We start from the raw sequence: 144,179 nt of genomic DNA, 5'->3' as shown, positions 1-144,179 counted from the left end.
ACACGGATATAAAAGCAGATGCGAGCACACAACTGCAAACATATACACATACTATGCCCGTGCTGCACCATATATGCTAATGCATGTCAACGCACAAAGCAAAACAGCACACACTCATACTCTCTTGCACACTCTCTCTCTCTCTCTCTCTCTCTCTCTCTCTCTCTCTGCCTCACACAGTTCTCAGATTCCCATGCATGAACTTTCCAACACATCTTATGGGTTGAAATCGTAATGTACTGTAGCACTTGAATGATGTGTGTCTCTGCATGTCGGGGGATTACATTATAGATTCATAGCACAGCAATCCACCCTTGAGTGAAAACAGCCAGCCCTTTAGGTATTAAAGCTTTCTGGTATGAAAGAGGAAATACAGAAAAAGGAGGAAATCTGCAAAAAAAGGAGTTTATTAAGTATACCACAAGATAAAAAAAATCTATTAAAATAATAAGGTATATTGTGAAAATCTTCAAATGCTTACTTTGTGTTACCAAGAGCAATATTTCCAGAATTAGAGCTAATAGGGCTATTGTATGCTTGGGCTATTTTAGCTTGTAAAATGAACCACAGGCTAGTTCACCGTGTCTCATTTGTGAATTATTTGCTTTCACATTATTCTCATGTTACATTGTCCTCTTAGAATTTCCATGATGTCATATACGCATACAGTATAGTATAATGGGTTCTTGTTTAACCCAACAAGAACAACTAATAGTGTTCTAGCAAGAACAATATTCCTACGCTCACTCTTTTCTGTCCCTTCTAGCTAGTTTTAACTCCTTATCAAGCAGCGTCCATCCATTTGAGAGACACTGGCAGTAGTTTTAAGGTAAGAAACACTATTACATTCTGCTTGATATATCTCAAATATTCATCCCTTGTGTCATCATTCTATACACTAACTGTTTACCTAGTCATTGTGCCCTGTACTACACCAGTCAACATGCAGTCATGTGTGCATCACTCAACGTTAAGTTCAATTAAACTAAAAAATAGAAACCTTTCCCTTGTTCTAGTTAAAAGGCTGGCAGAGGAATTTTGTACTGTCCGAAGAGGAGAGATAGATTTATTGTTCAGACATGTAAAAAGGTTATTAAAGTAGTCCAGGCGAGACAACCTAAGAGCTTGTAAAATATTCTGTGTCTTTAAAACATAGAAAGGGCTGGAAGTTTTTAGATGGTAAAAACAGGATTGGTCTAGTTTAGTTATGTTTCACTCAAAACTGTGGTGTGGGTGTCAAACTGTGTCAAACCAGACACCCAGGTTTCGTACAATGGGGCTGATGTTGTTGCCGAGGGAACCAGCCATGGGTAACGTTTGCTTTGCCAGCTGCTGTGGTCAATTTGCAAGGATTTCAGTCGTGTCCGATTTCAGCTGCAGGAAGTTGTTACTCATCCATGTTTTTAGTGGAATGGAGGCAGGTAAATTTGAGTCTTCAATTTCAGTCCTTTGTGCGCTGGACGTCATGTCATCAATACCTCCGTCTGTAAAAAAGTGAAACCAAAATATTGTGGAGAGGCTGCTACTTTCTTGCGTTAGCTGCAACCAGAGTTATGCAACTGGGTGGTTGAACTTGGCGAAGCCCTGCTGCCACGGTCTTGACTGTCCTGGATGTTTATTATATACTTATCAATAGATTAACCTTCTGCTAGCAAGCTAGCTGGCTAGTTACATACCATAACAACTGTTGTTAAAGAGTGCTTGTGTTCTTAGATTGATAGTGATACAATTAGCACTCACTAATCACGTTAGACTTCCAAACCCAAACTTAACAGACAGAAGAATTGCAAAAGTCCCCTTGATCCCTTTGAATAATTGTAACTAAAGTTTGATGGTTTCAAACAGACAGCTATAAATCACACAGCTGCTTCTTTCATACGGTTCTTGAACAGAGTTCTGTAGGTTCACGTGACTACATTATTCCGATCAGTTGTCAGCAGATATGCACCATCAGGACAAGCAATCCAACAGGTCATCCGGGGGTACTTAGCTTTAGGTCATCTTTATAGTTTGCATGGCCACAGTAATTCTGACACAAGGTGTTGTTTTTTAAAAAATAAATAAATAAATGTACAGTAGTCTAAGTCTGCATGGAGACTCTTTCAAGCTGTTGTGCAACCAAATCCTAAATCATATATGTTCCAACTTCCAACTTAATTCGTTAATGTGTGCATGAGCCTGCTTTAGTCATTGTCGTTTTTGTAGTGCATGTGTCTGATTGCTCGTGCAGGAGACCAAGTTTGTAATAGTGTAAATGTATTTGACTACACTTATAAGGCACCTTTCTGCCTTGGTGCAAGAAATCGCTACATATTCATTCATTCTTATGGACTCTTCCAATGCTTTACTAAGCAGCATGCATTCCTGACCATAGGAAACAGTTTGAGGCACAGTCTCTTGCATGGGGACCCTTCAAGAAATTGGACAAAACTCCTTTGGTTAGTGGAAAACTTTCTTCCCCCTGACACACAGTTGCTACAACAATTGCACAAAGAGGTGATTATAATGCTTTTTGATGCTGATGATTTTTGTAACCTTAAGTGGACCTGTGTAGGCATAGATACTAAGGCGCCAACCCTATACTGTGTTGTCATTAGTTCATGTCAAAATAAGAACTAAACATTTAATCAAACATCATTCAGTTGAAATTGCTTGTCTGAAAATCCAAACTGAAATACAGCAAAGAATGGAAATGCTGGAACACTGGAAAGGGAAGATTGAGTCTGTCACAGCATGAATGGAAAAACTTCACATTAATGAACATACTGTATCAATACAAAATTCTGTTTTATTTACTGTACATGAAGGGGGTGGGAGTCATGTTTAGTTACTGTGATGCAGTGCAGCATACACAGAACTGCACCAAGCATAGACCATGTTCCATTGTTGTCAGTTTTATGGTGGGACGTTTTGAACACCATCAAGTAAAAATGTGAATGGTGACACGGTCCAAAAATGTGTTTTGATTTGATGAATTTGCCCGTGCCTAGCTCTCACTGGAAATACTCTAATTAATGTTAAAGCGAGTTATTAACACCAAACTGACCACCACCAAAGTTGTCAGATGACAACTCGATCTATTGCCTTATTCTGTTGTTAAAAGTATGGTTTCATGATCTGTTTGCATCAGTGATCAGAGTAATACTGGATGACATCAGGCGTGTCTTGATGCCACACACACTGCTTGGAACACACACTCACATGCCAATTCATTATTTAGAACACCAATGTATTCTGCTCTAATGGTCCTGCACTAAATCTCCCCTCGTGACTGTTAATGAACATTACAACATAACTGTTGTAATGTTCAGTTTATGTTGAAGTAGCATCAGAAAGGTGTGAATTCAACTGGATGATCACTTTAGAGGATGTAGTTTAGGATGGTGATGTTAAACTGGGTTGAATTAAATGGTTACTGGCTAGAATAGGGTTGTCAAAATAGTATGTGTCCATATGACACAATACAAATCAATAAGTAAAATGAAAACACAGTTGAATCAACACCTCTGTCATGTACTTGGAATTATGCTGAATACCAGCTAAAGCTAAGCTTTAGTACAAGACTGTTATTATTAATGTATATTAATGCTGTTCTTATCATATCATGCATTGTGATCAAACAGTAATGCTGTATTGTTGCCTAATGGTCACCAGTGGTAGCACATTATCGTTTTGATAACTGAATTTCAGCTTCCCACCCTGAGCGTGACATCAGAGGAAAATACAGAGGCTTTGTTTTCACCGAACACTGTGCACCGTAACACCTGAAGTGCCACTGATCTACTATCGCTCCCCCAGTGTTTCTCAGACTGTCCTTCCCTGTTGAATTTCAAGCGTTCACGTTTCTATAAAATAACACCTCAGAGACCTTCAGGTCCATAGGTTTAATAGTTGAGGCGTTTGTTTTGGCTGCCACCTTGTAAATCACGGAAGCCGAGGAGCTGTCAAAAGCTGCTAGAATCAGCTCTTCAGACTTCAGCTGGGGCCCGAGCCCATGTGGGCCCCTCCCCGTCTCTGATATAAACAGTTTGCATGACCTTTAGTATGTTACAATTAAACATTTCATTTCAGCCTGCGGCCTTCAAGGAGGTCTTCACTGGTGAGAAAAACCTCCTGTGTCTAAAAAATGCTGTAATATAATGTAAAGGTTCATAACATAGCTTAGCACTTTTATTTTATTTCCAATTTTGTTAGTACGTTTTTTTTGTAGTCATTGTAGTCTGTATTTAATGTATAGAAATACCTCTTTTCATGTATTTAAATGTCACCATAGTTATTTTTTATATTATTGGCCTCATGCAAAAAGAACTTCCTTTTTTTTTTTTTTTTTAACTGACCAGGCCAGGTGTAGTCCTAATGTTCTGTTTTCTGCAAAACTTGCTCAAGATAATTTGATTCAAGTTCTCTTCAGTGTCCAAATTATTCACGTCAGGTTGTCCAGTAAAAGACCACAATAGATCACAGCATAACTCACTGAATCCGTGTATTGATAGTGTATACAGTGTATGCATCTCAGGCAAAAATACTCCTTTTACAAAGATTGGACTGGTTCTACGCTGTGACTGAGAAACTCCACACTGAGTTATTGCTGGCAGCTAAAACACTCTCAGTCTTCAGAACATTTAAATGGTTCTTACGGTGTGGTATAATTTCTCACTTGGTCACTAACTCAGTTAAAATGAACATGAGAGCAGTGCAGTTACAGTTAAACACACGGTACAGCCAAGAATGGAGAGAATGTCTGTAATTGGGAAAACGCAAAGAAGAAACAAACTGAAATGCCATTCCCAAAGCCAGCATAAAGGTCTTATTCCACTATGAGACTTACAGAGCAGCTTCAAGGTTCCTTTGCAAAGTGGCGAATGAACAACATTCGCCCAAGTGGTATTCCCTCACCTTGTGGTTTGATGATTGTAGCATTAATCTGAGATCTGGCCCAGGTGAAGGCCAAAGTTATTAGCTTATTTTTATACTGTTCAAACCAATCAATTAACCCTCATTCCCTATTTAGAAGCAGATGTTTATACTCAATCGCCAGTTTATTAGGTAAACTATTGAAAATGAATACTGTATGTCTGTGAAGGTTCTCAGTCATCCAGGTCATGGTATATCCAAAAAAGCAGGCAACTGGACTTGTAGAGGTTTTTGAGAAGACGTTTCAATAAATGCATTCTAAAGTAACCTACATTAATTCTTAGCTTCATGAAGATTACTGTATTCAGCATTTGTTCTAAATAAATGAGAGAGTTGTTGATGTAACTATGGTTTGTAGTATTATTGAATTGTATTGTGTTTTAAGGACATACTGTACATGTATGTTTCTATTATTTTGACAACCCCGTTTTAATCAGAAGGCTAGATCAGTATTTCATTCATTCATTCATTTTCTGGGACCTTCTCGCTGTGAGGCATCAGTGCTATATTTAATTCAATCCAGTTTAACAGTGCAACAAACTGTATTCTCCAAAATGATCATCCAGTTGAATTCCCACCTTTCTGATGTCTGATGTTTTAACATAAACTGAACATTAGAACAGCATGCAGTATTTTTGTGGGCCTGCATTTCTTTTGTTATTTATTGTGGTTTCTCCACACACAAACCTGGCAGTGATATGCACAGCACATCATCTACAGGTCAGATGTACACAGAGATGTAAAATCTAAAATGAGGATTCTGCAACTACTGATCTTGTTTGTACATGAGGGGTCCATCTTTACTTAACATGGCAAAAAGAACTGGTCCTGCTATTCGTACATATTTGAACCGTCGATCTAGAAATACAGTGTTAACAACACTGCATGAACATAATGCTTAAATAACTTTAAGAAAAACAACATGTTTAATATGCAGAATACTCTTAATTTTACCTCAAATGTATTTTATTCTGCACTATGTCTTTTACTGAGTGTGTGTGGTGTGTGTGTATGCGTGCTGTACAGTAGCATAATAAATAGCCAGTATGAAATAATGATGAGATTGGGTGTAAAACAGTGACTGCAGGGAAAAATAGGCCTGAATGATGCATCAGCCTCAGCTAAAAATGTGCAAATGAATTCAGTGGACTTGACTTTCATCAAATATGAGGCTGTCAGATCAGAGGAGTGTGTGCGTGTGTGTGTGTGTGTATACCCTATTTCGGTTATCAATTCAGGACCTTTTCTGGTATAAACACAGATGTATATGAGTTAGACCAAAAAGTAGAGAGAGAGAAAGAATATGTTGGTGTGTATAAAGGTCACTAAAGTTTATATATCTGTGTTTTCTATTTTTATCAGAATCGCTTTTCTTTCCTTTCCTTTCCTTTTCAGTTCTTAAATATAAAATAATCCATATTCTGAATGGCAAAGTTCCTCAAAGAATTTTCCCTGACAAATGACCAAACTCTGTCCCATGAGGATCGTCGTGATTCATGGTTGAATGCTTGGGAAAAACAAACACTTTGAGTTTAAAATAATATAGTAGTCAAACATTTCGGGAAAGGCTTATTTGCATCATGGCAGAATTAAATGTTCCGGCAGATGAATAATTTTAGTTGGAAAAGTGGAAACAGCTGACAGGAGTTAGCCCATCTCTGTGCAAAGATAAACAATCAGCAACTCCACGGCCTGCAAATGAACAACTTGTATGGCTGTTATTTAACCTTGATGCTAGGGACCTTTGTTGTGTCTCTCCCTCTCTTTCTTATTGTGTTATCTCTCCACTGACCCCTTCACAGTCCTTTATCTGCATTTCCACCCATAGTACACTAAACTTTTAGTCACAGGAACTTTTTTTGCAAGCTGCTAAAAGGTTCCCTCTGAACGTTGCTTGTCTGCATATCCATTGCAGTCTAAAGACCTGTGAAGAGTAGACATATTCGTCTACTGGTATGTGAAGGAGCTATGGCTGAATATACACGTCTTCATTTCTGCCAGTGACTTGACAACAACCTGCTCCACTCCAGTCCAGTAGGTGTCAGCAATGCAGGGAATCAAGGTAAACCAATAAACAGCACTCAGCAAGTGGTAGTTAATGCTGGAAAGGAGACGAGCAGGACTCGCAAAGCAAAGGAATTCAAAATGCTTTAACGCTAGTCTTAACGCAAGTAAGCAAATAGATTTAGAGATGCTCTGTGCTGGCAGTCCCGCCCCCAAAGTTCTAGTAATAGTTGTTCCAAAGTACTACCCTGTGAGTTTTATGAGGGCGATGGGGGAGGGTAGCAAGTTTCCTAGTCCCTGGGAAAAATTCTTGTGGTGGAAATGCATCTTATGGTATAGTTTAGGGATGACTGTGTCTTGCTTTTATCGCATAAAAGTTCTGCACCAACTGAAGACTCAGTGTTGTAATATTCAACCAGAACTCCAACATGATGGCAGTCTTAACCAATTGCTGTTTGTACCTCAATGTATATATCGTCACAACAGCTAAATAGTGTACTGATAATGATGAGATTACTTTGAGGCTGTAAAAGTGCCTTTGGATAGTTGAACCTATATCTGATTTATTAATAGATTTAATATCAATATATAATTGTATCACTCAAAAGAGAGTATTCCATTACAGTTCTTTTAAAGTGCATTTGTGTTGCAATTTACTCGTTTAAAAAAAAAGGACTAAGGACTAAGTTGGAGCGTGAGGTGTGTGAAGTCAGTTGCAAAGCGACATGCCTTAAATCTTCTCTCTTAGTAACACCCCCTAGTTTTCACTGTAAATCATATCATGTCCAGCCTGTCATTTGGCATTTCCATCTCAACCCAAATAGCTGACAGGGAAGTCTATATGACAGCAAATGAATTACTGTTTGCAGTGAAGCATTTTGAAGTGATCTGAATGGAAAATGACATGACTCCAGGTCGGAGCTGTGCTTCTGTAAAGGTCCTGTAAAGCTCAGTCAATATGGGTGGTGGGGGGGGGGCACCACCACTGCCATTTAAATCTGAATGCACTCATGGTACTGGTAAAATGTACACGTGTTCATGTTAGCCAACGTAAAGTAGGGCTGTATTCCAAACAGCCACAACGTGATTTATTCAGTAAGCAGATATTTCCATTTTACTGATCTCACAACTGATCACACCCACACTTGAAGTGAAGTTTGCATTTAGGTCACCACTTCAAAAGAGGAATGAACATTTAATCTGTGCCTTTGTGATTTGATCTCTGCTCATCAACCTCTTTCTGACACCCTAAAAAACTCAAAGAAATCTTTTTGCATGTTTTCACCCACGCTGGTGAGAAGGAACTGAACACTTAATCACACACACTTGATGCTGTTGACTTTGATGCATAAAACATACTTAAATTGAGTTATTGTTTGACTTAGACTTTTTATTCATTCAAGCTTTTAGCATAAGAATGGGAATGAACTGTGAGTGTTATTTTAGAGGTAAGCTTATATTTGAGGAAAACTGACTTGTTTGTAGCCTCAGTGTTGCTTGGCTAGCACGTGTTTGTAGTGTGTGTCACACACTCACAGCATAGTGAAGTGAAAGATATGCATGGTCATCTGGAGCTATTTGTGTTTCCTGTTTTTATTTTGAAAGTGTCTTCCCTGATTTTTTGTGTCTTACTTTCCTTCCCGTCTTTGTGATTAAGAGACTGGCTTCTACACTGCCTGGCCAAGAAAAAGTCACCACCTGGATTTAACTAAGCAAATAGGTAGGAGCCTCCTATTGGATAATTACTGCATGGGTGATTATCTTTCAGCTGGCAACAAGTTATTTAACCCCAACTGATGCAATGAGTAGCTTCCAATTTGTCTTAAACAACCATGTCTAAAGACACGTCCCGTGATCGTGGAAAAGATGTTAGTCTGTTTGAGAAGGGTCAAATCATTGGCATGCATCAAGCAGAGAAAACATCTAAGGAGATTGTAGAAACTACTAAAACTGGGTTAAGAACTGTCCAACGCATTATTAAAAACTGGAAGGATAGTGGAGAACCATCGTCTTCCAGGAAGAAATGTGGTTGGAAAAAAATCCTGATTGATCGTAATCGGCGATCAGTTAAACATTTGGTGAAATCAAATTGAAGAAAAACAACAGAAGTCAGGGCTATGTTTAATAGTGAAAGTAAGAGCATTTCCACATGTGCAATGTGAAGGGAACTCAAGGGATTGGGACTGAACAGCTGTGTAGCCTTAAGAAAACCACTAATCAGTGAGGCTAACTAAAAAGGCTTCAACTTGCTAGGGAGCATTAAGATTGGACTCTGGAGCAATGGAAGGAGGTCATGTGGTCTGATGAGTCCAGATATACCAGAGTGATGGGGGCATCAGGGTAAGAAGATAGGCAGATGAAGTGATGCACCCATCATGCCTAGTGTCTACTGTACAAGCCTGTGGGGGCAGTGCTATGATGTGGGGTTGCTGCAGTTGCTCAGGTCTAGGTTCAGCAACATTATGTGTCCAAAGAATGAGCTCAGCTGACTACCTGAATATACTGAATGACCAGGTTATTGTCATGGTTTGCTTAGTTTCCTGGGTTTCTGTTTATTGTATTTCTGTCACGAAGGGTTGCAGGTAATGGAGGTTTAGGACCCAAATGCAGGACTTTGAAGGCAGAGGCCGGATTAGACAAAAAAGGCATTTAATGAAAAAAGACAAAACTTACAAAAACTAAGAACGCTGCTGACAAGGCAGGATATCTAAAAAAGCAAATGAACAGTATGACACGACAAGGAACAAAGGGGAAGGCAGGGCTATACATACACCCACGAGGAACAGAGGGGTGACGAGACACAGGTGAAGAAAATCAAGAACACATGGAGAAACCAATGACCTAATCAAAAGGAAAAAACACATGGAGTAACACCAACAGGAAATCCAGAATTTAACAAAATAAAACAGGAAACAGAACAGAAAAACTAAACCGTGACTGTGAAAAACCAAGAAGTTAACAAAATACAGTACAATAAACAGAAACCCAGGAAACTAAACAAACCATGACAGTTATTCCATCAATGGATTTTTTTCTTCCCTGATGGCACGGACATATTCCAAGATGACAATGCCAGGATTCATGGGGCTCAGATTGTGAAAGAGTGGTTCAGGGAGCATGAGACATCATTTTCACACATGGATTGTCCACCACAGAGTCCAGACCTTAACCCCATTGAGAATCTTTGGAGAAGGCTTTGTGCAGTGGTCAGACTCTCCCATCATCAATACAAGATCTTGGTGAAAAATGAATGCAACACTGGATGGAAATAAATCTGGTGACATTGGAGAAGCTTAACGAAACAATGCTAATGCTAACACAGCTAATGAGTGCTGTAATCAAAGCTTTTTTTGGCCAGGAAGTGTAGCTGTGTGCACCTCCCTCAGTAGTCTCACTTTTGCTTTATCTTCCGTTGAATTGATTTCACTTGGACTACATATGCACCTTTACTCTGCTGGATCATATTGTTCTGTAATACCACAGTATTTCATCCAGACTCTTTCCTGTGTGTGTCTACCTATCTATAGTTTTGGTCCTACCTATCTTTGCTGCAGTTGGTCATTTGTTGCAGCTGATCACATAAATTGATCAGCCACAACATTAAAACCACTGACAGAAGAAGTAAATAACATTGACTATCTTGTGACAATGTGATGTTCTGCTGGGAAGCTTTTGGACCTGGCATTCATGTGGATGTTACTTAGACATGTAGCACCCACCTAGACCAGACCAGACACCCCCACCCCATAGCAATGACACTCCTTGACGGCAGCAGCCATCCCCAGCAGGATGCAGCTTGTCACAGACACACACACAAAAACGCTTTAGGAACAACTCAAAAAACATGAAGAACCGCACAAGGTGTTGACCTGGCCTCCAAATTCACTAGATCCCAAACTGATCGAGTATCAAGATCTAGTATCTATGGGATGATCCACAGGGAGAACATGCAAATTCCACACAGAAAGGAACCAGTCGGCCGGTGGATTTGAACCCAGAACCTCCTTACTGTGACCCTATGATCATCTAACTAGCCCATTCTGCCCCACGGGAGTGTCTGGAGGTGGGTGTAATTAGTTTTACTGCTGCATAGGAAAAAAAATTCTTAATTAGTGACTGGGCCTAAGTGTGTCTCAACATCTCTACTATACCTATTTGTTAAACAGCCAAGAATTACAACTGTCACAGATGACGAGGAGCTCAAAAAGAAAAAAAAATGCTAATTGTTGGAGAAAATAAAAGGTTTACAAGTGGCTGATAGGGTTGAGTATGTGACTTACAGAAAAGCTACACAAACGTAGGATTTGGTTTCTGCTTTAACAACATCACTTTTTCTCTAATTTTCTTTTTCATCTGTTCTCACTGGATTAATAGTACTAGTGCAGTGCCCGTCGGAAGTATGTATTCCTATAGTGGGAGCCTACAGGTGCTGTGTATGAGGATTAGTGGAAATATTAGAGCGGAGAAAACCTATTTTACCGATATATTTTACATTTCTTATCCAAACAACGTCAAACTTAGCAGTGCACATCTTCGTGCCCGTAGCGAGACACCTGCCCAGTTTCAAATCAATCGGGCCAACGGTTCGCGAGATATGCGTGCCACAGACAGACACACAGACGCTTCTTGATTTATAGATAGATAGATAGATGTCATCAGAAACATCCCAGTAGGACTAGTGCAAAGTATTTCGCATTTCCAAAGTAGTTTTTTCCCCCCAAAACAACCATTTGGAAATGGTTTGTGGTGATACTTTAAAATTGCAATGGACATTAACAATGAGTTTCTTCTTTTGCTGACATGATTAATCCCCACCAGAAAAGTCTTTCCTCAGCCCAAGTGGGTCTTAAGACCTGCAATTTCTACACCAACATATTTACTTTGGGCCAAGGATTCTAATAAGATTTGAAACCAAATTTTCAGATGCCAGATTGTTGTTCTAAGAACTGCATCGTTTTGGCTAGAGGGTTTCCAGATTTCAGCATTGTTTGTATCATGAGCTAACACTTTAAAGCAGGACTTACTCGTTTTCACTCCGAATGTCCACTCTGTGTTAACATGTCTGCGGACTCAAACCTCTCATTGGTTATTTCCTATGTGTGATCACCACACACCGAGGGACATCGAGAGGGGGAAAGAGAAGGAATAGTGTTGCTGACAGCCTGTCAGTTTGCATTGACAACAATGTGACGATGAGGTCTACTCCGTTTTGACAGGTTGCCCTACACACACACAGACACACACACAAAGAGAGAGTGTGCATACACTCCAGAAAGAGAATAATAAAGCATAAAGTGGATCACATGGTCTCAAAGTAATTGCCAGTTGTCAAGGTGACAGAGAGGTGTGGTGGAGGACTTACTGAGAGTATGGCTCTAAAATGATGAGTATTAGGAGAATCAAAACTGCACAAGTACAAGTGCTCTATATGTAGATGTGAGGTGTAGTATGACTATTTTTTTGGTCTGGTGAATATGTCTTTAAATCATGTTTATGAAATGTATCACTAATGGAATCAAACATCTATAAATTAAACTTTATTAAAGATGTTGGGAATTACTGTTACAGTTATTGGGCTACGAGAACAAAATGACGTCATTTTGTTCTTGTAGCCCTTGTTTGTAAGTTCTCGCAGCTTGTTCTTGACACATTAACCGGGCAGAGCTATTCGCAGTGTGACCGTTAATCTCTCCTAGGTAGAGGTTGGCATACTGTATGTGGATGCAGAAACGTTGTGATCTGACAGACACGTCGTCAAAACGACTGGCTGACATCCGAAAATAATAAGAAAAGTGCCTCTCGTCGTCCGTCTCATTGACTGTATCTCCCGCCTTTCCCACAATGCTTAGCTCTTGTGACGTATACTGTAGTGGGAGGGCCCTATGAGGACTTCCAGAGTTCAACACTTGAGTCTCTCGTGAAGTAAATAACTTGGCCAAAACAAACTTTTTTTCTTGTTCTCACAGGCCTAGGAGCGAGAACAAATTTCTCACTTCTCGTGGAGTATGTAACAGCCTTAAGCCATGGGGGATACAGCCATGCTATGGTCCATCCACCGGGAACCTATGAAGCTAGTTTAAAACAACAACAACTTCTAGTTCTTCAGGAATTCTGGTTCTGATATGATGTACATTAGGCCTCCTGCTTACAACACAGTGGGTCTTTGCTGGTTTTTGACGCCCTCACAGTAACTACTGGCCTGTTCTATTGCTTCTCCAGAACCAAGAACGTTACTGCTTTGTGTGTGCGTCATGACTTTGGCACACGTTAAGTTATTGTTTATTCATCTCAGTTAGACCTGTACAAAACTCAGATTATAACTCCAAACCTGTAAATTCCCTTACGTACAATAATCTCCGGTAATAAAGGTAAATAAAGACACCAGTAAATGAGGAAATACATAATTTAACCGCACATGGCCCCTCATACATCAGCATGACCGCATAAATAATTAACACAGAATCACACACTGTACTCGCATCAACTACTTTCATTTGTAAATTCTTACTTAGATTTATTTCTGTTTTAGTTAGTCAACCTCTACAAGGACAGAATTTTTTAAAGGCTCTCATTACTAATGAACAGACATCACTTATGGTGCTTTTTCCTTTTCAGGTGATCATTTATAATGCGATCTCAATGCGTCCAGGGTGTGTTTACACCTGTCTTTTGCGTGATCGGATCGCCCAGATCACATCTCAATGCAAGGTCTGAACATTCCCATAGACTCCTGCTCAGAAGTCACTGGCACCCGGCTACGACCAAAGCTTACAGAACCTTTTACATTTGGACATTATTAATTCCTTGCTGAGTCTATCTTCTCTCCTTACTCTGGGCAAGAAATGTAATATGTGTAATAGTGGCCAAATTGAATAATTAAGAAAAATAGACATTAAAACTTATTGTTAGTTATAGTTAAAAATGTTGACATAAAAACAACGTAGAACCACCAGAAAAGTAAAATTACAGTCTTTGCAGGAGTTTAAGAAGCAATTTATGGATCTACCAAACTCAAGTCAAGAACGTACTGCCTGATTCTGTGGGGCTGACCAGAGGTTAACGACACAAACATATACAGGAGATGGATTCTTTCGTGATGACCTTTAGAAAACAGCACTAAATCTGAGGCATGAACATTTTACTTCATGAATAAGACATGTGTACAATTTAATAAGACACATAGGACATCAGACCAAAATGATATTATATTGTAGCTAAAAAGAAAGACAAGCGATTACTGATATCATAGCTGTTCATAACAATATATGGTAGACGAGGTTATTCAAGCATTAAACTCATCATTTTAGTTCCCAAGTGAAATTAAAGAGACATCTAAATGGTGTAAAATCTTTGACAAGCCCTACACCAGGATGATGAGGCACGTCTCGGTTAACTTAAAAAAAAAAATAAATAAAAAAAAATCCAATCCGTTAAAGAGATGTCACCACATATGAAAGACCTCCCATTTAAAAGGCCAAACCAGGAGAGGATCAGAATCAGCTGCAGATGTGCAGTAATTGTTATTTTTTTCATGTTGCTTTTTATTCCAGTTTGGCCAAAATCACGTGGGAGGCGTCTAATACTGACCCAGTCTGGCTAGAAAAGTAATCCATTTTAACATTTATAGAGCAATTCATGTGTTGTATATTACAGGGCTATCTATTATGACACCGTATACACCCACACACACACACAGACACACACGCACACACACACACACACACACACAACGCCTGAATGGTCTAATGCAATGACACAGAGAGATTGATTCAGGCTCCTAAACAGGCCACATCATATTAAATACACTTCTCTTCTCTTCTCTTCTCTTCTCTTCTCTTCTCTTCTCTTCTCTTCTCTCCACACCAATTGTGTTTTAACAAAGGAGTCATTTGTTAAATGACAATCTTTGACAGTCTTTCTTTGCCCTGAGAAGATTTTAATGACCACTGGTTTATTTTTATTTGCTTGTTTGTTTATTACCACATGACTGTTATAATGGCACAGAAACAGATCAACAAGGAACATGTTACAAGACAGACAGACAGACACTGAGAGACAGACAGACAGACAGACGGAGAGAAAAGAGAAAAACAGAGAGAGAGAGAGAAAGAGAGAGTCCAAACGGGGAGAAATGGAGCGCAGCACATCAATCATTAGGATGATTATTATGGCAGTTGTCATGGCAACATTCTCCCATCCCCCTCTCCCTCCTCTCCTCTCCGCTCTTCTCCCTCTATTTCTTTCTCTTTCGCTCTCAAATCAATTCAAATGCACTTAAATGCCACAGCGGTCACAGTACAGATGCCGTACGTGTAGGTGAATATGGGAACACAGAAATCTGAAAGTAGAAGAGAAGAAGAAGAAGAGAAGAACATAAAGAGTCTAGAATACTCCCAATGGAAACCACAGAATGAGATACTGAGAAGTCATTTCATGGTGCTCATGTAAGGTGGCATATACTGCAGTTTCATTTCCTTAAAGCCTCACTAATATGGAACTACCATGTAGAGATCAAACGACTGGAAACTTACACTGGTCACCACTTTGTGCATTGCATGGCTTTATCTTCCAGAGACACTAATCTGCTGGGTTGAGTTTTGACACACAGCAGGAAGAGGGAGCTGTTTTCCTTTGGTGTTTCTAGTGACCGGGAGAAGGTTTGTGGGAGTATGAGCCTATCATTTGGAAATAGCAGTAGCTGTAACACCACTGGTTTGAGGAGACAGGAGGAGAGACAGCAACCTCCCAACCAGAGCAAGCGGGGTCTAAATGAAGTTCCACACAGGGGTAACACGTTCAGGGTGGGGCCCCACAGTGCTGAATGTTGCTGATTGGTCGAGTGCTCTAGGGTTTTCCCCAGCATTCTACCACTGCCCTTTTCTTATAATGAAAAAGAAAGTCCTAATTATGAGATGCGTAAGTAATAATTGTGAGACAGGCTTTCTAAAAATATTGTTTCCGTACTGAATGCCATCCATTATTATGTGTTTATTTGTCTGATTTACCCTATTATTTTCTTTCTTTCTTCCTTGAACCACAGTAGAAGAACAATCAACAGGAGCGTGAACAGAAACTATTTAAATTAAGTACTTCAAAAAGGAATTTAAGAAAATCTGGATGTGGCTCGTTTACAGCCTATGTGATCATCTGGCTGCTCGACTGCTGATCCATTGAACCTCGGCGTAGAGGTGTTATTTTCTCAGACATCAGCTCGTTTGAGTGAGATGATGGCCAAAACTTCGGATACACAGGCGTCTGTACTTAACCCATCAAGCACACCACCATGTTCCAGTCCACATGTCCACCCTAAACACTGAACACAGAAAAAATACATCAGCTTTAAGCGATCGCGTGGATGAAAAGACATGTGCATGGAATTATGTAATAGATAAAATCATACATTGCATTGCGTGCATTGTATTAGCATCCAAATGGCTATTATAACACAGTTCAGTCACATAGTATGAAAATGTAATTACATTTTTATAGTATTACAGAGACGTTTAGAATTATAATAGATAATAATAAAATAATAGAAAGAAGTTAAAATCAGTCAGATATGCAGTGATCAGAAAGTACATGTATATTATATTCAGGAGACTTCAGAGCAGATCTCTACGTATAAAAGTTACATCCAAGTATGGTCAAAACAAGGATCCATACTCAGTGACGGAGTTATGGAGTTCCTCAGGGTTCTTTGCTAGGACCAATACTCTTCACATTATACATGCTTCCCTCAAGCAATATTATTAGAAAACACTGCATAAACTTCCATTGCTTTGCAGACGACACCCAGCTATATTCATCCATGAAGCCAGATGAAACTAATCAGCTGGTTAAACTCCAAGCATGCCTTAAAGACATAAAGGCTTGGATGACCTGTAATTTTCTACTCTTAAACTCAGACAAAACAGAAGTCATTGTATTTGGCCCTGAACATCTCAGAGTTTCATTATCTAATCACTTAGTTTCTTTGGATGGCATTACCTTGGCCTCCAGTACTACTGTGAAAAACCTTGGTGTTATATTTGATGAGGATATGTCCTTTCATCTGCAAATAGATAGATAGATAGATAGATAGATAGATAGATAGATAGATAGACAACTTTATTGATCCCTTTGGGAGGTTCCCGCAGGGAAATTGACAGACAAATAAAGCAAGTAACCAGGACTGCCTTCTTTCACCTGCGTAATATCGTCAAATTTAGGAACATCCTGTCTCAGAGTGATGCTGAAAAACTAGTTCATGCATTTGTGTCGTCCAGGCTGGATTATTGTAATTCATTACTGTCTGGCTGTCCAAATAGCTCTTTAAAAAGCCTCCAGTTGATTCAAAATGCCGCAGCAAGAGCATTGACAGGAATTAGCAAGAGAGATCATATTACTTCAGTTTTAGCTTCTCTTCATTGGCTCCCTTTAAAATTTAGAATAGAATTTAAAATCCTCCTCCTTACATACAAGGCCCTTAAAGGCCTAGCTCCATCATATCCTCATTGTACCATATCATTTCTACAGATCACTTCAATCTCAAAGTGCAGGCCAAGTTGTGGTTCCAAGAATTTTAAAAAGTAGAATGGGAGGTACAGCTTTCAGCTATCAGACTCCTCTCTGGCCTGGAGTTGTGTGTTTCTGACCTGTAGAGCTCCATACTACATCTGTGGTCCTGGTCCTCATCAACCTGCCCAGTTTTCATGGCCTGCAGTTATCCACTCATACCTGAATGCATAATCCTCCAGCCTGCCTACGATGCCTCTTATATTCAGTAATTATAGCAGCTAACTCACCTGTGATAGAACAACTGCTATCACTGCAGCAGCTTTATTTATATTCATTATCAAACTGTCATGTAACATCATCAGCTATATGTTGTATTTGTATCACCATCAGATTCTACATGTAGGCTTTAGTCACATGTATGTATGTATGACAGATGTATGTTTATCTCGTTTTTCCTTCTGTTCTGTTCTCTCTCTTTTCTGTCTGTACCCGGCTGGCCTTAGGCAGATGGGTCCCTCCATATGAGCTGGGTTCTACTCAAGGTTTCTTTTTGTTAAAAACGAGTTCTTCCTTCCCATCGTTGCCTCATGCTCTCTCTGGGGATTTCAGGCCGGGTTTTTAGACAAGATTTTGTAAAGCGTCTTGAGACAATATGTATTGTTATTGACGCTATATAAATAAAATCGAATTGAATTGAATTGAATTGAATCCAAAGAAATCATCAGGAGCCTGAATGATGAGCAGACATCTCTGCTACAGATGTGTGATCCCGATGGTTACATTCTGCTAGATTTCCCCAGACAGTTGTCCTGGTACCTGCCGCTTGAAGATAAGCACTTTCTGCTGAAGTGAAGGAAACTGCAACTGCTCAGTCAGCCATGTTTTTTCAGTTTGCAAAAGTCATAATTTAGCCCGAAGTTATAGTGAATTATCAGCACTTGGGAAATCTGGATGGTTTGATCAGAGCTATAGTCTATAGGCATTTTTTTATTGTGTATAAAGGGAGAACTATACCATCCTAACGCCAACTGTACTTTCAGGAACCATCTTGGACACACTATTCTGCTTCACGCATTCCAAAGATGACATGCTGCCCTTGGATGATTAAGAACAAAGGTGCTTAACTGGCGAGCAGCCGTTAAGCTCCAACTTGCCAACAAATGAATGTTTTGTGTTGATATTTACAGTAGGTCTACAACCAAGTGGCAGTCTAGATGAACCAATGACCCTGTTCAGACATTGCATTAACATCTGACCTGAGCAATTCGATCGCAAGTGGCCTGCTTTTACTACGTGTTCACACCTGGCATCAAAATGTGTCCTCACATCTCCAGATCTGATCTCAGTTTCGTGCTCTGTTTGCAATTAAAATAAAATATTGTAAAAGCTACTGTCTCTGATGGATCTCTACTGCTGCTTCACAGTGCTGTTTCTTGTGTTTGTGTCTTAAAAGCGAATCAGGACGCATTCACATTACCAAAGGAACGTGAACAAATGCGACCCAGACTAATTCCTAATGTGGTCAGAGATCGGATCTTTCAAATGCAATCTCAATACAGGTCAAGAATATAGATTTCATTGTTGCAAAGCATTACTTTCTACTGTGTAATGTCTACTGACATCATTGAATCGTCTACGTCAACTCGACTTTCACCATGTATTAGTCGACTTTAAAAAATCCCAAATCGTTCAACCCCTAGCACACCTGTACTTTACGCTGGTCACATGTGATCAGATTCCCCAGGACCGATGTTAATGCAAGGTCTGAACAGGGCCAAAGAATCAAACACACTCTAAAGCCTGCCGGTGTGAAAACACCTCAAGTCTATCTTTGTTCAACCAGCATCAAGCGGTCTGTTGTGTTTTGCTTTTCTGTCGTACAGCCAGTTCCTTTGCATACATCCTTCATTTCCATTTAGTGTGATTCCAGAGTAAACACATAGCTCAGTTACTGATCATATGATCCTCTGTCTTGTCTTGCTCAGCAGGGGTGGAGGTTAGTCAACATGTGGGCTGATGGCCCTGTCTTCTATTTTACAATCTCTGCATGCCAACTACAACACCCTGCTAAATTAGTCTGAATTGAAGGAAATTAAATCACATTTTCTGGTGCCTCATTATCAAACCCAGCTATTATTATCACTATTTTTAAAGAGAAGATGTTCCCATCAAGCTGTTGATTGTGCTTTTGCCAGATGTCTCCAAATTAAAACGGTTTCAAAGAAGCTCTTCATCTAAAAAAAAAACTAAACACATTACATCAGTGCATTAGTCTTATTTCATGCATGTCGTTATCATCCCAACCTTTCTCCATTTGCTTTCTTTATGAACCCTCTTTTCTTTCATGTGTTAATATGCAGAGTATATAGGCTTTAATAGTACTATATGCACTACACCACACATCTGCTGGAAGAATTTTACTCTTTGCTACACTGCTTTCCATTTAGTTTCTATCTACTATCTTGTGTAGGAAATTGATCAAGGCTGATGGGAGCATGTTATAGTCATTTTAGCTTGTGTGTGTGGTATTTACAATCAGGATATTCTCATACAGTTTAATGCAATGAAGAACTTCTCAAGGCCAACTATGTAGGCCAGTTTTATAAAAACCTAAATCAATGAGTGTCTGCATCCCCTGAACAACTCAGTGTGCCCTCATTGACGTCTTCACATAGGAATGGACACCAAAAATAAACAAAGTTAAAGACCTCTTTTTGGCTGTCAGGGACCGAGAAGTTTAAGGAAAAACAGGCACAGGTTTACTACCTAAAGTCATTCCACATGTACAAAATAAATCAACAAATCAACAAACTCAAGAGGTAACTGGGCCCTTTAAGGAGATCAACTATATAGAACAATATTCAAAATACAGACACAACACAAGATCTTAACTCAATTGACTGACCTAGCAAAATTGGACAAAAGAGGAACATACTGTATATACAGAGCGCTCAGACCAATACGAACACTGAGGGGAAACAACATTGACGATAATTTGAAACCACATGATGTCCCAGCTGATGGTCTGCTCCATTTCCTGGGCCTCTATCTTAACCCAGCTCCACCCTTCACATCTTTTGGCGAGAGACCAGGAAGAAAGACGGGAGCTCCAGCCATGGGAACTCAAAGACAGTCAGTGCAAGAGAAGCAGGGGACACAATACACAACTTTCACAGTCTTTACAGATTTTGAAAAGACTGATGAGGGATCCCAGTCTACATGATTTGTTGAACCAACTAAAGCCAACTGAATACTCTCGTGCAAATTCTCAGAAGGGCGACAGTTGTGGTATGCCCTGCAACCCACATTACATAGGCACTTGTGCTCTTACCGAAACTTGATTAATATCTTCTCTATTTCTGTGGTCCAGGTTTCGTTCAAACCCGTTTGATTGAGTGCGGCCGATATCGGGTCTCTCTGTTCCCCTCACACACTAACAGATTTTTGTGCCAGCTACCCACGCTGACTGTCCCCAGCTAGTGCAGACTGGTGCAGACTTTGCCCAACTGGGAATTGTGGGTAAAATCTGGCAAAAAAAAAATCTTGTAACTGAAAATGACAAAACAATGTAAACCAAATGCCCCATTTAGTAGTACAGCATAGTGTCAATGCTGATAAACTAATTCCAAACAGAGCAAACTGTTTAAATGACTTCAATTTTCTTGGACTGCAAAGAACATCATGAATATATGTGAGTGGGTTGTGAAAGCATGAATCCTTTATGCAACTGCTGTGAGATTGGATGCATATTACCATATCTTATCTCCCACCATCACAGTGCTGTACAGATATGATACCATCATATTGTGAGGTGGGTTTGCCTTCTCATATAACTCACAGTTAAATTAAGTCTGTGAACAAGGTAGCTCTGTGATTGTGACATTACATGCAACCACCAAGGCAGCTTTAACTTTTTATTTTGAGCCTGGTGCTTCAATCCACAGACCAATAACAACAGATCTCTGTGGACCGATGAAACAGCACTGCTTTACTCTGCCTCTTTACCATTTCTGAGATTCTCATGAGCAATGCATTTAGCCACAGGCCTCCAGCTCCAGTGGACCTGCCTACTGTCCAACACTGTGGTGGGCACCTTTTTGTTTCAGTGTATTATTAATCTTTTGATCAAACAAACGTCTAAATGGTAATGAGTACATGTTATTAGACCGGGCTCAGCACCAGCTGCAGCCTTGATAATGGAACATGTGAAGCAGGTGGGAGGCTGAGTCAAACAGAAATGCTGCAGCATTCTGTGTGCAGCAGAAATGGTAAAATGCCTTGATGTATGACATTTAGCTAAGTTCAGAATGATGGGGGGGGGGACTCTCTCTTTCTCTCACTGTCTCTATCTATCTGTCTGTCTCTATGTGTTTTCTGGGTCTTTGCTCTGACACAATTACACTTCAGCTCCTATCAGCTCCCTGGATGCTCCACTGCACCGCAGGAATGGATGGGCAGTCTCTTTTCGCTAGGCCTGTTTTTATATTTATTTTTTATTTTAGCAGATTTTCTACTCATTCTTTGGAATAAAAAAAAAAGACATTCAGATTAAAAATGTAAATCTTTAAAGCTGTGTTATGGAAGAATAACCCACAAACATTACACCAGCTTCAACGTATACAGTAAATCCATTTTATTTTTACCTTAGAATACTAAATGGGACTTACAGATAGACATCTAACAGTCCACATGATTGACATCAGCACTGCACAGTATTTTTTTGCTTTGGAAAAAAAAAAGTTAAATTCAGGTCAGACATTAACACGGTGGCACGATTCATTCAATAACTGAGCGTGGCAATCTGTCACGCGAGCTGCTAATGGAGCTTGAAACCTAAAGACTGTGAGAATTGGAAAACTGAGAAAACAACTTCCAGATTGAATCACCTTTAAATCGTTTGTGACTTTAGAATAGAGTTATGCATCTATAGCATCACATACTGTTAACTGCTGCAACGAGGCATTTCAAAATCAACAATAGCGCCTCTGACTGGCCTCTCATGAGGCTCATTAGTACTGAAGTATTTATACATAATAACAAGCAGTTACAACTGGATCTCTGAGGTTTTGCCGATTACGTTTCCAAATTAGGTGGTGATGCACCTGGGTTAAAGGTTTAGTGCAGAATAGCAGTTGTTTTTATAGTATATTGTAAATATATATACATAAATTAGATTTAAAATCAGAATTGTAGCATAAAAATTAGACTCCAACTATAAAAAAGTGTCATGATGGTAGGTAGTACAATCCCTCCTCAGTACAGTGCGTACTGTATGTATAAATGATATGTGACTGGTGCGTGTTTCGTTTTTCACCCTTCCTTCCCTATCTCTCTCTCTATCTCCAGCTCCTCTTCCTCCTTCTTCGTCGTGCCTCACTGTCCATTGTGCCGTGGTCATTCAGCAGCTAATGATGTCTGTGCTAATATGATCCAGGCCAAGGGCACAATGCAGACACACACTCAGTTAGGGTCAATAGTGCAGGGGTCAGACAGACGATGAAGTTAACAAACAGCAGGAGAATTCAAACCCTAATGTGCAAAAACCACACACACACACACACACACACATACATGCACACATCCTTACAATGAGGTCATTAACTCAATAGATTTCTTTAAAAATGGGATCTTAAAGCTCTGTAAGTAATTCCTGTGTTAAAGCAGTTTCTTCTTGGTGTTCTCACCTAAAAGAATGTTTCTGATCATTTTACCAGGGCATTCGGTCCGTGGATGGCGTGGAAAACACGAAACAACGTGTGTTTCTCCTGACTAGTGCGCCCGTAATGACTTTTATATTTAAATCCCTATAATATTCCTGAAAGCGGTGATATCTCTCTGTGTTCCTGTTATATTCAATTCATATTGTGCGTGTAAATCAGAATGAGAAACTTCATACATGAGCTCAGAACTAACATTCTGACACATTCACACGATCCCAGTATCCATTTGCTAGATTTTTGTGGAGATTTCAACCGCATTACAAGTCGGCCCGGTTCCGGAACAACGTGGTTTAGGGTGAATCTGAATTTAGCAACTGTGCGCCATAAAATGAACTGAGTATCACCTACATTACCAAAGAAAGAAAGAAAATTATTTTTACCCTACCACATTGAACCACGGTGTTTTGCAGGCTGTGACTGATTGCCAGTGGTGTGGACGTTTCGTCTACTCATCGTAAAGCCATGTCCCAGGGAGTGCTGCTGGCCCACCCCTTTTAGGTGTTTTCACTCTGGTCACAGATTGCCCAGACTGTTCTAATAGACTCTCATATCAGTGTGCTTTTGTTTTTGTTTGTTTGTTTGTTTTTGCAGTGCATATTAAATCGGTTCTGGGTGGGCTTGTTCTAATGCGCTTTCATCAAACAGTAACCTTCCTGTTATTTCTAGATCACTGCAGCACTGCAGTTAGCTTGTGATCATCACTGCAAAAACATATGGGTCATGAACATCAGACGTCAATGGTCATTTTGCTGTTCTGAATCAGTGCCAAAAAAGGTACAAGTGAGCAATGTATTTTAAATCGTGAGTAACGTGATTTGAATAGTCAAACTGTAACCGTTTTCGCTCATTGCACATTTTCAACCTCTGTCCCACTGCTCTTAAGTTTGGATTTGCTGAAACTAAACTCAAAGGATCCTAATGTTCTGAACTAGCTGATTGCAAAGAGTCTTTTTTACCCCATTAATTCTAAAGTGGCTGCCTTTACATCCAAATAAGCTATACTGTTACCACTATTCTATCGCTGTGGAATATCTATTCATTGTACAGCCAAACTCATCACAGACATTGCAGTGTGGTTTGTAATTTAAGAAGAAATCTTTCTGTTACGTTGTCATCGTGGTGTCGTCAGTAAGAAGCTGGTTCAGAGAGTAGCTTTTCAGGGCATGCACATGATTTATGGCAGAATAGCAGTGAAATGTACTTCCACCTATTTTCAGTCAGCATGGGTGCTAGGATACTAATAGCCTGGAAGCCAAACCAACTTCTGCCAGAACAGAGTATGACAAATGATTCAAGAATGCAGTGGAAATAAAGGTCTCTGTGAGTCATTTCTGGAATTTTTCACTCACTTAAAAAAACAAAACAAATTACAAAACAAACAGCATTTAGCTAAAATCGAAGAAAGGTGATTTTTTTTTTTTTTTTTACTTTTTTAATTTGTTGAAGTTTGCTTCTACTTACTCCATTCGACTGCCCAGGGTCTGTAGTAGAGTAGATCTTTAATGTCCTTCCATCTTTTTCGCTCCTCAGACTATTTCTTTCACGTCACCACAGAGCCCCCTGCTGGTCACCGCAGAAACTGTTACTGCTGCTGCAGTCACACTTAGGGAGAGCTGAACGCGTCAAAACATGCCAAACATGTTTGATACTCAAACTCTGTATTTTCTACACTTTAGTGCCTCTTCTTCACATTTCCCCCGACTTGACAAAACTTCAGTGTAGCCCTAAAAGACATTATATCACTGTTACAACAACTCACCTTTCTGTAAAAGATGACTCCATCCATATCATTGCACCTTACCTTACACCTATTTTCTTTTACTAGTGGTCTTCAAGAGCTTCTTTATTATTATTATTATTATTATTATTATTATTATTATTATTATTATTATTATTATGTGTGAGCTACTGTGACCAAGCAGCTCAGTTTCCTTTGTAGATGAACACTCTGTTTAAGTTTTACTTGCAGAGCGGCACCCCTCATCAACAGTAAAATAATATCTATGTGTAAAATCAGTGGATAAATCTTAAATATATTTAGAAAATCGGTGTAATAAGATGTCTTGCATGCAGCCACAAAGTTATTCTATACATGTTTATTTCCAGACGGACGTTAGTATTTTACCATTCAGTTGCTTGTGATGCCTCTTTCTAACAGCAGGAGGCAGCATAGTAACATATTCATCCTCTTACTCAATGACAACTCTTCATCATGGTGCTAGTCAGGTTTAATATAAAACTTAGTTATTATGACAAAAACTGATATAACTGTGTTACTTATTCTCACTTGCACAGCTTATATTGTATATCACCATCCTGTTTCATAATGTTATTATTACTGTACTAGAGTGAATTCATACTGATATAATGGATGCTGCATTATATAACTGATCTCATTTCCTGTTGTAAAAAAAATGTTAAATGATTATCCATGATCATGTATAAAAAGCTTAACATGAATGAGGCTGTGGGGAGCCTGGGCAGTGTGGCATGAATTGTGTAAGAGGCAGACTGGTAAAACTTTGTCCGTTGTATGAAAATCCATCCTATGAAAATGATTTTCCTATGCTCATTCACATTTAGCTTAGACATTCCTACATCCTGAGCTACATCCTGATGTTCGTTTCCCTTGACAGCAGGAACTGCACCTGCTTTTATAGGAGGAACCAACCTTCCCCACCCTTTACAAACTGATATGACGAAGACAACACATTCTTAATTTACTTTCCCCCATCTCTAGACTACTATGTATTTAAAATGACACCACAAAACACTGTCACATAAACCTCTTACTGTCTCCTTCTCAGCCTTATGTTGTTACAGAGTTGGGTTGGGGTCTCTATCCTGACTGACGGATAGTCATTATATCCCAGGTCCTCTGTCAACTCTTGATCTACTGTCCAGAAACGCAGTCTGACCAGTCCAGACGTGTCTAACCACAACAAACATACTCTCATTTTTTACTGGTAACTGACCCAGACCTACTACTCATACAAGTACTGAAGGACCAAAGCAGCACCTGGTCATGGTTAACTCCAGCTCTGTTTTTTGGGGTATTTCCTGTTTTACTTTGAAAATTACTCAATTCTTTGTCATCACAGATGTCTTCACTTCTCCGTTGTGGTTGCTGCCTCATTGTTTGTATTTTACCTCTGTGTTCCCTTACCATTATGCCAGTTCGTCTTTGTACTTCGTGTCAAGTATGTATCCACAACCTATGTCTTGGGTCGTGCGTTTGAATCCTCCTCAACCAGTTCCTTGTTTCAGTATATATATATGTATACACACATAATTATTATTATTTATTTTTTTTATGGTGATGGGTGAATGTACCCTGGCCGAAAAGACCAGTCAGCTTGCTGCTTTGATGAGAAATCAAAGGACCTACTGAGAGAACAGTTCACCACCACGAGAGCTGACAGGTGAGACAATCTGCTGTTGGGATACTGCTACACAACTAGGGAGTTTTCACATGACGTGGATGTTGACTGACATGCAACTATTGGGATCGTTCAAATGCAACTCTTGGAGAGCCTTCTTGCCATATCTGGTGATTTTATTCACATTACCCTGATTTTAACTCATACTACATCTATTATGATGATGACCTTCTGCATGGCAAAGTGAGGAATTCTGCAACACTACTCCCCTTAGCCCGCCAGGAAAATCTGACCACAAGCCTGGTCTTCCTACAGCCTTAGTACACACTTTGCATTCAAGGGCAACATTCTGCAATGCACTCCTGTAGGAAATGGACCAAAGAGATTTTCAGGGACTGATTTGGGTCCTCTGAATCGGGTGTACTTCAGGAACCACATGATGAGGACACTGAAGGGTGGTTCACACACTCAATGATGAACTCCTTACTTTTCCATTGTTGTTCATGGGAAAGCTGTACTCTGCTTTATTAACAACAAGCCACCAATTACCAGAAATGCCTCTTGAACAAGAACACTGCCTTAACATAGGAACATGGTGGAGATGAGGAGCTTACAGAAGCTCAACTTCTGCTTACGAGAGTCCTACAGGAGAAAGGTGGAACTGAAGTTGCAGGAGAGTAGCATGAAGAAGGTCTGAGATGGCGAAGGCCACCATCAAGAATGGCAGTGCAACAGATAATAATGTGGAGAGAACAAACATGTTCATCCTCTTCTATAACCAGTTTGAAGGCCTTGCTCTGGTTCCTGTCTTTCCAGCCCTAACCCCCATGCCCCACCTCTGCTTGACTCCTGTTGCCATAACTGCTCATGGACCCCTCCCTCCAGCGACCAGCTGGAAAACAATGTTGCCCAACCTATCCCCTATAACACACATGATCACTGCTGATCATGTGTGCTGAGAAGACCGTCACTCCTCCATCTCCTGAAACCCCAGGGTTTAACACATACCAACAAACCCTGCAGGTTTGCTTACATGGGAAAGAAGGGTGTACGCTACCTCCCCCATCAGGCCTACTCTCAGCTGCCACTGAGAGGTGAAAAATTGAAATCCTCAGTAAAAACAAATGAAACACAGGGGGGGAAACCAAAAGTCTTAAGATATGGATGAACACATCAGTGGTTCTCTTTTTTCTCTTACAAGAAAAGAAAAATATAAGTCAAGTCAGCCTTATCCTTTGAGCAAATATGGAGGATTAAAGGATTTGAATACTGTTTAGTCAAATGTGTCTGCTCGAGTAAGTCAAGCACACTTCAGGCAAGTTCAAATATTTGTAGAAGTATTGTGGCCAATTTATAAAGGTGGGGCTGGTGTTAGGATGACACAGGCCCACATTTACTCTATGTAAGCTAATAGTTCCCAGAGTTTTGTCTTTAGTCATGTGCTGGTATCAGATGTCCTGCGCCCTGGTTTTTGGCTGATGGATTCAGGACTGAAACAGACAGACAGAGGTCATGGGGCATTTACAAAATACAGTATGTTATGCACATTCACATGCACAGTGTGTCAATGCAGAGAAAGGTCACAGGCCGTGCATGAACATGCATGCCGTGAAATAACAAAACAGGAGACAGAAAACCACTATTAGTGGTAAAGTAATGAAACCATGACCCTCAGAGGAGTATGGTGCATTTCAGTATTAGCATTTTGTATTTAGAAGAGAAACACTCTCCACAACACCACACCAGCAACTGCCATCCAGAGGTCCTATGAGATCCTATGGGCAGAGATCTATCCTCTGTTCCAGACAGAGGCCTGACTGAAAAGGGTATTTGCGGTTAGGACTCTATGGCTGTGGAATGAGATGTCTGAGAATATCAAGTCAGCTGAGTTAATGATCTCTCTTAAATCTCTCTTTATAACACGGAGGCAGGGCACATCCAGGACAGGTTGGGCCTTTCCTGATTTGAATTGAGTTCTGTGTCTTTTAAAGTTTTCATTATATTATGTACACATGCTGCGGACATAAATTTGCAGCCTCAGCAGAAAATCACACCAGATACATTATTCCAGTTTTCCAGTGCCCAGCTTTGGTGACTCTGTGGCCACTTGCAGCCTCGTGTGTCTGTTGTTGGAGGGACGTGGTGTGGACTCTGAGATGCTCTTTGTTCAGTGCAGTTGTAAAGAGTAGTAACCTAACTTGACATAGTCTTTCAGTTGGCTACACCCAGTATAGCCATTCTCCTCTGGCCTTTCTCATCAACAAGCCGTTTGCCTGGAGGTTTTTAACTTTGCACGATTCTGAGTAAACTCTAGACACTGTCGTAGCGAAACTCCCGGACAAGCAGTTTAAGAACTACTCAAACTAGTCAGTCTGCCAATAATAGCTGTGTCACATCTCAGTTTGACATTTATTTTAAGCACTTGCACCGCTGGTTTCCATAGTACAGACTCATTGTGTAACTGCTGGTGTACAGGTGGTCCTAAAAAATTTTTTTTCCGTCCATTGTAACGAAAAACACCAGTTCAGTTTCAGAGTGGTTTAGTAAGACAGTGTTGTAGTTTATTGTTGCTTTACAGTAACAGTAATCAGTTCTCACAGTTTGTCTCAGCTCAGTTTGTTACAGACAGTACCTTTAAAAGGCTACACACACGCACAAATAAAAGCAGTGCTCCTGCTTTCTAACATGTAAAGGGAGTGATGAGTGTAGTGTTCCACTGATTAATGTGATAGCAACACTGACCATTCTGTATAAAAGCTGCAGATAGTGAGAAGACATTCACTGTCGTATACATAGCAGAAGAAGCAATGTGTTTATAATTACGTTCGGAGTGTATCTGGACTCTATGTGATTTAACTGTAAACAGGACATTCTTAGAAGATCAGAGTGGACAATTATGGATCCAGAAGAATAAAGCTGCTTTAAAGATAGACATGAAGAGCGTAGTTTTTCAGTTTTTGTCTGCACCGAGGTCCTGCTGACCCAACACTAAAAGTAAAAATGACAGGAAAAACAATGTTTTCTTGACTTCTGCAGTGTAGGAGAGATTCAAATCGTCACCTTCAATGATTTCTTGCTTTGTGATCAGCTTCAATGCAACATTTACATCATTTCTGCTGCAATACAAAGTGTTAATACATTCTGGAACATATAATTAGCATCTTCAGGTCTGAACATCTGTGGTTCATGCTTCCTCTTGTTGTGTCAGCAGAGATGGGTCAAATGTAAAGCCTCCTATCATCTAATCAGGACGCACATGCAGCAGATTAACACATGAACACTCTAGACGTCTACCGTGCACACACACACACACACACGGAAGACATCACTCTCACGTACAGTAAGGACCCGATGGAGAGAGAGAGAGAGACTGTGCAAAAAATGAAAAACGCACCTACGAACGCACAGGCACACAGACACACACAAAAGCCCACAGTGAAGGTGTGATCGATAGCGTCTTCGTCCACCTTCAGTCTGCTGCTGATCTACAACCACATCAACTTCCCCTCTCTCCCTCTGTTTCCTCTCCTCTCTTCACACCTCTTCGTTCTTTCCCCCTGTAAACAGAGTGAAATGTGTGACTGATTAAAAGAACAGAAATAGAGAAAAACAGATGTGCCCTGCAGCCGAGCTGAGAACACAGAGAAAAGAGAGAAAGACAGATTTAATTGCTCCTCCGTATTCTAAATCTGTAAGTTTCCAGCTTCACCGCTTACTACACACTGAAAAAATTCAGTTGTAACAAAACTACTCAAATCTTTAACACAAGAGTGTTTTACTAGGTTGAAAAACAGCAATACGCTATGGTTTCAAATTGTGCAAACTTGGTTAAATGCACAAATTACTGACACTTTGTTAGCTTGATGACTTGGTAATCTTGTGCAGGTGAGACAATGAAAGCTAGGGCCCACTGAGGCTGCGTATGTACGGGCTCTCGTCTGCACTGTTTATAATAAGGCTTGAGGTCACTGTTACAGCTCCAGGAAAAACGTAATCCTATATTGGCTTTGAATTAAAATAGAAATCCTAGGAAAGTACTGCTCCATGCTGGAAACATCTGAATCATCTTGAAATAACTCAGTCAAAACTTGTTCATCCTACCAGGTTTGTCCACTAAGTTTGTGTGTGTATAAGGTTGTCTTTTAAAATGATTCTTATTTGGCTGAAATATCTCAGCAATATTGGAGGAATACCTTCTGTTTTAACATTCATTGAGCCCAACCATAGACTGTACTTAAATATGGACAATACATCCCAAGACCCATCCGCTAACATGGAAGGGGTGGAGCTTATGACCGATACTGCAGCCATACACCAGGGGGAGCTCTGCTTGCTTTGGCTTCTCTTTGAGGAGTTGTTCTGTCATCCATCTTTATACAGTCCGTTAGCCCAACCGATGGATTCCTCTGACCTTTGACCTTTTGTTCTTTCGGACCTGGTGCCATCACAAGATTCTGTCCAGTATTTTTGATGTACTTGATACGATTGCAATGAAAAGATCTGCACATCAGTTTGGTTTATAACTAAACGTCTTTGTATTCAGCTCTAATAGCCAGTTGTTGGCATGCTAGTGTCCTACAATAAGATGGTGAGCATGTTTGAGTTTATATCGCTCTATCATCAGTTGTTAGCTGATGATAGCAATGATAGCATAGCAATGGTAGCTCCATAGCACACGGAGCTGTACTGTGTACTCTTGTAGATTAATTTCATTCTGTGATGGACAAAAAAAGGTGTAGGATAAGTTCTTTATTTACAGTAATGTACAGCAGGAGTTGCAAAATTCATACATGTTGTAAGTAGCTCTGGTTTGTTTTCTGTTCATGTTAGCAGGCAGCGTGAAAACTAAGAGAAATACTAAAAAAAGAAATAAAGTGAAGACATTCTGGCAGGAGTGGACTTTTAACCGATGCCAAATGTTACCCTTTCAGTTATTTCACGCTAGTTTTCTTCTCTACTTCTACTCTGACTTCTTCTCTCCTCCTCAGGACCCAGGTGGGTTTGTGCTGATGGGACCAGATCAGTATCCATTTACGGTACAAACAATGGCCCTCTGTTGTTTCTCCTCTTTTTTTCCCCTCAGTCTGCCTCCTCCGCTTTCATCCCTCTGGCATTCCCACCTCTCTTCACCAAAGTGCTCTACCTCCCAGGACATTTATTCCCTCTCTGCGTTTTCACGCTCTCTGCTAGCCTCATCTCTGCGGTCGGTTCTCTTCTCCAGCATTCAGTGGCAAACCAGTGGTATTACAGTGATACCAGCCTGCTCTTCAATACTGAAACGTGCTATATAAAATACCTTCTGCTCTCTGTATATCAGCCTTGAGAGGGTGAACACTATTAAAGGGTTCACAGTTTAGTGCTGCAACTGTAGCTGTAAATAAAACAAACAAACAAAAAACGACTACTGTGTGAACGTTGCTCCTATTTTACCAAGGTAGCATTGAAATACCCAGTTTTCCTCACCATTGACTTCCCATATAAAGTTAGGTTCTCACTTTTGGGAAATGTAATGTCAAATATGACTAAAGCTCGAGAAATTTGGGCTTCTTATGAATTAATTTCTAAATCTGTCTGTTGATGCCTGCCAAGATTGTGTATACCCATATTCCTGAGCAACACAAAGCATACAAACAATACAAGCTACGCCCTTAACATCTCTAGATAAACGTCCAGGGTCAAATTAGATCATTTATTGCATAGCAGATAATGTGATTCTCTTGCGTCTGAAATAATACTGCAAACGCTAGATAGTAATGTGGCTCAGTCTAAAGCTGTATTTTTCCCCCTTTTTTATCCCCCTCATTCCTTCTGAGGTCCTAATGTTCCACCTTTTTGTCCTGCCGCAGTGCTGTGAAACTAAATTTGGAATCCCTGCAAATATGTGTACTGTATATAGGCTCGTCCCAGATTGGTAAGTGAACTGGGTTAGTTCTTCCAGGGCTTGATCCATTATGCTGTGGTTTCAGAGGACCTCAATGCCTCAGAGACAGTCATGCCTACTTCCATTAAAAGTCTGTCCCTTGTGTGGAAATGTGCTGAACTGACTAAAAATACAAAGAACAGTGTTCGGTGATAAGTGGAGCAAGGGCTGGTCAGTTTTTTCTCACTTAAGCATGTGTTTAACTGTTAAACTCACATTTGTTCTCAATGTAGACTAAATAAAATCTGAACTAATCTTAACAATGCATTAAATAATTATATGTCAAGATAAGACTGACGAACCGACAGAGAAAGCAGAGAAAGTTCCCCACAGAGCATTTTGGCATTGTTAAGCTCATTGTTTTGATCTTGTGGTGGGAAATTAGTTGTTGGTTCAGTCTCAGTGAAGGCATCTACGCTGTTTTCAGTGGCAGGCAGTCGTGGCAAGGCTCCGATAAACCCACGCTACGTGCCAAGATCACTAGATGACTAGGTGAAAACAGTGGAGAAGTCAGCAGTTAAAGAACCAGTCCAACAGAAGTCGGTTGAGACCAAAACAGAGATAGAAGGAATTTTGTACTGGTACAATACAGCTCTGTGACTGGATGTGTAAATAGGCAAACGTTTGTTTAAATAGGTTTGTTGCTTTTCAACACTCTGGGGGAAGGCAACTGTCAGCGCACAACACCATGAATATTCATCTGCAATGATCTGACTTTAATGTGGGTTGCAGCCACCCCAGTTAATATACTTTAATCAGGCCAAGCTGAACACTCTGTTACCTTGTATATTTGTATATGTAGGTCCCACAGTTTTTCTGAGATGGTACTGGAAGGGGGGAGTCACTGGAAGGCGGCACGAACCGTGCGGTCACTGAGTGGCTGGGTGGGACGGAAGTTGTCCCCCAACATCCCGTCATTGCCTTCTGGCAGCTCCGCCCCTTTGACATGAGACCGCAGCCTCCGAAACTCCTCAATCTGCAGAGGCAAAGAAATATTTCACGCTAGAGGTCAGGCTGGTTAACAGCTTCATTTCTCAAAGCATATGATGATGGTGCTGTAACAGCGATGCTAATATCTCTGGATTCTGGACAGTGTTTATTCTGAATTTAGTAGGAAAGAGAATTTTCACAGTGCTAGCTCTCACATAAGAAGCTAGCTTATTTGCTTCAAAATACTGATTTGCATTTTGGTTTGTGTTAGATACACAAGATCATTGAAGCACACAAGACTTCAAATATTTGCTCTACACTCAGGTTTCCCTCTGGCTGTTGTTAGACACTCAGCTAACAGAGCTTTTAGTACGGGGTGAGAGGAACCTAGCTGGGGGAAAACGATGTGGAATCCTTCATGACAGAACAAGGCCCTAGGATACAATTTAAGTGAGGCTATCATTTTCTTGAGGATTACAGTTTCTAACAAGTATCATATTTACTTAAGTAAACAGCAGATGGACGTGCAAACAGCCTGTGTTTACTCCACGCTTAATCTAAGGCTTGACGTCCTCAAGGAACAACATATTGTTCTTTTCAGATTAAACGTTAAGATCACAGCTAAAAGAGACCACAGTCTGACTTCCTGTTCATGTCGAATGTGGGCACTGCAGATAGTATCACTTCTACACACGTACTGTATAGTGACTGGTGATATTGGCCAAAACAAACATAACAGTTCCTGTGCTGTGGTGCTATTGGCTTATAGAAGGAGGATTTACAGCACACTGTCAAAGTGCAAAACCCGTAGGCATAGCAACAGTTGTCTGACATTTACGTGCACATAGTGTATTCACTGTGCACCAGCACTCTCGATCTTCAAGCAGTAAATAATAGCCGGATGTCTGAGGTGTGTGCTCTTGCTGAGCAAGATGTGCTATTTTAAAATACTTCTGCTGTTGTCTGTCTCTCAGCAGTTCAACCACGGTTGAAACATGATAGAAAAAAAATCTGTCCACATATAATATATCTTCTTTTTCTACAAATTCTTAAATCAACTTTTCAGATCTCTCTGAATGTTTTTGAAAGCTTTTGTTTAGAGAATGCCTCTAATTCAGAGGCTTCCAGACAATGATATGCAGTATCCAGTTTTTAAAGCTAATTCTTGAAAAGCAGTTTGATCTCAGTGTTACAGGCCTGGATTAGCCTGGATTTACAGTTAGGATTTAAGATTACATAGTGCTAAGAGTTATGTCAATGAATACTCCTGGATTATCAGCCATAATAAAATAAACGTTATTTATCCACTGCTTAGCTGCTTCAAATTTTGCGTTCTGTCTTCTGTTCCTATGACTGACCCACACTTCTGCGTAGGCATGGCCTGAGGCAGAAGACTGCCTGAAGTCAGCTGTTAGCATTTGAAACGGTCAGCAGGCCAGAGGCCGGTGAGCATGAAAGACTGAAAGAAATGTCAGACAGTCGCCATCATCATCCTTTACAACAACCTGCTGGAAGAGAGCCATGAGTCAGGCAAAGGCTAAATCTATCAAAAGCAAAGAGGTAGACTTATTGATTGACAGCGGGTGTAAAGACTTCCTGTACTGTTGTGAATGCCAGACAGCTGCAGGTTAAGGGCCCCATGTGATACGAAGACCTCATAGGGCCTGACATATTTAATACATGTAGCTAAAGCTAAAATGAGATAGAATAAAGATAACATGGATAAGACAGAATGAATATAACAGGTGTTCATTCTTGTAAAGTTTAAGTTTCTCTTGAGTAGAAATGAAATTTGTGCAATGATGTTATTGTGGCCATGATTGGCAATTAGCACATTTAGCTTTCTAGTTGTCCCCCTGACAAATAATTATGCTATTAAATGCTACTCTTCTTACCAATAAAGAAATGCATTGCAGACACATGAACTGTGAGTATTTGCACTGAAACACGGAATATAAGTGATTGTGAGTCAGAGGTGAGTTTAGCCTGAATAAGAAAGCAAAGCCTACTGAATCAGATTTCATTCCCGTTATGTGTGGCAATGAGCCAGAATCAACAAAATCCTGGAAGTGACACATCTGAACGATATTCAGGGTTAGGATTGTATGTTAGTCACTCCTGTGATGTTACTGCTATGCAATGGCAGCGGAAATTAGGCGGGTACTCTATAATAGGTTAATCAGATCTTTTTTATACAGAGACCAAGAAGTTTGAAGTTAAAGTTGTGTTTTACCTGTAACTGTGAGATGGTGAGAGGGTAACGGTAGAGTATCCAGGTCACACTTTCACTGCAAGGCGGTGTGGTCAGAGATCCTTCATATACCCAGTAGTCTCTCAGTAGTGGGTCTGAGGGCAAATTTACATTCAGTGTGAAAACAGCACCTGCGTATACCTTAACTGATAAACGCCTCGATGAATGCCAATAAACAGCTGGATCGTGTATTAAACTAATAATTTATTCAACACGATAACATGACAAACAAAGTCGGTGTGGGATGAGGTTGGAGTGGATGGATGGGTCAACAAAACTTTTCAAATCAATAGTTAATATGCTTGTTTTAACTCGTTCTTAACACTGAGCATTCTATTACCTGAAGTTATTCTACCCTTAACAATAGTGACTGTTTTATCCCAAGTTGGTTTTCTTTCAGTGGGAATGTCCCCGTTTTTCACCAGCATTGTTTGTGGCTTTAGTTTCACAATGAGTCTGAAATCAAAACATTTACTTACCAGGTAACAGAGTGTTGGGATTGAAACAAGGAATTATCTTGCTCTTGCCCTGATGAAATACAGTAGCACAAATGTAATCACTTTAGTCATGTATTAAGTTTAACAGTGTGATTATGAATCTAACATGTAATCTGATGAGTTTTTCTTCTTCACCTTGTACTGCAGGTCCTGTAGAACTTCAGTGATGGCCTTCAGACCCAGGTGCTCCTTGCCGATCTAAAAGCACAGTTAGAAGTTATCAGCTGCAAAGCTTTATTGTTACTTTACAGGACGTAAACAGGAAGTAGAAACTAAAAAAGCCATTCAAAACAGGACGTCTGAGGTTGACAATGAGGTCAGCAATGTTTGGGGCACGAGTTGAGCGAGAGTGATAACCTGTGCTTTTTACTGGGTGTGCTTTCCTCAGCTGGCATGACAGGAGCCTTTCAGAGCCAGCTCATTATTTCCCTGAGTGCTGATAGGTAACGCTTTTCAAAAGGTTTCCCAGCAGGGAGGCTGAGGGTCACAAAGTAGAGGAATGGGGGGGAATTTCACACTGGTTGAGTCAAGCTAATCTGGAATTAAGTCTTTTAAGAAAACAATTTGTACAATCCCAGGAAGGAAAACACTGGTGATACGAGGGAAATGCAGTGTTTTTGACAATGCGGGCAAATACAGAAGTACCTTCATTATTTTACAACACACTGGATCCACTGAGGTGAAACGTCATATGGAAAAACTGCTGTGAATCTTCCCCCTCATTTATTGAAAGCGTCAGGGGGGTGCTGAAGGCTGCGATTTCCCATGGAGGCTGTAATTTGTATATTTGTCCTAAATGGCTTTTGATCTACCACAAGTGTAATGTACAGTTAGTAAATTATTTTTTTTCACGTGCATATTTCACTGTATATAATTAAACTGACGCCGTAACGCTGTCCGTGAAACCATTTGCCACTCTTCCAGCCCTTACTGTAAATGTTTACCTGCACAAAAAGGGCTATGATGAGGATTCCATTCCTCTTCCCCAGAGCGTCCTCCAGCGTGTTGAACAGGGTGCTGTTCCAGTGAATCAGATGGAGCTGCGCACAGAGGGCAACAGAATACAGCCTGTGACTGAGAGGCCATTGTTGTAAACAGGTGTAGGGAGCAGTAAAGGGAGAAGTAAGTAGGAAAAGGAGAAAAAATCAGCTGGTGGTGACTGAGGGCCTCCCAAATGGGCTCTTACAAGATCAAGTTTATGTGTACAGAAGAGAAGAGTACACAGCTCCTACAGTGAAGCCAGCGAAAACAAAACCAGACTGTACATGGTAAGACTGTAACTGTGACTGATACTTATCTTACTGTGGAACAGAAACTGCAGAAAATCCACGTATAAAATCTGAACGATCTCTGAGCTGTCAGTCCCATTGTCATTGTCTGAGACTTTCACACCGAGCATTGATTTGCAAAAGCAGACAATACCTGCACCTGCTCTTGTTACACATATTTAGTTCATGTCCGAAGGATGAACCCGATTGTCTATAATATGTTCAACACATCTTCTGTCTGTACCCGGCTGGCCTTAGGCAGATGGGTCCCTCCATATGAGCTGGGTTCTGCTCGAGGTTTCTTCCTGTTAAAAGGGAGTTTTTCTTTGCCACCGTTGCCTTCAGGTTTGCTCTGGGGGTTTCAGGCCGGGTTTTTGTAAAGCGTCTTGAGACGATTTGTATTGTTACTGATGCTATATAAATAAAATTGAATTGAATTGAATTGAATCTCATGAAAAGACTGAGACTCTGTCGCTCTAATGTCCACATTACCTCGTGACACTCCACACGGCCCCAAAATGTGCGTTTAAAATATACTACAGGCCACACATTGCACCAGTATGGCTCGCTGATGTGTTAATAGCTCGGGTCCGCACTTAATCTTTTAGTGCCGTCTGTTTGCAACAACAAAAATATCAGTTCCTTCCAAATCTGTCACAGTTGATTTCATTACAATGAGTAATCACCCTGCTTACTGATCTGATACCTTACCTGATCTGATAAGTTTGATTTCCTCTATGTATCTGCTTGGCTTGACCTAGATAAAAAGAAACTGATGCTGACTGTTGAGAGACCTCGATCAGACTCCATCAGACAGTCTAATAACCCTGACCTTTTCTCTAACAGGTATTTCTGCATTGGCTCAACATTAAGTCAGCTCCACATTTGTTTCTCAGCGAACTATTTTGCATGACCAGACCCCACTGCAAGGCAAGCATGAAAAAAAAACAAAAAACCTTCAAAACTACAAAACAATGTCCAGTGCGCTTAAACTGCTTTGTTGTCAGTGGGTGTTGTTTTCACATTCGGGGGAAGTCTATCTTACCCTGCTGCCTCTGTGTTCTACGCTAAGATTAACTGATTCCCCATCTCCAGCTCCAGCCTAAATGACACTGACAGACATTACAGTAAAAAGAAAGTGAATAACAAGTTCTATCCCAGTTTGGGGTTAAAGACTTAAGCCTTTAAGAATTCAGAATGTTTAAAACATTTCTCATTTAGATTTCTGACTGAATTGTAACTTTAATCTAATTCCCCTAATAAGAAGATTCTATATATTACTAATACATCTTACAGATTATTGGTTGCATGATGCTTCAGATGTCAAAGAAGGAAAAAAAAATAGTTGTGTTCAAGGAATCAAAAGGGTACAGTGTTATCTGAAGAAGGACAAATGCCAGTGCCAGAAGTGTAAACATTCAGAACACTGTATTTCTTTGGGGATTTGGATGGAGTGAGGTGAACTCCATGGTCATGGCCTTATTTCTGCGTGTGTGTGTGTGTTTGTGTGTGCTTCCTACCTCCATAGGGAAAGCCTTGAAGTTGACAGTGTGCTCTGATCCTCTCTGGTTCTCTTTGCCCCAGTGGAATCGAACCTCGTGAAGTTCAAACTCGTGATCGCTAGGCAGTGGACCCCCAGTAACCACTGATAACAGTAAATTATCAGTGAAAGATTAAAGATTATGGTGGCCAAGCATACACAGGAAAACAGTTTAAAGTGTGACAAATAGGTCATTTGCTTACTTTTGCTTTCACATGTTATATTTAAAACGCACTCATTGCGAATTGTGTGTGCTGACATGTTGTCATGTCTCCTGAGAGTCACCTGATTTTGACTTGAGAATGATGCGGACAGTGTGTCCATCGTTGATGACCTCGCAGTCTCGACAAACCACGTAGTTTGGGGATAGGCCGACGTCCAGGAGTGACGGGTCATACTGAGCCTCCCTGGAGTTTAAATTAATGGGAGACTGATACTCGCCGTTGGCCGCTGGGAAATGGAGTCCCCACTCTACACCTATGTGTGAAGACAGGAAGATAAGGCATACATTATAAGATGTAAAGTATGTCTGGTTCTACGGGTTCCTACAGCAGTACATTGGAATAAGGATTGTTGAGGTCACACATTTTGACTTGCCATGAGAGGAAAAGGTGTTACTAAGTGAAGTTTGACAATGGCTTCACCATATTCAAATGCCACGCTACCAGTTATTCAGATTTTGCATCTCTTCTGTTTAACTTGGGAAACCCAATACAGGAAGTAGTTGAAACTTTATGAACAATATTGCCAAAAACTGGTGCCACCCAATCCACTGCCTAAACATAATTCAGCCATAATTCATTTTGCCAGATACACTTGTGGTCTTCCTATTGTGACATGTCAAAATGTTTTCTGAGAAAAGACCCATTTAATCTAGGTGCCTTGTAAGCCATGCAAGTGGGTCAGCATGCACATTTGGGCATTTCATGGTAATGAATGAACCTGACACAAGGAGCGTAACTAAACCAAGGCTTTACTCAAAAGGGCAGATGAGCATCGTGTTCTGGCCCAAGATTCTGTTCAGACAACCTGTTCAGATCAGACTCCACTGGTCAGAATCAACCCTATAGTGGAGAGGTTTAGCGCCTCAGAAGGCTGGCAAATATCTAAAATAAAAATAAAAAGCAACCTACAGATGAAAATATAGATGTCTAATTACCAGATGGCAAAACCGAGCCTTGCAGAAGAGTAATCTGCCTGGCTCAATTACTTCACAGAAGGCATGGACCTTTACATGTTGGAAACACTCTTGTACTATGTCAGGGTGTAGATGTATGTGTTTGTACTCAATCATCTCCCCCTATTCTGTCATTCAACAGCAGGTATAAATCAACTAGTCTGTGAAGGTCACAGATTCGTTAGCTCTACATGATGATTCTGGGTCAGAGTGGACTCAAAGGACAACTAAAGACTCACAAAACTAAACAAAGCGGCACCAGGGACAAAGACAGGGACGTCAGACAAACCTACAAGTGAAAGGAGAAGGTCTGGACAAGACACACTTGAACTAATAATTTAGAGGGAAAGCAAGAGAGGAAGCAAAACCCCACAAGGTAACCTAGAATAAAACAGGAAGTACAGTAACTACAAAGAGAGACACAGGACTCAAAAATAAGCGGGGGGGGGGGGGGAGACAGACAGGCGTTCCCCCCTAAATAAATACATACAAACAGTGACTTGGGTTTTGTGCAGAGTTAGGAAAGTCTAAAAAGCTAATACCAGTACAAAAATTGGACTTGATGGATGTGGTCTCTTAGCTCTTGTATGTTTTTTTATTTACACAAGGGATAATACTTGGTAAGTTGACACTAGTTAACTGAATTAGCTTTAAGTTCTTATTCAGCTTCCTAACGTTAAATGAATGCACCTCTGAGGGGATGATAAAAATGAATTGTGTGAATGTATGTGTAAGGAGTTGCAGTAGGACATGTGGAGAACTGATACAGTCCCAAGTCATTGTTCATTCTAAAGACTAGACTGGTTGAAACGGGCTTGCACTCCCCCTCCATTCATCCCCTTTCGAGTTCCTCTCAGTGCCTAGTGTGTGAACAGGATTTCTTGCTGTGGCTGTGACAATGAGAGCACAACCGCAAGCTGAGGAGAGAGTTTAAAGTGCTTAATTAAACAGACCACAGTTGCAGAAAGAGGGTTTGCTTGTCCTAACTGGGACAGGCGACTTGAAGAATCACTGTGTAAGCATCTGCAAGAGAGACTTGAGATTTTGTAAAGAGACCAAAAAACATATACACAATGTAGAGAAAGTGATACTATATCAGAGCTCTAGTTTCACTTCACTTTTTACCTGACCATAACTGTATAGTGAGAAAAGTGTGTAAGAGACTGATTTTAAAAAAAAAAAGAGGAAATAAATGTACTACAGCAGTATCATGTCCAGCATCTGAATGTCCCTCCAAACAAACCCAGCTGCTCGCTGGGGAGTACGGACTTCAACTGCATCTACTGCAAAGACTGACACTGCACACTGGCTGGCTATTCACTCCGTGGCAAAGAGGAGTGGGAGAGCCGTCACATTCCCTCTTTCCTCAGCAACTAAAGCCTTGGCAACAATTTACCAAAGGCAGTGAGCGCACAAGATTGTGAAAGGGCTGTGCAAAATTCTGTGTGCATATGTGTTTTGTGGGGCTGTGGAGAGAACCCAGTTAATGCTGCAGCTGTTGCAACTAAAGATTGTATTTTCAGTTGCAAAGGTAATGTCCAATCACTTTGACTGTTCCACCAGCCATTGCAAAGGAAGAAAATATTAGACACTGTGTAACATGCTCATTCCCTTTATTGCTAACTTGAGAAATGAATGATATTGTTCTCGTATCTGTATCATGACCTTGCATCTTTTGCTACTTTTATAGAACTACTGTGCCCTCTAAATTTAGCCAGCCAATGCGGTCTAGAGGCCTTGTGATGTCTATGTCTGTCAGAGCAGAATCTCCCCCTTAAACCAAGATCATCAATGCGGATGTCTCTGCAGACACACACAAACAGGTATTATGGGTCACAGTGACTTGCAGAAGAGCCAACATGCCCACACCCAAGACCCTACTGTGTGTTCATGTCAATGTATCAAATCCTAGAAATCTCAAAATCTTCTCATCAAGTACAACAATAAGACATACACAACATAAGATTATTTGAGTTTTGCTGTGTTGTTGCCTTTGTCAGTCCGTAACATGTCTGCTCATAGATTGTAGTTCAGTCAGTCCAAGGCCATTTGTTCTGTTGCAGGATACCCTGGTAGCCAGACCAGCTTTCCTGCCCACAACAAAAAGGCTACCAGACTTAAAGCATTCTCCAAATCCAGATTAACATGCAGCTAACAGCAAACTTTAGTGTCCTATTTACTTACTACCAAGTGTTACATATCATTCATTATACTTACAGTAACAATTTTACAATTCAGTGTCAGAGTACATCCCTCGGTGCTCAGTAAAAGCAGCAATAGAAGGAAGAGAGAGTGAAAAAACACAACACACATGGAGAAACGCACATAAAGTCGGAAAACGTAGGTCCATCACGTGGACCTCTCTATGGGTCTTTCAACAAATTTGAACAAGAGAACTTCTGATCCTGTTTGAAACAGTTCCTACAGATAAATAAGATTTTATGTGTGTATCTGTATCAGGCTGCATCCTGCTGGGGATGGCTGCTGCCATCAAGGAGTGTCATTGCTATGGGGTGGGGGTGCCTGGTCTGGTCTAGGTGGGTGCTACATGTCTAAGTAGCATCCACATGAATGGCAGGTCTAAAAGTTTCCCAGCAGAACATTGGATTATCACAAGATGGTCTCCTGTCAGTGGTTTTAATGTTGTCGTTGATCGATGTATATTCGAACAAATGACACATGAACTTTAGATTTTCGTATCGAAATAAATAACAAAACACATGGGATATTCGTTTATTTATTTATATCACCTCACCTTCAGATCCATAAAATTAGGATTACAGATTACGAGCCAATCTGTAGAAAGTGACATATGGCCGTTGTCAGTAACCCCTGAGATTTATAACAGAAAGCCTGCGTAATAAACTTGGAGCATGGAATTAGATATGCACAGCTACTTCAGTTAGCCCTGTTACCGGAAGTAAAAGTCCTCATTGATCTTCCCTACAATGTTATGTTGACGACGGTCACTCTCTGATGTGAGTTGCTGCTCCCTGTGACATTTTCCAACATTTACACGCGTCCGTTGAACGCTCTGTTTATGGTATGAACAGTGTTGCATTGTTCACAAACCGCTACCTGACATGTGTGTATTCAACTCAACAACAAGCTGAACTGGAAATGTTGCAGTGAAGCTTTCGACAGAGCAAACGCCTCCATATGGTGATTTTGTGTGTGCATGCCTTGCTTCTTGTGCACTTTTGTAATATTTATGTATTTATATGTTGTGTTACAGCTACTCAGAAGACAGATAATGAGACAAAAGAGGCATTCAGTTTACAACCTGTATAATCCAGCTCAAGAATCTGCTGCCAAGTCAACTCCACTCTGACACAGTATCAGATATGCAGTATCATAATATATTGCAATATAAACCTCCTACAGCACTGTATATTTATGTACATTGTACAGTGTAGTTTCAAGTGGTCGACAATTCTTTGACAGTGCTTTGTTGCACCTCTTAGCCATCTCATTTTGTTTTTCTCTATGACAGTTGTCTCTATGTTTCGAGCGGCTGTTGCTCAGGTGGTAGAGGGGGTTGTCTACTGTTAGTAGGGATGGATGGGTTTAATCCCTGGTCTCTCTACATGCTGAGGTGTCCATGGTCAAGACACTGAACCAAACATTGCTCCCGATGGCACTCCTTGATGGCAGGTGAGCACCATGGCATCTCTACTGCCAATGGTGTAATGGAGAAATACTGTAAAACTCTCTGACTACCATAAAGGTAGAAATTAAGTATAGAAGTACAGAATATTTACCACTATATATGAGAATAGCAGCTACCACACCGTGATTTCTTATACCATGAATAAAGATGGAAGGGATTACTTTTGGTTCTCCTGTGCTAAGGTTAGCAGTGAACATGGTCCACTGGCAGCATGTGTCTCCAGACTCTGAGAAGGGGGTTCATGCGTTTTTATAATCCGGTACAGATGGTGGACTTCAACCACGCACACACCCAACTCACCTTAGGCAGCAACTCACATTGGGAGGTGATAGCTCCACCCATTTAGCCACTTTACAAGAGACACAGTTCTCTTCCATTACGGAAGCTGTAGCTTTCAAGTAAGTCTTGACCTCTGGTGAAACTCTCTTGACAATTCTTTTTAAATAGTCTGTTGAAAGTCCCAACCCTTTGTAGAAACGCAATAGTAAGTTGATGTTGATGTTGATGTGAACAAGTCCTGTCAAGACATTTATAAGAGAAAAACTGCCATCATCGTAATGAGCCATTTAATGTGACGAGCTTTAAGATTTGCAGATCATTTCAGTTTTATTGAAATACAGTTACTTACTCAAGGCGGCCGACTCTGTTTAATGATTATTATTCATCTTAGCTCCGCTACATATTCCCGATGGTCAACCACACGCACCCAGCCCCATCCCTTGTGCAACAGGACATCAGTGGAGCAGCTAATAGAATTCTTAAATTGATAAGAGGTGTATCTATTCCTGGGGGACACCCTCATTAATTGTTTAAATATAATATATGGAAAGGCTTTCATACAAATGTAAAGTATATGCATAGAGCAAGGGTATAAAATAAAAGGCTCATTACTACTGTATGTTATATTTTAAAACAAATGCCTTTTTTGCGGTAATTATTTCAGCTCTTGTTATGTCAAACATGTTTGACTGAGGATCACTCCATTATAGCAGAGAAAATTAGTAACTTTTAAAAGTAAAAAGCTTTTCAAATCACTAATCTGACAGGTCCCTTCACATGATGACGAAGACCAGCTTACCTTCCTCATAGCCCCAGTCCAGCTCATCTTTTCCCGGGTTATAATCCGACTCCTCATTCACATTGTCAGCCATGGTGCTTGGCAGTCTGCTCGCTGTGGATAGAAACCAGTCAGACGTCCCGATAGAGTCCCGGTCACACTGTTTTTCTCCTCTCACTTGGACACAAGTTGAAATCTCTGCAGCAGTCTTCTGGATGGATTCCCAGCAACCAACAACTTTCTTTCACTTTCTTCTTTATGTCTTTTTCTTTGAATTAGTGTGTTTTGCCCTCTTCTTTTTCTTTCTGTCCTCTTGTCCTCCTTTCCCCTCTCTTGCTCTTGTCCTGCTAAAGTCACTAACTGATGTGTGTGGAGTGTTCAGCGTTTCTCTTTACTCTCTGTTGCTCCTCCTCTTTCTCTCTCTCCACTTTGCTCTGCCATTATGTCACTCTCTTCATCTCTTCCTTTATTTCTCTCTCACTTTCTTTGCAGACTGCAGGTGTGCTTGCTTACTTTGGCTCTCTTCCAACTAATGACAGATGAGTGTTTCTTTTCCATCCCTGTTTCATCCATTTATAAGTTAAAATATACTGCAAAGTGTATCAGTTTTTTATAACATTTCTCTCTGCATTACATTAGTTTAAGTCTGTTGCAGTTTGAATTGTATGTTCTGTTCTCATAGCCTTTCTGCTGTTTTGGGTCCCCTAGTGTTATTTTGTGTGTGTGTGTGTGTGTGTGTGTGTGTGTGTGTGTGCGTAGGAATGCTGGCAGGAAGGTCATGCTGGTGTTTCTGTTGGAGGCCAGAGACCCACCCCGTGGGTGAAGGGAACAGCAGTGGTTGAGAAAACAGGCAGAAAACCTCAGGGTGGAGGCCAAACTGCAACCTTGATGACTTCAAGATGGACCGAGAATCTCAAACACCCACATTCCCTTTAACTCAGTGGCCTGTCCCAAATGAGTTTCAAGCATACTGTATTGTAGACCCTGTCTTGAATTTCTGCTGTATGAACTTAGTGGTGGCTAGTGAGTAATGTCTTAAAACTTAAAATTTTGGTTATTTGGAAAAAAAAAGTAAGTCAAAAGGAACAGCTTGTTCACAGTCCCATTTTTTCCTCTTAGGTTCATTTTAGTCATTCTTAATCTCCATTTCCTCCAGGCTGCTGATAGTAATTGCCCTACATTCTTTATCAGGAAACTGTCCTCCGAGCGATCAAAATGAAGGCAAACTCCCTCGTTGCCATGCTGTAGATCCAAAAACAGAACAAGCTGTATTTCTGTCCGTGGTCCATATCTACACCTAGGCTGGATTAAACACCTATGGGCCCTGGGCCAAAAGTGTGGTGTTGGGAAATCATATTGTGAATATTTACCTATTTTCTGGCATTCATATACACTGGACAGTCCTTCAGTTAAAGAAAATGTTGTCAGATATCGATAATGAAACTGTTTTTTGTAGCCTTTAAACAATTCACAATAGTGATGGAGTACCTTTAACAACAAATTTCTCACAGATGTGCAATTAATTCTGTTATGTGGAGAAGAATACAGCAAAAGAGTAGAATACTGAGGCTCTTTGGTCCCCTTTTGGCCGACTGGGCCTTTCTGTGTGGAGTTTGCATGTTCTCCCTGTGTCTGCGTGGGTTCTGTCCAGGTACTCCAGCTTCCTCCCACCGTCCAAAGACATGCTGGTTAGGTTCATTGGTGATTCTAAATTGGCCGAAGGTGTGAATGTGAGTGTGAATAGTTGTCTGTCTCTCTGTGTTAGCTCTGAGATAGACAGGAGACCTGTCCAGGGTGTACCCCGCCTCTCGCCCGATGACAGCTGGGATAGGCTCCAGCACCCCTGCGACCCTTCACAGGACAAGCTGTTATAGAAGATGAATGAGATTAAATATTAATCTTGAGTTACTCTGGCTTCACTACAAGTCAAACAAGTCTGCCAGTAGTTTTGTGTGGCTACAGCTGATACATTTTATAATGTACTGTATAGAGTTTCCCAACATCAAAATGCTAACATCCTGACATGTATAATTATTACCCCATTTACCATTTAATAGTGTGTTAGCATGCTAACATTTGCTTCTCAGTACCCAATAAAATGTACAAAAAATATAAGTGTTTTGCATCATACCAGTAATTGTTTTTCTTGTCCCAAGATGCACCTCTAACCACTACTCCACAGCTCCCCCTTAATTTGGCAGTAACTTCTCTAATTGCTGCCATCAGGTGGTATTGTGCTGTATAACACAGTGTTGAAAGGAGATGATGGATTTATGCAGTGATCATGATCGTTGAATCCAAATAGAACCTTTGTTGGTTGATTGTGACTTATGAAGAACTTACAAAACCAAAGACACACTGTACCATCTCCTTGACTGACATCTCCACGCTTTTTGGCAAAGGTTTTTTATATACTGTTTGACACTTTTCATCTCAGTTTAATATCTTAATTGAGGTATATACTGTAATGGACTGTGCCGACCTGTCATCACCTACTGCCTGTTTCCTTGTTCTCAGCATCCATCTCTTCTGAATCATTTTTGAGCAAAAGAAGCCTTTCAGTCACCAGTGGTCAGCTTGATGAAATCAGCTCGACCATTTCATTAGAAAAATCATATTCCTAAGCAAAGGCATTTGACAGAAAAGATGGAATTCAAACAGGCACCTTAGTCTACCTCTGACATATCAGACACCTGTGTTGACAAAGCTATTAAATGGCCTGTTCCCCCTGCACAGACTCACCGTACTCACAAGCTCAAAGTCAGACATCAGAGATGCAGCTTCCTGAGACAATGAGTCCACTGACTTCATTTTCTCTGAGGCACAGCTCTTTTGTGTATCACCTGAGTCATGCCTGTGGTTTCTTTTCAGTGCTTGTTTTCATGGTTGCGATGTTGCCCACAACTATATAATCCACCGTTTGAAGTTCAAGGACTAGGTCAGTGGACTTTTTAGCTTTTTGTGCTTGTTTGTAATCCAGTATTTGCATGTGAGCTTTCAAAATCCATCTGCAATTTAACACGCCTTCCATAAGTTGTTTTTGAAAATCGGGGGTTAAAGGGGATGATGACCTGTGATTTTAGTTCTACCCACTGAATTCAAATTGTGAGGTGTTAAATAACATTACCACCGCTGTGGGCCGCCAGAGCGACTTTAGACTTGTTACAATTTTTCAGTAATATCTTAACAATATCTGATGGTTTCTATCATTTATAGTAACGTTAAGAACATCAGCAAGTCTGGGTTTAGCTGTTTGGCTTATGTATCAATACTGCCACATCAAGGGACCACTTGATATTTAATTCAATCAAGAGCAGACTAAAGAAAGGCATTGTGAAGTTTCCGAGCGGACACTGAAGACATCATTTTGTAGCGTGGCGAGGGCGGACCGTGTGACGTCGAGCTGAGGCTCTGGCTGTTTATTGTTCCTTCCTGAGCACCGACAGAGAAAACAGGCTAACAAGCAGTCAGCTACTTTTTTCATACGGTTCACGGTCGGTTTTACGAAGGTGTAACGGTCGAGACAGCTGACTGCACAACCCAGGGGCCATGGCGTACGCGTACCTCTTCAAATATATCATCATCGGGGACACGGGTAAGCTGCATCAAGTGGCAGCTAGACTGCCAGTTAGCATTGAGCTAACGCTTAGCCGTTAGCTAGCAGTGTATTTCCGCAGTGTTGGATAGTCCAATGACGTGGTAAAAGCACAGACGCAAGGGGTGGGATGACAGCTACAATTATACCTTGTTAACATATTAGGGTAACACTTTAAATACGCTGACAGTGCCCGAAAATGATATATAAGCACCCTGCCACAAGCTTTGCCTATAATGCTTTGGCATAGCAGTTGTAGACACTGGCAGATAAATGTTAGGCCTTTTGTCCGGTTGCGTCGAGGGTGTTGGTGTTAGCCACAGCTTGTTAGCTTAGCTAACAGCCTTGCTAGCATTAGCTGCTCTACTAAATATTAAGCAAACAGCTGTCACGACTGCAAATTAACCCTCCATTGGATCTTTACACGTACCTCAACTAACCATACCACATATTTATTTTAGTTGTTGATGCATCATAAGTAACATATTTAACATTAGCTTAGCTTCTTGTCAGAGGAGGCCAGAACGTCAAGCTAAAGCCTCTAATATTCCCTGAAATGGCGTAGAACAGCTCTAATTTCTGACCAGATTTCTGCTACTCAATTCGCACCCGCTGCTGGGTTTTCTGGCCTGTTCTTAGTTCTACAAGACTATAGGTTTGTACATCATATAGCCAATTATGTGGAACACCAGTTAATGGGCATGCAACGCTTTCATCTGTTTACTTCTAGCAGGTTGTACTGATGAGGGCCCTGCTCAGTTAGCTTGCAGTGAAGCAGCAGGTGCATTTCAAATGCTGCTGTATGATAATGATGTAGCACCGGTGTCAGTAAAGCAGAGAGGTATAGTAGCAGTCATCTGAGGTGGAGTGAGAATGTTTTAAGAGTGTTTACCAAATCCTTGAGCCAAATATACAATCGGGGTTCAAATAGGTGTTTCCAGGCAAGAAAGCACTAATTAGATTATAATTAGTTTACAAGACTAAAGCAAGAAAAACATATTGTGTAAGTTGTTCATGTTCATGGTGTGGAGGAACTCCAAATGTGCATATGTAAAATTTATTTTAGAATGATGGTTGTGGTGGTGTTTACTACAGCCTTATTGCAAAACACAGTCGTGTTTGCCAGCTGTTGTTGTTTATCTGTAGTGAGTGCTGAAGAAGGCTGCCAAGGTCCTAGCTTGATTACATGTATGTCTACACCAGACATACTCCTCTTCTGTGCAGCACTCACATCTACAGCAATGCTTTTCCTCTTAACTAACTGAAAGAGTACAAATCAACTGTTCAACATCTTTTCACAGTGGAACTAGGGGGAAACGTTATTTCATCGCCTGTTTAAGTGTCCATGATAGAAAATGGGCCTGCAAGCCCAAAACAGTTCACAAAAATCTCTCGTAAAATTGATAGGGGGCAGGTAGCAATACTTGTATTCCTAACTTAAACCGAAACAACAGAAATTGCCATACTGTTGCCATGGGATAATGTAGAGGGTTTGGGACCCTTGTCAGAAACCCTTGACGCACCTTTACCCTAGTTTGCTAAGTACGAACTGTTTGACTCTCTTTGATGTCCATCTAAAGCTTCCCAAAAGGTGTTAAAGTTAACATAAGAGTTGAGGCAATAACTGATTTATAACAACACATCTCTGGCAAACCGTTGTTTCAGTACTCTTTCTCGTAACAGTCTTTCCACTTAGATACCACACCAAATGTCAGTAGCTTTATCTGAGCCATGAGTAATATATAGTATTAGTAGTTTTTATTTATTGACTGAACAATTTCATGTTTCCATATTTTGAACAAGGGAGACTTGCCCAACTTCCAGTTCTCTAGCACTGAACAGTTGCAGACCCAGTGCTGCAGGATGTTTGCCAATTCTAGGTCATGTGACTTTTGTCAACAACATGATCAATTGTTACACTCGTTGAAATTGCACATGTATAGAACATTTACACAGATCATGTATCATGTGGGTGTTTGTGATGTGAGTTGGTTTAAATTACAGATTGGTTTTTGGGATGTTATCCGTTTGCTAAACGGGCCTGAACAAGCAGGCTCTGTTAAAACCTTGTACTAATTCTAAAATACTAAGTTGGTTGAGTTGAGAGTAAAATGACCTGGCTTGTCTAAAAGCATCCTGACGTGAACCTCGTACTTCTTAGACAAGAGGACATGATTTTAACTTCATTCTGCTATTTCTTGTGGTGATTTTTGTGCAACATTAGAAAATGAATAAATAAAACAAGAGCCCAGAGTTGGTGTTTTTACTGAGCATTTTTAAAGATCAGAGACTCAAACTGTCAGATCGTTATCTCATCCTTCTACAGACTAATAGCGATACCCTGGTTTCTGGTTTTGTACAGCCATATGTTATCTACCCTTCATTATATGTGACTAGTCGTGGACCACGGTAGATTGACATATTTCAGTTGGGCGTGTCTTTGTGTAAACTAGTAACTGCCGTTTAGAATCAGAGCAAATATTTCTACATCCACAGGTGAAAAGACCAGAAGCTTTATTTAGAAAACTTGTGGTGTCCACGTTGACCTGTGCTGACTAGCAACCGTTCCTTTATTACAGAAACTAACTGTGAAGGCCTTGGTCTCCCTCCAGGTCACAGCCTTATAGGCAGTTTAGACTTCTGCGTCAATTTGACGCCGTTGCTAAGGCAACAAGGTAGAGCATACTGCATTGTTGAAAATGAAGCAGGAAGTGGAAGGTGAAGCAGGAAGTAGAGACACAAATGAACCCAACTGGCAAAAAAGTCACAGCGCCGACTAACGTTTTTACAGCGCGAGACAGACTGACGAGTGCACAGGTATAAATGGCTCGGACCGGCGCTAGCTATGTGCATAGGTGGCAGTGTCTATGTCCAGCAGTACTCTAAACGAGTCTTTACCCTTACCTGCTGCATACTGTCTGTAAGACACCTTAGGTTTCCATGCTGATTAGGTAGTTGTCCAACAGGACTAGTTGGAAGTGCAAATTAAATTTGACTCATCCAGTTGGCTTAGATCCATCTCAATGATCACACCTCCACCTCCCACATCCAGAATGAGGAAGGTTTATTTCCAGTAAGTCAGTCAGTTATGTCGGTTTAAAATGTGATGCATATGCAGCTAAAATCTCCTGTTTTCACACATGAACTCTGGGCAATGTCTGATTTTTTAGATTTTTTTTTTAATTGTCCAGTGTTCAAGTTGCTCTTCTTCACATCTAGCCAACACCAAGAGATTGTAATTGTGTCCTTAGTTACATGAAATATTCTGTTTGGTTAGGCGAGAGGTGCCATTGACCCTGATGTTCTTCTTTAATAAATGCAGGTGGGGGAATTAAAAAGTTGTGTGTATGTGTGAAATTGCACTCTGAATTCACTCTTTTAGTACATTAAAACCTTCAAACATATCTGTAATTGAAATAAAGAGAGCCATTAACCAGTTTTAATGTTTTAGTCTGGAGCTCTGCATTAATTGCACAGCTGAGTTGCAGAATTGAGGTTTGTTCGGAGAGTATATTCTGTTTTCAGTTGGACTTTAAAACAGGGTTTCTGTGGCTCAGTAGGTATAGGGGGTTGTCCACGAGGGTTAGCAGTTTGATCCCCGTAATGTGCCACATGCTGAAGTGTCCTTGAGCAAGACACTGAACCCCCAGTTTCTCCCAGTGCGTGGCACTGGTGTGTGAATGTGTGTGTGCTTGTGTGAGCGAATGGGTAGATGTGTCTATGACTGTAAAGTGCTTTGAGTACCAATAGGTAGAAAAGCGCTATATAAAAGCAAGGCCATTTACCATTTACTTTTTCTCTGGCCAATGGCCTCCAGCCAGGCTGTCTGCAGATCTGGTTGGCAGAAAGACTAACTGAGTCTGAACTGAAAATTATAGTCTCATATTTAAATTTCCAAAAATAGACTATGTTCTACTAAACACTGCCTGTAGGTCTGCAAATTTCTGGAGACTTGCCACTCTCTAGGGAACTTTGACCCTGTTCTGAGACTTCTGAGATGCATTGTGAATCCTCATTTATCTCTATGAGTAGCACTGACATGAATCCATAAGGGAACTAGAATTCATTTGGCTGTTTTACTCTCCACAAAAAACCTTAACACAACTGTAATAACAATGCTTTGATTAATATTCAACATTGAGCATATATGTGCAAACCCCCTTTCAGTCATTGAACCTTTTACAAGGTTTTGCAGAGTATGTACTGATAAAAGCTGAAAAGAGCCCACAGCCCAGTGGTGCAGTGGTGACAACGTTGTCAACAATGACAGTTTTCTGGACAGTGCTTTTTCTAAAAGACTGTTGATATAATCATTTTTATTCACTGGCTAAAAGTTGTGTTCATAGTGTTACACTTCACGAACCACAAGTTAACATTGTTGTCATCTAGAACCAGTTGTTTTGCTTTATTTAGACACACTCGCATAGTAGGCATCAACTAAGAATTGTTTTTCATTATCACTTACTCCCCTGAATATTTGATTAACTCTAACTTCATTATTTTCTTTGTGAGATGTACTATTATACTATCCCATTCATACAATCATAATCAGACTATAATGGAGATGGGATATTATTTTATTATTGTCAGGGACACAGGAAAAGTCAGGCTCATGTGGATATTTGTGGATGACTGGGTGTAACTTTGATAAAGGACTCAAAGTATGGCAGCTGGTTATAGATTGGGCTTTAGCACTGTTTAACAGTGGGCCAAGCGCTGCTGAATATGGCCAGCGGCCGGAGTTTGCCACCTTCCCATCCCAAGCACAGTGGGTGGACATGGCAAAGGGAATGATTCCTCAGAGTTTAACACCATCTTTGTGTCACAATAAATTACTATGATGAAGGGTTGAATAACGCAAAATCTTCTCACACAGCCTCTCCTTAAGAAAGGCTGTTTTCCGGGTTAATGCTCCACAAGCACGCTTGCGGTGCGTTCGTTTGCTAGGTCACAAAATTTGGGCTTCATACAGACGTCAGAGGAGAGGATGGTTCATGTGCGCAGACTTCCTGTCAGATTCCTAAGCAGGGATTGTGGTGCTGTCTGCTGACCCTGCTAAGCTTCAGGTTGCTGCTGTAAGTGCGCTGAGCAGCATCTCATTGGCCTGCTGAGCACTGCAACACATCAGCAGAACAAAATATGTAGTTGATGTTGAACCACCACTAAACCTCAGCTTCTTATTGATGCCTTCATTTTTCATTTTGAATCTCACAGTTTTTGTGTGAAGTTTCTCAGCAAATGTTAAGTGGATTACCATGAAATTTAGTACAGACATGCAAACTATTAATAATGTTGCTGATCCTCTGTTGACAGCAGGTCAAATTCATGTCCAATAATGTCATTTGTGACAGATGTCTGCAGAACTAATGACTGTACCTACCACTTGTAATGGAGCAGAAGGAAGCACAGTGTTTGTCTGTACTTACTGTATCCGTGTTTCACACCTGTTGAGTTAGGCTAGCGTTTGCTTAGTCAACTTTATTATTCCACCTGTCAATAATGTAGTCAACTTCCAATATTTAAGTTTAAATTTAGAATTACCTCTGTATGATGACGTTAAGGCATTTTTTTACCTTCGCTAAAAACTGTAGGAGAGAGCTTTCACCTAAACATATTACTGGACGCAGTTCTCCACTAATTACTACTGTGATTGTAGCCACTCTCACCATTTGAAAGCACAGCGGGCTTTGATTATAGGCTGCTTTCGTCAGTTTGCCATGGTCTGTGCTACAGCCGTCACACTGTTGCCTCTTGGCGGGAAATGGTCTGTTATTTACATTATGACTAATTTGACTAATTGGGGAAAAAGTGGCACCTCGTTTGCTTAATATTCTCTCATTGCTTGCTGTTCAGCCTTTGTTGTAGAAGAGTTTGTTTTATATCTGTTTACTGCATGTGATGACGGTGACAATAACATGATTGTTACACCTTTAAATAGTTCCCCTCCTCGAGATCCCTCTATCCCTTATCATCCTCATCACTCAGCCCCTGCCTAGCAATGCCACTGCCTGGCAATGGTGACCCTTGGCAACCATGGAGGAAGAAGACGATTTCCCTCTCCGTCGCCTCCTTGAATCTCCATAGCATCCTCATTTGTTCTTTTCACACCCGCCCCTCCCCCGAGTCATTGCTTTTCTCTTACACGCATGCATATGTAAATTAACTCCTTAACCCCTGACCCTGAATGCTCATCTACTAGAAACTGGAATATACCAAATAAAGCATGAATAAAACCCACGTACTTGTTTTCACTGAATCTGACGTCCACTGTTGGGCTTCTTTAAAGCTTTCAGATTGAATTGAGATGAAGATGATTCATTTTTTTCCAATCAGTGAACATCTTGTCTAAGAATCAAAACAATTTCCCCCAAGCCATATCATTGTGGTCCATTAGCCCCAGAGGTGAATACAAGACAGACACAAACACTGAATATAATGCACATTGACAACAAGGGACAGTTGAAATCAGTAATTACTTTTCCTTTTCCTTCTTAAACTACTCTCCTTGGTGATCTAAATTAATGCCAGCTTGCGTATTCAATACATTTGGCACAGGCATGCCCATGTATTACAAAATATTATTATTAAAAATACAAAAAACCCAAGGTTTGACATGATTCTGTCTGAAAATGGAAATATTTTCTACTGCCCTGAACAGTTCTCAGTCAAGCTGCTGCAGCAAAGCTGTTCTGTGTGTTTCTAATGCTCCTAGATGACTGTGTGTTACCATGTGTCAAGGAAATAACAGCCTACTATTTTGGTATCTGATAGCTTCTGAGAATCTGTTGACATATACTGTATTAAATTCCCTCCATGCATTAATGCCATTAAAATGTGTTTTTGGATGAATAACATTTGCAAACACTGCCATCTGACTTTGTAATCCAGAGAACCATTGTGCTGTTTTTGTTTTGTGCTGACTTACCTAAAACTAATAGAAGACTGACTTTGTATGATAAAGAAATAATTGTTGACATGTTGCTGGACTGTAGTTTTAGTCCATTTAAGTGTTTGTGGATGTGGGGCTGTCTGAAACATTCATTACTGTAGTCATGTGTAGTGTTAATAATGAGCAGATTCATTAGTGCCCTTTTGGAAAAACAGTGGCATCACACATACGCAGTAGCCAGCTGGTCAGTTAGCTTGCTAACAGTTAACTGGGCCTGCTGAACCAGTCTGGAAAGATTTTGTGTTCTCTTCCTGCTGGGGTTGTGTGAAGTGCATGATAACTCCAGGATTCTCGTATGAAAATGAATGGGTTGTATTTAAAACACATTATTGTTGGCATTTGAAACTCCATGCTGTGTTGTTGCACATAATGTAAAGAGTTTAGAGTTTGTAAATGTTACGTGTGGTATTTTATTGTCAGCACAGAGTCCTTGGAGTATGTTCTTGCTTTAATTTCCTGGCCTTGTGAGTTTAACTTAATGTTGTTTGTGTTTCTTTTCTCAGGTGTGGGAAAGTCATGTCTATTACTACAGTTCACAGACAAGAGGTTTCAGCCAGTTCACGACCTCACCATTGGTAAGAGCACCTGTCCTCATCCTCGTGTCGTCACCATCTCTCATATTACATTCTTTTAATTGTAATAAATATATTAAACATTAACTTAGAAATCACAAATTACACAGTCTGTTAGAAGGAAGTTGGTTCAGCAACCCAAAACTTGCTCCAACAATAGCAAAGAAAAAACTAAATACAGCAAGTACAACTGGTGTTACAGGTTAAAATGATGGAAGTAACTGATAACATAAACCTTCATCACAGTAAAGATGATTTTGTCTTGGATAAGCAAAGCTGCGTTGCCTATAACCCTGCTGACATTCAGGGAGTCATTCGGAGAGCAGTTAAGCTTTAATACTGTTAGTGAATAAATGATAAATAAGATTGGGCTATGGTAATCTAGGATATTTGTGAAAAGTGTCACATTACTTACCATCAGTAACTTATCCTCCAACAGTGTATCAAGAAGAGAGTTTTTATAGAAACTGTATAATCTGCTGGCTCCATTTACATTGAAGTCAAATATTCTAGCTTCAGAAACTATTTACACCATTCACGTCTGCACACCTGTGAATACAGAGAAGTGAATGTAAATGAAACATTTTGTAGAAACTCCTAAAAACCTATTTTGCCTTTGTCATTGTGGTTTATAGAGTTTTGACTGATGGACAAAACACCAAGTGATTTAGAATTAAATACAACATACAACAAGGGTTCTGAATAATTTATTATACTGTGGGTTGAGTTGGAATAGTTAACAGTTGTTGTAAGATATCAGAATAACAATTACAACCTGATAAGTGTTGTATAATATTATCATGATATTCCTGCTGACAGTTATAAACATTAGTGTTGCCAACTCATCTGTGTCATCTATGTACAATGGATGAATGAGCATGTGTTTCATACAATACAATGCAGAAGCTACCAATAAATCAGTTAAGACAGTATTATCATCAGATTACAGCCTTTTGCAGCATTATTGGTTGACTTTTTAGTTTGTATAGGTTTGCGTGAAGGCTGTTAATCAAAATGACAGTGACAAGGTTGTCAACTTCATATCTGTTGTTAATAACAGATGCATGAACTCTTTCAAAGTCCATCTGCTGGTCAGTTTCTGTTTAGAAAATAATCTCCTAATATATGGTACATACACTGATAAGGCAAATCTTACAACCACTGACAGGAGAAGTAAATAACATTGACCATCTCGTGACAAAACAATGTTCTGCTGGGAAACTTTTGGACCTGCCATTCATGTGGATGTTATTTAGAGATGTAGCACCCACCTAGACCAACCCCATAGCAATGACGAAAACAATTTAGGCACAACTAAAGAAATATGAAAAACAGCACACGGTGTTGATTCCCTAGATCCCAAGTATCTAGTATCTGTCTATCTGGATGCACTGGAATATTATAGAGTTGTAATCACGTTTGTAATCATGTTGTTAAAAATTGAATAAAGGGGTTAAAAAAAAAAAAGAAAGAAAGAAAAGGCCCAATCTACAGAGGCTCCTCCCCTCAACCCATAGCACCCGAAGGCCCCCACTAACAACGTTCTGTTGCCAGACACCACATGACACCTTCAGAAGCCCCTTGTCCAGTTTTTGGAGGCACAAGGAAGACTTACACCAAATTAGGCAGGTGGTCATGATATTATGCCTGATCGGTGTAAACAGCAGATTGTATTTACAAGATCATGCAGTGTAGAAGAAGAGATCAGAGCAGTGTTTGCAGTGTTTCATTCTGTATTTTTTTCTTGCGTGTTTCTCTTCTTTTTGCCCTCTCTCTGTGATGTACAAGGTCCAGCTCTGTGAACAGAATAAACTTCTATGGTTCATTAATAAGCAGCCCAGCCTTTCCATGAGTCAGTACCTAACTGTACCTAATTCCCATTCTTCTGTCATTGTGTCTGTTTAGGTGTGGAGTTTGGAGCGAGGATGATCACTATAGATGGCAAACAGATCAAATTGCAGATCTGGGATACGGTAATATATCTATTGAATATTTTTTTCAAATGCAGCTTCCTCATTGTGGCCGCACATTCAAGACTCGAGACAAACAAAGCTTGTGTAACTCTTGAAATGTGAGGCCTTAAAAGCATCAGACTTAATGCCTCAAGCTTTTTCCCTTTTGATGTAAATATAATACAATTGTCTTTTTGTCTCAGTTTGATGCTATTATTTTCTAAATTATGTGTAAATACAAAGGAATTTGGCAGGAATAGGTAAAGGAATAGTTACAAGGGATCCAGAATGAATAAAGAAGTAAATGTGGATGATCAAAATATTACATTTAGAGCCGTGTTGGACAACATGAAAACTTGCTCTCACTTCGGCAGCATTTTTAATTTTAATAAAATAAATGGTTTAGGGTTTGTTCAAGAGCTGTAAATAGACTCCACAGATCAAATCCCCAAATGCTTTTAGCATTGAATTATATTTGATGAAAACCCTTTATGATAAGTATTTACATTGAAAATCATTTCTGACTGACATGACTCTCTTAGCACCACAACTGTATGAATTCTATATTATATCTTTCTTCAGCATTGTGACATTTTCCTTACAGGTGAAGAAAATCAAAGGTCTGTCCTCCCACTCCACATTCAAGTGCCCATTAGTGTGATATGTTTCCAGTAACTGCTACAGTGCTAAAATGCTTTGAGGTTTATAAGAGATCACTGAGACACACTTGATTAGTGACAACATGATCCAGTGTAAATTCAGATTAGTCATACAACATTAGAGTTACACACCAATGAAAGTGAAAAACAACACATTCACGAGCTGAGAGAAGGATGAAGGTGAATAAATGAATTAGCACTTACTGGATGTTAAAGAGGAACTTTCCCAGGGTAGAGTTTCCTCCAGTGGCTTTGTTTTTCCATAGCAGGGCCAAAGACCTTGGAAGATCAGTCCAGTTAATCTTGTGTCAAAAGTGCAATAGTCTGCTTTCAGTTAACGCTAGAATTTGTTATCAGTCCATCAAAAAAAAATATGTTTAAAGCAGCTTTTTTTGTGCACAAAATGTAAGTAAAGCTAGCAGATGCATAGCAAAGCTACACAAATATCAGTTAGAGACATCCAGCATGGCAACACCCACTATGACACTTCCTGAACCATCCTGACCTTCACAAATCAGGGACTGTCTAAAACAGTCTCCCCGGACCTCAGTTTAGACCCTGAAGCCCCAGGGTTCCTCAAAAAGTTCCTGTTCTCTGAAGGAAAGTTCTGAAACTTAACTTGTAGCTCCAAATACCACTGAAAAGCAGCGCAGTGTGTGTCACCATGATTCAGACTTGCGTATGGCTTGCATGCACATGAACACACCTCATTTCACAAGACAGCAAATGTCAGTGTTGGGTCAGTCCCAAAAAACAGAAAAAAAGAAAAAGGATGTTATGTTGTAAGTGTGGAGTCACCGTGGTTTTCTGTACATGCAGTTAAACAGATAACCAGCAGGTGGAGTTAGAGCTCCATGAAAAAAAAAATGTTAGTGCGCTGAAAGGAAAAGGCCTGCAGTTTATCAGCCCTGATACTCACTTCCAGACTACAACACGCTTTCCATCACACCAGAGAGGTGCTTTTCTTTACCTGGTTCTCCAGATGGGAAATAGGCCAGGAAAAAAATTCAATCCAGTCAAGTCATTTGATGGTCGAATTTGGACAATACACCATTACCAAACAGCTAGAGAAACCATTTGGCTCATTGTGTAAGCTGCACTTGCCATATGAATAAGTGTGTGTATTTGTGTGTATCTGTTTCTGCACACACGCCTTTTGGCCAGATGGCAGACAGACTCGGCGTTCCCTTGTTCACCCTTATTTATCATTTATTCACCAATAGCATTACTGGCTGGTTGACTGCTTGACTTACCGACTGTTCTAATGACCAGTCCACGTGATGTTTGGTCCTTTGACTGACCAAACCTTTGAATTGCTTTCTAGCTGAGTATCCTATTTGTCTGGTCAGGTTGGTGGCTGACTGGTTAGTCCTCTGACTTGGTAAGCAACTGCTTCATTGACCAACAGTCTGGGTCCATGGGTGACAAACTGGCAGCCTGGTCTTCTGACTTGCTGAATGATTCACCGACTGACTGTGTTCCTGCCTGCCTGCCTGCCTGTCTGACCGACTGACTGTCTGGTTTTTCAGATGATGTCAGAGCAGTGTTGGGCTTGCAGCTGCTAGGATAAAGTGGCGTTTTGTTTTCCACTCTGGCCTGCACGAACACAGACAACCTTGTTACTGTAAATTGGACAGAGGCAGAGGATGAATAGACATAGCATGGGGGTGGTAAGAACGCGAGATGGTGAAAGCTGTGATGGAAAGAGGGGAGGCCCGGGGATTCATAAAGAAAGAATGAAAAGATGAGTGATGGAAGGAAGACACAGTAAAGGTGAGACAATGAGGGGATAATAATGAACAAGGTGACCTGGAGAGCTGGACAGACTGTCAAGTATGGCATAAATGCGGCACGTCTAATCCATATAACCGAACACCAGAGCTAATGTGACCTTCTCTGTTGATCATAAATAGAGAAAGTGGGAGGTTAGGCACACAAGCTGAGAGAAAGAAAGGAATTGTGACAGATAGATGGAGAATGAAAGAGAGAACTCCATTGTATCCAGTTACAGGCCCTGCTCTGTCCTGTCCTCTCCCAGCTGACTGAAAAGCCGGACCTGGACTCTGCTAGAGAATCAGGACTGAAACATAGTATGCATGTGGACAGGAAAGGACATGCACATAAACAGGACTGATTTGAAGAAGTGTTGTATGACTGAAAGAGCAGGCCTGTTAAGCCACAGTGGGGCTGCAGCTGCTAGAAACCCCCAAAATCTGGAAGTGTCTTTGGACATTTCAATTATTCAAGATTCAATTTCTGTTTATTAATATATGTATGTGTTTCTCCAGGCTGGTCAGGAGTCTTTCCGGTCCATTACCAGGTCTTACTACAGAGGAGCAGCAGGAGCACTGCTAGTCTATGACATCACAAGGTAACACGTCCAGTCATTCACAATCAAGCTGCTTTCAGGGACACTGGGAACACATTAGAAAGAGAAATTATGATACAACTACCCATAGTTCCACACTTTGGATTTCAAAAGCAGAGTGGCGTCTGTCTTCAGCAGTCTTTCATCTGTGTTTTTAAAAACATGAAGCATGTTCCTGGGGGTTTACTTTTCATCTGACCATTCTGAAAGCGAAAATTCTTCTGAGTTAGAAAGATTATTATTTTGTCCTCTCGATCTTACTGTTATTAGAAACAAGTCTAACCACCTGAAAGAAGTTCACACCAGTAGTTTAAGCCTCTTCAAAATCCATTCTTCTTGAGAAGAATTCTTTTTGAGAAATGTCTTCCTACCCTCTTTTATTTACGGTCAACCTTAGTTTTCAAGGTAACCTGATTTCATGTGTTGTGCTACCTCTCTTCTCAAAGCCCACCAGCAGCATCTCCATCCAGCACTATGGTTAAGAGAAACACGTATTGACGTCTACTGGCCAGATTAACATGAAATTTGCTATTGATCTTCGTGGTCCCCAGAGGTTGACTCTTAATCATTTCATGGCCCTGTGACCTTTTACCCAGTGCTCCTAATACAGAATTTCTCATCCACTGGCTTCCCCCATTTTAATAAAATAAATAAATAAATAAATGTCTGATTGTGATGCATCTTCTTTGGATATTCACGCTTCCCAGAAGAATAATCCCGATCCTCATAGCTATGACCTAATTCACAACTGTAGTCAGTTTATTTGCCAGTGCGAAGTGCATTTTAGTATTGTGGAGACATCCTCTAGTGGCCACTAAAAGGATTTTGGGTATTATACCTTGGACAAGAGTCCAGTGCTGCTTCTCATCAAGTCCCCTGATGTACAATAAACTGTTAGCTGTTAACAATCACACAGCATTATTATATCATTGGTTTATAGCCTGGAGTATTTGCTAGTGCCAGCTGAAGTGTTTTTTGTCAGCAAAATCGGGCGCTTTTTTGCCATTTCAATATTGCAAGTGTTGGTGACATGCAAATCATTCACTTGTGCAAAGGAAAGTAAAATGGGACATTGGTGTATGTGACTGTGTGACGACATTTACTTGATCTGGATTGCTTTCAGTTTTATCAAAGTAGTTGTACTGAAACCGAAAATTTGTTTTACAGAAGGGACACTTTCAACCACTTGACGACCTGGTTAGAGGACGCCCGCCAACATTCCAACTCCAATATGGTCATCATGCTCATTGGCAACAAGAGGTAAGAGTTTTGCTACAAGATACGGAGGGATGGGTACACGCTGCCCTAGATAAAACTGGACCTTCAACAATGTGTAGAGGCCTTCAGTGGAGTTTAAGAACATTGTGCCGTATAACAATGGCTTGTTCAACATTTGTCCAAGCTGACTGGGATGCTTTTATGGTTGGGCGTGGCTCTAATTTTACACTGAAGCTGGTGTTCAGACTTTAACAAATCAAACCGTCTAACACTAATTTGAGTTAAATGTTGTTCAAATATAAACGAGCAACCCACTTCTGCTTTTGTGGGCTCAATCTGTACCTGAGGTTACATAACACACCACTGTGTAAGAGAGTGCTGCTGCACAGTGCTAAATCCTTTGGTAAATACACACTCGTGTCAAATTTAAATGAGGAAGTTTACTTCTGCAACACACATCAGCTGGTTATTATCAAAACTGCTTGCTCTCACTACTTGATGTTACATAACAGCATTATGTAAGAAAAATTATTCAAGTTAAAAATGTTGTTGTTTTTTTTTATAGGATTTAAGCAAATCAGCATCTTAGTTCTATTTTATAGAAAGGTGGTCATTTATTTTGCTGATCTCAGTGGTCCAGGCTAAGTTTCTTGAACATATTTTGTAAAATCTCCGTACTCATGCTCACAGTTGTTTGACATTGCATCAACGTGTGTTTTAGTGACCTGGAGTCGAGGAGAGAGGTGAAGAAAGAGGAAGGTGAAGCATTTGCCAGAGAACACGGCCTCATATTCATGGAGACCTCAGCCAAGACTGCCTCTAATGTAGAGGAGGTAATCACATCCACACATATACATTACTGTCAACCATAATGCATTGATTAAGGGTATTGGTGTACCTGAGTTTCCAATTGCTATAAACACCACCTCTCTATTAAAAAACGTGTTCTACTCCTTGCACTTCAGCGCAAATGCTAGTAACAGTCTTTCCCCACAGGTCAATCTGTGGCCACATCACAATTTCACACATGCTCAGTGTTTCCCACAAAATTTCATGAGACCCTGCCGTTTTTTGTTTTTTTTGTTTTTTTTTGTCTTTTTGGGAGGAGGGGTTGATTCTACTGTCTTAATAAAAGACACTAATTATGATGCTATCCCAACTGTTAAAAACTATTTATATAGTATATGGCACATAGAATAAGACCATGTGTTTTTTTTATCAGTCCATCTTTAAATAACGTGGATATTGGATTTAGCGACATACAGCGGCAGCCATGGACAAATGTATGTCAGATTAAATAAAGAAATAAATCAGAGAATAAATATAATTTATAGTAAACAGTTGACTTTCAGTCTAACTTTGCTAGCTAGCTCTTTTAAAGTTAAGCTGGTTCATGTTATGTCTGGAGTGGTTTCCTTCTGGTTTTGACCTTGTCTCTTTTATAATTGTAAATCTCCATAGTCTAAACAATGAGCACAAACATCAGGTTTTAAAAAGTGTCGGTGACATACATTTTTATTAGTAAACAACACAAATAGCTTCACGTGCTGCATGAGTTGCCCGTGCCGTTTCCTCCATCAAGTTAAATTCAGGACAGAGCAGGTGAGCGACCGGTGTGTGGGGAGGGACTGGGGGGAGACGGTTTTGGGGACGGGAAGGGAGGGAGGGAGGGAGAGATGCTTTTGGGAGCAGTAGGAAACACAAGCACAACGTTGTTTGAAAGAAATGCAGAAATGTTTGCGGTTCGTTATGAGGCCATGGCAGAGTCATTTAGACCCCGGTGGGCTTAACATTGTATGGGAAACACTGCTGCTGTTTCAGTTCTCAGCGCTGCCTGTTGACTACTAGCTGAAGTTAGAGCTTTGTTTGTTCTTAATAAAATGCAAGCATAAGACCTCACTGCTGTAATAAATTACTGACTGTTATTTATATTAGGAAGCCTTTATATTCACTAAGCCCTAGAGGCTGGGATGGTGGATTGTGTTTAGAGATGTGTTGAAGATCGTTAACTGATACTAAAATGAGATTCCATGCTTAATATTAATGTAGTCCATTTTATTACATATTTATTTTTGAATTGATCATTGGCACAGTTGACAAAACATAAATGTTCTAATGAGAAATTAGATTTGCATTTCAGCGCACGTCCATATGTTGGCAATGTTATTATTTGGTGTAATAGTAGTAGAGATCATCAATACACACTTGTGACGAACGGTAAAAATCCAATCAAGGTTATTTTTTAGCCTTTGCAGTTCTGTATATATGAAGTCTAAATCCTCCCCCTGGATGGACTGTCACACTCCTAGCAGACCTGCTTGTTGACCTGTAGCATCACGGATCACCACACCGGAGCCTAACCTTGCCAGCGCCTCATTAGCATCGTGAACCACAGTTAGCACACTGTGCTCACTGCTCCGCCCCTCACAGAGACACACCCCTGGTGTTGTTGTGTGTAATGAATGCATGGCGTTGTCCTCTGGGAACCCTTTCTCACTTATCCAATCACATAAATAATCCCATCCTACACAGCACAGCATGCCTTCCAGGGGCACCAAACAATGTGTGTGTGTGTGTGTGTGTGTGTGTGTGTGTGTGCGCGTATGTGTGTGCTTACATTGATTTTTTTTTTTTTTATATATTACCTTCTCTTGCCTGGCCTATATCATACAAACACACACACACACACACCCACACCACTGTCGAGTAGAGCTCTCTCCGGGGTTAAGATGAGGGGGGAGGTGTGTGTGTGTGTGTGGTATGATTAATTTGTCTCATTAGTGTCCTCTGAATCCTCCTGATACCGCTCCTCTCCTCCCTTCCCTTCATCTCTCCTCACTCCATCCCTCCTCATCCCTCGATGTCCATCATTTGCTCTTTACCTCGCCTCCTTCACCCCCCCTCCCCCTCGCCATCCTCATCTTCATCCCCCTCCTCCAGCGTCTCTTCTGTCCGTTCCTCCTCTGCGTCTTCCTCCCCTCTTACATTCATGTCTTTCTCCCCCGTTTTTTCCCCCTCCCCTCTTCTTCCTCCCATCACCTCCCTCTTTCTCTCGAGCAGTATATCAACCAGTTATAGTTCATACATATTCATAACCTCCACCCCGCCTCCCTTCAGCGACATTCAGCAGCCAATCAGCATGCTGAGTTTGTCGCCAGGGTCTGTGGGTGGACACCGGGGCTGATGGGATGGTCCTTAGAGACAGAGAGAGATTCCTGTAAGCATCTTTTCATCGTCTCATCTCTCCACTCTTTTTTTCCCTTCCTTCCATCTTTGCTTCATTGAGATCCTAACCTCAGCTTCTACCCACTTCTGTCCTGTTATTTCTCTTCCCTCTTTTCACTCTTCGTATCTGTTTTTTTCTGCTCTTATTTTCTTATTTCTTAGTTGAATGTTTCCTCCATCTCTTTCCATTATTCTGCTACCATTGTGATTTTCTGCTCTTTTTTCTGTTTTTTTTCCCCCACCCTTCTAAACATCTTCTTTACAGCTACTTATTATCATTGTTTTCCTATTCAACTTGTTTTCTGTCTATTCATTTCCTCTCTTGTGTACATTCTGCACATATCTGATCATCTGTTTGCAAAACTCCTGAAAAGAAATTGTAAGAAGCTGGGAAGGAACCAGCGGTATAGTGATGCACTGAAGGAAGGAAGGAGGACAGGAGTGAACAGGACAGGGTACAGTAGAGAGGACCCTTGGGCTCCTCGGTCTATTTCTGACTGGGCATCAGAGAGAAGTTCAGGACATATTTTTAGTTTCTGAACACACTTTCTTTTGGGTCTGACTAAGCTTATTTCTGTATGCTGCTACTAATGTGTGGGGAATGAGAGGATCCTGCACTGGTCCATTGTTCCTCCATAGACGGAAGTGTGTTTCATCTGAGCTGATGTCAGATCTCTAGTTCTTCAGTTTAGGCCTTTGAGACACAAACACTGAGAGACTGTCCCTAGAGACAAATGCATTGATACCGTAGTCATAGGCTAGTTGCTCAGGGAACTTAATTCCACTTTATTCAGTCATCTTTAATCCTTGCATTGCTGTTGGGAAAGCCTGTATGTATGTGACTGTGTGGTTTGTGTGACTGTGTGGTCCGCCTGTGTGTTCTGCTCACGTCTTATTCCTGAACTGTGTCTTCTAACAATACCCTCAAACATACCAACTTCTAAAACCCTTAAAAAGTGTGAATTGTGAGCACCGAGGATTCATACATCTCAAAATAGTGTACACGTTAAGCTCTTAAAGTCACAACGAAAGAGCATTTTCCAAAGAGTGGCCCTGAAAGTCACTGATTTACTCTAATCTCTCTATATGATCTGATGAACTACACACTTATTAGAAATGTGTACCTCTGACACCGACTACCATCTATGACATGATAGTACATTGAGCACATTTATTGTAAATGCTATTTCAGACTTAACTCACTGAACCTTCTGTCAGGGTAGTATCATCTCTTAGTTTCTCTTGTCAGTTTCATTATCAGTATGTCAGAGGAACTCCCAGACTCATGCTTACTTGCTACCTTTTCATCTGAACAGCAGCCAAAAACAAAATTCTGAGTTCACAATTCTAAAAAGCTAGCAAATGTTTGCCTTTGAGAATGATATGACAGAATGATTATCAGAGCTGTTGCTATATTTCTTTAGTCCTGACATGTACTAACATGTATAATGTGGGCCAATAAAAGGCCAACAATAATTTTTTTTGCGGTTGAAGACCTTGCTTGAACAAATTAAACTAGTGCGACGTCACTATGTGAAAGAGAAGCAGGGTTTCAAAATAAAAGCGCTAAATATTTAGCATTCATTTTTAGAATACGTATGTTGATACACTAGGTATCAGATTTTCTCAACACTTCATGAAGTGCACATGTAAAGCTATACTGATGACAAGGAAAATATTAAGTAGTTGTACGTATATATAACAATAAGTAATACGGAGATGCCAGCTATACGTGTGTGTGTGTGTGTGTGTGTGTGTGTGTGTGTATATAGACACACACACACACACACACACACACAAATTATCACTATAACATAGCACTGTTACAGGGCAGATTTCTACACTTAAAAATTCCCTCCTCACAATATTTACAGTCCAAAATATCCCTAGCAGCTGTTCTACACTAATTGTTTTCTTTCTCTGGAAGCAACTGAGAAAGATGAGAGGATTATCTGTGTGTTATGTACAGAGGGGTGTTCTGTGCGTTTAGCATAGCTTAGCATAAAGGTTAGAGGCACTGGGAACCATCTAGCCTGTTGGTAGGTTTTGAGAGAACTTTTTTGGAGCTATGATGATACCCACTACTTCCACAACATCTCTGGCTAGGTAGTACCCAGATTTATCTTGAAAATCTTTTTTTGTCAGGCATTGTCACGCCAAATCTGGCAAACATAACAACAATAAGGATTTGCAGAGCAAGAAGCAGTTCCAATACTTAAGTCTCCCTTAAATCCTCCATTATTTTTAAGTTTTCTGTTAAATTTTGAACTATTACTTCTGATGCGATTGCGATTCAGCTTCATTCAAATCTTAGAATCTTTTGTTTGTCTCATTTAATGTGAGTGGTGAATGCATAGCTGTCTAGCAGGCAGCCCTTAAATATATAATGTCAGCTTCTTACAAGCAGCTGGTAAATTTAACAAATTAATTCACACTTTCTGTTGTTGTCGTGATAAAGATTAGAACTGGAAATGTTAGTTCACTGTGATGCCAAGTTTTAAGATTCTTTAAGATGACTTTTATAGTCTTAACCAGTAGTTCCTGAAATAGAAGCCTGAAATAGTTAAAGTAAAGTAAAACATCAAATGGCTGAAAGCCTGTTTTTTTTACTGAATTTGTTGCCATTTAATTTGTTTTGCATTCCTAGTTATGTGAGGCTTTGTTGTAAAAACATTTTTATTAGAGCTAAGAAGGATTATTTATAGGAGTCGCCGTACCAAATATAAATTAATCTCCTCTCCCCTCTCTGTCTGTCTCACTTCCCTTATCTATCCCAGGCTTTCATCAACACAGCCAAGGAGATCTATGAGAAGATCCAGGAGGGAGTGTTTGATATCAACAACGAGGTGAGACATACTGTTCCTCCTGTTTTTACTTTCCCCCTAAACCTCACCATTCTTCTTCTGCTTACTTCCAGTCTTTGTTCTCCTCTTTGCCTTCCCGCTTTCCCTCCCCTCTTTCTCCTTGGTGTGGTTTTCCAGCAGTGTGTGTGGCTTGCCACGCTCCCTCTAGCCTCAAAAAGAGGGGGGAAAAAACTCTCCATTTTGCTTCCTTTGACTCCAGCCAAGCAAAACTCCCTGTGTTCCTCCTCTCCTCTGCTCCATTTTCCACTCGCACTCTCTTCACTCCTTGGCTCTCTCTCTTTCTGTCTGTCTCACTCTCTCGGCATCCTGCCAGCTCATAAATTCCTCACATCCCACAAGGTCTCAGTCATTCAGCAAGAAAACAAACACTCAGCCAGCCAGCCAGCCAGTCAGCCTGTAAGCTGCCTATTCAGCCAGTTAGTAAGTTTGCGATCCAGTCAGCCAGATTGCTATCTTCTGAGTGAAGCAGCTTTCCATGCATGGAAGTTAAGACACCCAGGGTGTTTGCTAGTCAGACGGCTTACACATCCAAAGACACGGTTCATATTAACAAAAAAAAAAAAAAAAAGAGAGATACGGATACTCTCTGTCTCCATGTATCCTGGAGTGTCCACAAAAATGTTTGCATGTATGCACGTGCAGCCCGGTATTTATGAACCTGTGTATATAACCACTGACACGTCCTCAAGTGCAGATTTGTGTTTACATTTAGTGTCCGTCCTGACTCGACACTGTCTCCCTTCACTTTTGCTTTGACTTTGACAATGTGTTAAAAAAGGTAGCTATAGGATTTGTTTTGCAACACATTAACCTGATATTTAGCTTGAATTAAAATCTGATTTCGCTTCAGTCTACTTGCGTTATCCTCATTAGGTAGAAAGTTTGCTTTGTGAGTTCATTAGGCATCATGTTCAGTCGACACAGAAGCTGCTTTAGCTTTTGTGAAGAACCGTTAACGTTGTGGTTTTCATATTGATCTGTGAGAAAATGCTGACTAAAGAGTTGTTATCTCAACAATATGTGCAGCTACACGGATCCCACCCACACATCTTCCTGAATGCGGCTGGATATCTGGCTAGCTAGCTATGAAAAAGGAGAAATGCCCACCGCTCTAAATCCTGGCCACAAAGCTCTGGTTGGTAGTCAGAATTAGGCTCCAGTAAACTCAGCACCAGCCCTCTTTCAGTCACTGAGCAATCTGTTCAAGTGCTGATGTGATGTTTAGTTTGGATGAACTCTTAGGTTTGCTATCCAGTCACCCACATGTTTATCTTGTCAGCCAGTTAAGCGCAAAATTAGCTTTCCATGCCTGTGTAGTCCCGTTGTAAGTAATATCATGGCCCTCACACAAACAGTCCCAGCATATGAACACATCTGTATATACAGACTAATGCTGCTAATGTAGTTTATAAACAGCTGTGTGTGTGTGTGAATCAGCTGTCTGAGTCCACATCTGTTTCAGAGCATATCTGGCCATTGAGCCAGCCAGGCAGCAAGTACAGGCGTTGGGCAGACAGGACTGGAGTACGCCAGCCAGCGAGTGTTTTTGTTATTAGTAACAGTAAGACGGAGCGAAGGCAGACCGGCCGGCCAAACCACATCAGCTGACTGGCTGTGAGAGAGAGCGAGAGAGAGAGAGAGGGGGAAGCCCCACCAGAAATGTTGGCAGCCACTATGAGAAAACACTCACACACACATACTCTCTCACACACATGGCCTTAGCTCAATAAATGTGATTTAAAGGCATACAGTGTTTCCCAGAGGCACTACTGCTACTGAGAGTAGGAGGGGGAGTTACACTGAGAGCGAGCGAGAGAGATAAATATATACAGAGGGAGAGAGTGAATGAGCCTGAGACTGGGCTGCAGCCACAGAGAGAGAGATGATGAAACACAGAGCGTGAAAGTGAGCACTACAGTACAAAGAGAGGGAGAGAGGGATAAAAGTGTCTCTTTACCACCCACCTGCCTCCCTCTCTCTTTCCATTTTCTCCTCTTTTATGCTGATTCTTTTTTCCTCCCTGCGTCCTTGAGTGCTGCTGGTGTTTCCTTTTCTTTTGTGCTACACAGCAGCACCTGTTGCTTCCTCTATGATGTGAACCCCTGCAGGCACCGTGCAGTGTTAATCTCTCCATGAAAGCAATAACACACAGTCATTCTGAAGTGTTTTTATTTATGCTGTGATTATATTTACACATTTATGGGCTGGAGCTTTTATTGCATTTTTTTCTCGTCATAGTTAATATGCTCTTAAGTTTTAATGTTTAAAATTCCTGTGTCGCAGCCATTGCGTAATATTTGCCAGCACTTTATTTTACAAACCAAAACATTTCAGATACGCAGCATTGACGAGGTGACACCAGGACCAACATTTTATGCACAGACTTTGAACAAAACAGCTCACCGGACAAAACTTTGTATTTGTCCATCAAGAGAAAATACATCAGTGCCGCATTTGGATGTAGCTTTTTACTCCCTTCCACAACAAACAATCTACAGTTTACTAGTAAACAATGCTGCAAAACACGATGTTCTGAATCAGAACATCATCTTTATATTGAAATGGGCTTCCTTGCAATGCTTACATAAACACATGTCCTGCGTTATTAAGTGTACTGTTTACTTTGCTGCACACCAGCTGTTGCATTCCTTCCCCTTGAGACTATCTGGACTCACTATCGCCTCTCATGGAGCGACACTATTGGTTTAGAGAGCCTCTCAAAAAACATGTACCTAGTTTTTAAAAAAAAAAAAAGCAGAACTCTTGACTTTGTCTTGCCCTGTTCCTCTATTGGAAAAGGTTAATTAACATACTATATAACCTCTACTCGAGCCAGCTATTGTCACCCACAAGACGTGCTAAGCACCAGTGAGAAAGCCTGCTAGATTGGTTGGTGATGTTACCAAAAGTTAACAGTTTGCTGAGGGTGGTTGCGTAGGTGGATACCACCGACTCCACAGCTCTCACCACTGGTCATCTCTTTGCTGCACATCACGGTTCTATAAAAGTTGACGGTGCAGCACGGCTAATGTGATTGCTGCGTCAATTTTTGGACTCCTCAGCTCTCTCACCACAGGCACCGACGCTTTAAAACAAAGTGTGCAGAAAAGTGTGCCGATCAGCATAGAAGATGTGTGTGGGTTTAATACACCAGTGAATCCACTTGTTGCAGGGACTTCGTTGAAATATTTTAGCTCTGAAACTGTGAATGCAACCCTACGTTTTCTGCGTGGAAATTAGTTTGTAGTCACTGAATGCAGCTTTATGTGGGAATATTGAGCATTTGATCAGAATCTAACAGAAATATCATGGATTGGCCACATCAGTTGGTCATAATGTGGGAAGTACTATTACGACGTATTTTTTTATTTAGTGTAAAACTTTAAAACAACAGTTACAATGTTTGTTAAACTTGTTATGTCTGAAGATACAATGTTAACCAAAGTCAAGGATTCCGGTGTCTAATGGAGACATCGCTTTGCTTTTGACATGTTCAGGTAGACGAAGTGAGTCGAGTAAATGTTTGAAAAGGGGAAATAAAATATTCTCAAGGGGTGTAACGTACACAGAATTCCCAGTTCACTCTGTTCCTCTGCCATGAAGTCAATTTGTTTTCTGCGTTTGAAATATCAAGATGGAGTAAAGACTAATTAGACGGGGTTTGTCGACAAAATAACTCGTCTTCCGAACTTCCGAAATTTGAAGGCCTCGTCTTTTATTCAATCAGTTTCTTCTTTCTGTCCGTCTCCACACAGGCTAACGGTATTAAGATTGGACCCCAGCATCCCACCACCAGCTCCATACTGAACAGTGGCCAGGGAGGCCAGCAGCCTGGAGGGGGCTGCTGCTGAAGCCCCAGAACACACCCTCTCCTCTTCCTCCAGTCCTGACCCTTCCTTCTCCTCCTCCTATCTCCTTGCCCTCTCCAACCTGCCCTTACGTTTCTACAGAACTGTCCAGGCTCACTAACAGTTAACCTCTCTCTCTCTCTCTCTCTCTCTCTCTCTCTCTCTCTCTCTCTCTCTCTCTCTCTCTCTCTCTCTCTCTCTCTCTCTCTCTCTCTCTCTCTCTCTCTCTCTCTCTCTCTCTCTCTCTCTCTCTCGTCTTTCATCCATCCATCCCCTGCGTATTCTTCTCTCTCTCCGTCTCCTCTTTCCTCTTTACCATTTCCATTGGTCTGGGGGCCGCGTCCCCATAAGTCACCCTGGTTTCCTACAGTCTAATGAGGACAGAGTCGGCATCACATGCAGATGTACCCATGTACTTTAGAAGTTTTGCAGCTCAGTGTTTTCAGTTTACTTTTGTTAGATAAACAGATTTTAAGCGTTTTATCAAGAGTCACCCTTGCTGGAATGTTACCGTTTTATTTCAGCAGTTTCATTTAAGCATTTCCTCCCAATTCACGCGGACGTTAATGCGCTATTTCAGAACTCAGACAGGACCGGAGGTAGGGGGTTAATCACTCTGAACAGCTGATATGGAATTTACCAGGCGCCGTGTTGTGTTCATACATACATCTGTACATGTTTTTAAAAGACGATGTTGATAGCAGGACGTGTTTCTACATGCTGAGTCAGTTTTCATGCTGTGCCTGTGTGTATAGGGACAATACAAGTATTCCAGTATGTCAGCTAGTGAGCTGTGGGAAGGATTATTCAAGTCACTCTGTATTTTTTCTTTTTTTTTTCTTTTTTGTCCATAAAATTGTGCAAATCATGTGGACTTTGTCCTTCCTTTCCCTCCTTTTCCTTGTGTTATTTTGCTCTCTGTCGCTGTGCCCCTTTTTGCTGACTTGAAGATGATTTGTATTTAATGAACACTAAAAACTGCTTGTGGCTTAAAAAGTGTTTTAAATCGCCTGGAGAGAGAATAAAAGACCAAACTGTTGAGTGTGAAAACGGATCCTTTCAGAACGTCAGAAAAGAAAAGCAGGAATGCTGAAACGTTAAGGGATGTTGGGAGTGGTGGCCGCCATGATGTAGTTAAAAAGAAGTGAGAACAGGAAAACCGATTGGAAATTGCTACTTTTTTTTTTTATTGTTATTATATTTATCGGGCGCATTTCTGTGTATATATGGCTCTTTAGGTTTCTTCAGCTTTCAGGCTGTTCAAGGTGAGGCTTGGCATGTTGTTGCGGTCTAGTTCTTTCTTTACCAGGGGCTAGAAAAGAGATCATTTTGGGCCTTTAACCAGCCTTTTAGCATTTCCAACAGTTCTCATTTAAATTACGGAGCCACCCTGCTACGTTAAGAGTCGGTGGTGCCCTTTCTTTTAAATGACAAGTATGAATGATAACGGGCTGTTAACAGGACCGGGCAGAGGCATTGAAAATCCCTGGTGGAGAACAGACTCCAACTGAAAATGTCAGAGCGTGTCCCTTTTAAGCAAGCGAAGACTTCCACCATGAATTAGCTGGCAGATATATAATGTGTGCTGTTTAGAGCTTGATCGACGACTGCTGCGATGTTTTTTTTTTTGCTGCGAGATCCCTGATCTAATAGGCACCACTGTACTGTTATGATCATATTTTATGGCTTTGGTTACTTATTGCACCCCGCCGTTTCTCAGACTGTGTGGTAATGATAGCTCTGTACCTATTCTGAATGCCAAATTACTGTGTTTACCTGTGTTATTGTCGAGAAATAAATAAATAAATGGAGGGAGAGCGTCCACTAAGCCCCTTATAATCTGACCTGAAATCGGCTGTCTGCCTTAACTCCACCCCTCTGAGAGATCTGGACAGCTGCTAAAATCAATGACCCTTTATCTGCATATGGGCATTTTTACCACTAACTAGTTAGTCAACCACGCATTACACATGCATAGATGCACAATTAGAGAGAAGATGGAAGGTCTTAGGAAAAGGACTCGCATTTGAATCTAAACCCACCTTTATTTTCTTCCCGCCCCCCTTCATGCACACACCCCCCCCCGCCCCCCACCCAACCTGCATACAGACGGTGTATGCATACGTAGATGATGCATACATATATCCCCCTCTATCTAACCCAGCTGTTTCTCTCCCAGGCTAACTGTACAATTGTTTTGGGTTTCACGGCCGTGCGAGTGAATCTGTTTTCCTTGGCAGTGTGTCGTTCTTTTATTTTCAAATTCCTAGATATATTCAGACAGTTATTAATCTTATTCTGATGATGATTATTCTTTGTAAAGCAACATGTAGTGTGTGTGCGTGTGTGTGGACCCTGAGGGGTTACAGGGGGAGGATCAAGCCAAACCTGATGCATCTATCTACCTACCTACCTATCTACCTATCTATGGATTGATCTATCTATCTTATCTATGTGGCCCTCCTCTCTCGTTCTTCCCCCCCTCCTCTTCCTGCCTCTCCTCCTCCCCCTCAACGTTATTTGCTGTGTTTGTTCTTTGGAAAAAATAAAACCTTAAAAAAAAGGAAAAAATGAAAATGCTATCACAATAAACTATAATAAAACATTCTAAACTCTAAACATGTCATTTTGATGGTTATGTGGCGATGGAAAAAAATACAGTGTTTGAAACAAAAGCCTGCAGTTGTTTTTTTTTTGTTTTTTTTCTTTTGTTTTTGCGGCGATGAATCGCAGCCGGCCCACATTCAGGTTCACTGATTTATCCGTTAGATGGAGGCAGGGAGGGACTGGTGCACTCTTGGATCTGTGGCGTTCGACCTTCAGCCGTCATGGAGATTATATTCCCCCGATGAAGGTCGGTCAGGCTGTGAGACTGCTTAATGAATGAAACATTTTTTAACTCATATGCAGTCAGGGAAGGTCTTGCATGTTCGGTGTTAAATGTGTGAATCCTTCATGAAACAAATCTTGTATTTTGCAGTAATCTGCCAAATATTTGGGACACCAATATACGTTAGCTAGTGCTACCATAGGTAATTATGTTAGTTGCCTCAACACTGAGAGCTCCTAGAAAATTAGATTTAGTAGTGAAACAGTTTGAAACAGGAAATGTCAAATAGATCTTTAAAGGTTTTTGTACCCTTCAGAATTCATTCAATCAACTGCCGATGATTGATCAGCAGTTGCCGTAGCAGACTGATCAGCAGTTACTGAAAATGTTTAGTTGCTGTTATTGCCGCACGAGGGGGTCACGCCAGATGTTGAAAACGGGGGTTCACTTATTTTTGCGCCTCACAGATATGTACAAATGATTCCTTTTCTTGAACAAATAAATGCGCGAGCACAGTCTGTTTAATCTGTTGGATTGGGTTCTCTTTGCCTACTTTCATTTGTCAATTCTGAAGGGTGCAAGTTTTTATACAACACTATATTTGTCTTAACAAGCCCTTTGGCACTTGGCTGCCTGCACATACAACAGACGCAGTGTCTCGAACGAATCCTGAGAATTCCATTTAGAATAGCTGCAGTTTCAGCATCTTGGTATCGTACACTCTCGGGCTGTTGTGCGCTGCTGGAACGCCTCAGCGCAACGGAGCCATCATTATACACCCATGGACCTTTTTCACCCATGATAGAGAGATATGGATAAGCGTAATTAATACATTAACAGTATCTCTGAACTATTTAAATGTGCCTGTGAGCTTTGCTGGTGGACCAGCACTCACAACTCAGTAGATGTAACCCCTCTTAATATTGTTAATTAATTACTCTTGTGCTTTTTTTTCTGCTGTGTGATGTCAAAATGTCTGCGGTGAAAACGGAGTGCTCGTGGAATTTGAAGTCTTCAGAACATCTATTCACATGCTACATGTTTTAATCATTCAGCAATTAGCAGTGTGAATGTGGCTTTGTTGGGCCTTTAAAACATGTGTCTTTTTTGCTCTCTGTTTGTAGCCCCCCAGTGAAGCCGTATTGCACCATGGCAAAACTGAAGGTAGCACCTGTGCAGGTCAGAGTCAGTCTGAAACCTGCAGAGTTATCTCGGTTCAAAAAGAAGTTGAAAACCCAACTTAAAGCATGTCATTAATCCCCCGTGCCACGGCTTCTCCGAGTCTTTGGAGATAAAAGGCTGCTCATCCCTCCTTTATAGTCTAGTTACTTCCTGGGCTTGTCAGCTAAAATAAACCAAGAGCTCCATAATGTACAACTCTGGAGCAATCCATCCATGCCAGCCTGGATGCTGCACAGCTCACAACATACCTCAGATCAGCACTGATGGAGAAGAACAACATACACCGACTAGAAAATGAATGTAAATATGATGAAACTATATATTTAACACTTCACCGTGTGTTTAACAGTGATGTTCAGGTGATGACTAACCACATCTAATGTATTACATCCTAATGTAGCATACTACATTCATATATATTTTACCTTAGGCCAGAGGTGAAATATACACATGACGCATTTGTTAGGTTTATTTAAAGGCATACAGACAGAGTGACTGTTCTGAGGTAAGACCTGTTTTGTCTGTCTTGATGCAGATGCACTCGTGCATGGCTGATATTTAAGTTGTAAAACCTTGTTTCTATTTCTGCCTTTTAAGTGGACCATTGCTAAGAACTGTTAAATGCCTTAAAATAAGGGATACCAGTATTTACACTAAAATGTTTCTTCTTCAGTTTTTGAGGCTCTGCAGTGTTTCTCATTCACACATTCCTACACCAATAGGAGCGGAGGGCCATGCCATTAGAGAACTTCAAGTTGCTCCAAGGATCCTTGGGGATCCAGAAGGACAGGGAATCAAACAGCCAACCCTGCAATCAGATCAGCAGACAACACGCTCTACCAACCGGCGACCCACCTGACAGAACTGGTGGTGAAGAACTGAACTCTGAATCTGAATGAGTACACACTGGATCCTCAGTAAGGAAACAAATCAAACAGGTAATAGGTTCCAAACCAGGTTGCGGCTGGACCTCTTTCTGCAGACTTGATGGATGTGAATCTTCTGAATCAGTTTAAAGGCAACCTGCTGTTAAAATACTGCTCCAGTCAAATTTGAACAGTTAAGCTAATTTAATAAATTAACAAGTGGTTACAGAAGAATGAATGAATGAATGAATGAATGTTTCACTTAATAGTAAATAGAAAGACAGCAGCTACTGCTACCATGCTAAACAAGGCTGGTTCGTGTTCAGCAGGACTGCTGTCTGTCATTTTATTTTTAGAGATTTCAGTTCTCAGAAAACAGAAAGAAAATACTATCTGCTAGCTAGGCTTAATTAACATGCTCTAAAGTCAAATGTAAAAATGTAACACTTTTTTTTAACCCACATTTACATATTCAATTGCACACTGGGGTTAAGAATTTAAAGTGTGAATTAAAAGAAGATGTTATAAAGTCAGAGTCTGGTCAGCAAACACGTGGTTCCAGTGTTTTGGCTTTTGGGTGCACACTGTTAAATTCAACACACCCTTAAGACGATTAAATGTTGAGTGGGATTCAAAGGAATATTAAACACACACTCACACACTTTTTTCCTCAGCCCAACCTACTGATTTCCGCACTCACGAGCATTTCTTCTTGTTCTTTTTTTTTTTGTTGAATCCCACAGAGACACAGTGGGAATAAAATGAGTGTGAGCTCTTTGCTCCATCGCTGCATAACATTGCCCAGGTGTTAAATGGTGCAAAGTTATGGAGTAAAAATACCAAAAGAACAGCTCTGTTACCGAGTAATTTGTCATCCACAGCGTCCTAATGAGCTCCATTATTCTCATCCCACACATCACATAACCAGATCAGCTCAGGTGTGTTCTCAGCTCCGCTTTTGTTCCCTGAAATCATGATACTCGGAGCCTTATGAGGAGCTGCTAGCATCGGCGTGGAGTCTTGTTATCCGGTGGGTCTCAATTCTCGTTGTATTCAGACCATTGGAGTATTAGTCAGTTAACAGTGTAGTAGCAACTGATACAGAAATGTGCGTTAATGTGGCTGTGACAGAAACACAAATGATGGAAAATGGACCCTGATTATTAAAAAAAATAAAAAAAACAACTGTGCTGCAAAAATTTAGAAGAAGAGGTCCCATAAAGTATGTTTACAAAGAACTATGATCCCTTTCAAAGTGTGATCACGTGTTTTGCGTGCAAAACATTAATCTGCAAAGTAACTGCTAACTTTCAGATGAACGTAGAGAAGTGGTAGAATAGAGGTATAAAGTGGGAGCACTCAAGCAAGTCCCATAAAGTATATTTACAAGGAACTAGACTCCCTTTCAAAGTGTTTAAATATTTTATTCTCTATTACACAAGCGGTGGTGGAGATCATTTGAACTTCTTTATGTACCGTTGGCTAGTTTAACCTGTGACATTGCTTCGACATTTCTCAGCCGATCACATGTTTTGCATGCAAAATGTTAATCTGCAAAGTAACAGCTAACTTTCAGAAAAACGGTAGAGATGCATTCCTCTAAAATGCGGCAGAACGGAGGTATAAAGTGGGAGCACTCAAGCAAATGAAGTGCTTCCATTATTGGCTACCAGAAGGAAAATATGAGCGCAGTCAACAACACTGGTCAAATGTTTGAGGAGTAGTGACCCAGAATCATTATCAGGTTCTTCTCTGTGAGGCAGTTTCCTGGAAATGTTGAACGGTATGAGGTCCACATTAGCTGACACACACGAACAGGGCAGGGTTGCTAAAGGGGAAAAAAAAGCGAAGTGAAAAATGCATCTCAATATTCCTCCAACTGTCATCTACTGTACATTCAAAACCAAGGAAAACCAGTTAATTCACCGTGCAGGCGAACACAGTGGAGGCATGCAGAATGACAGGGTGCGTGCAGTCTACGAAGAAAAGCAATCACTCATGTGACTGTAAATTCACAGGCACATAAAGCTTTTACTGGCACGGTTTTCACTTCTGCATTTTCGACTTTGCAGTCACACATGATAACATAGGTTAGGCGAGACGCTTTGTGCGCTGCGAACGATTACCTAACCCGAGCAGCTTTCAAGTCTCTTCATGCTGGTATTCGACACCCACTGAAATGTGCTGAAACGAGGGGCTGTCTGAAGGAAGCCGGCAGAGCGCAAAACGTCTGGAAAACACAGTAAACGGGTGACAAGAAAGGAAACACGGTAAAACGCACGAGCACGATTGTGGCCCCTCATTGTGTCCTCGTAGTGTTTGTGCTCAGTGTCCTCTACGGTATCTCTGAGCACGGCTTACAAAATATATAATCATATTATAGGAAGTTTGTTTTTGCAGAAACGAGGAAGTCAGAAAGTAGACAAGAGATCAGAAAGTTAGGACACAGAGTCTTCTATGAGGGAGAGATAGTGTGTGTGCGTGCGTGTGTGTGTGTGTGAAGGCCTCTTCTCTCCTGAGGGCCAGATTGTTATGATAAGAAAATTACAGGCTGTGTCAGGGACATCCGCATTGCTGCCGGTCCCTCAATCTGCATCATCATTTTAGGTCAGTCCAAAGCGATAAAAAAAAAAAATGACAGCGTTATTCTGCCACAGTGGTTTAGTGTATCTACAGCACTTCCCTCTGTGTGGTTATTTTATGTCCTTCTTTATGGTGTTCTTTTCATCCACAGTGCTTTGTCACTATTAACTATTAACGGAAGCAACAGCAAGTCCTTGCTGCCCTTTTATTGTCCCATACAGTAACTGCAAAAAGTTGTTTTATTGAATTTAAAGCATTGTGTAATGATTTGAGACAGAAAATAATACTTCCAACCCCGCCTCTCGCCCTACGACAGCTGGGATAGGCTCCAGCTCAACCGCGACACTTCACAGGACAAGCGGTTACAGGAGATGAATGAATGAATAATATTCCCAGATAAATAAAGGAATTGCTCTGCTAATTGTCATATTAAAACTTCACTTCAGACTGCAGGACACCAGCTCGAAAATAGCCTGATCCACAAGGCGTAGGGCTTCTGGACTGAAAATGATCTTTGAGGCACGACGGTGGATTGTTTTGTCACATATCACAGCCAAGGTAGCACCTGAGATGCCTCACAGTGCCCGGGCAAAAAGACGATAGCTTGCGAGAAACATTCCCACTCCCAAAAGGAACCAAAACGCTCACGCTTGCACGTCTCTTACGCCTCTTTTCCCACATATGCAGTGGTGCTCTGCGAACACCCGGAAACAGATTTTGATGTAAAATCCCTGCAGTTCCCTTTTAAGTCGACGTTCACATGCACACAAATGTAATGCAAATAACTGGCCACATGTAAATCCTCTTCTTTACGTTCTCTTCCAGTCCATCTATAGAAAGTACTAACAATACCATTTCTTTCAGTACAGTGAATTTATGATGCCGAGGTGACAGACTGAAATAGGTCTAATCCAACAGATTTTTATTACGCAACAGATCGTGCACTCATGTCAGCACATAAACATTCAAATAAGGCTGACTGTTATTGTTGGCCTCACAATTCTTCCTTTTGAAAAGTAATGGCAGTCAGGTAGCTTTGAACCGCTGGCTTCAGCGTCGTGGAATGATGTCTAAGAAGACTTCCAGAAATATAAAGGCCCAATGGCAGTATTACCAATAAATAAATTAAAAATTAAAAAACATAAAAAAAATGTATTGAAAGTTTGGGTCACATGCATATCCTCCATGGTCGATCGTGTCCTTATTCAGTACTTTACCATTTTTTTGGAAGTCCCATCATTCACACAGCAGAGAGGTACAAATCAAGCCAAAAAAACTCAAAGTGGGCCACCTAACAGAAAGATCCCATATATTACATCCAACCCATAGAAGTTTGTGCTTCTATATATTGTGGATCTTCGTATTATATAAATAAACAGATAAATAACATCGTGATAAATCTTAAAACACGTGTCATCTAAACGTTTTCCCTGGCGAAGTTATCGGTTTATGCAGGGCTTCTGTAAAGATCTACGACCTCCGTTGTTTTGCAGTTTCCCATAACAAGCGATATTACGAAACAATCAAAAACATTATTCCGACATCTGGTTATTAACAGCAACGGACGCCCTTGTGTTTTTTCACATCCACAAATGAGAACTCAACGAGAGCGTCACACGGGCACGGCAGGGTCAGTGACCGCGCACGCCGCCTGTTTATCTGTATGAGAGGTCCTCGGGAGCGCGCCCCCCCTGGCCGAGGAAGGTGAGCGAGTGTCTGGAGGGGAGGACTCGGGAGCGCGACCAGCCGAGGGATCGATCGGATTAAACTCGATTTGAGTGAAATTAACACAAAGGAGAGAAGAGCAACGCGCACTAGTCGGCGAGGTCGCGGATGCGAGACACGCCGGAGAAATATTTCGTGAAAAGCAAAAAACTTGAACTTTTTTCTTCTGTTTATTTATATTTCAAACTGAAAAGGACCACGGTGGATTTTTTTTTTTTTCCAGCAAGCGGAGATACTAACCCTACTAACGAGGAGTTGATTTGATAAAAAGCCGAAGTGACCGAGCTTGTTGGGTAAGCTAACAAATGCCCGTTTTCAATGAATGCAATTAATTTCTTCGAGCAGATTTCACCACGAGTGTGGTGGTCTACTCTAGTTCTGAATTAAACCGTTTATATTGTTTCGGAATAGTAAGTTTTCCATACTTTTTCAAGGCAATCGGACTCTAATCCACCGTGAGCGTGGTTCTCACCCCGACGGGCATTACCTTCGGGCGTAACTTACTGAAAAGATTATGATAGACACTATCGGTTTATTTCGCAACTGCTTTATTTTCTCATTTCAGCAGAAAGTCATTGAAGGTCCATGTAGCTGCCATGCCGACATGCTAACAATAGCAAGTTTAGCCACCCGCTGCATCGCTCACACACACAGACGCACAACAGTCCCATTAGTTAGTTGAAAAGTGGAAAGAAAAAATCCCCCCACAACACGGAGAGCGTCTCCGTTTCCGAGACCGTTTCCCTGACAACTTGTTGGATTTTTGTAATATCAAATGTTGACTTAATTCAGTTTTAAAGGGTGAGGGTTAGCCTTGTTAGCTAATTGTGTTGAAGCTTCTAGGAGACACGAGGTGGCTCGAGCGTAGAGGTGAGTCACTAGCTGACTGAATGAGCGGAGCTCTCTGAGGGAGATTCCCAACGGAGAATACTTGGCAGATATCGCCGAAAAAAGCTTTGCATAAGTTGAATTGAAATGTTCATTTGTGAAAGTACGAATACCAGTTGGATTTGCACGGAATACCTGCGTTTTATCGAAAGAACAGTTTGAAGTGTGTGTAGTAGTCGCTCGTTATATTGGACGGAAGGGACAGAGCAGGAGGACAGGAGGGGGGAAGCTGTGAGGCCAGGCGGTCATTCCATACAACCGTGTTTTTCACGTTGTTTGCGACACGCTTTATATTACAAAGCCTTGTTAAAATGTTCAAAAACACTACAGTGGACGTGTTTAGACCTGGAGTACAAAACAAAGTGTTTTACTAGGATAGAAACCGAGATGAACGAATCTTTCCATGGTCCGGAACGACGTGCGAAATATCGCTGATAGGCTAATTAGCCGTGCTAGCCGCTGGAGGCTGGCCCAGTGCTAGGACACAGAAGTTCAGCTAGCCTGCTAGCCAGCTCTCATCCTCATTGTGTACAAGAGAAGACCACTCATTAGCCCCCCCGAGCTAGCTACTAACCTGCTCGGGGCGGTTGTCGGTCGATGCACGGCTTTCGGACAAGAAAATCAACTTTACGCATCTTGGGCTTCACTTTTTTGCTGATGGTGATAAGAAAAGTGACTCTGTCTAATCTCATTAGATCTTTTCCGCGTTTTGTCTTTTGTTATGGGAGCTTTTTTTGTAGTGGTTGAGTTGTATCCGGCCACCGAAGTTTAGAAAGCACTATGGCTACACTTGTTACTCGGTGCGGACGGAAGAAAACGCAGCCCAAAACACCTGCCGGTGCCCTTGTACTCCTCTCGCTTCGAGGAGCATATCTTTACGGGATACAGGACGGCTGTCTTTTTCTCTTTTTTTTTTTTTTTTAACAGTATGGCTTCATTGCGTGTGCGTCTTGCGCTATCCTGCCCTCTTTCTCCATTATGTGTTCTGTAATCGGTCAACTTGCATAATGGTCACCCTGCCGCTCTCACGCAACTCTGGCTGCGCTAAAATCTCTGGGGGGGGGGAAACTTAAGCTTTGGTCCCCAAACACACACTCACGCTGTTCATTCTCATGTAGTGGTTTTATTCAATCTGGCTCAGTCGTGTAGATGCGCTGGTTCGTTTTTTCTCCTTGTATTTGCCATGGAGCCAGGAGCTGCAACCCCCACCACCTTGTGTGTGCGAGCCAAGATGGCAGCTAGTCATGTTTAGCGGGCCACAGAGGGAGAGATAAGAGGCCCCGACCACACACACATACACACAGCACACAACAGATGTTCAGCACTATTTGGTCTCTCTCCCGTTTGACTCTCTTCTTTTCTTGTGGTTAAAGTTGAGACACTCTTCCCCCTTCAGCCAGCCATAAGGCTGAAGGGGGAAGAGTTTTTCAGAGAGGCAGCTGGTCGGGACTAAGCTGGAACTTTGACTCCGAGTTATAATTCCCCCATTTTGACTATTCTGTTGTGGCAGCGCTTATCAAATCTCACATTTTAGATGTCTTTTACAGTTGCTCTGGATAGATTAGCGTTAGTCCTTTGTTTCAAACAAGCTGGATTTTCTGGAAGTTGCATTTGTAACTTTGGAGCTGCTTATCTTCACTTTGGCTGGTGGGCATAGGAATTAAACTAACATATCTTCTAGTTAAGATAAATTGATTATTCAATTGCTCTAAGTAAATTACGGTCCCCTGTACCATCTTAAAAGACAAATTTGTTTATCCTTTGTTCTCTATGCCATAAGGCTTAAAAGATGTGCTTTTAGAAGTTTTTTATTTCCCATTTTTGGCAGTGTTCCCGTAGCCACAATCAAGGAAATCCCTGTCACCAAACCCTAGGGCCGTGTGGAAATACACCACTGTATACCAGAGAGAGCAAAATGACTTGTATGCCATGAAAAACAACATCAAGATACCCTTGATAAATAAGATTTCACAGAATAATGTGATTAAATTTCCAGTGTAATATCCATGCACTAATGCTCATTCTCCACATGTACAGCCCCTAAACATGCATGTCGTTGTCTCGTTCAGTCACTTTAACTTTAGGACAGTTTGTTTGGAGCAGGTGTCCGTCAGTTTGTCATGGTTTTGGATAAGCTGCGCCCCGTTGTTTTGACCTATGAATCACTGGTTTGGTCAGTGTTGGTTATTTGAACATTTCGCTCTTGATGTGCCATCATCTATTGACCTTTTAACCATCTCTCTAACTTAGCTCAGCTTAAGAAGGCTCATCTTAAAAATGGATAGATGAGGAGAGGCAAAAGGCAGTATAGGTATGTCTATAATTTCACAAAAATCTGAAAGGACCCTCTCGGCTTGTAGAGAGCACCAACATGTCCGACAAAACTAACATTGTTGTACTCTGCTTGTGAAAATGGCCATTGTTGACATCTTGGTCCTTCCCATCTCATTTTACTGGTTGCCAATCAGTGTTCTTTGCCTTTTTGTATTCAATTGCTTTAAATTAGGGCTGTCAAAGTTAACGCAAATTAATTTGAACTGCTCTATTTTGTTATCGCACAATTAACACACCCAGATTCTGTTATTGTTCTTTTGCTCTCAGTCAAGTCTGCTCAACAGTTTGTGGTCTTTTAATGCTTGAGCAACTTATCAAGTTTTGTGTCTGGACGCTCACAACATTCCCGTTCGTCACATTGACTTGTAGCAGCTAATCCTGTTCCCTCATGATTCTCTGACTCAGACAGACACGTGCCTTCGGTGTTGATTGAGAAAGTAACCAGAAATTGTGTTGATTAATCTAAATCAGTTTAAAGCTGGTTCGTGTTATGATTTTGCCTGTCAAATGAAAAGCTGCTGAATGTTCACATGGGCTTGTCTGAAGAAAAGTTTGACATGTGATGGGGAGCTGAGATTTTTGCTCTCTGGAAACTGAGAGGAAGTTTTTATAAAAGGGACACTTTCAGTTTCACCATTGCACCTACTGTCCGATTGGGATTTTTATGTTGGACTGGATGCATTAGCACTCGCACACACTCTGCCTAGGTGTTAAAGTTCACTTACACATTCTGGTTTGTTTGCAACACAGACAAGAATAAACCAGTTCCTTATTGTGGTCAATAATTTGCAGCTTTAATATACTGTTAACACCCACAAATGTGAAGTAAAGTTGAATAAAAAGAGGATTCCTGTCTGTTTGAACCTGGCCTATTTCCTGTAGCTGTGGCTCATGCTAACTTTGCACTTTTCACCTTTGTTGAAGAGATTCTTGGAGACGAGGAGTTGCACAAAACAATATGTGAATAAAATGTATAGGGCTGATGGGCATGAGCACCCTGCTGCTTTCCTAAAAAAGCTGGTAGTACTCTCATCTATTGACAAATCATTATATCCCAAGTGTGGCACAAACTGATCCCACTCTTTGTAGAAGAAGTTTTCCACCTCAGTCGGCATAGCAGAGTAGTGACTGCAGTAAAACCATTAAAGTCCAGATGTATGTTGACCCACTATTGTTCTAATAATGGTCCACCTGGTAATCTGCCATTGCATTTAACTGTTAAGCTTCCCTCATGCAAACGAGCCGGTGTGTGCTGATGAATGCAGGCAGTCTGTGCTTGTCATGGTGCATGCAGAGTTACCATCAGAGTCCATGTAACCAGGTTTAGAAATAAAAAAACACAAGTCTTCTTGGTTTCTACACTGTTTATTCTCCATTATTATGAATAAGTCTTGGCAGTTTATGACTGACTGTGGCGGCAGCTATGATAACGAGGTTGCTGTTTACATGGACAGTAATGTGCACCGCTAAAACTGATACATCTCTCTAGAATCTCTCTTGGCATTGTCCTTACATTTAAAAGTAACCTGTGCTCAAAGGAAAAGGGTCCTTGGGCCTTTCTGGGTCTGGTCCCTGACCATGCGCTACCAACTGACTGGTAGCATAATTTGCGTCCGAGCAAGCTCTGCGGCATGCAGACGCTGTTTACATGGCACATGGCGTGCCCCTAACATTTAGTGTGTTTTTAATACATGTATTCTGTAACACTAAACACTTCAGCTGAACGTGGTAACTGTGTATAGCACTTCTCATAACAGAAATCGATTCCTATAGGTCTGTAGCCAGTCTTGGAATGATGCTGCATGGATTAACTTTATTCTTGAACTGGAAGTTGATGAGGGAAGGCCAGTGACCCGGTGTTTTTGATGCCTGACTTGTGCTCTTTATAAAGCAAAAGATGTTTATTGGTCTTTGGAAACCATGGCCATGTAACTGACATACTTTACAGGAACTGATATGGTATATTCTCTCACTTTCACCAGGCACAAACTTGTATTTTGAAGACTGAATACAGCGATTGCAAGGCTTACTTGTCAGTAGGTTTGGTAGCACCAGACGGTGTGGTGCCGAGGACAGTTCAGTGTTAAAAAGCCGGTGTTGGGTGTCTGAGCCAGTGTACTGGTGTTTGTTAGGGTGGCCATTTTGTCTCCTATCATCATGTGTCGTGGAGACACATGAGAGAGTGCTGCTGTTGTTTGCCTCCATCTCTTTCATCTTTGCCATCTATCGCTCCACCCCTCACCCACCCACTCACTCACTCACTCACTCCCAAGCATGAGCCTCCCTCCTCTTCTTTCTGCTCTTCATTCTCACCCTTTCCATCGCTTTCTTTCTCCCTCCATCTTTGCCTGCCTGTCGTTTCCTCCCCTCCCTCCTTCCCACCCTCCCCTCCAGTCCTCTCATTTCCAGCCAAAAGGTTAGCGGGGGTCTTTAGCACCGTGGTGACATTCAAAACCGAGTGTCATCACTGTCTCTCTTGCTCTCTCTCATCCCTCCCTCTCACCTGTCTCTCCCTCTGCCCCCTCCTTCTCCTCCTCTGCGCTTGGCTCCCCCATCCCCCCATCCTCCTCCTGCAGTGAGGGCCTTCTGGACCAAGTGCTGTGCCTAGAAGAGAGGCTGGCATTAATACAGCTCTCAAGTATTTGTGTGTGGGCTGTATGTGTGTGATGGAGGAGACGGCCTGTCAAGTACATCTCTGACCCATATGCGCGTGCGCCTTTTAATCTGTTATTGACCTCTGCTAGTTTAGATGTGCCTGTCTTTTCTCTTGATCCCACTACTCCACGCTAAACTTACTGCTGCTGGGGAACAAATAAGCAAGGGTAAACACAAGGACTTCCCACTGGAAATATGTGAGAGTTTTGTGCTGTCCCCTCCTCATAAATCCCATTGCTGAAACGTGGCGTTAGCGCTGCAAAATCTCATCAGTTTCTTGGCACATGCTGAGGTTAAATGGCACTGTTGTGGCATCTACACATCTCTCTGCGTTTTCGATCACCATCTTTCTCAAGTGATTCACATGGCTGATGAAAGGTTAAGTGCTGTTTGTGTGTGGAATCAACATCCAGTTAAGAAGATGGAGATAGAAGGTCAGGAAGGAGAGAGCTGTGTAAAAAAGAAATGCAAAAGATCTGTCTAGCTTGAGCGATCGAGTACGCATGCTGCCATCTCCTATCTTCTTAAATGATACTGTTGCTTATTGTGTACATTACTGGTAGCTAATGTTGGCATTTTTATAATACTCAAATGACCCAAAATGCCAGCAGCTGTGTTTTCATCTTGCTGAATAATCTGCTCAGCTGTAGTTTTGAATCCGAAACCGCATCGGAAGCACTTTTGATCCTGTAGAGCACACTGACCCTGGAAAAGAGGTGTGTGTCCCTGGAGAAAAGTTACCCCGCAGCTTTATAGGAAGGATTCTGGAAGTTAATTGGTTGTTAGCAGTCAGGCAGGCGGGGCAGGGAGGAGAACTGGCCAATCTCTAGGGACACGCTCCAGACCTGGCTATGCCATTGGTCTAAAAGGGCATGTCAATAGCAGTGATTGATTAGGCAGGCGTGGGGGTAGCACGCTAGTGAGCCGCGTCTATAGTCGATATGTGTGAGCCTTCCTGTTTGCTCTTGCATAAAGGATAATGGTTTTCAGTTTTGAGGGGAATTCATCATAAGAACCCTTTAGAAGCTCATGTCTTATTCATATTTCCTATAAAAATGAAAATCTAGACTGAGAATCAGGAAAGTACAGCCTCTGATGTTCTGGTTGCTCAGAAAGGTTTCCAAAACTTCTTTTTCCTTTTTCTGTACAGGGGTGACAAATCTCAGAACAGCCCAAACCCGCTGGTGGTTTTTTTGAACAAGCTGAACTAACTCCCAGTTACTAGCAAATCCTTTTGAAAAGTCTACTTCTCTGAATATTTGACAAGTGTTTGCAGGGTTTTCCCCAGCACTTGTAACCGTGGCAGTGTATCACAATGTTAAGTCATTTGCATCTCCCACCAACAATTTCCCCATCACTGGCAACTATTTTTCTCCTCTCCATTTAGGTTTTCACATTGAGTTACAGATCAGAAACAACCCCTTTAGAAAAGACACAAAGGTTTTTTTTTTTTTTTTTTTTTTGTTTTGTATTTTTCGTAATGTATTGGGCACAGCGGCCACTGATGCAGTCCTAAGGGACAGGTGACTGTGATTCAGACCGGAAGGGGAAGGGGAAGTGGAAGTTGTAGTGAGGTCACAACACTGCAGTCAGTACATGTAAGTTAACTTGGCATTGTGACCTTCATCCGATGTTGGTTGGATGCTACACCGTTTTCACAGGTGAATCAAACTTGGGTTCAGCTTTATTCATATATGAGTACAGTTTGTATAGATTATATCTCTTACATCTGTGATCTGTTGCCAGCCCGCAGCAGTCATGCTTGTGTTTAGTACATTTGCTACTGTTCAAATATTTTAGGGAGAACTTTGGGCTTGTTTGTGGTGTTGCCTACTGACTTCCATGATTTTCTTTTCTTTGTTCCTCGCTTTCTGTGGATTTATTTTTATTTGCTACTGTTAAAAAAGTCTATTAAAACTATCCAGCCCGGAGGTTATTCATCCTCCTGTAGGCTAAAGGCAACGAAGATTGATTCTGACTTGCTACGATATTGGCATCAAACCTGACGATGCAATATTTTAAAAGGATTTCCATCATTTGTAAGGCTTTTATCTAATAAAATAAGTACATCCTGTTTCTCTATCATAGTAGCCTTATCGAGATCATGTACTTAAATTCTTTTCTTTTTAATAGACTGGCTTAAGTTAGTGATTTCCAGAGACTAGGCAGTCAGTTTCAAAAACCGCATAACAGGTTCTTTAGCTCAGTGAACACATGCACACACACCAGACACACACTCACTCCACTAGCAGGTTCCTTGGCCACCCCCTGTGGCCTACTTCTTCTCTCTCTCTCTCTCTCGCTCTCTCTAGTGTCTGTCTCTCGGCCACTCTGTCCTCTGGGATCAGACTGAGAGCCGGCCAGTGGTTTTTCCTACCACATGGTAAAGGCAGGGAACAGATTGGATAAACACAGCCCTTTCCTGCTGACCCACCCCTGTTGCCCTCCCCCTGCACGCTACACACGCGCGCACACACACACACACACACACACACACACACACCATCCATTAACAAAGCAGCCTTGCGTAAAATAACCAGATTTTCTCTAGCTTCACTGCTTCTTTCTTTCTCACTCTCTTGATCCCCCACCCCTCGCCTCTTCTCTCTTCCTTCCTTCCGGGCCTCAAATCCCAGCCCCAAACACACGGCCCTGCATCCCCTCACTTGAGCGTAATTACACACACAGCTAGCCAGCTCCTGCATGCTGTCCTCCATTTGGGAACAAAGGTATAAATTATAGTGGCTTAGATCGTAGTGGTAATGGGAGGTGGGTGGGCACACACGTGTCCTCCAGAGGAAGAGGGAGATCACTCACTTTTTCAGGTGTCTGGGTAGCTTGCCTCTGCTAAGCCGTCCGTGTAGTTTGTTTCTTTGGCTTGGTTTTGTTTGTCTGTGCCTGTCTGTGTCTCAGAGGAAACATGGTGTTGTTGACATGGCAGAGATTTCCTGTAGTAAAGCCTGGAGGCTACAGACAGTTTAGCTGCCAAACTGTCGACAGCACAGACAGAACTGCATTGAACTGCTCTTGGCTAATCTCCCTCCCTTCTTCCTTCCTTTACTTCAGGCTAACAGTGCATATGCCGATTGACTTGGAGTTTTTTGGTGAAATTTGATGTTCCGTCAGTCAAGACAAATACGTTTTGTTGTTCAGGGGGGAAAAAAAAATATATACATGTATATGTCTCTGACTGGATCTGCAAAGTGACAGTTGCATTAAAATCCTTAACCAGATTTGTCTTCCTAAAAACAAAACACAATTAAAGTAGGCTTTTACTTTAGAACACAAAAAAGGCCACGGTGTGCCATGGAGGGTGGAACGCTTGCTGGTTTTCATTCCAGACAAATTTTATAACAGGTGATGTCACCGACTGACTGACATGCCTTCATTCACACTGGAAAAATTTATTAGCCACCTCACCTGTAGGAATTGGCTGGGCTGCAAATTGCAGTCACATGATGTTGTGAAACAGTATCTGTGTTCCTGTGTGTTTTATCTTCAGTGTAGTTATTAATACAACTAAACATGTTCAACTTTCAACACATGGATCTGTTGAAATAATATATGAGAACGTTTGTCCTGGGCCTGACAGTGTTATCATTTAAAGTTAGCATTTGGGGCCCTATTATAAAGGAAAACCTATCTGTAATGCACTACAGTGAATGCTTGTGTAATACTGCTGGCTGCCTGAGAGGTCATTCAGTTGCACTAGCTTGGCAGTGATATTCTGCAGTTTCGGCTTGGCTGAACGGCTGGCCTCGCTAATTGTGGTTTGACAGAGCTGCACAGTCGGTGTGAATTCCTGAGCCTGGCTGGTGATCGCCAGTTCATTTATCAACTCGGCTAAAGCTATACGTGTTAGGACGTCTCTGTGATTACTTGTGGTTTCAGGTGAGGTGGAACTTGTGGAGCTGTTAATTATGTTGTTTGACTCACAGGCTTATGTGCTCCCTTCAAGAGTCACAGAGCCAAACCCTTTCATATCCGTTCTCACTGTGGTTAAACTGGAAGCTGTCAGCCACTTCAAGGTCAAAGTCCTTATACATTATCTCAGGTTTTATTTTGGAACATACTTTGCTTGGAGTTTCAACACTCAAGAAAAAACAAAGCAATGGCCTTTTCCTTTTCCTTTTCCTTCTTAAAACCATCTCAGCTGTCCAAAGTGCTGTTTCTGATTTTTTTAAGACCAATATTAATCATTATTTTATTTGATAAGAAACATATATGAACAGATAGATAACTTTTTTCCTCTCAGAAAAAAAAGTTTGCTACCAATCACTTATTTAGACAGGATTCAGTGTTGTATGACATATTTTGAGCTACACCAGCAGGTCTTAAAACTGCAAAAAAAAAAAAAAAAGACTGCAAATCCAATTGGGATAAACAGTTTGATACTTTGTTTCATTTGTTTCTCAGCATTGGAACATCCACTTACCGATGTACTTGGAATCACTTGTGGGGGGAAAAAATGGTACGGGTGCATGATGAGGCATGGCTTTCACACGCGGGTTAGTATTTTTTGGAGTCGTCTCCCTTCAGACTGACCCCTGTTGTTTAGTGGTTGAGCATGCACTGGCTGTCACCTCTGAAAACACTGATAAAAATCAGTGTGGTCTTGCAAAGCCACATAAGTGAAGCTCTGTTATGTCAGTACCTCTTTCTTTTTCTGTCACTCAATACAGCACTGAGTGTGTTGTCTAGGAACTCTTATGAAGAACTTATTAGACTTATCAACCACCATTTATTTTTACTGAAGGCAGAAGAAGCAGGCTGCTTAGTAGCGATGTGGTTGTGTATGGCTACAGTAATCTTGTCATCAATCTAGGTGAATATCAATGAAATGAAACGGTCAGAAAAAAAAAAAAATTGTCAGCCACTTAATTTCCAATTATGCATGTATTTTCACCAACAGTCCAGACAAATATGATGTAAAACTCTGAAAGCTGTAGATTTTGAGGGCATGTCTGCTTAAAAAAAAAGATTACTTTTGAATCTTTTAATGATTTTAATGTTAGTTAGTTTAGTTAGTTTTAATGATGAGGTTGATTATGACAGAATTTAAATTGATCAGCTCTACTGTGACTGTCAAATTGTGTTTATGTCAACTATAAAAATATGTATTTGTGATTCCGTCTGGGCTCATAAGTACTAGCCAAGATGAGTTGTTTTTTTTTCTGTCAAGATACTACGTGTATATTGTATATGTAGTTGTCGTGTCTGTCACAGCACTTGTGTTGTGATTCAATAGTTTAAAATGTTAACCGTAAAAGATGGAGATGACGTAGAAACTGCCCTACATCAAAACACAACAGGTGGCTGTGTTGGGGTGATCATGAAGAAATGGGTTGTTTATTTTCTTGAATAGTGCCTGGGATGCATGTTGAAAGTTTGTGTGTGGCCCAGGTTACAGTTGATAGTGCAGCACAAAAACCAGAACCAAAGTTTTATTTATTTATTTTTTTCAGATTTGTCTGTGGTTTTCTTGGCCTTACGTGTGCTCATCTCCTCACATATGAGCATTGTGACAGGGCCAACTGAGGGTGCATGGAAGGCTAAATACCTCATCCTTAGATGAGATTTGGTGTCTAAAGCAGCACACTGACCATTCACCTAATTCCCTCAGCAGTGACAGCTGGGCCTCGTGCATGTGTTTGCATTTATGTCTGTATTTGTGTTTGCTCATGCTCTGACTGAAATGACACAGGAAGTGGTACAGAATGTAAAAACAAACTGAAGATGTCAAAGGACTTGTTTTTTCCTTGACTCAAGGTTCCACCCAGGAATAGGTGGAAGGGCATCACAAGAGGATGAAATAGAGCAAAGAGGTGCAGTGCAGACAAAATATACCCAGGTCTGTTCAAGCTCCCTGTGAGTGTGATCTACCTTCTAAAGGCCAAGCAACTGAGTGGATCGAGCCAAGATTGTCTTGCCTTCCTACATTTAACTAGAGCTGTGATCTGATGAAAGCCTCCAGGCAGCTGTGCACACACAGCAGCCAGTAACTGCTTGTGTAGTTACATTTAGTATTGTAGAATTCACAGTCTAGTGTACTGTGATACTGACGGAGCTGACAGGAAATCAGTTGCCTTCATAGTAGTCTGCTGCAAAGGATGTGAAATTACGCTCAATTATTCTCACCCACCACACACAAACACATGCTGAAAAGTTTTTTCCTTCCTGTAGTGATTGAAATGCACAAAAACAGTGTGTTATAGCTGCTGCTTGCGGTAATCTGGCAGCCGAACACAAGTTTTCTAATGCAGCAGCTGATGCTTTAAAAGTGTACAGCCTGTTTCTGTCCCAAATATAGTTGATTTATCTAAACTGTCCACTGCTTTCATTTCAGTTGAGCATTAGTCATGCTAGTTTCCCTCCTTGCTCTCACCTGGTATATGGGTCTCCCCACACATGGACTGTAATAGTGGCAAGTATGCCACGTTCCTGTGATGATGGCAGGGAATCTAATCCTGCTCAGAACACTAGCAGCTCTCCTGGTGATAATACTATTACTGCACTCATGGGTTGCTCAGAAGGACAGGCAAAAAAAAGCACATTTCAAAGGCTGACAGTGAAACAACAACTGTCCTGTTTTCATCCAAAATGAAAAATTAATTTTGATATTCTGAACACACACCCACCACGGCACTGAAATCTGTCTTTATCAAAAAATATTTTCAAAGAAACGTCAAGACAAGGTGAAGGAAATTATATCAGATCTTGACTTCATGATAATCCAGATTGTCTTTGCCAATCCGGATGTGACAGAATTCGTAACATTGGTGATAGTACAGTGGAAGTTGTTGTTAAAAATGTTGCATTACCTTGTGGTGTGTTTATGCTTTAAATGTATAGACCAGTTACTGATTGAACGGATTTGTTACTCAAAACAACAAAATCATAAATTATTCACTGTGGAGAATCCAGCGTAATTGCTTTACTTTACATAGCGTACTATGTTAGCATCTCCATTGGCATGTGAAGTCATCACATTGCAGGCATATAAAAGGCCACTGCCTAAAAAGGCAGCTATCCTTTGGTGCCACTGATAAGGTTTTAAGAATAGCAAGATGAGTGTATCTGTGCATGTCTTTGATACCCTTGCCTGTTGAAGACCACAATATTGTAAAGTCTGTCATTGTTTTATTTATGGTTCCGAGAGACATGGAGGAAAGTTATTGGTGCTATTTGCACAACAAGAGTGGTTGCTCCCATCAGGCATTGTGGTGGCTTCCATCAAAAAGGGTCCCAGGCCTGAAGGAAGTTTTTCCACTGTAGTCCTGTGTCATGCTAATGTAAGGTTTTGTACTGAATGGGCATTCTGTTTACCTCACAAGGCATCTGGATTCTTGTGAGAGTGCTTGGAAATCCATTTTGGCAGGCTTCAGGCTATGCATTTGTTGTTGAATTGCAGCCTTTTGTTTGAAATCAGCCTAATATGGATAGTTCATCATGACACTTGTCAACTATTTAGTTTTCATTTGTTTATTCTAAGTGCTTGTCCTTTCCATACAGTTTTCAGGGACGACTTATCAGATGGTTGTCCACAACAAACCAAGTTTGCTTAAGAATGTCAGCTTAACTTCTGTAGTCTTTACAAATAAAACAAGTTGTGGATGTGTTTTCTGTATTACTAAAGAAAGCAATGTAGATTTGACAGAATTCAGAGGTTTTGGCAGTGGCAGAACGATTGAAAGGTTGGTGGACTAATGACTTCTAATAGTTTTATCCTGTTGGGTGAGGCTCAACATCTGCCTTGTGACAGGAAGCAGCATGTTTCATGTGAAGTATGCTCATAATTTGGACACTAGCAGTAACAATACCATAATAATAACAATACCCAATGCAGAGTTGAAGCATACTGTGTGCTCGGATGGGCCTCAGCCTGTTGTCCACTCACACTAGGTTAGTAGCCTGTTAAAGGTGCTCCTGTAGAAGTCACTACTTGTAACTTTAGTCCCTGGTGTTACTATGATATTAATCTAAATTGAGTGGATGGATTAAGTAATGGTGGGCATAATTACATTTTAAAATAGGGCAACTCGGTAATTCTTGCCCACTATTTTGTGTGAAGAAATAATGAAACGCTTTATCCCCGGAACCTGCCGAGCTCTGCAATGAACCAATAAGGGACTGAGGGGAAAAAAAGTGGGAGGGAGTGGAGTGATGGGGAGGAAAGAAATGAGGTGAAGGGGGGAGGGGAGCTCTATAGTGGTTAAAGTTGGCTTGGGTGTTGTTTTTGCTGTGCATAGAAGCAACAAGTAAACCTCCCCCACCTCCTCCTTATCCTGGTCTTTACTACACACGCTCATTCATGCATGCTTAGATCCACCTACCTTCATTCTCTCACTCGCTGAGAAAGGGGTGTTGTTTTCGGCTACATATCTTTTCTCATTTGAACAAACAAATTTAGTTTCATGTTAGTAATACCACCTTCTACGTTGTTGATTTATTTATCTTTAATATTCTGGGAGACAGTCACACACATAATCTTAAAAGGTAGCAGGTGGCCAATTCCCTTGTCTTCCAACATCTGCCAGGAATGACTGATTGGTTAGTTAGCCAGCTGAATGGGTTGCTGAGAGAGTATCTAACTACGGATTGACTGGTGTATGGAACAGCTCCGTGGCCTGTTGGCTAGCTGGATGACAGCTGCTGCTGTTCAAACAGAGTTGCATCTGCTGGGTCCTTTGTTCTAACGCACACTCATATGTATATATACAACCACACACACCCTCAGCAACTCCAAGTGTGTGTTGGAAAAGAAAGAAGTCCTTTTGTTTGGTAGTAAAATGGGGGTGGGGTAGTGCTAATGTGAAGTGTATGTGTTTCAGATTGTGTGTGGATGGGGAGAGGTTTTTTTTTTTTTTTCCCCAATAGGTGGCTGTTTTTTGTCTGTAGTAGTTACAGCTGAGAAATGCAAGTTGGTCTGTTGCACCACTGTCAAATAAGTACGGCTGCTGAAGTGTTCTTTCAATGATACAACATATAATTACCTACTTCTGATTTTACTGGCTAATATTTCAATTTACAATTGTGATAATTTCCTATCGACCTAATTTTTCATATATGTAGCATTTGATTTGATGCATACAGTTGTCTGCTCTTCTGAATACGTGTACCTATTCCACTCTTCTGTACTTCATCTTCTCCTCCCTCTGTCTTCCTCTCTAGGAACCTTAATGAGGACCATGGAGTAGACGGCTTCAAATTAGCAGCTATCTGATTAGCTCCTCACTGCACAACACACCTCCCTCCATCAAGTCCCCTCCATCTCTGGGCCCCCCACCCAGCCATGGCAGACCCAGGGATGTTGAGCTTATTCGGGGATGATGCAGGGCTGTTCTCAGATGGATTAGATGGTTTAGGGGACTGCTTTCCTCAGCAGCCAGCCCCCGGCCAGTCCAACCCACTAGCCCAGCAGACTAATCCTTCACTGAACCATGAGCACCAGGGAAACAGGGGTTTCCACCAGGGGATGATCCATGGTGCTGGGCCTGGCCCAGGGCAGCCTAAATTGGGGCAAATGTACGACCATGGCCCCTACTCTGGCTATGATCAATCTGGTGCCCCCGGAGGACGACTGATTCCCCAGAACGGTCCCAGCCAGGGTCCTTCTAATGTGAACACAGCCATGAATGGCATGGCTTCCCACTACCATAATAACCCAGCTAACTCTAGCAACCCCCTCCATGGGTACCAGGGTGAAGCTGGGGGAGGAGGGGGCGCAGGTGGAGTTTGGGGCCAGCAACAGCAGAGCAGATCAGCTTATCAGCAGGCTCCGGCACAACCGGCCAGTGCCCCCAGCCAGATGGGAGGCTATCAAATATCTCAAGGCACCTATGGTGGGATGCAAGGTCCACCTACATCCAATCCAAATGCAGCGCGCATGAACCAACACTACCCTCCACAGAGCATGGCACCCCCTCCTGCTCAGGACCCATCTCACTACTTGGGACATGTTGGCATGGGGGGGAGCCAGATGAGACACCCCCAGCCTCAGCCACAATCCCAGGGCTATCCCAACTTGGGCCACACACCTCGATACCCGCAGTCCCCTTCCCGACAGCCTCCACTTCCTCACCAGCACCAACAAGGCATGGGGGGATTTGGGGGAGCGCAGTATCCTGGCTATCAGGCCCAGTATGGAGCCATGGGATCTGGGATGGGCCAAGGTGCTAATGCTAACGTCAGTGCTAACACCAGCCAGGCTATGGGACCAGGACAGCTTGGCCAGAGGTTTAACCAGGGATCAGCTCCAACACCAGGGCAACAGGGGCAGCGTTACCCCCCTGGCCCACCACTTCAGACCCATTCTGCCCCGATGCAGCAGCAGGCCGGGCAACAGGGCCAGCCTATGCACCCCCTAAACCTCCCACAGCACCCCCAAAATCTACCCCAGCCCTCAAGCCAACCCCAGTCCCACCTTGCCCCCCCAGCTCAGGGAACGTACCCCTCCCCCTCATCCATGTCACCCATGCGGGTTTTGGGAACCCCGACCCCTCCTCCCCAACAGGGCAGACCCCCTAGCGCAGGACTAGCTGGGCCCCCAGAGGTTGCAGGATACACAGCCTTGCAGTCTCCACCCAATGCTATGACCCTTCCACAGAGGACTCCCCAGTCACCTCTATCTGCCCCACATCCCCAACACCAGCAGCCCCACAGCATGCCTCCCAGTGCAGGGCAAATGTATCCTGGCATGGGGCCACAACGTGGTCCACAAATGGGACCAAATAGACCACAGCTTCAACAACAGCAAGGTGAGCAGCTCACTGTTGTAATTTTCCTTTTCATTGGTTTTACTTTGAACACTTCATTGACACCTATGCAATATTTACCACAAATATTTACAGAAATAGAATATGTGGCTGACTGTATTGTTGAGAATTGATAACAAAGAGTTGTCTTGGCTGAAAAAAACCCTGCATACAGTCTCAAAATACAGAAAATGGCTCAAGAGTTACTTTGGATTACCATCTCCTTTACAAGGTGAATTCATCTTTACACAGTTTCAGTTAAAGCTGTGGAATTAAAGCAAGAGTGAGAGTCTATTAAGAAAAATATTGTCTTCAAACATTCAGTGCTGCTGCTCTATACCTCTCCTGTCTCTTTGTCCAGGGCCTCATGAAGCCCCAGTCAACCAGGGGGGAGACCAGCGTCTGCTCCACGCCCAGCAGCAGGCCTCTCGAAGTGGACAGCCCATGCAGACTGCTGCCATGGGTTTCCAGGGTCCACCTGTCGGGCAGCATGGAGCCCCTGCCCCAAACCAGGGCCTAGCACCGCCTGCCCAGAACACTCAGACGCAGCATGCACATCTGCCCCCACACCCTCACCACCTGCAGAGCACGCCCCCTCCCCCCAACCAAGCCTCCCACCCATGGGCACCTCCGGCTCCCGCTTCCCACTCGCTCTCCTCACCCCCCCTTACCCCACAGAAAGTGCCTCACGTACAGGTGAGTCTCCGTCAAACAAACGCTTTGATGTGGTCACAATGCTGTGTGTGTGTGAGAAAGATCAAGACTATGTGCATTTGTTTTCTTGTGTGGGTGTATTTCATGTGAATGTTTATTTTTCATGTGGGTGGGGGAATGTGTGTGTTTAGAGTGTAGGGGAAGTGTGTGTGTACGCATAAATGTGTGTGTAGATGACATTTGAGAACACAGCGGTGCATTGGGCACTGGTTCTGTGGGGTTTTGTGTGTTCATGTTGGTGTGTGTATTTTGCCTTCCGTGTCTTTTGCTGTCAGCCTTGTGTGTGTGGTTGTATTTCCGTGTGTGTGTGGGGGGGATGGATTTTTGCAGCTGTTTGTTTCCTGTGAGCTGCGTATCCTGAGACACGTGTGTAGCACATACAGGCGCGCACACACACACGCACATCGGCGCCACCAGCATAATCTCTCCTCCCTCTTGCTCCCACTCTCCCCCTCCTATGTAGAGGAAACCTCCCTTCCTGTCTCTCCCTCCTCCCCGTCTCCTCTCTTTCCGCCCTCTCTCAGCTTGTCTGTCTGTTTGTCTTATCCATTTCAGGGGTGAAATATCTATGGTAATGTTTTATAGCTGGATGTACAGACAGTTTAGAAAAAAGTGTAATAGTGAGGAGAAAAAAAAGCAGGGGGTGATTAAGAGATTGGGGGAGGGTAGACACTTAAAGCAAATAAGTGGGAGAACAAGCAAAGATCTGAAGAGATGGAGTCCAGGATCTCTAGCAAAAAAAGAGGAAGAGGAAGAGGGAGGGCTGGTGGGAAGATGTTGGTAGTTATCAATGGCAGCCACCTTGTTTGTGTGTGCAGCATTGCTGCTGCCTGTGTCACGTGCCCTTGCCTTCCATTAGCTTGTTTTGTTGCTCAAAGCCCCCTTTCTCCACTGAGCCATTCACACACAATAGCAGCCCTGTGGCCACACACACACACACACACAGATCTAGTCCCCTTTTTCTCTTCACACTGCCCCCCTCCACTTGCCCACTATTCCCCACCTCCAAGCCTGTGTCGCTGCGTTCCGTGGTTGACATTTCAGCCGTCACACTTAATTTATCCAGCACTCCTGACCTAGATGCCAGGTTGACTGGTGAGCCCCTCTCTTCGCCTGGGCGCGCTGCATGCGCTGTCCTGACTTTAGCTGCAGGCCCAGCAGCCCCCCTCATTACACACATACACGCACACACACACACGATGGTGTGGTCAGGAATGGGATGGCAAATGTGCCTTGGGAAAAAGGATAGCCCAACTAAAGGAGTACTTAGAGTGGTGTGTGTGGATAGTCTGTGGCACAGGACGGGAGTTCTCTCTGCCTGATGATGCACTTGTTAGAAAGAGCCACATGCACACACACCAAGCTGGTCAGTCAGTCATGATGACTGTATGTCTGGTACTCTAAGCTCCATCTGTTCACTAAGCATGGTTATTACACATGCACGCACACACATGCACGCGTGCCTTCGTCAGCAGCTCAAGGTCACAGCTCTGGCAGAGTGCTGTGCTGTGACCTTTATTCTACATCTCACACACACTATGTTGCGTGCAGCTCTATAGTTGACATATAACATGCCTGTCTCGCCCCTCCCCCTACGAATGCACACAGCCAGCAAGCTTCTGAAGCATCTCGTGCACCAAGGTTCTGCAGCTTCTAGGAAATGCTTCTCTAATGTTTAGTTGTTTCCTTCCTACTTGTGCACGAGCATTAAGGGAAACTCACCTCTGCTGAGCCACAGCAAATTAGGCAACATACTTGTTTTGAAAGATGCCATTTATACCAGATAGATGATACAAATGTTTCTCCTAGGTAATTCTCAGTCAGCTGCTGTTGGTGTTAATCTTACTTAAAATGTGTTGATGTGAACTTGTGCCTTTTGAAAATCTGCCATTTCTGTCTAAAACATGATGGACCAAAGCTAGTATTTAAAAGTGTAGTTGAGCTTCGCCAATAATAATTGTCAGTGTGTACAAAAAATATCACGCACAAAGTCCGTCTAACATTCCATTTACAGACGGCTCTTTCTGGCAGCATTGCAATAAGTGAACTTCTGTGACGTTAGAGAATGAAATCAGCGTATCACAAACGGGAAGCCAAAGTTTGTTACTTCAGTAATATGGCTAGAATCAAACGCTTATCAAATTGTTTCTTATTTCAGAATGCGTATGCAGTAGGAAGTAGCAAAACAAATACAAACCATAGATGGCAGCTGTCAGGGATGGCTGGATAGTTAAATGTACAGAGCAAGAGGAGAAGCTGAACCATGAGAACAGGATTTCTTTTCGCTCCATCCTTAGGGAGTCTAAAGTATCTACCCGGTAGATTTTAACCCTTCATGTCGCTCTTCTTGCAGTTGTCCCTCCCTCCATCAGATTCCTTAGCCCTTAGCCCTTCCTCCTTCATCCTCCCTCTATCAGCTTAGAGATGAAACTGAGCACACCGTCTCCTTCGAGTCATATTACAGTTTCATGCAGCCTCTTTGTTTGTGTTTTTTTTACGGGTCTTGAATTCAATGTAGTTAGAGTATAAAATACTACAACCGTTTGGAAATAGAGGTTAAAGGTGCATCAGTAGAGGACAATGAAATCTTCCGTTGCTAATGAAGAACTCCGTGAAGTACTAGTGAACACAACGGCAAGCTAAATTCACCCTGCAGAACACCGAACCTGACGCAGCACTCAAGCTAGCGTGTGTGTTTGTGTGACTGTTTGTGTACATATTGTGTGTCTCCATTGTCATTCGTGTGATTGATTATCTAGGAAGCTTGGCAGGAGGACAGATTTATCTCTTGGCACCACACACCCCCCCCCCCCATATTTGTGTGTCTAAATGGCTCAGTTTACGTGCGTGTCAGCAGGTGTTTGTGGGCATGTGTGCAGAGGTTTGTGTGACGTGTGACCTTGCAGTGCAGTTGTTCGATGTGTGTGTACATTAGCATTCTCCTGATGGAAGTGGACTTTCAGTGATGGCACCCAAACTCTTTCCTCCTCCATGTTATCCAGACCTAAGTGTGTGTGTGGGTGTGTGGGTGTGTGTGTGTGTGTGTGTCTACAAAAAGGAGTTGCTGCTGTGGCATTTTGCTGTAAGCTTGCTGATCCTCACACACACCTCAGTGACACTCTGACACATGTGTGTGTGTTGTAAATGTGCGTGCACACACACACACACACACACACACACACACACACACCGGCATCATTTCTGGCATGACACACACTCCCTCGCTACGCCTTTTTGAAGTATGGAGATAATTTATTCGTGTCATGATGCCTGATTTCCCATCTGCTACTGGGACCCTAAGCAGCTGGAGAGAGAGAAAGGGGAGGGAGGGAAGGATGGAAGAGAGGGAGAGGGAGGAGAGGCAGCTGGAGAGGCTCCCAACAGCTGGTAACCAGTTTCCTGTCACAGAAAGCTTACTTGGAGCAAAGAGAAGGAGTGGAGGGAGAAGGAGCAAGGAGATGGTACTTAGTCTGCAGGAGAGAAAATGAGGAGGAAAAATTAGGTGTCTGTCAGTTTGTTTACTAAGGTTAGCCTGCTGGAGGCAGGAGGGAGGCAGAAACTGTAGCAACAGGGAGTCATGAAGAGGGAGGAGGTGATGCATGGATGGATCCCTTTTTTTCCACCCTCTGCTCTGTGGTCCGCCATTACTGACAGGTTTAACCCCTACCCTGCAGAAGATGTATCAGTATTGACTGACGGGCTGGTACAGACAAACCAGTGTTGAAGCAAAACATCCAAAAATATGTATTTATGACCTGACCTATTTATTTTGTAGCTGAAAAGATTGATTGATTGATTAATCAGTCATTGGAAAGAAAAAAATCGGCAGTGGCAGTGCTTGTTGATGACCCATTTTACTTATTTTTAAATCAAGGGTTTAGAATTTGAATACTGTTTATTTGTAGTCTGAAAGATGGATTTAATCATAGATCTAGATAAACTACGATATACTACAAATTAAACAAAAAAAATTACAGTAGATAAAAACGGAAACATAATACTTATATGTAACCCTTTTTTTCCTACTACCTAACTTGTATAATCTGATTAATCCAAAGAGATTTTTTTTGATATTTTCTTTATAGTGATAAAGCCTGTAAATCTGAGAAGCTGGAATCTGTGAATTACACTTCTGAAAGTATATGATTTTCAAAATGGGTTCAGTTTAGATTTGAGCACCAGAAATAAGAAAAACTGTTTATATTTTTGTGTTTCCTGCGCTGCTAAATAGCCAATGCTTGCTACATTTTTGTTGATATGTTTTCCAGTGTTTCATCATAAATCCCTGCTTGGAGTGACTGGTGTTATATTAAATATATTTATTTAATTTTTCTGTATTAACGTATTTGTATAATTGAAAAGTTGTTTAATGACAATTTCTTTCTCCACTCTCCAGCATTCCCCTACTGACCCGTCAGGTGATGCCTCAATGATGGTTCCTGACAGGCCAACGGTTGGTGCCGGTGCCCCCGGCCAGCCTATCAGCACAGAGAAGCCCAGTGACCAGGAGACCAAGCCAAAAAAGAAGAAGAAGAAGAAAGCTAAAGTACTGGATGGAGAGGAAGAAGAGGGAGGAAAGACGGCAGCGAGAGAAGGAGAGGAAGAAATCAGTTCTGAATTTCCTGGAACAGGAAGCAATGCAGGTGAACATGTTGGTGGCACAGGAATGGTGGATGGAAGTTCACCACCAGCGGAGGAGAAGAAAAAGCGGAAAAAGAAACCAAAGGAGAAGGCAGAGGGCAAGGAGCCCAAAGAACCCAAGACCCCGAAGACACCCAAAACACCCAAAACACCCAAGACTCCCAAAGAGCCCAAGGAGCCTAAGGAGCCTAAGGAGAAAAAAGCCAAGAGCTCCACACCCAAGAACAAGACTCCCAAGAAAACCAGGTAGGAACAGTATTTTATTATTGACAGTGTGTATGTTGTCCGTTTCCACTGAGGTATCAGTGAAGAAAACCAACTAAACATATGTCGGCTACAGTGGGAAAAAAAAAATAACCTCCTCATTGGCTGGTGTCCACCGTAATCATATCTAATGCCCACAGAGTCTAAAGGACATATCTGGCAACATGAACCACATATGGGAAAGTGTGATGTTTTCACTTCCCCCAGATACATAGATGGAAACGGAAATGAGCCAGCTCAGGTGGATAATGGTGGATGAGAAACAACTGAGAATATATGTTGACTGTTGAATTCAGTCTTAGTTATAGGTACATTTTCTTCTACATATCCCAAGAGACAAAGTCTAAATGTGTATATTCCAAAGGATATTCTAGACAAAATTCTATATTATTTAGAAGGAGTCATAGTGAGACTGTATATACAGTGAACACAAGCTTCTACACAAGACACACACTAGGCCCATCACTCACGTCACCAACCAGGGGAACTGAAAGGGTCACAACCTCAGAGCTGTGAATTGCCACACACTGTTTACATGAGTGTGAGTTAGTGATCATAAGGTTTAGTGAAGCATAGAGCATGGGCTGTTGGAGAGATAGATCTGAGGATCAATCACATTTTGCTCTGTAGTTACTGATCATCTGTCATAGTATGTTTCAATCCCTACCTTGTCTGATAAGCCACTGGAAATACTAATGTGTGTGTATCCCAATTTTTATTATTTTTTTTTGGTTTGAAAATACAAGGAGTTCTACTCACTCTACAAACAAAAAGAAAAAAAGTCTCAAAACAATTTTCACAGGCTTGATTCAGGGTGGGCGGCACAGTGGCGTGGTGGTTAGCACTAATGCCTCACAGCAAGAAGGTTCTGGGTTCGACTCCATCCCAAACGGGGTCCTTTCTGTGTGGAGTTTGCATGTTCTCCCTGTGTCTGCGTGGGTTCTCTCCAGGTACTCCAGTTTCCTCCCACCATCCAAAGACATGCTCATTAGGTTCATTGATGATTCTAAATTGGCCGTAGGTGTGCATGTTAGTGTGAATGGTTGTCTGTCTCTCTGTGTTAGCCCTGAGATAGACTGGAGACCTGTCCAGGGTGTACCCCGCCTCTCGCCCGATGACAGCTGGGATAGGCGACCCTTCACAGGACAAGCGGTTACAGAAAATGAATGATTCAGGGTGACTCAGAAGCTGAGTGTATTGGATAAATGGTTGATGGCCAGCAGAGCAAGTGATGAGCTCAGGGGTGAGCTGTATGTGGGAGTGAGTCCAAATATTCTCCAGGGAATGTTTTCAGACTCCATGAGTTCTGATAACTGTTGGAGAAATTATCCTCTTTTTGGTTGATCCACACTGGACAACCTGAGCTGAATACACCCTGTCATAACGCCCCCTGTTTTTTTTTTTTGTTTTTTAAAAGAAAAAAAAAAGGTGCACACTGGAAAAATGTTAGCCATGCAAACAACATATCTAAATGCATTTTTGGTTATCCTTAGGGACTGCCTAGAATTATTTGGCCTGAAACTGCCTCATGGGACTGGGTGCAACAGCTCACTGATGTGTTTTACACAACAATAGAGCTCTATGGCACAGAGCGTTGTATCAGGATTTGAATTCACTTGTTAGTAAAATGCAATCATTGCTGGCTTGGTTTTGTCACAGAATTTGGTAAGAAAAAAGAGTAAATATTGTATACCTAACCCTTTAAAACTCATTGCTGTCAGACCACCTCCTCCATCTTGAAATGCTTGTTTACATTCAATATCATGCATGTCACTGTGCAAGGAGAGTGATGTCTTGTGTTTAAACTTCCTAAGCAAGCTTTAAAGCTTCATGGAACTATCGTTGCTTATCAGTGTTTGTCTAAATCACCTTTGGCTTTGTTTACACTGTGCTCTCTGATCTTATACCTTCATTAGCACACTCTTCCTTTCTGGCTTATCACTTCTCACTCTTCTGGGCAGCATTGATCCTACTTTTTTCTTAAACTATAGTGTGCCATGTCTCTTGATGTGGATGCTTTCTCAGTCTGTCAGATCAGAGGAGTTGCATGGAGGCAAAGAGAGGTGAAGGCATTTGTGCATGAGAGACTCAGCGGTGGCTTCATTGTAAAGGTGGAAACTTGATCTGACTGAGGAATGTGTCAGGACGGCCCCCATCTCTCTCTCTCTCTCTCTCTCTCTCTCTCTCTCTCTCTCTCTCTCTCTCTCTCTCTCTCTCTCTCTCTCTCTCTCTCTCTCTCTCTCTCTCTCTCTCTCTCTCTCTCTCTCTCTCTCTCTCTCTCTCTCTCTCTCTCTCTCTCTCTCTCTCTCTCTCTCTCTCTCTCTCTCTCTCTCTGTGTGTGCCTCTTTTATCCCAAGGAAGAGGCAGGGCCAAAGCAACAGGCAGGGGTCAACGCTGGGGGAGGTGTGTGCGTATGCATGCACCATCCACCAGAAAATAGTCAGGGTGGGGAACTGAGGAGGGGCCGTGTGTGTGTGTGTGTGTGTGTGTGAGAGAGCATGTGTTGGGGGAGGGGTCATTGGTAATCTTTGTGGCAGAAAATGGCGTCTAATGATAATGAAGACCATGCTGCTGACCACTACACAGCCACAACTCTGTGTGTAAGGGCAAAGGAAATGTGGGGGTGGGGAGTCCATTCTCAGGCCCTTATGTGATTTTGTGTGTGTGTGTGTGTGTGTGTGTGTGTGTGTTGGTAAACTAGCTCTTATCTGTTGTCAGGCTTTCCTCCATCTTGAGTGGCGGCATGGAGCTCCCAGGTTAATTTAGCATAATAATGGCTGCTGGCCATTCACTGCTACTCTAAAATGGTGGACCTCTGCAATCACCCAACTATCTTTTATTCTTTTTCCCTCTTTCTCCTCCCTCCTCCTTTCATCTTTTCCTTTGTGCCACCTTCCGCATCTCCCCTTCTTCAAGCCAAGGACTGAGGAGTGGAGCTCTGTTGTGTACCTCAGGAAGGCAACATTAAATCTCAATATTTTTGAATGAAGTTTGGCATGTGACAATTCAAACAGTATATCTATAGGCCTCTGATTAAATATGTTTTAATGACATTACATAATTTCAAGGCTCGACAAATAAATTGCTTTTGAGTTTAAGTTGTTTTTTGTAGTAGCAAGAGTTCCGCCCTAAATGTTGTACAGTGATGCTGTTATGTTTTTTTATGTTATTGCTTAAAATACATGCTTCATTTGACGTGAAGTGAATTGTACAGTAAAAAAAAAAAAACAATCTCAAGGGCAACTAGCATACATGTTCCATTGCATTTATTGGGTTGGTATGAGGCTTCCTATAGTGGGTGGAGAAACCCCAAAGCTCAAGAAAATTCCTGTGGCCCATACCATACTGCAGTTTGGTTTATTCTTCAGTGTATTTGCATCTTTAATGAACAAACAAACCACCACAGAGCAGACTGAATCCTTCACCTGATCTATGTATCCAGGAACACTGACTTCATTTCAGACTTTCATGACTACATTTCAGAATAAACTGAGTACTTACACAAGTTCTTGGAAATTTAGTTGCAAAACCTTTACAGAATTGTAACATGCAGGTTTTTCTTACTTGTCTGCTTCATTCCAACACCACCCAAATATGTGACATGAATGGACGCAGACCTGGTGTGGGCTAACCCCTTTAGGATTATTTATTATCTAAGTAACATTGGTGCTGGTAAGGGTACATTTCATTAATTCCTGCAGTTTGAAGTTGTTGAATTTAGAAAAGGCTTCATACAGATTGCTTCAATTGGGTGCACCACAAACTATTCTTGGACTGTGTAGGCCCACTTTATCTTAATGAGCAAACAAAAATGGAAATATCAGATGAGTTCACTACTAGTGGTTTCAGCTGTCCAGGTCTCTCGCTCTCTCTCTCTGTGTGTGTGTCTTTGTGTGTGTGTGTGACAGTACACAAAGAATCAGGTGGTTTACTTGTCCAGTCAGCTCACTCCTCTCCTTTGACCTTGCCTTCTCTCTCCATCCTTTTTTTCACTTGCTTGCCTGCACTCCCTCTCTCTATCTACTTCTCTCAGAGGAAGCACATCTATAAATAACACAGCTCTCAGCTGCCACACCCTTCCCTCAGTGTGTGTGTGTGTGTGTGTGTGCAGGGGTGATTTGTTTGCAGTACACACAAAGAAGTCAGACATGCATACAGGCACCTTGCTATGTGTGTGTCTGCATATGTGTGTGTGCAAATACAGAACTTTGTGAACACACGTGTGTGAAAATGTGTGTGTTGCCTTCTGGCCTTTGTGTTTTTTTGGGGGTTGTATGGGGGTTCAGCGGTATGACTCATCACAACAGCAGGTGTCTTTTACACCCCACCCTTCTTTGTTTTTGTCTTCCTCTTCAGTTTGTCACTCCCCATATATTTTACTCCATTGCTCTGCTTCCTGGTTTTCTTTTATTTTGTGCCACAGCTGGCTAGTATGCGTGAATGCCGTGCTTTAAACCCATAGTATCCAGCAGAGTGAATGTGAGGAGGAAAAGGGAGGAGCTTATGCGCACACCTGGACAGCCTTATATGGAGATGTCTAATATTAAGATTGGCATGTCGGCCTTTTTGCAGTTCAGCACTGATTTAATAACCTTCACCCGTGTGTGACAAGTTTTATCAGGGTGCTCTAGCAGTATGATGACATGAGTGATCACCTTATTCCCATCATGGCTACATAAAGCAGCATGATTTCTCTCTAGGTCTGTATTCTTTGAAGACTGATGCTCAGTTTTAGACTAAAATAATTAATTAATTTATTAATTATTACTTGCATCCTTTGGGGTTCCTTGACATTGCAACGTGTGCATTCAATCAGTTTACCTCCTCCACTGTTAACAGTAAAGGACAATAAAATTGCCATTATGTACAGATTTCATTTCATAGCTAGTGTCATCAAGCTAACCACATGGTATGCTGTGGTAAATCAAAACCCATTAACCAATCGGTCAACAAAATATTGAAATCTTAAATGTAGAGGGTTCAAAAGGCAAGTCAGCTAGCGTGCTAGCTAGGACAGTGAAGGACTTCTAGATGGCCGTAACCTGTGGCTTGCTTCCCGTGAGTTGGTGAAGCAGATCTAGTGCAGCCACCAGGAACTGTCGGAGATATGAAAGCAGAAGTATTGTTGACAGTAATTCACCTCATTACGTATCAGTAATTGTTTATTTCAGGTCTCAAGGGGTGCCTGTTATTTTAATGTCACAGCTGAATGGTAATGATGAGACATGGTTACGCTAGGACTTCTATCTGTGGTCAAGCTTAATGCCAGTAAAAGAATCAGAATAGAATTAATACAGTGGCATGTCATACCATACAAATATAGTACTCAGAATTATCTACCGTCCATTCATATGTGCTGTGTATTATAAATGTGTATTTTATAAAGGAAAAACATGTTGCAAAGTAGCTCTATTGTAGTATAAGCTGATTTGTTCAGTTGTAGCATTTAAAGAGAATTTAACTTGACAGAAAGAAAGGTAGCGGTGTGTTCTTGAAGAAGAAAGTTTGAGCTGACACAAGCGGAAAGAAGAGATGGACTGAGCTCAAAGAGCTTGAGAGAGGTGATGGTGCTATGGAGAACTGAGGCCATGAAGAAGCTAAGAGGAAGAGAGGGGAGAAGCAGCCAAGTGGAGAAGTGTGTGTGTGTGTGTTTGTGTGTGTGTATGTGGGGCCAGATGGCTCCAGCGTGTGGCGACCAGCCAGAGGAACAGGTGCAGGTCACATGACCAGCCGTTACCACGGAGATGGTGATTGCTCTTGGCGTGAGGATGAAAGGAGAAGGGCCCCAGGGACAGAGAGGGGGTGAGAGATGTAGAGAGAGAGAGAGAGAGGGGAGAGAGCGAGGGAGTGAGCAAGCAGGAGGGAGAGAGGCACAGAGGAGGAGAGAGGACAAGTAACGTAGGCACAGAGAGAGATCCAGTCATATAGTACTGCAGGGTGCAACTTGGGAGAAAAGCAACACATACAGACTCACAAAGTAGAAGACAATACTAATGTTATATATTCTACTTTGTAGTAAGTTAGTTGATCAAATAAATGTTGTCTTGCAGCCTGAAAATATAATGTATTGGTATTTTAAAATATTCAATGTGTTGCTAGTTCAGTACATCAACCTAGATGAATTGTGGCTCAAGTTTTATAACAGGAAATTAGTCAGGCCCACTAATCCCAAATGCTAACTATTCTCTTGTGAAACCTTTTGGCTGTACTCTTTCATTATTATCAGAAAGCGACCGTGCATAAACCGTTCTCATTTGAAACCAGCATTTGTCCTATGTATTTAAATGGATGAAGTGTGGGGTCAGGCTGACATATTTATTTGGCACTTGGAAAACAAGTGACGACACTCAGTATTGCCCTGGTTTTAATATACGGAATTGATATTTTTCCTCACTTTCCTTAAACAGTCAAATGTATAAACTTGTACATTAACACAGAATCAGTGGTTAATGTTAAAAGCATGAAAGAACAACCTGCGGCAATGGCTGTATTTTGTTTAGGTTCTCGAAATAGAAAAAAGTCTATAGTAATGAGTGGAGTTTTGTTGTGTTCTTATGATTCAAAGAGATTAACAGATCTGAGAGACACCTCTGGACATTGTCCGTCATCTCCTTAATTTTAATTGCCACAGTATCTCAGATCAACTTGAGTGCACGTCAAACGACTTACTGTCAGTTTAGTAGTTTGAGTTGTGGCCATATTTTTATGGAGCATGAAAAATCATGTGTGATCTGTAAGCAGCCAGTACTTTTCTCACCGTCATATGTGCACACTGTCCCTCACTTAAATAAGGTCTACTTTTTTTGATGTCAGTGTCACACTCAACTGTTTAGTGATGTATGTGGAAATGGGATATTGGACCCACGCTGTCCCCACATTGCGGATGAATTCGTATTGGGACAGTGGTCTGTGGTCCTACATGATGGTTCCAGAAGGGAACGTGCGTCTCTAGACCCTGTCTGAAGGTGGTATAAATGAGTTGTGAGAGACAGAAGAGGGATGCTGAGTGTCCTCTCACCTCTGTGGTGTGAATGCACACACACTCACAGATAGAGCCAGCTCCTCTTTCTTTCCATGCCAGAGATTAGAGGAAGCCTGGGGGCCTCTCAACCCCTCCCCCCTCCTCTCTCTGGGGCCTCTCCCTCCCTCCCTCCCTCCCTCCCTCCCTCCCTCTTTCCGTCTGCCCGTCTCTCTCTCCCTCCCCGTGTCTTTCTCTCCCTCTTTCTCTCTGGGCCCCCTTCTCTCTTCCTCTCTGTACCCGTATCTCTCTCTCTCTCTCTCCCTCCCTCTGTCCATGCGCCTTCATGCAGTCTTTCATCATATTAACCCCCTGTGTGCCAGAGCCTGAGGCACACTAATGATTTCTAAATGGGTAAATCAAACATGGCGATCGCCCTGGGACAGACAGGGGCACACACATACGCACACACACACAGGCATGAATGTCTGGTAGTCTGTAAAAGAGCCAACACTTTGAGGAATAGGTTTTGTTTAACCCTTTTTTCCTATAGTGTATTTTAAGATTTTTTTTTTTCCCCTCTTCCTGCAGCAGTAAAAAGGTAGAGTCAGATGGCGGGGCTAGTGCTGCTAAGAAAGATTCCAAGAGGAAGAGAGAGGAGTCGGTCAGCGATGATGTGGAGGTGAAGTCTCCACCCCCCTCTCCTCCCGAAGAAGAGGATGATGATGGTGTACAGGTAGGATACACACACAAGGAAATAGGGATGGCATTGATTTGAACTACTACTGCTCGTTCTTTTTCCCTAATATACCACTTTTTAACAAGTTCATGTCAGTTTCGCATGTCCCAAGAATGTGTCTTTCAGGATTCAGCTCATGTGAGAGTAAAGAGTAAGAAAAGGGCTGTCTAAGGCAGTTTAAGGTGCACTATCACACATATGTGACATGAAAACACAGTGACCCACACCCAGCACTTGTTTTCCTGGGTTTAAATCAGTCTTTAGAGTTTCCAAACTTTTTGATTGTCCCTCAAAAATTTCAACACAGCTCTGACCTGTGAGCATACATCAGAGCTATAGGTAGAACATAACATGTTATAGTGTATTTCTATTGTTTTGGGGACGTTGCCATGAACAAGAAAACTACTTCACCTAGGTCTTTACTCCCTAGATGGCTGCTCCTGTTTACCCTTGCGGCCAACTGAAGAGCATTCAATGTACTCTGCTGTAATTTGTGAGTTGGCAGAGCGGCACCAGTCAAAAAGAATTTAACAGGCGGACTACAAGGCGCTGCTCATTTGGGCAGATCAGCCTACAGGGGTGGTGCTTATCCTGCTTAGATATCACAATGGAATGCACACTTAAATGGTTCATTCATGCATTTTGATCTAGGGACAGGAAAAAATAGAGGGATGTTCTTTCCTCATATTTTTAGTCCTCACTGGGGTCCTGTAATTACGCTCCAACACAATAAAAAAAAAAAAGTGGACGTTACATAATGTCTCCTTTTTGAGAACTGAGGGGAAAAAAAAAGAACTGAATTAGGAACTATCACATGTGCTGTATATAAATTACCATTCTTGGTAGCAATCTGCAACGGCACAGTTTTGAACAGAGCACTAGACTGCAATGTGATGATTGAGATCTAAAATTAAAATAGATATATAACTAAATCAAAAGGAACTGCAAAGTTTTTAACAAATTGATACCATATACTCTTATAGATTTATTAACTCATGTATTTTTTTAGTTTTTGGGTCTAGCATACATATGTAAGTGGAGCAGCGAGCTCGGCAGCTAGTCTTTTGACATTTGCTCAAGCAATGGCATTGTCATCGTCGACTCTAGTGAAGCATGACCACCGTTTTGAAGGTTTAGTTCCCCCAATCTTGTCACATTTTTACAGACGTCATTAAACCTTAACTGATACCTCACTGTCCTGGCCTGTAGAGGTAGAAGCCACTGAGCCAGTAGGCACCTGTTGTTTGTGTTGTAAACCTACCTTGTTGACAGACAAAGCAGACAAGCTCCCTGTCAAGTTCACATCATGCACCTTCAGCAACTTTTCAGCTGCTACATAGATTTTTCATTTCAAGTACAATTTGAGATCTTTACCCTTCTGCAGTTTTTAAAACAAATCAGAGAAGGACCTGAATGTATACTTTTTTAAGTGCTGCTTTAATATTTAATATTTGGTATAATGTTTGATGGAACCAGCAACTCTCGGCTGTATTGTAATTCTGTTGAGTTTAACTAACTACAAATGTATACGGCCCCCTTTTGGAAATGTATCTAATTTGCTTTAATGTAGATGAACATTTTTCTAAATAAAAGTGTGAAAGGAGCAAGGTAACGAGTCATCTAGTCGCAATTTTTGGACAAGCTACTGAAATGTCTCTGGGCAAACATTTACCCCTTTCTGTCTCTGCCTCCTCCAGAAGCGCCGTTCTAGCCGTCAGGTGAAGAGGAAAAGGTACACAGAGGATCTGGAGTTTAAGATCTCCGAGGACGATGACAGCGGGGACGACTCACCAGCACCAAAATCCCCGTCCTCATCACAACAACAGGTGCAGCCAGAGTTTTTGGTATTTGTGTATCTTGGAGAGAGTCTGTTAGAGTCTGTTGTTAGAAAGTTAACAAGTTAAATTCTGATCTATCTGGGTATATCAATAAGCTGGATACAGCAGTTTGAGAGTGAATTTGTGATTGTTTTGTTGGCCATGATATATTTACAACAAATTTCCTGAGGTGAATTTTATGATGTGTAATATTGGCCTATATAAAAACTGAATGACAGTGGTTTAATTCCTTAAAGTATTCTATGAATCTATTGATTTAGTACAAAGCCAAACTGCAATTAAACAGCTTTTATTTTAAAAGCAGCTTTTACCCAAACACACTGTAAAGTTTCTGTAAAGTGTCGGAATGCTGATACAACACATGTGACAAGCTGGATCAGATTCACCAATTGTGTGTTGTCTTTCTAGGACGTGGCCGAGGCTGAGGGGCCTGTTGTGGAGAAGATCATGGGCTTGCGCAACTCCAAAAAACAGGTAAGATGCACACACACACGCGCGCACACACACACACCCACACTGCAAAGACACTTACACAATGCACAGAGAGATTCATACAAGGAGAGATTGAACCGAGTCATGGTTTACGTCATCTGATTAGCCGCTCCACAGCTGGCCTAAGCAGATTATACACACGCAGTGACAGACACACACACATTGAGCTTAGACGGCACATGTATTCACTCTGTAAGAAGAGACTAGAGTTCTTGTATTTCACTATTTGTGTGTGCTTGGAGCTCTGTGTGCTTCTGATTGACTGTCTGTGTGTGTTGGCTGGCTTTGTTTTATACGCCTTGTCTAAAGAAAGCTCATCCCTCAGCCAACTAATGCGCGCACGTACAGTCACCAGCCAATTTTCCTTTGCTAGCCAGCTGCCAATGGGTTACCCCCCACCTACACATGCACACTCTCTCTCTTCTTGCTCACTCTCACAGCTCCATTCAGAGTTGACCTCGGGCTTGGCACACAGCCAAAACCACAATGCTAGCTACGCCAGACGCCAAGCTAGCGTTTCCTCAGGCAGCGTGTGTGTGATTGATGATTCATGGCATTACAGTAGTAGTAACATGGTGTGCGTGTGCATGCTGCAGCTGCAGTAGTAATAGTGAATGAAAGTGGATGGCTTTGCTTGAAAGAGCTACTGTTTTGGTATTTCCCTGTTTATATGCATGTTGCATTTATGGAAAAACACAGTGCAAATACATTGGTCATACACAGATTTGAAGTTGAATTTGTTCTAAATTTTCCTGGTAAAAATCATTGAAACTTTTTTCTGGCTTCATCTTCTGCGGTTTAATTGGGTTTTATATTGCAGCCACATCAGCAAATAGCTGCAAGACAGACAAGACATGAATGAAACAATAGCTTCTCTCAATGTGAGAATGTCAAGCAAAGTGAGATTCAGTGTTGACTGTCATGACAGTGTGAAACCAGTATGCACACTCTGTCTGTGCCACTTCACTAATTCAACCACATGTTGTATAACAATGACCAGCCACTTCTGCTCATTTGCCATGCAGCTGCTATATTTGCAGTGATTATTAATCTTTTTTTTTTTTCCTTTTCAGCTGGAGTCGGGGGAGGAAGTGGAGGTTGAGGAGTTCTACGTCAAGTTCAAGGGCTTGTGAGTATTAGCTAGTTTTTTTTTTTTCCTTTGCTCTCTACCTCCTTTGTCCCTTTCGCTGCAGTGCTTCCTCTTTCTATAGACCCTTTTCCAACACACACGGCAGACAGTTCAAGGCTCTTGAAGTGTGAAAAGTATATTCATCCTAGATGTCTTACTAGGATTTTTTTTGTGTGTTTGTTTTATATGATTGATGTGCTGAGTTAAATGAATTCTTGCATCAGTAACACAAGTGGTAGTACATTTCCCTCACCTCACATTACTAAATATATGATCTCTATGATGATTTGCAGCCTGGACAGATTGCAGTCTAGACAGCAAAAACTGGATTTTGCAAATAAGGTTAAAGTTGCATGTCCAATACACAAATGCTGAACTCATGACTTGCAAATAAGTGTGGAGAACGCGGTTTCACCTGAAGGCACACAGGTTCACTCTACATAGACTGCAATTTTCACAGCATTTTTGGCAGAACGTAATATGAACAAAAAGGGCAACATGTATCATTTTTTGAACTAGATCATCTTTTTTTTGGAATCAGTCAATGATATCACATATGGCAGCAGTTGTAATGTAATGGCCACATGGTAATGATCATGTCTTCGATTAAATAAGTAAGAGAGCCACTTTATTTCTGTTGGATTGGATAATTTCCCCGAAAGTTCCATCAGTTTCTGTAACTTCAAGGTCATTTCTTCAGACATTTTTGTGCATGATGGCACAAAAGAATTTTTTTTTTAGATTACAGCGTTAAAGGATGAAACTCAAAAGATAATCTGCTGTATTTGCTTCATAACGCTCTGTGGCTTTGAAATGAATGACGTGCTTCTTCTGTCTTTCGTGTCTCAGTTCATACCTTCACTGTCGCTGGGCGGACTTGGAGGAACTGGAAAAGGACAAGAGAATACACCAGAAGATCAAGAGGTTTAAGGCCAAGCAGCAACTCAACAGCTTCATAACTGAGGTAAGGCCAGAGCTCTGCACTACAATCATCCCATTATCTGGGTCCTGACCTCACACTTGCATGGAAGTAACTACTTAGAAGGGTCAAACGAGTTGGCTGACAGTAATGTTTCAGATTTGAAAACCATACTTGATGGATGATACTTGGATCGCATTCTTTTTTTTACTGAATAAAAAGGCTTCAGTCCTGTTCATTACGTAAGTCAACTTGTCATAAAACACTGCTTCTAACTGTAAATGTCCACTTGTTTTCTCTCCAGATGGATGATGAGCCTTTTAACCCAGACTATGTGGAGGTGGACCGTGTCCTGGATGTTTCAGAGAGCCCAGATGAAAATGGAGAGGTACTTTGATCTCTTTCATGGGTTTGAGCCACTTCCTTTATTCTCCCCCTCTCCGCACGCTCACCAAACCCCCTCTCTGTTTTTGTGTGTTTGTGTGCAGACGGTGACCTTATATTTGGTGAAATGGTGCAGTCTGCCTTATGAAGACTCCACCTGGGAGTTGAAGGCTGACATCGACCAGTCCAAGATAGAGGAATATGAACGCATCGCAGCACGTACACCCAACACTAAGAAAGTGGTGAGTAGTTGTGCGTGCGTGTGCCCGTAAACGCTCGCTGGGTGCTATCTGTCTCCCATTCTCCTCCTAGTAGGCGTGTGCGTGTTTGTGTGTGTTGGCCGGCTGCCTGCTCCTTCCTCCTCCAGATTTACAGCTCCCTTAACTGCTCTCCACAGGGCCACGTTCTTGTGGTCTTACACACTCACTCACACACAAACTCACACACGCCCTGCTCTTGTGGCCAGGCCAAACCACTAACAGTGTGTTTAATGCTGAACAGAAGCAGCTGACTGGCTGTGGTCTTTCCCTTCCTCTCTCCCTGTCCATCTATTTAACTACTGCCTACTGTTTCTCCTTGAGGCCCATGTTAGATATATTCCATCAAATAGTGACAGTATTTGGGGGTAGTTTTAGTTTTAGATTCACTTGTGGCGCATTTCTCAATGGCTGGCCATTTTGACTGTTGGACCATTTGCAGTGAAGATAAAATACTTTCAAATGAGTTGTTGTAATTTTGTATCAGAAGCCATGCTGTGTTTTGATGTCTTTTTAAAGCATTAATCTGTCAAAATGATCATCGTGGAATGCATTTCATTCTTTCAACATACTTTAAACACATGTCACCACTAACATCCTTTGAAATCACAGCTTACCATCAAAGGACCCAGTTCGTTGTGATTCAAATAAAAGTATATTTGAGTGACTGGAGCCTGACGATTTTGTTTTGTTGTTTTTGCCTGAAATATGGCTAAATCAATTAATCAAAAGGAGCCATTTATCTATTTATTTATTTATTTTTTATTCAGTCTGTGTCAGCTCTACACATGGCCATCAGACCCAGTTAAAACACATGTACACCCTTTCAGTTATCAGCATCCTTGCATCACTGATTTCATAGGCATTCATAAACAAGAGGCTTATATGCTTTAATAACCCCAAGTCATTTCTTTTTCTGTCAAGGATCGGCCGCCTGCAGCTGACTGGAAAAAGCTGGAGGGCTCCAAGGATTACAAGAACGGCAACGCACTCAGGGAATACCAGCTAGAAGGCCTCAACTGGCTAACTTTCAACTGGTACAACTCGTAAGTCACCATTAATTGTATATTGTTAGAATTAGCCCCTAACTGCTACTGTCAGCCGGTGCATGTAATAGCACCTCATTTAATAGTCTTAAGTGGACATTAAAGTGAACATTAAGTGGTCCTGTGGTATACTGCAGTTTAAGTTTTCCCACTGGCGCCATCCATGCCTGAAATGTACGCTCTGGTACAGCACGAGTCTCTTGTGGTATCTATTCTATTTGCACTCTCTACATTCAATAGTACAAAACTCAATAGAGTTGATGTAAACCTTTGTTATGATTTCATATCCCCCAAATTTTAGGTGATTATTAGTCATGGGTTTTCTGCAAATTTTTCCAGTCACATATGGAAGTGATTCAGCCAAATAAGTCCCTTTTCCAACAATAGCGCATCAACTATTTTCCAACTTCTCTTTCACGTTTTTTTTTTTGCATTCAACCAGTGTATTTGAACACACTGCCTCACCCTTTTGGAAAAGCAGCATTAATAAACCAGGAGGGAAAATCATTTAGGTCATTGAAGCCTATTTATTGAGTCATGTATAAGTCAAGGCAAGATGTACTTGATGTAAAATCTGTTAATTTCTTCCTTTGTCCACATAATTTGTCCTCCACAGGCGCAACTGTATCTTGGCTGATGAGATGGGTCTAGGGAAGACCATCCAGTCTATTACATTCCTTTATGAGATTTACATGAAGGGTATTGAAGGACCATTCCTGGTCATCGCCCCTCTCTCCACCATCCCAAACTGGGAGAGAGAGTTCAGGACCTGGACTGAGCTCAACGCTGTGGTCTACCATGGCAGCCAGGCCAGTCGCAAGACTATCCAGGCCTATGAGATGTACTACAGAGACGCACAGGTAAAAGAGAATGATATGGAGCTGTAAAGTCTACTTACTTAAACTCAATATGCTGTCTTGTGAGATTTTGGGCAATATATTAGTTTATGTATTACTAATAATGTACATGGGGTTAATCTGGCTGACCTAGTCAAGAATGTAGCCTTCTGTTAAGATAAAGTTAAAGGGTATATGCTTACAGTAAAATAAGAATAGAGATTTTCCAGATATTTTAGTACACTGCCATGTAAGACTGGGAGAGCTGATTGAATCTGCTTGCACAGTTGTGGTACATATGACCAAAAAGTAGTTCTGTATAATGACTGCACAGCAAAACTAGGGATGTAACACTGCACTGAATGTAAACAGTGCATTGATTTGCAGAAAGGTTTTCCAGATATTACCTAAATTTGATAACTACACTCTAGTTGTTCAGTCCAGTTTAACAATGTTTCTTTAGTTTCTGTAAGTCCAAACAGCCATTTCCTTATAGTTTTGCATTTTTAAATGTATTTACGATGTAATGACTAAACCCAGACACAAGTTTAGATACAATGTGAAATAATTTCATTTCACATTGTATAAGACATAGGAAAACATCCTGCAGCCGCCCTGAACAGGAAGAAACAAGAAGTTATTGTGTGAGGCAGTCAGCAGATCTGAACACTTCCTCGGTCAGGGGAAATCTTCAGCCTGCTGGGATAGACAGTGCTCCTCTGCTGCATAAGCTGTTTACAGTCCACTAGCTGTAAGCCATACACTGTAAGCTGTTATTGTACAATGCTGCTAACATGTCTTGGTATAACCTACGCCACAATGAGCCTGTGAAGAAAATAAGCTGTAGTAGCAGTGTACTTGCTAACTGCTCGTTCTTAATCCAGGCTGAGGTAATCCTCAAGGTTGCAGTGGAGGGACGTGTTCTTTTCTCCTGTCCTGTCTACTTTAGCCCATACACCAGATACATGTGACTCTATAAGCAAGTTACCAGTTGCGTTTTGTTGTGTGTTGATGTGGTTTGAATAAACAGACTCACAAAAGTGTAAATACTCAACAGATGTTTTTTTTATTGTTGAGATTACTAAAATGAACAAATACCAGAGTTTGTTTTAGATGGGAGGACTGTCGCAAGTCCAACACTATCTTCTGTTTCAGAGATTTCTTGGCTTTTACATTTGTGGAGCCGCTATCGCCCACAGTTAATGCCTTTTATGTTTGACCTAAAAGTACAGACAGTTTGTCTCACAGATCCACAAGGTAAGATAATAAACGAGTCGCTGACACCGTTCTTATTGACCTTCATGCTTTTCCCCTCTTTCTTTGACACTCCAGGGCAAGATAATAAAGGGAGTGTATCGGTTCCATGCGGTGATAACAACCTTTGAGATGATTCTGACCGACTGTCCAGAACTCCGCAGTGTCCCGTGGCGCTGTGTGGTGATAGATGAAGCTCACCGTCTAAAAAATCGAAACTGCAAACTACTGGAAGGACTTAAAATGATGGACATGGTGAGTGCCGCTAACATAGGGGTGGCTGAGACGAGGAGAAATAAAGGAGTTAAGTGATATGTGCATACAGTTTATTGGCACACAGGAGTGCATGTTAATTATAAATAAATGTTTTGTCTAGTAGGAGGCTTTATACATTTTGACAAAATGTGAGGGCAGTTTGAATTGGGCATATAACCCAGTGCCGTGATAGGAAAATCACTCTCATCCTCTTCAAGGGTTAAAATCCTGTAGACACATCCTGCATTCCAATTTTGAAACTCTAAATATGTCTTTCCTGCCTCTGCCTTCTCCTCAGGAGCACAAAGTTCTGTTGACAGGAACTCCTCTCCAGAACACTGTGGAGGAGCTCTTCAGCTTGCTCAACTTCCTGGAGCCAGAGAGATTCCCATCTGAACAAACATTCATGACTGAATTTGGAGATCTTAAGACTGAAGAACAGGTAACATGACCAGCCAGTCAGTATTGTGGCAAATGTGGTGGCAGGGATGGTCTTTCAAGTCTCCAGGATTCCTAAATTTCCGTTTCCATAATACTTTATTTTGTATCAGGTTCAAAAATTGCAAGCCATTCTGAAGCCCATGATGCTGAGAAGACTGAAGGAGGATGTAGAGAAAAACTTGGCACCCAAGGAGGAGACCATCATTGAGGTAGGAGAGTTGGTTCATAACTCAGTGGGGTCAGTCAAAACTCACTTGACGGTCTCCATTCGTCCTGCAAACATCAAGTTCTCCTCATCTGTTGGAATCTGTTTTATGCTCTTCACGATTTTGGATCATATTTGGATATTGTTGTTGTCAGGTGGAGCTTACCAACATCCAGAAGAAATACTATCGGGCCATTTTGGAGAAGAATTTCTCCTTCTTGTCCAAAGGAGGTGTAGGAGGAGGAGGAGGAGGAGGAGGTGGAGGTGGAGGATCCAGTGTCCCCAACCTCCTCAACACCATGATGGAGCTGAGGAAATGCTGCAACCACCCCTACCTCATTAATGGTGCATACTCATTCTTCCAAACGTATGACTTACCATAGCAAACAAGTTATATTTTAGTTCCTTTTTATAATTATTATTGTCTCTTGTCCAGGAGCGGAAGAAAAGATCATTGAGGAGTTCAGGGACTCCCATGGTGGCAGGACAGATGTGCCGGAAATGGCCCTTCAAGCCATGATCCAGGCTGCTGGCAAGCTGGTGCTCATTGACAAGCTGCTGCCCAAACTAAAAGCCGGTGGACACAGGGTACTGGTGTTTAGTCAGATGGTCCGCTGTCTGGACATCCTGGAGGACTACCTCATCCAGAGACGGTGAGAATAGGCAGAACTTAGCCATTTTCTTTAAAACTGCAAGGGCCCAGTCCCTTTATGAGACAATTTGTTATTGATGCTATATAAATACAATTGAACTGATGTTTTGTTTCTGTGGACACAGAATCCAATCGAGTATTTAACAACACATTGCAACATTTCAAACTTATTTGAATGGCAGATGGAAATTTGCAATGTTGGTATATACACCGATCAGCCACAACTTTAAAACCACTGACAGGAGAAGTAAATAACATTGACCATTTTGTGACAGTTCAATGTTCTGCTGGGAAACTTTTGGACCTGGCATTCATGTAGATATTACTTAGACATGTAGCACCCACCCAGACCAGACCAGACACCCCCACCCCATAGCAATGACACTCCTTGATGGCAGCAGCCATCCCCAGCAGGATGCAGCCTGACCCAGACACACACATAAAAACACTTTAGGAACAACTAAAAAACATGAAGAACAGCACAAGGTGTTGACCTGGCCTCCAAATTCACTAGATCCCAAACTGATCAAGTATCTGTGGGATGATCCACAGAGGCCCCTCCCCTCAACCCATAGGACCCAAAGGCCCCCACTAACAACATTCTGTTGCCAGACACCACAGGACACCCTCAGAAGGACCATGTCCATTCTCAGATAAGTCAGAACTGTTTAGGAGACACAAGGGAGACCTACACAATATTAGGAAGGTGGTCATAATGTTATGCCTGATTGGTGTATGTATCATTGAAGAAACAACTGTAACCTGCTAAATTTGGCCAAACCTTTGCAATCTGCTTGACAGAAAATGTGAAGGTATTTAGTTTGTGAGCTGAAATGTTTCAGAGTTTTAACTCTGAGGAGTAAACTCCTGAAACTGATGTAATGCAATGAGTGAGACCAGGGACATCTCATTCTGGTAAAGACACTCAGTCTACTTGTGTTTGTAAATTGGTGTTACAGAATATTTCCTCCTTCACCAAAGATCTAACAAAATTGTGACCTGTCATCAAATTAAAATGTACTTAACTGATAAGCTTAGTGAGTTTGCGTTTTGTGCCTACTCAGTCAGTCTCGGTGAAACACTTGCATATGCAGTGAAATGCTGCTCTGGACAGTGCTAAGATTGGCTCGATAACAAGTCTTCGAGTCAGCTTAGAAAATCTTTACCACAGTGTTGACTGCTCCTTTACAGGAACCCCTGTTTGGTGACAGTAATTCACACCTGTCCTCCCACTCTGTGCAGATATCCGTACGAGCGTATAGATGGCAGAGTCCGTGGTAACTTGCGTCAGGCAGCCATTGACAGGTTCTCCAGACCAGACTCGGACCGTTTTGTCTTTCTGCTGTGTACGAGAGCTGGAGGACTCGGCATCAACTTGACTGCAGCGGATACCTGCATCATCTTTGACTCTGACTGGAACCCTCAGAATGACCTCCAGGTACAAGCCTCATGCTGCTTCACCTACAGAGAGTTTAAGGGTAGTAATTTAAGGGTACTGTAGAGTCCTTACCAGCTTTCAGGGTGGACAGTTTGGAGTTCAGACAGTCTGCCAGATATAATGACTCTGCCAGCCACATTTAGCTCTGGTTCACTGGACCATATCATTAGTCCTCTGCTGTAACCTTACATCTCCAGCCGAATACACTCCTACAGAGCAAAGAAAAAGGAGTATAAAAAAAAACAACAACACAGAACAACATGTTCATGAGTCTGTAAATGCTTTGTCCACCAGGCCCAGGCAAGATGTCATCGTATTGGCCAGTCAAAGGCAGTCAAGATCTACCGCCTGATCACCAGGAACAGCTACGAGAGAGAGATGTTCGATAAGGCCAGTCTGAAGCTGGGCCTTGACAAGGCTGTGCTTCAGAGCATGAGTGGACGAGAGAACGCCAACAGTGGGGTGAGACGCATAACACTCAAAAATCTAGATCAGTAACTTCAGATTTATTTTATTTGAAGTTTATCTTTAGTGTACCTTGTTTTAGATATTCACTCATGAAATATTCTCATACAAGACTTTGGGTTCACCAGTAAAGACTTAAAAAAACAAAGCAATTAAAAGTTGTTGTTGTTTCTTGTCCAGGTCCAGCAGTTATCCAAAAAGGAGATTGAAGACTTGTTGAGGAAGGGAGCGTATGGAGCTCTGATGGACGAAGAAGATGAAGGCTCAAAATTCTGTGAGGAAGACATCGACCAGATCCTCCAGAGACGAACCCACACCATCACCATTGAGTCTGAGGGCAAGGGCTCCACGTTTGCTAAGGTGAGAGACTGTTTGTCCTGATCTTATCTTGATCTACTCACACTGATATAATGCCTGTGGTGTGCCAGTAGCTTTTAATAAAATGACTAACTTGTTTCCTATTGTCTGCAGGCCAGTTTCGTTGCAACGGGTAACCGAACAGATATCTCTCTGGAGGATCCAGACTTCTGGCAGAAATGGGCCAAGAAAGCTGAGCTTGACATGGACGCCATCAATGGACGGGTACTACACATACGCACAGTACATAAATACTGTAAATATAGGAACCTGAAACCTAAGACCCCACCCAAGAACAGTTGACGTAGCCATAAAGGCACAGATAGAGAACCATTACACTGTAAAACTATATACTTATACTCCCTCACGTGCTCTTTCTGGTGTCCCTTTATGGAAAGCAGGCTAACAGTGGTAATTAGTCAGTGCTATCACTACAAGCTAGGAGGAAGAAAGTGAGACGGACGGAGAGCGAGAGACAGAAAGGACAGGAGGGAAGCTCAGAGAGAGAGAGAGAGAGAGATTAATATTGACAGTTGGGAATCTCCTCTCTTCCTTAATTACCCATGTTTCCCTGCTCTCGTGTGTGTGTTTGAGCGAGAGAGAGTAAGCTGCTTAGCTCCACTTAACGGAGCGCAGATGCCTGGAGGGTACAGAGATATCACTTAGGCTAGTGCTCACACACACACACACGCGCGCGCACACACACACACACACAGAAACACAGCCTCCGTCGCATTCTTGCACACACATTGAGCACAAGGCTTTTTATTCCTCCTTTCCTTCTTTTTCTATTTTGTTTGCTTTTTTCTTTGTGTATTTCTCCATCCCGACGACTTCTCCACTCGCTCTCTTGTGGAGGGTCCTCCACTGGAACACTTAATCCAGCTCTCCAAGCATGAATATGGGCTGCTCCCCTGGGATTTCTTATTGTGTGATGTTAAAATGGAAATGACTGCAGCTCTCTGTGATAATTGTGGAACTAACTACTGCCCTGTTTGCGCATATTAATGGGTCTGCAAGAGGGGGGAAAAATCAAATTAATTGAACAGAAATGTAATTCATTAGACAACATAATTAATGCCAGTTTATGTTTGAGCTAGGCAGCAATTTTCTCAGCATCAGGAATGAAACAAGGGGCCAAATATCCAATTAATCTGATTTGGACCAGAAGATGTCATGTATTCACAGGGTTCACACTAGTCCTCAAAGTCAGAATGTACAAGATATATACAAATAGGCCACTTCAAGGGAATAAAACAGAAGGTACTTTGCATATTGTTATGGTGGGATTTTCGGCCATCTGCAAAACCAGGTTCTCATTGAAGGAGGGCAATACACCAGAAGGAAAGAACATCTAAGCTATTGAACTAAAACATTTTCAATTAATTTGTTTCCAGAACACGCTGGTTATCGACACGCCGAGGGTTAGAAAACAAACCCGGCACTACAGCAGTGTCAAAGAGGATGAGATGATGGAGTTCTCTGAGCTGGAGAGTGACGAGGACGAACCGAGCAAACCATCATCCAAACCACGACGGCCCCAAGACAAAGCCCAGGGCTACCCCCGATCTGAGTGCTTCAGAGTGGAGAAGAACCTGCTGGTCTACGGGTTTGTCACATATTTCCATTTCCTACTTTAAAACCAGATGAATAATGAGGTTAACTGCGTATTTATATGTAAAATACTAGAGATGCACCGATTACAATTTTCCCGGCCGATTCCGATTTCCGATTTTTCATTGAGTTTGACCTGCCGATACCGATTTTAGCCGATTCCGATTTCGTTTTTTCTAACACACACAAAGATTTATTTTCTCTTCTTTAATAGAATATTAATATTATCTTTTCTTTAATAGAACGTTTTTTGAACAGATAATCGCTATCACTATAAAAATAGAACTATATAAATTACTCCTGGTGTGGGGAAAAAATTAAAAATAAAATAGGCCAATTTGTGGGGGAAAAAAAAAATGTAATATTTGAGTTACATAAAAGCCTTTTTTTTTTGTTTTCTTCCTAATTGTCCTTGAAATAGTGGTCAAGAACCCCCCCACCGCCAACACAAAAATGGTTTGGCCACTGATCAAAATTTGATGTTGCCGTTTGATTTGAAGTTCAGTACGCTCAAAATGTCCGGTCAGCATAAGTCCGGTGCTCAGAAAAGGAAAGAAAAGAGAAGAAGAGAAGAAAATATAGGCCTTAAAGATTTTCTTAAAAAATATTTAAAAAAAAGGTGGTGACGGTGAAGCTGGGACTAGTAAAGTGAACGTAGGTTAGAAACAGCGCAGCCAACGTTTACCAGCCTTGTAACGTAACCTAACAGGCTAGCTCTAATGCTAACGTCCATTAGCTTGTATAAAAGCCCGACACAACACGTTATCTTTGACAGAAACAGTTGAGTTTGTTAGCTCCGTCAGAGAGGATGAGACAGAGAGGAGAGAGATCCGGCTGCAGTCAGGTGACAGAGAGAGTGATGCGGGAGGGGCCCGCTGTCTCGGAGCGGAGGGACACAGTCAGGCTACCGGTGAGAGAAGAGAGAGAAGTTCGTCTAAGATTATCTCGTCCCGGGCCCAGGCAAGACTGTCAGCTGGCCTGCGTGTGATGCTGATGTTGCGCGATGTAAATGCGAGTGCATTTGACCGGCAAAAAATCGGCATATGTCAGACTGACCGGCCGGTCTCCGGTCATGGCCGATCACGTGAAAATCGGCCGATTCCGGTCACCAGCTGATAAATCGGTGCATCTCTATAAAATACTGACATCTTAAAATACCGTGTGATGTCTCAACTATTGTTGACAGTGAAATTTAATAGGATAGTAGAGGGCAGTCTGATAATTCCTCTTACTAGTATTTTTGTTGAGAGTTACATGTGAGGTTTAATATTGTATCCATCTTAAAAGAGCTAGGTAGCTATGTCCATAGGTAATCCACCAACCGTCACCTCTAAATCTAATTAACAAATGCTTTGTTTAATCAGTACAAGTAATAAAAAGAACAAACGGTGGTCTTAAAGGGACTCATCCCTTGAGTTCATCATTAATGTGTGTTTGTGTGTAAAAGAGCACACAAGGTAATGGATGCAGACCTGCGTACATGGAATGATTTAGTAGACAAGAAATCTCTGCAGCCAAGGCCATAAACACACACAGCCACTAATCAGTGCCGCCTCTAAACACGGTCATGCACACAGACCCCAAGCATGCTTATTCTAGTGCACGCAAAATGGCCTGTGAGAGCATGGCACAAGTATCAGCTTCCATAAACGCAGATGTCTCATTTGAAGCCTATCACACACAGACAAATTTAAAAAAAGAAGTTCACATCTTTAACTGTGTCATCAAGCTGCTGTAGATAATGTATGTATTTATTGGACTGTAACAAGTAATAATTAATTTAGGGCCAGGTAATATTTGCAGTCAAAAAAGAGCATCTGAACCCAGACTTGTAAAGTCCGATATATTGGAGCAGTATACTACAACGCAGTCACATTGACACACTTACCACAGACAGTGATTATGAGGCGAGCCCGTCCATTTCATGGCTGACTTGCATGATGTCCGTGTGTGTAAGAAAGAACAGTGGTGCTAGTGAGATGTCAGCATTGTTATTGTTACAGTCTAGTCTCATGGCCCGAGGCTGTAGGACACAAAAACACACTGTCTGACTGGGCCTGTCCTCTCTGCTTAGCGCTCTGTTCTCTTTTCCCATCATCCATCTCTCCCGCTCTTGCCCTCACCCACCATTTTACTCTTTCTAGAAAGGTTCAGAGTAAGAGTGGTTCACATGGTTCAGTGAATATTGGGGAAGCAGCAGTGCAAAAAGTTGAGTTGAGAATAAGGCAGTCTGAGGGGTCCTGGCCACCACATCAGCCTTTAGGGTCCCTCGCTCTCTGGAAGTGTGGGGTGGGGGGGAGATGGGCAGCGCACACTCAGTGATCCCTGTGTGGTACTAGTTAGCGTGCCAGTAACGGTTAAGTCAGCAGACTGGTAAAATGTACAGTATAATGGGAACCCAACACTCATCGTTAGGGTTGTAAGGCAAAATGACGTTGATTTGTGTGTATATATAATCATGACGGAATAAGGTCATGTGAGCTATGAAATGGTGTCACACAGAATTACAAACTGTCAGACTGATTTAGTAAAATAATTATTAGCCAGCGTTTACTTTAACATTCCCGAGCCTCTAAATAAAATTAAAGACATTTTAGTTAAGATGAGAAATAAGTGCCAGATTAGTCTCCTTTATTAAAAGAAAAGCTAAACTCTGTTATTTGTCCTAGGTTTACAGGACAGGTTTACGGATCACTTTGACTCTGCAATACTATGTTAAATGTAGTTTCCTTATTACAGTATATTGGTATTATTTGTACTTTGCGGTATGTGGTGTATGTGTATACAGTGTTATGTTATGAGGTTTTGTGGTATGACAATCTATCAAAAACATTGCATGAAGTTTTGTGTGCTAGAGTCACGGTGTTGTCTAGAGTCTAGTAGACTGAATATTTTATGTTAGAGACTGGGCATATGCACACACTGACAGGGCCGTGCCATTCTTTTTTCTTTTTTTTTTTTTTTCTCCATGTCCATCTTCAGTTGGGGTAGGTGGAGTGACATCCTGGCTCACGGTCGCTTCAAGCGCCCCCTTAAGGAGTCGGATGTGGAAACTATCTGCAGGGCTCTCCTGGCCTATTGCCTGCTGCATTACCGTGGAGATGAAAACATCAAAAGTTTCATCTGGGATCTCATTACCCCAAGCGAAGATGGGACCACCAAGACGCTGACCAACCACTCTGGTAACACATCCTTGATTACACTATATGCACACTGTGTATACTCCAAGAATGTATGTAATTGTGAACATCATTAACCATCATATGGGATTACCATCTCCACAGTTTATAGGAATGTAAAAAATAATGGATAAACATAATCTTAAAGTGACAGTCAACAGAAAACTAATTTCAGTTAGTATCAGAATTTCTCCTTTTCGTCTCAATCAGTGAAGCAAGATATGAAGATATGTCAAAAAGGTTTACAGGTTGCCATTTGTGGATACTTACCTCCATCTGTCTCTCTCTCTCTCTGTCTCTCTCTCTCTCTCTCTCTCCTCCCAGGTCTCTCTACCCCTGTCCCTAGGGGCAGGAAGGGCAAAAAGGGGAAGCCCCAGGCCCCTCCTCCACAAACTCCACGAGCTGATTGGCTGGCCAGCTGCAATCCTGACCACTTACTGCAAGAAGATAGCTACAAGAGACACCTGAAACATCACTGTAACAAGTAGGGCATTAACACGCACACCTGAATCACTATGGCAGCTAGTGCTAATACGTGTAGCCAGGAACATGGAAGTCATACTCCATTTCATGGCTGTCTTGCATGTGAGTCGGAAAGAACAGTGAGTCTTGCGAGATGTCTCCATTGATACAGTTACAACCATCAGTTTATGAAAGTATTACTGTATTAATTCAGTGGCATGGATAGATACTGATTAATATGAATAGTGACTTTAAAACCAGGACATGGATACAAGTGGCAGGTGTCCTGGTTTCTCCATCTCCAGTTTGCAACCATACATATAACACAGGTTTAACAGAAGCAGCAGTCTCCTTGTCTTCCTCTTCACATATACACACACAGGCATTTGTCTGTGGTCAGCTCTCGCTCCTGTTGTCAGGGAGATATGCTTCCTTGCCCTCCAGGTTCAATTCCAAGATTTTTTTTTTCTTCTTGAGGGAAGTTTGTTTGTTTGTGTGTGTTTTGTGTGTGTGTGTGTCTGGCTGCATGCCAGGCCAGGTGCTAGGCAGGCAGACCTGTTGGAAGTGGGTGAAAGACACGCACAAACACAGACGCACACATACACACACTTGGGGGTGATTATGTGGTGCCATCTGCTAGGCTGGAGCACAGCGTTGTGTGGCTAATCAGGCCTGGCACATTGATGGATGAGCACACATAGACTGCCAACAAACACACACTGCAACTTGTGATGCCATTGATGCACAAATACACACACTGCAGAATGAGTTGCAAATGACTGTCTTTATACCCTCCCCCCTCTCTTCGTTGCCTCCAAACTTTCTCTTCCCTCCCTTACAGCACAGCTCTATCCGTTCAGTGCTTCTCTCTTCCGCTCCTCCCACTCATCTCCTCCTCCCTGCCCCCGTCTCCTTTTCTGTCTTCTGCTCCAAACGCTGTTACTGGCATTAAATCCTGGTGACAAATCTGGTGACAAATGTTTACAGTGCAGCAGATCTCCCAGATAACAGTGTTTCCAGTGAGATCAAATCTGACTCTCATTCACTTTCAGTTAAACTATTCATTTTACCCAGGGAGATACTTGAAGCAAATTCTGATGCAGAACATTTGTCATTTATGTCCAAAGAAGACAACCATTTTCTTGACAGCAGTAGAAGAAAACGCTGAAACACAGTTGTGATTTATTGTTTTTGGTAGTCGTATTTCAACAGAAGAATACCTCCAGACATTTTCCATCTGAGTAGTTTAAGATCAAAATCTCAGATCTTTCCTTTACAGCACATCCCCGAATCAAATGTGTCCAGTGTGAATAGTATTATCAGGGCTCCCTCTGGTAATGAATCATCTGATATCATATTCACTCAAGAATTTTTTTTCTACAGTTTTGCAAAAAAACCTGCTTAACTAAAATTTCCAACGTGTTAATTACAATAGATGTCAAAATTACTAGAGGGTAAACTGGATTATTGGAGTATTGGATACTTATACTAATTATTTAGTTGTAGCTTCTGATTTTTTTTTCTATCTTTCTCATTTAATGTCTTTAGACTCTTGGTAAGGTAAATAATTGATCTAAAGAGGTCCGCTTTAGCGCTGGAAAGTTTAGACATGATTTTCTGACATTTAGTAAGTTTTTGCCTTTTGCTCAGTGCAAAAAAATATCCATAGAGAAGTTGACACTGTTGCAGCCCTAGTTGTCCAAATTGGACAACTCTACTAAACCAGCTTCACTAATTTCTTTTTCGTCATTTCTCAGGGTGCTGCTGAGAGTGAGAATGCTGTACTACCTGCGACAGGAGGTTATTGGCGACCAGGCAGAGCGTATCCTGGAAGGAGGCGACTCCAGGTTAGTAGAGTCTCCATGCCATGTTTTTTCACCTGTCTTTATTCTATTTCATCAAATCTTCACACCCTACTCAGAATGGCTATCTCTGGCTTAGTGAAATTTTAGATGAGGATATGATATGAAATGTGGGGGGAGAACTCATCCATCTTTGCTAGAATGCAAAATACAGTTGAAAAGGCTTTATGTATTGGACGCATCATGAAAGTCGAGAGGCAGATATTTATATGAACGTGTGATGAATTATTACTAAAGCGTATTTCCGTCTGTTCTAGTGGCCTCTTTGGCAGGGTTCTTCCTATTCTGACAGACGCTACACAGTTACTTTATCAGGGGAAAATGAGCTTTCTATCACAGTTTGACCCATTTAGAAGTTTTTTGACAAGCTATTGCCTATTATGATATTATGCACAAGACCCCAGCATAGTGGTATTGATGTAAAGCTTGGATATGCTGCTCACCTTGACGGTTTCCTTCATCTCATTCTGACAGCTCCTTCACTGCTTCCTCCATATTTTTCTCTGTCACACTACACTTATCTTGCCATCTGTCCATCCCTCCCTCTCTGCAGTGCACTTTAGTCTCTCATCTCCCATCCCCCTCATCACCCTGACACCCAGATGTGAATGCATTTATAATGGGGAGCACGTGCACTCCATGTTGATCTTCCCCAACCCCTCCCCTCTGTCCCTCCCCCCACTCAATGGCTACTGTGACATACCTCTGTGTGTATGTGTGTGTGTCTCAGTGCATGCCAGACGTGAGCATACGGGCTGCCATCGTGCCAGCATATGCCAGGGGGATTTAGCATGCCAGTCTTGGCGCGCGCACATTTGTGTGTGTTGCCAAGGCCGGGCATGCTGCTGTTTGCAGAGATAAGGGACTGTTTCCCTGGTTTCTTGTCTCCTCCTGTCACCTTCTGTCTTTCTGCTTCCATTGTGTATTGTACCCTTTCTTTCCATAACTAGCTGGAAACACCATTTTCTTTCCATAATGGAGGGCTTTTATTTATTTTTGTTTTGGTGCAATATTGAGACCATAGATTAAGCGTTGAAGCTATCAGTAGTTTATTTAGGTGCTTAAATAAACCAGATATCTAGTCTTGGTTGGATTTTTAAAGTCGATTAAAGCAATACCTGCAAGATCAAAGTCTGTGTTTAGGTGCTATGATGGTGGTATCCTTACATGAAGTATCACGGTTTCTTTATCACTTTTTACTCGGTGGATCTTTTAAATCTAAAACAACAGTCCAGTAAAATATATTCTGCAGATAATACAGCAACCTCTAAAATGGTTTATATTCCCTCAGATTTTCTTATTTTATTTGTTTACTGTTACATTAGCTAATAAAATGTGTTGTGCAGTGGCGCTCACTACACAGTTCATGTTCTTTTCACTTTTGACATTCAGTCTGTCAAATCACTGAGTTATTTCTAGATTGACCTTTCCATACCAACAAAACAGATGCCGGCGAGCAGTACTTCCTGTTTAGATCATTATTCCTTTTCCCCTGTATTTGGTACAACTAGAATACAACAGACACCTGTCTGCATGTGCCTTTTAAAATCTGATCCTGAATTGAGACACAAGACTGGCAGACTGAAGCAAACTGAACACAAAGCGTTTAGTTTGATTATTGGTGATGAGACATTGTTTATCTCTGCCACAGTGTGCTGGATGTCTGGATTCCCCAGCCCTTCCATGCTGAGGTCCCGGCTGACTGGTGGGACAGCGAGGCTGACAAATCCCTGCTCATCGGCGTCTTCAAACACGGTAACTCAAACTCAAGTGTACATATAGATCTGCAACTTCAAGCACAGCAGCCATAATGCACGTATCACATCACGCACACACACACACACACACACACACACACACACACACACACACGGATAACTTCAGCACTTTCAGACACACAGTTTTGTCTGTCGCCGTAAGCATCACATAAGCAGTCACACGCACGTTGTCGTCAAACTGGGTGAGCTTGTACGTGCAAACACATCTCACCCACTTCTGCTGCCACCAGTTGATTGGTGTTGCTATGGCAATAGTGGTACGCAGCTGGCAGGCTCAGCGTGCTGTTTGGAGTGTGATTGATGGCTGGTTTCACCACTGGCTGCAAGCGAGTGTGTGCATGTGCACACACTCTGTGTTACAGGTGTTAATGTAGTAAACAAAGCTGACCTTAGTTTCAGTAACAAAATCTTTGCTCTCTGTTAACTGTGGAGCTGGTTATTTGGATAGTCAGCTATGAAAGCTACGTTAATATCTCGGTGACCCACCTTTGTGTGTGGACCGGGTGTCTGAATGAGAATTCCAGAAACACACTGAGCTTCATGTGTGTGCTGGGGATGGAGACCTCATTCATAATGAGGCATAATTGTCATAATTTTTCCATCATTGCCACCTTCTATGATTCAATTAGGACACACACACACACACACACTGGAATACAAAAGGGCTCACCCATAGTTAATCATAATCTCCATTCACAGGGGAGGCCCTTTGGGGGGACTAATACACACACAGAGCTTTGTATGCAGACGCACACGCAGGCACACAAAACAATGCTACACACACACACAGAAGAGTGATGCCCTATAAAGGCCCCAATGATTAACATTTGGCTGCAGGCGCAGAGCTGTGTATGATGTTACCGTGGCCTTCTTTCCTCTGTCCTTCCATCCATCTCCTGTCCTCCCCCTCCTTTTATTTCCTCTTCCCCCTTCACTCTCCACCTCTTTTTTTTTTTTTGGAACTCTTTTTTTCTTCCATTCTCCTCTGCATCTTCCTCTCTCCTTCTCGATGAGTCTCAGTAGGATCTGCACATTCTAATCTGTTCTGCCTGACTGCTTCTAACGGACAAACACACGCAGTTTCTCACACCCACTAGCTCACTTTCACAGACTTCATGACACGCACACACACACGCGCGCACACACACACAAGTACCTGCAGGCTCACTTACACACGTACATGGCACACGCACATGCAGAACTGAGGCAAGCATACGTACACCAACACACACAGGGAGGCTGTCTGTCTTGTCAGCAGCTGGCTCCTGGGGTCTGCCCTTCTGCTGCTGTTTTTGTCTATTCCTTCATTTAATATGGATGCTGTGTGTCTGACTGTGTGTGTGTGTGTGTGCGTGTGCGCGTGTGCGTGTGTGTGCGTGCATGTTGGACTGTGTAGCATCTCGTCTGTCTCATTGTAAGCTAGAAAGCACAACTTTTTTCACCCTTCTAGGAGTTTGCCTTTAGCCGGGTGTGTGTTGACTAATAATCATATCTGACTAGTTACTGATGGAAATTCAGTTTATAGCTTTCTACACCTGCAGGCATGGATTTCAGATGTCTGCATTACTCATCTATTTTCCTCTTCAGGCTATGAGAAGTACAACTCTATGCGTGCCGACCCCGCCCTGTGTTTCTTGGAGCGCGTGGGCATGCCAGACGCCAAAGCTATTGCTGCTGAGCAGAGGGGCTCTGACATGATGGCAGATGGTGTTGAGGGGTAAGAGAGCAGGCTTCACTGACCGAAAAGCACCTCATTACTCCTGAGCCGTAGTATTATTTTTTCAGTTTTACATCTCTGTTTGTGATGGGTATCATTGTAATGCCTTTTTCAGTAATTTTCTCCCAGGAGTGATAAAGATTTAAAGATTGATTTAAATTTAACACAGGAACATGCTATGAAAGATCCAGTTTTTTCAAAAGATAAATTTACTGTTTTTCTTTACAGGGAAGATGAGGATCCAGAGTACAAGCCACTGCGCATGCCTTTTAAAGATGACATGGACGACTTCACCAACTCTCCACTGGATGACAAAGATGACACTGTGGAGGGCGAGAATGAAGGTAAAGTTGGACTCCACATAGGAGCGATCTAAAAGCAGAATTACTCTAAAGGTTTTCAGAAAAGCATAAAATTATCATTGGGTGTGCGTATGTGTATTTATGTACATGACTAACAAAGGTATTTGAAAACAAAACAAAAAAGACCAGTGGCCAGCCGGAAGTTTTGTAAGCAAATGAGCTGACTCAGACTGACATGAGAAATGTCCGGTGATTCATGTCTCATCTAGTAACTCTGTTAGTGCCAGTAAACAAATGCTAATTGAAATGTCATGAAAAAAAAAACTAAGTAAAATAAGTGGACGTTGCTGTTTACTATATGCTTTTGTAAGTAGCTCCTGCATCAGCACCACAATGTAGAGTAGGGCAAATGATGACATTATAACATGATGATCTCATCTCTTTTCCCTCCTGCTCTGTAGCTAAATCTGGTGAAAACGGTCAAAGTACGTCTACTGCGGGTGGAACTTCAGGCTCAAACGAGCGGCTCTATTGGCCAGCAGCTTCTGCTCTGACGGCTCGTCTGCGTCGCCTTATCACGGCCTACCAGCGCTCCAACCGAAGAGAGCAGCTCCGCCAGGAGGCACTCAACCGACCTGATGGTCGCCGGCGACGACGCAGGGAGTTCCTGCCTTCTATCGCCATGGTTACTGAAACAGGCGGAGGAGCGACTTACATCCAAGATGGAACGGGGGTGTTCATGACAGAAGGAAGCCCGTATCTGGCTAAAGGAAGTGCTTACTTTGCCAAAGGTGGACAGTTCATGCCAGAGGCGTCACCAGTGATGACCGCCAGCTCTCTGATGACTGATGGAGCCATGTACTACAAGGAAAGAAGACAAAGGTAGTGTTTTATTTAATATCATATTTAGATTTCATGAAAATACAGCCCTTCCCAAATAAACACCCTCCAGTAGTATCAAAGAATCAAAGTGATTTACATATTACTTTTTAAATCTATTTTCTTGTTTTTTCTTTAGATGGACACGCCGTGAGGAGGCAGATTTCTATAGAGTTGTGTCCACTTTCGGGGTGGTCTTGGATACCCAGCATCAGAAATTTGACTGGACACAGTTCAGGGCTTTTGCGCGACTGGACAAAAAAACAGATGAGAGCTTGGAGAAATATTATTACTCCTTCATTGCCATGTGTAAACGGGTCTGCAGAATGCAAGTCAAGACTGAAACAGGTAAGAGGAAACACAGTAAATTTCTCGAAATTCCTGTTTGTCAGCATGTTGTCTTTCCATTGTTATTTATTGTGCAGCTGTTAAGTAACTAAAATAACAACTTTGGGGTAAACTTGATATTCGTGACTTACTTAAGACTGCCTTTCTGCTTCAGCAGAGCTCCCAGACCCGACCTTGATCATTGACCCCATCACAGAGGAGCGTGCCTCTCGCACCCTATACCGCATTGAGCTGCTCCGCCGCATCCGAGAGCAGGTTCTTCCCCATCCATTGCTCTCTGAGCGCCTCAAGCTCTGCCAACCTTCCCCGGACCTCCCAGAGTGGTGGGAGTGTGGACGCCATGACCGAGACCTCCTTCTGGGTGCCTCTAAGCATGGTGTGAGCCGTACAGATTATCACATCTTAAACGACCCCACCTTAGCCTTTCTGGAGGCCCACCAACGCTTTACCAGTCAGCGAGGGGCCAGTGCCAACATCGGAGCCCCGGGAGAGATCACCAAAGGTGGGATGGCAGCAGCAGAAACTACCTCTGCTCCTCTTCTCACTCCCGCAGAGCTGGCAAGTGCTGCCGCTGCAGCCAAAATTGCTGTTAATGCAGCTAAAGAGGAGGAAGGAGAAGGGAAGACAGATATTGTGGCGAAAATGGAGGAAGAAGATGTCAACGACATTCCATGTACCAAGACTGAAACTCCTGATGAACAGAAAGAAAATGAAGGAGAAGTCAGTGAAGGGAAAGACGAGGCTGCCACTTCACCAAGAATGGAGATAAAGAAAGAAGAAGAGGCCCAGCCAAATGTAAACAAAGAGGAGTGGGAAGCACAGGAGGAGCAGCAGTGTGGAGAAGACAACAAGACTTTGAAGACTGAAAATGACCAAAAGAAAGATGTGACAGAAGAGAAAAGCAGCTTGAGTCCTGCTGACTCTCTCAGTGACCAGAAGGAGACAACCACCGAGCTCCCAGAACATTCCAGCTCGTCTCCTAAAGCACAACCGGGTCACAAGACTACAGAGGAAGATGGAGAGGAAAGGGAGAACCCAGAGTCTCCTAAATCTCCTAAGTCTGCTGACACTGAGAAGAGCCCGGAGGAGGAAGAGGAGGAGAGGCTGGATGAAGATGACAAGTCAGAGAAGTCTTCTCAAGCTGAAGGTATGGGGGAAGTTTCTATCTGTAGCAAACACTTAGTGGTAGCCAGAATCATTGATCTTATATCTTAGACTGTACGTTTGTGTATCATAATCTCTTTTGTTAACTAGTTTATTTCTCCTGGTTGTCGGCCCCCATTACTGCTGACCCCACACTGGGTCACAGGCCTATTTCTGGTGTTTCCCCTCATGACTCGTCAGTGTTTTAATGAGCCTAAGTTCCAGGGGCGAGAGAATAAAATGAGTTTGCGTCCCCTGACAACAGTTTGGAAGCTGTTTTTAATTAAGAGTTGCAACGTGACTTTCCTTCTCTCCACATAGCGAGTGCGGCATCAGAGCAAAAGAACTTTGATGAGGAGAGCATCGCGTCTCTGAGCACATCAGCCCGAGACGAAACCAGAGATGGGTTCTGTCCTGACGACATGCCAGAATCTTCTGCACTGCAGGCCTTACAGGACCGTGCCTATGCATTCTCGTTCTGGCCTAAGGTGAGTCTTGAATGATAGTCAGCACGGACAAATAATGTTCAGCGGGGGGTGGAATTATGTCGCATATGTTAAATCCAACAATGTCTATTTCCACAGCAGTAATTCCATCAGTACAACAGTCATGTCATATGAAACACAGTGGCTGTACTTTGCTACTGGAAAACTGATGACAAAAATACAGCTTCTCTTTTGGTTCGAGCAGTTTTTGTTTTCCTTCCTCTGTCGTAACTGAATTAACATCTTCATATTAAATGCTTACCAGGATTATGCCTTTTGGACCAGTGGAAGGCTTTTAATGTGAAACAACTTTGCAGGAAGTTTATTTGCTACTAGCTCAATGGAGAGCCTAAAAACTGCAGAATTGATTGGAAAGAATTGATGAAAGGGAAGAGTGTTTTACTTTAAAGAGACTGCAGCCGCTGAGTAGCAGGTCAACAACAGCTATGGGCCGAAAACTGTTTTGTGCAGTTAAGGTCACTATTTTACCGTACGCTGAAAGCGAGGCTGATGGAAGATCTGCCAGAGCATTTCATCAACTCTGTCCGTTCTCTCCACCGCTCAGGATCGAGTGATGATCAACAGGATGGATAACATCTGCGAGGCAGTCCTGAAGGGCAAGTGGCCTGTCAACAGGCGCCACGTCTTTGACTTCCCCAGCAACTTGTTGCCAGGGCATGGTTCCACGACAGCCACGGCGGCCATTGCCATGGCGACCGAGAGCCCACTGCAGAGGCGGAGCCTGGCTGAGCTGACGATGGCCGGCATCCACACGCCATACAGCGGGAGTGAAGATAAAACACTGTCACCACAGGTTCACGTGAGTTTTAATGTACATAACACCCTTCAAGTCCGCAGTTTGACAGAGTTAAGGACACTTTTTCTTAATCCTGTAAAGTTACGCTCTGTGTCAGCTGTCCAAGCTCCTATGTCAGATGCAATTGAAAGTGGTAACTGTTAACTTGATATTACAGGAGGACATGCCTCGACAGAGGAGGAGGAGGAGGAGAAAGATTGAGATAGAGGCAGAGAGGGCAGCCAAGAGACGGAACCTGATGGAGATGGTGGCTCAGCTGAGAGAGAGCCATGCTGCTGCAGAGACCCAAAGCCAGGCTATAGACCTTACCAAGGTACTTACATTAATGCACTCAGTCTGTTTAGTTCATTAGATTTAGAAAGATTTGCCAAGCTTCTTAAAATTCACACTTTTAACACTAAAAGTTCATGTTCATTCACTGACCTATCTCACACCCCAGGGTATGCAACATCACCCCAAGGCCTCTCCCTCATTAGCCGGCTTCCCAGCTACCCTGGTGACAAACCCCTCCCTCAAAGCCCAAATGGAGTTGCTGCAGCAAGCGAAGCACTCCAGACACAGAGCCAATGGTTCGCTGGATGCTGACCTGCCCACCATGAGGAGGAGACGGGGCCGCAGGAAAAACGTGGAGGGCCTGGAGCTGCTGTTTATGGGCAACAAGAGAGCAGGAGGGGTAGGCACCACAACAGTCAAATTGTTTGAGTTGTACAGGCAGATGTTCATTCAATATGCAAATCTGCATCATCTTAATATTTCCCACCTTGACACGTTGTCAGGATGATGCTGATGGATCGAAGGTTTCACGTGCGGAGGCAGTGCAGGATTCTGCCCGTGCCCACAGACCCCACTCTGTGCCAGAACAGAGCCCCAGTGCCAGATCTCTGGCCTCTGGCAGTCTGGAGGAAGAAGATGCAGCCGTTTCCAGCAAAGAGCTGGGAGAGTGGCTGAGGCAGCACCCGACATACACCATGGACATGGCTGGATTCAAACCAGTAAGTCATTCATCTTTTCCTTCATTTGTTTCATTGTGTACTGCTGAAGCTTCTGGTTATCTCTTAATGATGTTTTCCAGCATATCTGCCTCTTTCCTGCTGGTCTGTAAGCTTCAAGTTTTCACATCTGTCTCTTTACAGAAGAGCGAGGAGCTGCTGCTGTCTCAGTTCTCAAAGCCGAAGCAGAAGCGCCATCGCTGTCGAAACCCTAACAAGATTGACATTAACACCCTGACTGGGGATGAGAGAGTGCCTGTGGTCAACAGACGAAATGGACGCAAGGTAACCTGACACACATTTTAATTGCTGTGTATTGAAACTGTCTATTTTCTACGCAAATACATTTTCAGAGAGAAACTCATTTCATCTTCTTGCTCCTCAGATGGGTGGGGCTATGGCTCCACCAATGAAGGACCTTCCCAGGTGGTTACTGGAGAACCCAGAGTTTTCTATTGCCCCTGATTGGACAGACATTGTCAAACAGTCGGTTAGTAACCATGTCAAAGCCTATGAACATTTACATTTTGCTTATTGATTTCACATCCCATCTGGGCCCAACCTTCCCAAATAGTCAGCTCAAAGTTCTATTGTCAGTTGAAGCTGTTTCCTCCTCCACACAGGGTTTCCTGCCAGAAGCCATGTTTGACCGCCTTCTAACCGGCCCCGTTGTCAGAGAGGAGGGTGTCCGTCGTCGGGGACGAAGGCCCAAATCTGAGATAGTCAAGGCAGCTGCAGCTGCCCAGGCAGCAGCAGCAGCTCAGGCTGCTCAGGCATCACTGGCTACAGCTGCTTCATCTGCAGGTACGGTACAACCCACTGCCACACACACACACACACACACACACACACACACACACACACACAATAGTGATGTACGGATCAAGCAGGCTCATAAACATTAAGATTCATACTAGATGGATTGCAGGTGGGTGAAATCATTAATGAGGAAAACACATGGTGTAAAATGTCAATACATTTTAAGTTAAATTTTCATCTTGCACAGCTTGGAAAGCATTTGGAATTTTACTTTGAATGTTTTTTGAAGTTGTCAGCTTTCATTTTAGTGTTTGTTGCCACACAAATGTAAAATAGCTACTGTCACACACAGTCTGTGTAAGAAATGGGACTTCATAGCCGTCTATGTGTTGTGTGGAAGTGGGGCAGCTCCATTTTAACCCTGTGTGTGTGTGTGTGTGTGTGTGTGTGTCTGTGTCTGCAGGAGGCATCAACCCTCTGCTATTGAACAGTCTGTTTGGAGGGATGGACCTGTCTTCTCTCCAGAGCCTCCAGTCTCTCCAGCTGGCCGCTGGTCTGATGGCCTTCCCTCATCCCACTGACCCCAAGCAGGCTGCTGCCAACGCTGCTGCCGCCTCCATGCTGCCCCTCATGCTGCCAGGCATGGGAGGCCTGCCCAACATGGCTGCCACCCTCCCCAACATGTTCAGCCTTGGTGGGCTCTTCGGTGGAAACCTGGCGACAGCTGCTGCTGCTTCCACAGCTGCCTCTGCCACAGTAGGTAACACCAACGGAACGATGGACGGAGAGGGAGGAGACGGAGACGAGACCGCAACAACAAAGAGGAGGAGGAGGAGAGAGGAGGAGGAGGAAGACGGTGATGAGGTGGGAGAGGATGAAGAGGCTGAGGGAAATGAGGAAGGAGTGAAGAAAACAAAGAAGAAGAAGGAGAAATCGCTTAATGATGTCACTGCAGCCTCTCGGGTCCCAGCTGCTGATTCATCAGCTGAGGCATCCATCAACGGTGACGCTGCCGCCCTGCTGGCGGCTGCCGGCATGTCCACCAATTCCCTGGCGTTCAACCCTTTCCTCCTCTCCACCATGGCCCCCGGTCTCCTCTACCCCTCCATGTTCCTACCTCCAGGGCTCGCAGGGCTGAGCCTGCCAGGCTTCCCCACCGCCTCCACCCTGGCCGAGCTGCAGAGCGCCATGGCCGGAGCGCTGGGGGGGAACACCATGTCCGCAAACCCCCCGAGGGACGAGGAGGACAAGAAGGGGGAGCCGAAATCTACAGGAGAAGAGGAGGAGGAGGAAGAGGAGGAGGAGGAGGAGGATGAAGAGGGAGGAGAAAGTGACTTGGCTGAGGAGAAGGAGGGGGGAGTAGAGGGGGAAACGAGAGGCGAGGCTGAGGATTCTGCTCTCGAGGATGGAGGGATAGGAGAGGAGGAGGCAGGAGCTGCATCTCCACAAAAGGACACAAGTGTCTGAAATAAAACACAAAACTGACTGGCCTTAGACATTTCCTCACCTCTGACCTCTCCCTCTTGTCCCCCTCACCACGTTTACACGCCTCCACCAGAAATATCCAAACTATTATAAATCCTTTTTTTTTTTTTTTTTCTTTGCGTTGTTGTTGATGATTTCTCTTTAACGCTTTGTTGTTTATTTTTTGGCCAGGTATATTTACTATGCGTCAGAGAGGACGAGGTGTGCGTGTGTTAAGTTAAATCTCTCTGATCGATAGTGTAGTCAGGGAAAATTCTCACAGCTGCTCGCTCAGAGCTCGGCTCTTCTTCAAAGACTTTTTCTTTCTCTTCTATCTGGTTGGCCTGTGTGCGCTGTGAACGGTGCACCTACACTTTTGTCACCCACAATCCCTCAAATAGGACTTCAAGTTTCCAGTAGTACTATTATTATTATTATTGTTATTATTATTGCTGCTTTCAGCTCTCAGATCTTTTGTTTTTAGTTTTTCCTTCTTCTGGACTGTTTTGTTCTCGGCAGCATCTCAGCAAAACAAGAAGAAACGCCCGTTGGTGGCGCCTTTTTTAAGACCAGTTCTCAAAAATAAGCCGCATTACAGCTCACCTGCTGTCTGTCTGACAAAGCTGCTGCAAAAGGAATTGTGGGTAATGGAGTTGGTTGAGCTGCTCTGTCTTGGGGCAGATTGTTTTTAGTTCTCACATATCAGACCAGGTAGACTCTGAGGAGGAAATTGAAACCAGACTGGCCTAAAATTCAGTCTCACACACTGACTACCACAACACAACACACACACCTCAACACATACTTTATCATGAGCTGCACACACATACACACACATTCAGGTGTCCACCACTACACACACACTAACTGCTTCTCTGTCATGTGACTGTTTCTGGGAGGACTCGTCCCTGCAGCCGTTTTCCTTTACATGTATGTGTGTGCTCGTGTGCACACTGAACCAATACTGTTAAACCCAGTCCCACACTGAAGTCTCGAGTCTTTCCACTGCCACACCTGAATCCTGTCTCTGTTTTCGATCGGCTGGTTTTGGTTTGGGCGAGGGGGGGGGGTCGGCAGACGGGCTGGGTCTGCCGCCCATCAGGCCTTCTGGTTGGTCCCCCTCATGCTGCCAAAAGCAGCCGTGCTTGTTCAGAGCTTTCTGTGAATGGATTTGGAGCGGTGGTCCACACAGGGATGTGTGATGTTTCAGGTTTATTCTTTAAAGGGGGCGCATGAAGTGGTTGATTTTTTTTCCCGGTTGCTGCCACATTAAAATCTGTTTTTGTTTTTGTTTTGTTTTTTCCTACAAGTTTTCTTTCCTTCACATCCCGGTAGTTCCAGACCAAGTGCTGCTCCCTGGTGACCTTCTCTTTAAAGACTGTTGCTCTAGTCACACACACTGACACCAGACCTGGCCAGAACAGGACTGAGACACATTTTCTTCATGAAGAACTCTGGTCACTGAGTAAGTTTTAAATACTTGAAAAGCACGGGCTGTGCTTGATTTGTTTCCATTCCCCGAGGCCAGTTCAAGTGTTTGAGATAAATCAAGTGCTGCAAGTGGTTCAAATATTTGAAAGTACATTCAAACGCTCTCACACACCCACACACACACACACCCCCACACACACACACACACACACACACACACACACACACAAACACTGTGGCCAGGTCTTATTAACATTTGCTATCACAGCCAGCCCAGCAGACAGAGAGAGAGAGAGAGAGAGAGAGAGAAGTGGGTTGTAGGGGTAGAGATCAGTTTAAGCTCCCTGAAGACACCTTCCCCATCAAAGGTCCTCTTTCTCCTCTGTAACGCTGAGACAGCAATAACCAAGGCAGCTTTTGAATGTTCCAACGTCACTCTCCCAACACACACACACACACACACACACACACACACACTATATGAATAACCACAAGTGTCGTATGATATAAAACAAAACTAAAACTGTAAATGATGACAAATAAGTACTGCAATCAATTTTGTCTCACTCTGTTCCTGTTGATGCACTGGTGTTAAAGAGTTAAAATAATCAGGTACCTTTATTACTTAGCTACTTTTCTTGAAAAAAATGGACTTTTTGTTACTTTTAGCCAGCAAGCTGAAGAGCATTACCTCAAAATTCTTATCTAGCCTTGAAGTTTACAGACATACCATGTAAATGTTTTTTTTTCTCTTTTTTTGGTGTGTGTCTTTTTGTTGTTGTTTTTTTTTTTTTGAGACATCATGTATGATGAATTGTAGCTATGATGCTTTTAATAAAAGTGAATCATATTCGCCTAGGAAACCAGCCCCCAGTCTGAGTCTCATTTTTTTGCTTGTCTCCGTTTGATCACTCTTTTCTTTCCACTTTAAAGGAACCATGTGGAGTTTTTCTAAGTGGTTACTGTTTACATTCAGTACTGCATTTACAAGCCATTGCAAATCACTGAGAACAGATAACCAAGCTCGGTGAATTTCCGTAGCGTTGAAGCTTTTTTTTTTTTTTTTTTTTTTGGTAAAGCAGATTGATTGGTTGATGTCAACATTTAGCTTGCTTCTAGTTGTCTTCAACCTTGCCCTTGTTCACACATTGCTGTTTCCTTGCAGGTTAAACAGGAAGTCCACCAGAGTGTGAGCATAAGCCTGTATTCTGTATTCTAACAAAATGAAACCAAGTTTTGAGACACTTTTGTCGTCACTCTATTTTACCAAAAGCTCAAACCTTTTTAAACTAGTTTGATCAACCCAGAGGAGGACTCACAAGTTCTAGACAAATCTCAAAATCGGAGCAAAAAAAAATGCACCTGTCAATGCACATGAGACTGAATACATCATTGTTTGCTTAAAAAACATTTATGAAAACATCTGTTATTATGAATTAACTGTAGATTAATGAGTGAAATGCCCAGTTTCATACATTTAAACTTAAATCAACAACATGATATACACTGCCTGACCAAAAAAAAGTTGCGACCAAAAAAAGGTCACACACTAATATTTTGTTGGACCGCCTTCAGCTTTGATAACAGAACTCATTCACTGTGTCATTGTTTCAATAAGCTTCTCCAGTGTCACCAGATTTATATCCATCCAGTGTTGCATTCATTTTTCACCAAGATCTTGTATTGATGATGGAAGAGTCTGACCACTGCACAGAGCCTTCTCCAGCACATCCTAAAGATTCTCAATGGGGTTAAGGTCTGGACTCTGTGGTGG

The 144,179-nt window shown here is 42.1% G+C and overlaps 3 protein-coding genes across 7 annotated transcripts; 2 read left to right on the top strand and 1 right to left on the bottom strand.

Annotated features, from left to right (window-relative positions):
- Positions 1-28,899: 28,899 nt before the first annotated feature.
- On the bottom strand, positions 28,900-45,143 carry ca8 (carbonic anhydrase VIII). 2 transcript variants are annotated; one of them, XR_014699109.1, is made up of 9 exons: positions 44,847-45,143; positions 39,207-39,398; positions 38,902-39,026; positions 37,058-37,153; positions 36,249-36,311; positions 36,096-36,144; positions 35,599-35,711; positions 33,217-33,411; positions 28,900-30,072 (listed from the first exon to the last, which is right to left on the bottom strand). XR_014699109.1 is itself a non-coding variant. In XM_084546356.1 (8 exons), the coding sequence occupies exons 1-8, from the start codon at positions 44,917-44,919 to the stop codon at positions 33,277-33,279; spliced, it is 846 nt and encodes a 281-aa protein (XP_084402482.1). In that variant the 5' UTR covers positions 44,920-45,143; the 3' UTR covers positions 33,216-33,276. The 2 variants fall into 2 exon arrangements, 1 of the variants encoding a protein (XP_084402482.1); XM_084546356.1 differs by lacking the exon at positions 28,900-30,072 and having other exon boundaries at positions 33,216-33,411.
- Positions 45,144-48,038: 2,895 nt separating this feature from the next.
- Positions 48,039-73,114, top strand: rab2a (RAB2A, member RAS oncogene family). Its single transcript, XM_084546699.1, has 8 exons — positions 48,039-48,420; positions 55,873-55,944; positions 57,847-57,914; positions 60,841-60,923; positions 62,088-62,180; positions 62,860-62,971; positions 68,141-68,209; positions 71,983-73,114. Exons 1-8 carry the CDS (start codon positions 48,375-48,377, stop codon positions 72,076-72,078), a joined length of 639 nt encoding a protein of 212 aa, XP_084402825.1. The 5' UTR covers positions 48,039-48,374; the 3' UTR covers positions 72,079-73,114.
- A 7,793-nt stretch (positions 73,115-80,907) lies between these two features.
- Positions 80,908-143,271, top strand: chd7 (chromodomain helicase DNA binding protein 7). 4 transcript variants are annotated; one of them, XM_084546974.1, is made up of 41 exons: positions 80,908-81,554; positions 96,310-97,895; positions 98,254-98,588; positions 103,003-103,493; positions 111,064-111,205; positions 112,906-113,034; positions 113,455-113,520; positions 114,612-114,667; positions 115,517-115,631; positions 115,891-115,974; positions 116,075-116,212; positions 117,152-117,273; positions 117,890-118,133; positions 119,442-119,618; positions 119,917-120,060; positions 120,170-120,268; positions 120,420-120,609; positions 120,701-120,917; positions 122,159-122,354; positions 122,649-122,816; positions 123,000-123,179; positions 123,291-123,401; positions 124,574-124,785; positions 127,773-127,972; positions 128,294-128,453; positions 130,189-130,278; positions 131,945-132,048; positions 133,659-133,788; positions 134,017-134,132; positions 134,552-134,972; positions 135,109-135,317; positions 135,475-136,464; positions 136,782-136,948; positions 137,511-137,765; positions 137,920-138,075; positions 138,202-138,435; positions 138,539-138,754; positions 138,896-139,036; positions 139,137-139,241; positions 139,375-139,555; positions 139,974-143,271. In XM_084546974.1, exons 2-41 carry the CDS (start codon positions 96,431-96,433, stop codon positions 140,975-140,977), a joined length of 9,960 nt encoding a protein of 3,319 aa, XP_084403100.1. In that variant the 5' UTR covers positions 80,908-81,554; positions 96,310-96,430; the 3' UTR covers positions 140,978-143,271. The 4 variants fall into 4 exon arrangements, with proteins under 4 accessions (XP_084403100.1, XP_084403099.1, XP_084403098.1 ...); XM_084546973.1 differs by having other exon boundaries at positions 135,472-136,464; XM_084546972.1 differs by having other exon boundaries at positions 111,061-111,205.
- Positions 143,272-144,179: the final 908 nt, after the last annotated feature.

The sequence above is a fragment of the Chelon labrosus genome, assembly GCF_963514085.1.
Source record: "Chelon labrosus genome assembly, chromosome: 6".
Lineage (NCBI taxonomy): Eukaryota > Metazoa > Chordata > Actinopteri > Mugiliformes > Mugilidae > Chelon > Chelon labrosus.
Note: the sequence above shows the minus strand (reverse complement) of the source record. Positions and strands in the feature narration are given on the sequence as shown.

Bases quoted from the DNA above. Each gene is read 5' to 3' on its own strand.
- chd7 (XM_084546971.1), top strand. From the start codon at position 96,431: ATGGCAGACCCAGGGATGTTGAGCTTATTCGGGGATGATGCAGGGCTG. The intron at 113,035-113,454 runs GTGCAGCCAGAG...TTGTCTTTCTAG, and splicing joins CGTCCTCATCACAACAACAG to GACGTGGCCGAGGCTGAGGG. The intron at 136,949-137,510 runs GTGAGTCTTGAA...TCCACCGCTCAG, and splicing joins CATTCTCGTTCTGGCCTAAG to GATCGAGTGATGATCAACAG.
- rab2a (XM_084546699.1), top strand. From the start codon at position 48,375: ATGGCGTACGCGTACCTCTTCAAATATATCATCATCGGGGACACGG. The intron at 57,915-60,840 runs GTAATATATCTA...GTGTTTCTCCAG, and splicing joins AATTGCAGATCTGGGATACG to GCTGGTCAGGAGTCTTTCCG. The intron at 60,924-62,087 runs GTAACACGTCCA...TTTGTTTTACAG, and splicing joins CTAGTCTATGACATCACAAG to AAGGGACACTTTCAACCACT.
- ca8 (XM_084546356.1), bottom strand. From the start codon at position 44,919: ATGGCTGACAATGTGAATGAGGAGTCGGATTATAACCCGGGAAAAGAT. The intron at 35,712-36,095 runs GTAAGTAAATGT...ATTTGCCCTCAG, and splicing joins TCCCAACACTCTGTTACCTG to ACCCACTACTGAGAGACTAC. The intron at 33,412-35,598 runs GTAAAACACAAC...TTGCCTCTGCAG, and splicing joins TCACCATCTCACAGTTACAG to ATTGAGGAGTTTCGGAGGCT.